Source organism: Pelophylax lessonae, assembly GCF_965119305.1.
Source record: "Pelophylax lessonae genome assembly, chromosome: 12".
Classification (NCBI taxonomy): domain Eukaryota; kingdom Metazoa; phylum Chordata; class Amphibia; order Anura; family Ranidae; genus Pelophylax; species Pelophylax lessonae.
Window position 1 is genome coordinate 102,834,652 of NC_138779.1, and position 144,179 is coordinate 102,978,830.

General features: G+C 45.5%; 2 protein-coding genes across 3 annotated transcripts; one reads left to right on the forward strand and one right to left on the reverse strand.

The window, feature by feature from the left end:
- The first annotated feature begins 29,793 nt into the window (after positions 1-29,793).
- Positions 29,794-60,526, forward strand: TSEN34 (tRNA splicing endonuclease subunit 34). Of its 2 annotated transcripts, none has more exons than XM_082274590.1 (5): positions 29,794-29,848; positions 36,397-36,662; positions 38,331-38,535; positions 41,067-41,348; positions 60,101-60,526. In XM_082274590.1, the coding sequence occupies exons 1-5, from the start codon at positions 29,797-29,799 to the stop codon at positions 60,286-60,288; spliced, it is 993 nt and encodes a 330-aa protein (XP_082130716.1). In that variant the 5' UTR covers positions 29,794-29,796; the 3' UTR covers positions 60,289-60,526. The 2 variants fall into 2 exon arrangements, with proteins under 2 accessions (XP_082130716.1, XP_082130717.1); XM_082274591.1 differs by having other exon boundaries at positions 38,334-38,535.
- Positions 60,527-72,112: 11,586 nt separating this feature from the next.
- Positions 72,113-114,627, reverse strand: GRWD1 (glutamate rich WD repeat containing 1). The gene is made up of 7 exons (XM_082273075.1): positions 114,386-114,627; positions 109,696-109,813; positions 104,241-104,409; positions 99,293-99,506; positions 96,697-96,839; positions 81,069-81,266; positions 72,113-72,573 (listed from the first exon to the last, which is right to left on the reverse strand). Exons 1-7 carry the CDS (start codon positions 114,615-114,617, stop codon positions 72,256-72,258), a joined length of 1,392 nt encoding a protein of 463 aa, XP_082129201.1. The 5' UTR covers positions 114,618-114,627; the 3' UTR covers positions 72,113-72,255.
- Between the last annotated feature and the right edge of the window lie 29,552 nt (positions 114,628-144,179).

Genomic DNA, 144,179 nt, shown 5'->3' on the forward strand with positions numbered 1-144,179 from the left:
TTGAGACCCCGAAAGTCTATGCAAGGCCTAAGGGTGCTGTCCTTCTTAGCAACAAAGAAGAACCCTGCTCCGGCAGGAGAAGAGGATTTCCTGATAAACCCTCTCTTGAGGTTCTCCTGGATATACTCTGACATGGCTAGAGTCTCTGGAGGGGAGAGAGGATAGATTCTTCCCCTAGGCAGCATAGTGCCAGGTTGCAAGTCAATGGGGCAGTCATATGGCCTATGTGGAGGCAACACCTCCGCTTGTTTTCTGCAAAAAAACTATGAAAAATCTGCATATGGTTCAGGCAGACCGGGAGTAGGAGAAATAACAAAAGAGGCAATATTGTTGCAGGACACAAATACACTTGGAAAAGTATACTCAGATAACACCCCACTTCAATATGTGGTATTGGGGGGGCCATTGGTCTATCACACCAGTTATAAAACATTATAAGTGCTTTTGTCACTGTGTGTAGTATTGCTGCAGCAACGCTCAGTCACCACACCTGTCACAATGCTGCACAGTGCACAATAATACTACTAATCCACTATAATATGCTTTCTACAAGGTATATTATACTGTGGATTACCCCCCAACCCCCCCCCCCCTTTTTAGTGCACTGCACAGCAATACCAAAAAATTTGCAGCCCTTTAAATGACTTTTGTGGACATTAACAGAGCGATTTGTGTGACTGCAGCCGATCTCTAACTGCCCCTAAAGCACAGACTGGATACCTGACCCTAACCTGAAAAGAGACTGGACCTATACCAAAAATTGCAGCCCTTTAAATGACTTTTGTGGACATTAACAGAGCGATTTGTGTGACTGCAGCTGATCTCTCTAACTGCCCCTAAAGCACAGACTGGATACCTGACCCTATACTGAAGAGACTGTAATAGACCTATACCGAAATTACAGCCCTTTAAATGACTTTTGTGGACATTAACAGAGTGATTTGTGTCACTGCAGATGCCGATTCCTAACTGCCCCTAAAGCACAGACTGGATACCTGTCCCTATACTGAAAAGAGACTGGAACTATACCGAAATACCAGCCCTGAAAAGGACTTTTGTGGACATTAACAGAGCGATTTGTGTCACTGCTGCAGATCTCTAACTGCCCCTAAAGCACCGACTGGATACCTGCCCCTAACCTGAAAAGATACTAGTAGACCTATACCAAAATACCAGCCCTGAAAAGGACTTTTGTGGCTCTTCACAGAGCTGTTTGTGTCTGGCAATCTCTCCCTCATGAGCACAGGCAACCTCTCCCTACACTGGCAAAAAGAGGAATGTGAAATGGCCGACAGCTCAGGTCTATTTATAGGGTAGGGGGCATGTCCATTTGCTGAAATGTTTTAATTGGCTGTCCCATTCCACCTGACGGCTGTGTCATGGGTCAAAGTTCTCCCCAATGTAAACTAATATGGCCACCGCGAACAACGCCATGTGTTCGCAAATTTGGCGGGTAGCGAACAAGCAAAATTTGCTGCGAACCGACCACCGGGCGAACCGCAAGGCCACCCCTAATGCCGACTGCAGGAATGTCCACCAGAGCTGTTGCCACTTGAATTGAATGGTAATTTCTCTACCATAAGCCGTCTCCAAAGGCGTTTCAAAGAATTTGGCAGTACATCCAACCGGCCTTACAAACGCAGACCACGTGTAACCACACCAGCCCAGGACCTCAACATCCAGCATCTTCACCTCCACGATCGTCTGGGACCAGCCACCTGAGCAGCTGCAGCAACAGTCGGTTTGTATAACCAAAGAATTTCTGTACAAACTGTCAGAAACCGTCTCAGGGAAGCTTATCTGCATGCTCGTCGTCCTCATCGGGGTCTCGACCTGACTACAGTTCATCATCGTAATCGACTTGAATGGGCAAATGCTCACATTTGATGGTGTCTGGCACTTTGGAGAGGTGTTACCTTCATGGATGAAACCCAGTTTTCTTAGATTTTTGAGTTCAGCTCATGAAAAATGGGGGAAAAAACTGAATTTTTGTAAAATCTTACCGTAAAATTCCTTTCTCTGAGTCCTCCGACAGTCGCCGCCACTTCATAATCTTCACTAATGGGGGTATTGGCCTTTGCTCCGTAGGAGTAGCTAGGCAACAAGATTTGTTAATATAAAAGCTTTTAGCATATCACACCCCTAGGGGGCGGTCCCCTCAGTCAATACCTCCCTGCTTCCTGCATTCTCAACTCAGTTTCCGTAGCATAGCAGTAAAGTACATAAACAAACCCCAAAAGAGGGGCGGGGGCGGCGACTGTCGGAGGACTCAGAGAAAGGAATTTTACGGTAAGATTTTACAAAAATTCAGTTTTCTCTCACGTCCTCCGACAGTCGCCGCCACTTCATAATCTTCACTAATGGGGACGTCCCAGAGCAGTGTAGACATGAGGGGTGGGAAAAACGTAGCCGCGCCTAAAGCAACCACCAGAGGGCGTAATAAATGGCAAAGTGTGACAATAAATATGCTTGTGTATATGCCAAAATAAAATAAACAATGTGAATATATGACAATGCTAAATAAATAAATAAAATTTATACAAGGTGTATATACCTTTGGAATATTTTTATATATTTAAATTTATTTTTAGAATAAGTTATATCCCTTATAACACTATACGTTTGATCCTTTTACTTGGTTTTTAACTTCCGCATCTTTTATCTATTAACTTATTCCTCAATCATATTTATACTTTAGCATCTCATATTTATTTGCACTTTATTAAATAAGCAGCGCCATCACCTTCCATTTTATTTATCTCTTTATAGCCTTTGGCTATAGTTTAAGGGAGGCTGCAGCTTATTTGTGCATATATTGTTACAATCCCTTGATATCCTTAGCGCGGATTTATTTATCCACATGCGCCTAAAGCAACGCAGTACCCACAGCAGAGAAAGGAACCTTACCAAAGTAAGAGGACCAACTGGGCAACAGGAAAAACGTGCTCAACAGGAGCAACAGCCCAGGAAAGAACAAGTAACCTAGGGGTAAAAATACCCCAACAGCCAAGGACCCAAACAAGGGACCCTAAGGCACTGCCGCACTAAGAACTTTACGGCCAAAGGAAGCATCTGCCGATGCTTGAACATCCACCTTGTAAAATTTGGAGAAGGTGTGAACGGACGACCAAGTTGCCGCCTTACACACCTGGGCCACAGAAGCCTGATGACGATAGGCCCAAGACGTACCCAGAGACCTGGTAGAGTGCGCCTTCACAGGGAAGGGAGGAACCTTCCCCTTCAAAGCATAGGCTTGCACAATGCTCTGTCTGATCCATTTGGCGATGGTCGCAGCCGACGCTGCCATGCCCTTCCGAGGACCCTCTGGAAGGACAAATAAAGAATCCGACTTGCGAAAGGATTTTGTCGATGACAGGTAAACCCTGATCGCCCGAACAACATCCAAGGAATGCAAAGCCACCTCCTTTGGATGCTTAGGCTTCGCGCAAAGCGAAGGCAAGACAATGTCCTTATTGAGGTGAAATTCCGAGATCCTCTTCGGAAGAAAAGAAGGGTTAGGTCGTAAGACCACCTTTTCCAAGTGAATCACCAAGTAGGGAGAGCTGCAGGACAAGGCCGCCAGCTCCGACACCCTGCGAGTCGAAGTGATCGCTACTAAAAAGGCAACCTTCTTGGACAACAGAGACAACGAGATGTCCCTGATCTTCTCAAAGGGAGCATGCTGTAAAGAATTAGACGCCACGGGGCGTTGAAAGAGAACGGCCAGCGCAGAAATCTGACCCTTAATCGTGGCCAACGCCAAACGCTGGTCCACGCCCGTTTGAAGGAAGGTCAACACTCTCGATAGCCTTGATCAAAGTGGGAATGACCTCAGGGGAGAGACCCCTATCCTTCAGGACCTGGCCTTCAACAGCCAGGCCGTTAAAGCCAGCGACTGTAAAGCAGGATGGAATATCGGTCCTTGAGACAGGAGATCTTCTCGAAGAGGCAGACGCCACGGAGCGTTGACCGCCAGATTCACGAGGTCTGCGTACCAAGACCGGCGAGGCCAGTCTGGCGCCACCAGAATCACCGTGTGCGGTTCCGAGGCCAACCTGCGAAGGAGCCTGGACAGCAGCTGAATCGGTGGAAAGGCATACATCAGACGATACTGATGCCAGGGTGCCACTAACGCGTCTGAGGTGTCTGCACGAGGATCGCGTGTCCTTTCCACCTTGTTGTTTAGACGAGATGCGAACAGGTCCACATCTGGGGAACCCCACTTCGCGCACAACATCTGAAAGACATCCGGGTGAAGGGACCATTCTCCCTGGTCCAGGGTCTGGCGACTTAGATAATCCGCCTGCCAGTTCTCCACTCCCGGAATGTGAACTGCAGATATCGCCGGGACGTGCGTCTCGGCCCAAGACAGAATGTCGGCTACTTCCCGAGCCGCTTGGGCACTCCTGGTGCCCCCTTGGTGGTTGATGTAGGCCACCGCTGTGGCATTGTCCGTCTGCACCCGAACCGGACGGCCATTCCAGAATTCATTGAATGTTGATCGGAAGGGAGGATTCCTCCCCCGACCAAGTTCCCTGGGCGGACAGAATGCCCAGAACACCACCCCAGCCCGACAGGCTGGCATCCATGGTGATCACCGTCCACGACAAAGGATGAAAGGACTTGCCCCCCGACACCGCCGGGGACTGGAGCCACCACAAAAGACCCCTTCGGGTGAGGCGGCTCAACGAAATCCGCAGATCCAGAGATTGCGGACGCCCGTCCCACTTGGCCAGGATCTCCGCCTGAAGATCCCGTGTGTGAAACTGGGCGAAGGGAATCGCCTCGAAAGCCGAGACCATCAATCCCAGACACCTCATACATGTCCGGATGGACGAGCACTGAGTGTCCCTGAGAGACCTGACTTCGTCCTGAGGAGTCCGGAGCTTGTCTTCCGGCAGGAAGACCTTCGCTTGAACAGAGTCCAGGATCATCCCCAGGTAGGGAAGACGAACCGACGAACACAGCGTCGACTTTGGAAAATTTATCGTCCAACCGAACTCCTGTAGAGTCTGCATCGTGACGGACAGGTCGTTCACCAGGCCCTGACTGGTCGCAGACCGAATCAAGATATCGTCTAGATACCCCAAGACAGAGATGCCCTGGGCTCTCAACAAAGCCAGGACCGGCGCAAGCACCTTGGTGAAAACCCGCGGAGCCGAAGCGAGACCGAAGGGTAACGCCACGAATTGGTAATGATCCTCCGCAATTGCGAATCAAAGGTACTGCTGGTGACCCTCGAAAATGGGGATGTGAAGGTACGCATCCTTCAAGTCGATGGAGGCCATGAATTTCCCCGGAACCAGGGCAGCCACCACCGAGCGCAGGGATTCCATGCGAAACTTGCGAACCCGCACAAAGCGGTTAAGAGCTTTCAAGTCCAGAATCGGACGTACCTTGCCCTCCTTTCTGGGCACAGTGAACAGATTGGAGTAAAACCCCCGAAATCTGTCCCGATGAGGCACCGGAACCACCACTCCCTGGGCCCGCAGGTCCCGCACCGCCAGGTGCAGATCCTGCAAACGCTCTGGAGACAGTTGAAGATTTGAGGGAAAAAATCTGCTCGCTGGCCGAGAGAGAAACTCGATCTTGTATCCAGATCGAACGATTTCCTGAACCCACCTGTCCCGAATGCGGGCAAGCCAGGGTTGAAGAAAACCGAGCAAACGTCCCCCCACCCCAGAGTCGGGTGAGGGCGCCCCTTCAGGCCGAATTGGCATGGGCAGCGGACCCGGACTGGCCGGACTTCTGCTTACCTGCCCACGGCTTCTTCTGGGAGCCTTGGCCCTTGAAGGGCTTGCCCTTGTATTGCGACCTAAAGGCACGAAAGGACCCCTGGGAGGGCCTAAACGAGGTATTCTTCTTACCGCGAACAAACTTATTCTTGTGAGATTGGGGTAAGAGAGTGCTCTTACCCCCGGAAATTCCCTTTATCAGAGTATCCAAAGACTCGCCAAAAAGGCGAGATCCCGCGTAGGGCAAATTAGCTAAAGTCTTGCGAGATGATTGGTCAACCGACCAACATTTCAGCCATATCAGGCGACGGTTCAATACCGCCACACTTGAGAGGCGTGCCGCCAAAGGGACTAAATCCAAGTCCGCATCACACAAATACATGACACCCTGATGAATTTGATCCACCATAGCCAATGTTGTCGGCGGAGCAGAGTCAGCCACCAGGGTGCGCCTGAGCACCTGCGTCCAATCCGCAAGAGCCTGGGCTGCCAAAATGGAAGCAAAAATAGGCTTCAGCATAGAACCGGCAACCGTATAAGCATGACGGGCAAGAGACTCCAATCTCCTGTCCGTAGGGTCCCGGAAAACCGGGGTATCTTCAGCAGGGATCGCAGTAGATTTATTCAACACCGCCACCGCGTGATCCACCTGAGGCGGCACACACCAACGCTCATCAGTGGTGGGTGTAACTGGATAACGCAGCCTGAACTTACTTGGCACAGTAAAAGGCTTCTTTAAATTGCGCCATTGCTCATCAACAGCGCGCTGAAATTCCGTAGGGCAGGGAAAAACCTGCGCGGTTTTGCGCTTCCTTTGCGTCCCATAAGAGGACATCAAAGCAGGAGGACATGGTTCATCCTGCAAATGCAGTGTTTCTTTGATAGAAGCAACCAACTCATCCATGAGTGCAAGCTCTTTAGGTGAGCCAGGGGGAGAATTATCAACCCCTTCCACCTCAGCCTCACCCTCAGACCCCCCAAGGTCCAGAGATGAACGAGACCCTGAGAAGGGCACTCCAGCCATAGCAGCCCCATCGCCCTCTGAATCAGAGGAAATAGACAATCTGGTCCGTTTTGCGGATCGATCAGCCATTAGCATCTGCACCTGAGAAGCCAAGTTCGCCACAATAGCAGCCAGATCAGCCCCCTCGGGGGATGCAGCAGCCCCTTGGCCCCCCACCAAGGTGGGAGGAAACTTGCAATCCTGAGAATCCATGCCCCAGCAATAATAGGAAAAAGGAGTACTGCCCCTTTAAGACCGCGGCGAGCGTAGCCCACCGCACACTACAGTATGTATCGACCCCCACAGGGATAAGAACACTGAGCAGGGAAATACAGGATAAGGAAAGGTAAAAACCTGGAGAGACCACACAGGCTGCTGCCACCGATCCCAGAGCAAAAGGAAGTGATGCAATGACTGACCGCCCTATAAAGCCTATGCAGGCTACACAAACATGGCCGCTCGGCTGAGGCATTTTTGGGCAATGAGAAAATGGCGCCGACATGTGGCTGTACGATCGATCGCCGCCAAAATGGCACCGTTTGGTGCCAAAACACCGCGCCCTACCACACAGGGCCGGACACCACAATTTTGCCGCAAAAAAATGGCGGACCGCAATAGCGGCCGCCGCACAGCATGTCTAAGCCCAGTCTGCCCACACAGTACACATAGCAGAGCGGGAGAGCCCCCCCCCCCCCCGCAGCCCACAGAAAGGCAGCTATTCCACACAGGAATCTGACAGGGAGCTCAGCACATATACAGAAATGCAGGGTCACACAGTCACAGACTGACACCCAAAACAGACAGGTCCCCACATAGAAATGCACTTACCAGTCCGGATGGCGTGGGGAGCCTTCTCCAGCGATCAAACCGCTGCACTGAGGACAGGGAGTGTCGCAGCCAGAACGCAGTGGAACTGCGGTGCGAAACCGCAAATGGCGTCCGGTGAGGTAGCCACCTCACAGGCAGCATCCCTGCAGCGAACAGGGATGGGTCGTTCAATATGCCAGGGAAACCTGACTGAACGCTCGATGGCAGGCTGGGGAACCCCTGGCCCTGAGCCCTGGGATCCAGGGCGGCCAGTCCGAGGCCCAGCTCCGCACGATCATCTTCATCCGAAGAAACTAAACTAATGCTGATAAAAAGAACAGCTAGTAAAAGAAAGAGAAAAATACTCAAAATAAAATCAAAAAGAGGATAGAAGGCTGAGACTGAGAGCCCCAGCACAGGATCAGCCAGCTACTCCTAAGCTAGGCATTAGAAACTGAGTTGAGAATGCAGGAAGCAGGGAGGTATTGACTGAGGGGACCGCCCCCTAGGGGTGTGATATGCTAAAAGCTTTTATATTAACAAATCTTGTTGCCTAGCTACTCCTACGGAGCAAAGGTCAATACCCCCATTAGTGAAGATTATGAAGTGGCGGCGACTGTCGGAGGACGTAAGAGAAACAAGTGTTGTGTTTATAATTTTGTTCAGTATACATATATCTCTAAACAAAAAATAATTTGTATATGTAAACCATTTCTACATATGGGATATTTCTAATCAGATTATTAGAGAGAAGAAAGGGGGGGGGGACGTCACTAAGTGCAGTATTATAAGGTATGCATTTATTGCAAAAGATTGAAAACACTTACAAACAGGTAATAAATGGTAGGCGTCTCTAGGATTGGAGGTCTGACTATCTATGAGAAGGAGCTGTTACCTCTGAGCTCGTAGCCTCACTTTCTAGCCTCCACGGACCCTGTGTCCAGGACTCCACGTCCCGTATCGGTGACATCACTTCTGCTTCCGCATTCCATGCTGGCCAAATTTGGAAGCACTACAGAGGAACAGCAGCACTTCAGCCCCAGTGACATTGGAGCGATCAAGTCCTCCAGGATGCAGAAGTAGGAGATAGACCTCCACTCCTAGAGATGCCTACCATTTCCTACCCGTTTGTAAGTGTTTTTAATCTTTTGCAATAAATGCATACCTTATAATACTGCACTTAGTGGCACCTCCCCCCTTTCTTCTCTCTTGTACATACATAGAGCATGTGCACACTCTGCGGATGGCAGCCTAATCACAGTGCAATCAACCACCTGCATGGACAGCAGACTCAATTTCCCAGCCCTTTCTTTAACAGTCCAGGTGACTCTAAAACATTGGAACCTTGGAGCACCAGACTCACAACAATATTGTGTCTCTCTCTAATCAGAATATTACCCACTACTAGATGGTTATTATGCCAGCAAACAATACAATCATGACTTCATCTATTTAATGGGATATAAAATATGAGGTATAATCTTATAATCATACACTTTTAGATATATGCAGATATAATGTGATTCTGAATAGAATATTATCCTAAACACATAAACATAAACATAAACTTCCATATTTCCCTTTTGGCATATTATGGACCATGGCAGTTGTACACCAATATTTCTGATAAGATTCCCAAATATTTTAAAATAATGTCTGATCTGTGTGAAATTGTTACAAGAGAAAAAAAAAACTTCTTTCTATTAGGGAGCTTTTGTGTTTATTATTCACAGAGTTGAGACAATGGCTTGATCATTGGAAAACTAATTTTGCTGTCTTTTCATCAAAGTCTATTAGGAGATGTCCTTCTAGGTAAACATTCCCCCAAGGTTTTCTCGTTGGACCTTGTTTGAAGGTGGTATTCTAACCTAGGAGAAGCAATTGAGTTTGCTGTGTTTCCAAAGTTTTATTACTAATTCAAGGCTCTTCAATTACATTTTACTTAGTGAGCATAGAATGTAGTTATCCTTGGCTTTTGTCCCCTATTCAGCAAACAGCCAGTTTACAAACCTTCAACAGGGTGATAAAAAACAGAGGATGTTCTGTTTGAAGACTTGTGTGAATGTCCTGAGTTTAATCTTTATTTTGAGGTCTTATTCAGTCTTAAGCCTTCATATGAAATTTATAAAAATATGTTTATTTCTTCATAAAAGTTCAGACAACATGCCATATCATTGCTCATCTGTGCCACATCAGTGATTATCCATGCCTTATCCATGCCACATCAGTGCTCATCTATGCCACATCAGTGCTCATCCGTGCCACATCAGTGATTATCCATGCCTTATCCATGCCACATCAGTGCTCATCCATGCCTCATCCGTGCCACATCAGTACTCATCCATACCACATCAGTGCTCATCCGTGCCTCATCAGTGCTCATTCGTGCCTCATCAGTGCTCATCTGTGCCTCATCCATGGAACATCAATGCTCATCTGTGCCACATCCATGCTCATCTGTGCTCATTCGTGCCACTTCAGTGCACATCAGTGCCACTACAGTGCCTCACTAAAGTGTAATAAGTAGTCAGGAAATTATATGTGTAATTTATGCCTCTAGAACACCAGACAGTGTTCTCTGCTTGTTGGGCCTTTGTATGCGGCCAGGCTGTGTAAGTCTCACACATGTGGTATCACCATAATCAGGAGGAGTAACAGAATTTATTTTGGGGTGTAATTTTTGCTATGTAGATGCTATGTGTTAGAAATATATTATAAACTGACAACTTTGTGTAAAATAAAATGTGTTTTCATTTACTTTCCACATTTTTCAAGAACTTGAGGAAAAAAATTATATGTTTAAAATACTCATTATGCTTCCTAAATTGTGTTGGGGTGTTTGCTTTCTAAAATGGGGTCATATCTTTGCTATTTTCTGGCCCTTGTCTCTGACTTAATCCCCTAAAAGTTTTCATTGCTTGATAAAAATTACCTTCTCTCTCTCCATACGTGGCCTAGCAAAAAGGCTTATGTAATGTGCAGTGTTTCTGTGCTATATTCTAGCTCTTGTCTCAGAGTCTCTCTCTTGTCTGAATGCAGACACTCCTGTCAGAGCAAATATAGGGTGAGTGAAGCTTCACCTTTATAAACATAGCTTCTTAAAGACACAGGTACACTTGATGAACAGGAAAACACTATAACATACACAGAGGCACAGGCTGATGCACTTTAAATAAGGTGCCTACTGCACCACTGATCAATTCTAAATCTGGGGGATGTGTGGCCAGTTGTTACCTTGCAGCTGACAGAGAAGCTTGGGAAAGTATAGAATGGCAGCCAGTAAATGCTGAGAGGAGCTGGGAGGTTGCCTAACAGAAGTGTGTTTGTAATCCTTTCTGGCTCTTGCCTCTAACATAATACACTGTAATGTTTATTTCACCTTTAAACCTACCTTGTCTTTGCTTCTTTTAATGCAACAGCCTGAAAAAATCTTACACTATGTGCAGCTTGCCTATGCTGTCATTCTGACTATTTTCCATGACATAATACACTGCAATATTTATGTCACAATTAAACCTTCCTTGTTTCTCCCTCTTAGATTGCTGCCCAATAAAGCTACTTAAATACTCTCTAGCCACAGTACTATACTATATATATCTGGCTTCTGTCTCTGAAATATGGCTCTATCATTTTTATTTCTTCTTAATAACTGCATCATCTCTGGATGTATGGGGTTGTGGTTTTGAATTGTTCTTGTTTGCTCTGGGTTGACACTTTATTAATCTTTGTATGGTATACAATGTGGTGCTGCACTAAAGGAACCTATGCTATGCTATGAAATATGTTTTGCCACTGTTTGAAATTTATTAAGAAGTTGCAGAATGCATATATCTTTTGATACCTTTTAGATCTGTTCTGCTTACTTCTTCAAATACTCCATTTACCTATTACAACTGGATTAAAAAATATGTGTTACTATTTACCGAATAGATTTGCCTCCATTTGACTATAATGAGGTTTCGATTATAAAATGAGTTTGATGAATGACCCTCAAATCAAACCCGGACTACTTCATTCCTCCCTATTCCCTAATGTTTATATAGTTTTAATAAAATTGCTCCAGGGCTGCCATCTTGATCTTGCTAGTTAAACTGATCTTCTGCTAGTTAATGCTTCAGCAACCTTGAACAAGCATACAGCTAGTGAAAGACAGAATCTGAACATCTATTTTGCATGCCTATTACAGGTTAGTGACTTAAACAGGATCAAGATAACAGACCTTGAGCATGTGATTTAAAAAAAAACAAGTTAATATCGGCTCTGCTTTTTTTCTTCAAAGATTTCTTTCAACATTGCATATATTCCGGAGTGACTGACACCTATTGTTTAAAACAGCATAGTTTAATTTGAAATGTAATTTTACTCTGTAGATCAGGGAAGAACATTTTCATAGATATATATGTAGGAGGCTTTCATTCCAGAAACTCCTGTCAACTGAGCTCATTAGCATATTGAGGGGGTGGGAAGGGGGAACTTTTGGCATGGCTGATCCTACTCAACATGGAGGTAGACGGATTGAGTTGTTGACACGGCAGATCCTACGCAACAGGAAGAGGGCGGAGCTATCAGAGCTGCTAATCCTACCCAGGAACTTGCAGGGAGTGGAGCTACCAACGTGGCTGATCCTACTCAGTATAGAGGCACAGGTATGGTGCGAACAGCACACATGATCCTACCCAACACATGGGCCAAGGCAGAGTTATCATCATGGATTATCCTACTCAACATAGAGGCAGAAGGGCAGAGTTATCACCACAGTAGATCCTACCCAAGACTTTTTATGGGGGCAGAGTTATGGGCATGACTGACCCTGCTCAGCATAGGGGCAGAGGTGCAGTGCTTATTGCATGGCTGATGCTACCCAACATGTTGAGGTGGGGGTGGAGATATGGCAAAAATTATCATACAACACAAGGAGTAAAATTATTGGCACAGCAGATCCTACCCAAGATAGAGTCAGAGGGGCAAAGTTATCGGCAGGGCCATTCCTATCCTACCCGACACTTGGAGGCATTGGTTTAGGAAGCAGACAACAAGCTCTGCGTCACCAAGCTTGATAAAGCTTGGACAGGCAATGTTCCATACTCCTTTACTGACAGGAGTGCCCAGTACTGAGAATGTTGGGTGATGGGGGCAATTTGCTTGTATAAGCTAAACATGAAATCATAGTGTTACATGGATAAGACAATACTACAGCATGTAGGGATGTGCTGCCCACTAGTTAGGATAGCAGTTCTAGGAGAAATGTGTGGGCTGACATCTCTACACTTTTTCTAAAGACACTGGTTCCCTTCTTATCATGCTAATCATGTAACTTAAAGGTGAACCTTTATTTAAAAGTGAAAATTCCGCTCATCCTTCTCATCCCTCCTCCTCTACCATTAATGATTTTTTTTCTTTTTCTGGGAGTGGGTATCTTTTTCTGACAAGTCCCACCCGCACTTCTGAATTTCTTGCCAAGGCGAGAATTGTTGAAGTTGAGCCCTGCTACCTTTTTTATTTTTTAAATAACTGTATTTGCTGTTTAAAGGCCATTTCTAACCAGACTTGTTGTGGTGCATTGGTTGGAGCTGCCCATCGCAACCACAAGGGAATGCTGAATATAACCCAGGTCTCCCTTGCTAGTACAGAGGCTGTTTGCCACAGAATTAAGTACGGAAAAACTTGAAACAGGAAAAGGGCTCAGGGGTCCTATCAAAGGAGAGAGACAGATATAGAGACAGAGAGAGAAAGAGAGAGAGAGATACAGTGAGAGCAGGAGATACAGAGAGAGAGAGAGAGAGAGAGAGATACAACAAGAGATACAGAGAGAGAGAGAGAGAGAGATAGAAACAGATACACAGAGAGAAAGAGAGAGAGAGAGAGAGAGAGAGAGAGAGATACAATGAGAAGTACAAATAGATACAAGGAGAGAGAAATAGAGATACAGAGAGAGATACAGTGAGAGTGAGAGATACAAATAGAGAAAAAGAGAGAGCGAGAAAGAGAGATAGAGAGGGAGACATACAATGAGAGTGGGAGGTACAAAAAGAGATACAACCAGAGATACAGAGAGAGAGAGAGGGAGAGAGAGAGAGAGACAGACAGAGAGAGAGAGAGAGAGAGGCAAAGAGAGAGACAGATAGAGAGACAGAGAGAGGGAGAGGTGCTAGTCACTCCCATCCAAAAAAGAAGGCCCCACTAGACCCCACCAATCTTAACAACCTAAGACCCATTTCCTTACTCCCGTTTGCCTCCAAACTCCATGAACATCTAGTCAACATCTGATTTAGCGATCACCTCATTGAGAATAACCTTCTTGATCCTTTCCAATCTGGATTTCCACCTACAGCACTCCACAGAAACTGCTCTCCTAAAACTCACAAACGACTAACTAACAGCTAAACCCAACAGTCACTATTCCGTACTCTTACTATTGGACCTCTCTGCTGCCTTTGATAAAGTTGACCACCCCCTCCTCGTCAAAAAATTAATTTGCTTGGTCTCCGTGGCTGTGATCCCTGTTGGTTTAAATCTTACCTATCTCACTGCACCTTCAGTGTCACTTACAACTCTATTTGCACCTCTCCAACTCCTATTACCGTTAGGGTCCCCCAAGGTTCTGTCCTTGGACCTCTACTATTTTCAATCTACATCTCCTCCCTGGGTCAGCTGATAACCTCCCATGGCTTCCATTACCATTTCTATGCTGATGACACTCAAATCTATCTCTCTACCACTCAGATCACCCCATCAGTCTCCACACGCATTACTAATTTACTAACAGACATATCAGCCTGAATGTCACACCACTTCCTCAAACTGAATCTAAAATTGAGCTTGTAGTATTTCCTCCACCACTTGTCCCTTCCCCTGACTTCTCTGTCAAGATCAATGGCACAACTATCAGTCCTTCCACACATGCCAGTGTTCTAGTGGTAACCCTGGACTCTGAACTGTCCTCTCAGGCCCACATTCATCCCCTGTCCAATTCATGCCACCTTAACCTCTGCAACATCTCTAGAATACGCCCCTTTTTACCCATGACACCACCAAGCTTCTAATTCACTCCCTGGTTATCTCTCGCCTTGACTGCTGCAACTCCCTCCTAATTGGATTACCTTTACATAGACTTTCCCACCTCCAGTCCATAATGAATGCTGCTTCATGACTCATCCACCTTACCAACCGTTCGGTGTCCTCCACCCCTCTCTGCATATCCCTCCACTGGCTTCCACTCACCCAACAAATAAAATTCAAAAGTAGTAACAATAGTTTAGGAAGCCATCCACAACTCTGCCCCCAGCTACATCACTAACCTGATCTCAACATATCAACCAAGCCCTCTCTTCCGTCCATGCTCGTGGCCAGGATTTCGCCAGAGCTTTTCCCCCATCCTATGGAACTCCTTACCTCAATCTGTCTGACTGTCTCCTAATCTATCCATTTTAAGACTATCCCTGAAAACCCTTCTCTTCAAAGAAGCCTATCCGGCTTCTAACTAATACACCATTTCACTTGCTCCATCAGCTCATCCCCCACAGCTAATAACTTTTGTGTCAATCGACCTTACCTCTTAGATTGTAAACTCTAACGAGCAGGGCCCTCTGAGTCCTCTTGTACCAAGTGCATTGTAACTTTAATGTCTGCCTTCATTTTGTTAAGCACTGCGTAAACCTTTGGCGCTATATAAATCCTATATAGTAATAATATTATTATAGTAAGAGCGGGAAATATAGAGAGAGAGAGAGATACAGATACAGAGAGAGATACAGATACAGAGAGAGAGAGAGAGAGAGATATACAGAGAGATCGAGAGATATAAAGAGAGAGAGAGAGAGAGAGATACAGTGGGAGTGAGAGATACAAAGAGAGATACAGAGAGAGAGAGAAAATGAGATAGAGATACAGAGAGAAATATAGAGATAGAAATACAGTAATAATCCGGTTTGTCACAGGAAATTTGCCCATAACAAGGTATACAGCGACACAAACAAAAATGACATCATTAGTAATCAGTAGCTGGAACATTCAGGGTCTGAACACCCTCCGCCTTTGGATCCAAAGTAAGTGATCCAGATTTTAAGCAAAGACTACGTGAAACAGACATACAAATCCTCCTGGAAACATGGACCCGGGCACAGGATGAACCATTAGTACCTATTGGCTATAGGGAATTCTCTGTCCCCGCATAGAAGGATAAAAACATCAAACAGGGTCGGTGCTCAGGGGGAATATTTGTCTGGTATAAGGAGGAGCTACATGACAACATCAATGCAATCAAAAAAGGAGAGAGCCACATCTGGATTAGAATAAGTAGCTCAATCCTTGCCTCTCAGTCTAATATCTACCTGTGTGCAGCATACATTGCCCCACCATAGTCCCCATATTTCAGACAGGACATCTATGAGGTCCTACAAAGCGAGATAATCCACTTCCAATCCCTGGGACATGTGCTCATCTTTGGAGACCTCAACGCTAGGACAGGAAAGGACTACATAAGTTCTGATGGCAACATGTACATACTGGGCCCCGCAAATTACGGTCACGAGTTGATACAGATACAAAGAAACAGCTATGACAGTACAATCAACAAAAATGGAAGAAAATTGCTAAATCTGTGTTGCAGTCTGGGGCTCTACATCCTCAATGGCCATACCAAGGGAGACTCTCTGGGAAGGTACACAAATAAACTCCCACGTAGGCAGCAGTGTGGTAGACTATGCTATCACAGATATGAACCCCACACTCATCAATGGCTTTACAGTCACCCCACAAACACACCTGTCAGACCACAACCAACTACTGCTCTATATTAAATCTTCTAACAAACCATCACCAAAATGCCACCAGGCTTCTCTCTGCAACCTGCCACCATCATTTAAATGGTCCAAACAGTCTACCACAAAATACAGAGAGGTAACTGACAGACCCGACACTAAAAAACAGCTTGAAAACTTCCAAAACAACAACAATGAGGAAAGCCCACAAGGTGTGAACCAGGCAGCAAAGGACTTCCATAATATACTACACACCATTGCAGAAACAGCCCAACTGAGAAAAGTCAACTACAAGAAAACACCCACCAAACAATCCAATAAATGGTTTGACAAAGAATGTAAAGAATTAAGGAACACCCTACAGACAGCCTCCAATAACAAACAAGAGACCCCGACAACACTGAACTAAGGATAGCCCATAGCATCTTACAGAAAAAATACAAACATACCCTTAAAAAGAAAAGGCAAAAGGTAATCTCTAACAACCTGCAACAGTTAGAAGAGGCACTTCAGGAAAACTCTTTCTGGGAAATATGGAAGAATATTGGCTCAGCACCCAGGAAAAACAACCTCCACATCCAAAATGGTGACATCTGGTTTAACTACTTTAAGAACCTCTACAAAGATATTCCAGAAGAGAAGTTAACTGTAGAACAAAAAGACATCATCAAAAGACTAAAAGATATGGAGGAAAAAAATCAAGGACTTCCAGAACCCCCTGGATGTACCAATTACTCTACAATAAATTAGGGAGAAAATCCAACACCTGCAAACTAAAAAAGCCAGAGGGATGGATGGAATCCTGCCTGAAATGATTAAACATGGCTCCTTCAGATGTACATGCTGCAATATGTAAAGTGTTCAATCTGGTGCTGGTCACTACCCTAAAATATGGAACCAAGGCCTCATAACACTCACCCATAAGAGTGGAGACCAGTATGATCCAGCCAACTACAGAGGGATATGTGTCAGAAGCACATTAGGGAAACTATTCAACAGTATTCTCAACAAACGGATCCTAAACTTCCTAACACAACACAACGTCCTCAGCAGAAGTCAGGCAGGATTCATGCCAAACCATCGCACTACAGACCACATCTACACCCTGCACAGTCTGATCAAGAACCATGTCCACAATACAAGACATGGGAAGATATTCGCCTGTTTTGTGGACTTTAAGAAGGCCTTTGATTCAGTGTGGTACCCAGGCTTATTCCTCAAACTATTGGAGTGTGGAATAGGAGGGAAAACATATGATGTCATCAAGGGTTCATATACCGAGAACAGCTGCAGCGTAAAGGTGAATGGAAAAAGAACAGAGCACTTCCGGCAGGCCAGAGGAGTCAGACAGGGCTGCAGTCTAAGTCCAACCCTCTTCAACATCTACATCAATGAACTGGCTGCAGCTCTAGAATCCTCTCCAGCACCTGGACTGACTCTGCATGACACCGAGGTGAAGTTCCTGCTGTATGCAGATGACCTCCTACTTCTGTCACCAACAGAGAAAGGCCTACAAGACAGCCTGGAAATGCTAGAGTAATACAGTGCCACATGGGCACTACCCATCAACCCAAAGAAAACAAAAATCATGGTCTTCCAAAAAAAGAACACAAAGAGCCCTCATTTACACTAAACAGCCGCACTCTTGAGGAAACTAACAGCTACACTTACCTCGGCCTAGAAGTCAACCAATCAGGAAGTTTCAAGCCAGCCATAGAGGCACTTAAAAACAAGGCACGCAGAGCCTTCTATGCCATCAGGAGACAGCTGTATCACCTAAAACCACCGGTGCGAGTCTGGCTTAGAATCTTTGATAGCGTCATCACCCCAATCCTTCTTTACGGCAGTGAGATTTGGGGTCCTGTCACCTACCCAGACCAATCCAAATGGGACTAAAGCCCAACAGAAATATTCCATCTGGAATTCTGCAATCACCTCCTCCAAGTCCACCGGAGCACCTCTAACAGTGCCTGCCGGTGTGAGCTGGGCAGATTTCCCTTACTTCTTGCAATACAGAAGAGGGCGCTATCATTCTGGGATCATCTACAAAAAAGCAGTCCTGACTCGTACCATCATAAGGCCCTACTGACCAATAAGAACCAGCCCAAGCCTGGCGGTCTGCAACAACTCATCAGCGCCTTGTCTATCCGAACCTCCCAACAGTCTGGCCTGACAAAATCACAAATAAAAAACATAACAAATTATTCAGAAGAAAAATATGTTGAAGAATGGAGAAATGAAATAACAAACTCGAAGAAACTAACGGTTTACCAGTCACTGCAGAGAGACCACAAACTGGCCCCATACCTGAAGGTGCTACAAGAGCCCAAAGACAGACAGACTCTGAGCCTGTACAGACTGAGCGTCCACAGCATGGAAATGGAATTAGGACGGCACAGACAAACCTACAAGCCCAGGGAGAGAAGATTGTGCCAGCAGTGTGACCAGGGGGTCCTGGAGGACGAGGACCACTTCCTGCTAGAGTGCCCTAAGTACTCATCAGTGAGGGACACTCACTTCCAGAGACTCTCCGCTTTCATCCCGGACTCCAATTCTATAGAAGAGAAGAGGAAACTCCAAATCCTACTGGGAGAAGAGGAGCCAATGGTAAAAATAGCTGCACAATATGTGACAGCGTGTCACAGACTGAGAGGGACATGAAAAACTGAGGACTTAAAAATCCTTTACATGGACCCACCCCCAATCCCCCTTTATATTACCCATTACCCCCCCCCCCCCCAAACTCAACTGCTTTGGCAATGCTACAATGTATTTGGTCCTGCCAATAAAGCTTATTTGAATTGAATTGATACAGTGAGAGCGAGAGATACAGAGAGAGAGAGAGAGAGAGAGATACAGTGAGAGCGATATATATATATATATATATATATATATATATATATATATATATATAGTGCATTGCGAAAGTATTCGGCCCCCTTGAACTTTTCAACCTTTTGCCACATTTCAGGCTTCAAACAAAAAGATATAAAACTGTAATTTTTTGTGAAGAATCAACAACAAGTGGGACACAATTATGAAGTGGAACGAAATTTATTGGATATTTCAAACTTTGTTAACAAATAAAAAATTGAAAAATTGGGCGTGCAAAATTATTCAGCCCCTTTACTTTCAGTGCAGCAAACTCTCTCCAGAAGTTCAGTGAGGATCTCTGAATGATCCAATGTTGACCTAAATGACTAATGATGATAAATAGAATCCACCTGTGTGTAATCAAGTCTCCGTATTAATGCACCTGCACTGTGATAGTCTCAGAGGTCCGTTTAAAGCGCAGAGAGCATCATGAAGAACAAGGAACACACCAGGCAGGTCCGAGATACTGTTTTGGAGAAGCTTAAAGCCGGATTTGGATACAAAAAGATTTCCCAAGCTTTAATCATCCCAAGGAGCACTGTGCAAGCGATAATATTTAAATGGAAGGAGTATCAGACCACTGCAAATCTACGAAGACCTGCCGGTCCCTCTAAACTTTCAGCTCATACAAGGAGAAGACTGATCAGAGATGCAGCCAAGAGGCCCATGATCACTCTGGATGAACTGCAGAGATCTACAGCTGAGGTGGGAGACTCTGTCCATAGGACAACAATCAGTCGTATACTTCACAAATCTGGCCTTTATGGAAGAGTGGCAAGAAGAAAGCCATTTCTTAAAGATATCCATAAAAAGTGTTGTTTAAAGTTTGCCACAAGCCACCTGGGAGACACACCAAACATGTGGAAGAAGGTGCTCTGGTCAGATGAAACCAAAATCGAACTTTTTGGCAACAATGCAAAACGTTATGTTTGGTGTAAAAGCAACACAGCTCATCACCCTGAACACACCATCCCCACTGTCAAACATGGTGGTGGCAGCATCATGGTTTGGGCCTGATTTTCTTCAGCAGGGACAAGGAAGATGGTTAAAATTGATGGGAAGATGGATGGAGCCAAATACAGGACCATTCTGGAGGAAAACCTCATGGAGTCTGCAAAAGACCTGAGACTGGGACGGAGATTTGTCTTCCAACAAGACAATGATCCAAAACATAAAGCAAAATCTACAATGGAATGGTTCACAAATAAACATATCCAGGTGTTAGAACGGCCAAGTCAAAGTCCAGACCTGAATCCAATCGAGACTCTGTGGAAAGAACTGAAAACTGCTGTTCACAAACGCTCTCCATCCAACCTCACTGAGCTTGAGCTGTTTTGCAAGGAGGAATGGGCAAAAATTTCAGTCTCTCGATGTGCAAAACTGATAGAGACATACCCCAAGCGACTTACAGCTGTAATCGCAGCAAAAGGTGGCCCACAAAGTATTAACTTAAGGGGGCTGAATAATTTTGCACGCCCAATATTTCAGTTTTTTATTTGTTAAATAAGTTTGAAATATCCAATAAATTTTGTTCCACTTCATGATTGTGTCCCACTTGTTGTTGATTTTTCACAAAAAAATTACAGTTTTATATCTTTATGTTTAAAGACTGAAATGTGGCAAAAGGTCGCAAAGTTCAAGGGGGGCGAATACTTTCGCAAGGCACTGTATATATAGAGAGAGAGAAAGAGAGATACAGAGAGAGAGAGAGAGAGAGAGAGAGATACAGTGAGAGCGAGAAATACAAAGAGAGATACAGAGAGAGAGAGAAAGAAATACAGAGAGAGATACAGAGAGTGAGAGATACAAAGAGATACAGAGAGAGACAAAGAGAGATACAGAGAGAGAGAGAGAGAGAGAGAGAGAAAAATACAGAGAGAGATACAGGGAGTGAGAGATACAAAGAGAGATACAGAGAGAGACAAAGAGAGATACAGAAAGAGATAGAGAAACACATACAGAGAGTAGAGACATAGTAGAGTACATTGAGAGCGAGAGATACAGAGAGAGAGAGAGAGAGAGAGAGAGATACAGTGAGAGCGAGAGAGATACATTGAGAGCGAGAGATACAGTGAGAGCGAGAGATACAGAGAGAGAGAGAGAGATACAGTGAGAGCGAGAGATACAGAGAGCGAGAGAGATACAGAGAGATACAGAGAGCGAGAGATACAGAGAGAGAGAGAGATACAGAGAGAGAGAGATACAGAGAGAGAGAGAGAGAGATACAGAGAGAGAGAGAGATACAGTGAGAGCGAGAGAGATACATTGAGAGCGAGAGATACAGTGAGAGAGAGAGAGATACAGTAAGAGCGAGAGAGAGAGAGATACATTGAGAGCGAGAGAGAGATACAATTAGAGTGAGAGATACAGAAAGAGATAGAGAAACAGATACAGAGAGAGACAGATACAGAGAGAGACAGACAGAGAGATACAGAGACAGACAGAGAGAGACAGATACAGAGAGAGACAGACAGAGAGAGACAGAGACAGACAGAGAGAGATACAGAGACAGACAGAGAGATACAGAGACAGACAGAGAGAAATATAGACAAATACAATGAGAGAGATAGAGAAGAAATTGTTTTGTGCTTAGGCAAAATAGGTAAAAATTGCTAAATAAATTGTTAAATAAATTGTTAATAATATGTAAAAGTATTAGTTTAGTTTCCTACATTTTAGAATGGGGTGGCTGAGGATTGTGCAGAATTATACCTCAGCTGAACAAAGGATGAGAACACTGATAGACATATGAATATTCTGGGACTTTGCAGTGTTTTTATCTCTTGCATCTCCCTATTCTCTTTCTTTTTATTAGATTGTATTCTCTAATGAGCAGGGCCCTCTGATTCCTCCTGTGTTGCCAACCGTCCGTATATTTACAGACAGCCCGTAAAATCAGGGCACTTTAAGGCTGCCCGTAAATGCCCGTAGGAGCCAGTAAGTGCCAGTAAAAATGGCTGCCTCGGGCTCAGGTGAGAACTGCGCATGCGCAGATCCGGAAATCATAGAGTCAATCCAATCTTGAGTCTGCGCCACCCACTGGTGATGTCATGCCGCACGGGAGCCGTCATAAAAATTTAAAATGCCAGGCAAGCGGGAGGAGGAGGGAGAGTCCTTTCATACCGGTCCACCGCCACCGGGTCCATGCATCGTTTCGGAGGGGGGTAGACAGAGGGGCAAAGCTGTTGTAATTAGCCCTCCTAATGAGGCGAGCACACACATACGGCAAGAGGGAGGATGCAGCTTTTACATCTCTACAAGCCAGGTCAGGATCACCCATTGCTAGATAGCAGCTTCCTTCCACGGTGCTGACACAGTCACAGACACAGACCTTTCCTTTGTCACCACAGCCCGGCCCCGGACAACCTTCTACTGCTTTCGGTGAGAGAAGCATTTCAATGGCTTTACTGGGCACTGCACTGGCGCTGTGGCTAGAGAAGAAGAGGACAGGAGGACACTCATGTGAGAAGGGGGCAGAGAAGGACAGTGCCTGTGGGGACCAGAGATGTATAGTAACGAAGTAGAACTACTTAAGTACTGTACTTAAGTACCGAAATGCGGTATCTGTACTTTCCTAGAGTAGAATTTTTTTCTCCTACTTCTACTTTTACTTCACTACATTTTTTCGATGATTTCGATACTTCTACTCAAGTATTTTTTTTTTGTGCTGCATAGTTACTCGTTACTTTTAAAAAAATTACCACTGCCAGAACAGTAGATGGCAGGTTGCATAAAGCTCAAAAAAATGTGTATAATGTCATTTGTAAATCGGCGCATACGGAAATAAAGGCTGTGTATAATAAAAGCTGCTATACCAAATCTTTCCAATAAAAAGAAAATATGAAACAAACAAATAAATGATGCTACAGCGCTTAAAGTGCATCAAGAAACTACTAACAAACACAGGTTAATCATTTGAAATAATAAAAAACAATATGATGTTCAAACGTTTGACTTCTTTCTTTAATAACTACATAACACAGTACTTGTACTTCTACTTTCAGTACTTGAGTAGAATTTTTTTTTTCAAAACTACTGGTACTTTTTACTTTTAGTACTTAAGTAGCAATTTTTTTTAAAAAACTACTTGCAATACTTAAGTAAAAAAAATGTTGAATACTTTAGTACTTCTACTTAAGTAACTTTTTCTGCGAGCACTTCCACTTCTACTCAAGTCACTTTTTGATCGAGCACTTGTACTTTTACTCAAGTAGAAATTTCAAGTACTTTATACAAGTCTGGTGGGGACTAAAGGGGACAGGGAATGACAGTGCCTGTGGGGGCTGAAGGGGACAGGGAATGACAGTGCTGTGGGGGCTGAAGGGGACACAGAAGGACAGTACTATGGGGGCTGAAGGGGACACAGAAGGACAGTACTATGGGGGCTGAAGGGGACACAGAAGGACAGTACTATGGGGGCTGAAGGGGACACAGAAGGACAGTACTATGGGGTCTGAAGGGGACACAGAAGGACAGTACTATGGGGGCTGAAGGGGACACAGAAGGACAGTACTATGGGGTCTGAAGGGGACACAGAAGGACAGTACTAAGGGGGCTGAAGGAGGCACAGAAGGACAGTACTATGGGGGCTGAAGGGGGCACAGAAGGACAGTACTATGGGGGCTGAAGGGGGCACAGAAGGACAGTGCTGTAGAGGGTATATGAAGGTGGGCAGAGGAGGACTCTGCTGTGGGAGGGTGGTGTAAAAGGTGGCAGAGGTGGACACTGATGGTGAGGGTGAAGGGGGGCAGATTAGGATACTACTGTTGGGGGGGGAATGGGGGGTGTCTGCAGCCTTTCAATACCTCCTGTACCATGTCCGCGCAGCCTCTGACCATCTCCTGTAGAACGTCCGCAGTCTCTGACCTCCTCCGGTATCATGTTCGCAGCTTCTAACCACCTCCTGTATGATGTCCACAGCATCTGACCACCTCCCGTATCATTTCCGCAGCCTCTGATCACCCTCAGGTAAGTGACAGCGCTGCCAGGCCAGTCTAAGGGGGGGTCACTGATGTAAGGGCTGGGTGAATACAATAATGTAAGGGGGAACGGATATAAAGGTTTCCCCCTTATAGCAGGGATTTCCCCCCTTACCTTAGTGTAATTAATCTGTGGAAGGTGGTCTCTGGTCACCAGAGTCCCCCCCCCCCCCATCAGAGTTCCTAATATTCCTCTCTACATCAGAGTCTGCAGGATTCTCCCATTACTGTGTGAAGGGGGAACTCTGCGGACCCTGATGTAAAAGGGAACTCTGATTTAAAGGGGAATGCAGTGGACTCTGATATAAGGCGGTTTCTGGTGACCAGAGCACCCACTTAAATCAGAGTTCCCCCTTAAATCAAGATCTGCAGCATTCCTCTTTATTTTTCTGGATCGATTGTCCAGCTTTGTAACATCAATCGCTGTATGACCATTGTGAGAGCGGTGGTCATATTCATCTGGTAAGAGGCCAATCGGCTACTCTGTGTGTGGTGGAGGTCTTCACTGTCCTTATCACTGAATAGAAGGATTGCCACATATTAAGGGTGTTGTTGGTGGATTATACAACCCTATATGCCATCTTGGAGTGGACTTATACATATATACATTTTTATAGCATATGCAATTCTTTAAAGCGGAGTTCCGGGCACAGAAGTCATTTTTCACTGAACATACCCCCGGGACAGTCAGGGCTAGTACATTCCACAATGGCTAGCCTCTGATCTGTCCCGGTTCGCACTTACCTTTTAGAAGAAATACTTACTTATAAAATTTCTTCCACAGCGTTTCCATCTCTCTTGTGGGCAGCTGAAGCCGGCGCGGTCCTCTTCTGTGTCTTCTTCCGCGTCTTCTTGTCCCAGAATGCACCCGCACCGGCCCCTCTCGTCACTTCCGGTGCGGCGCCGCATTCCTCCACAGCTTCTGGGCATGCCCAGAAGCTGTTTAGCAGGGGAATGCAGCATCGCCCGGAAGCGACGAGCGGGGCCGGTGCCGTCGCATTGATTCCTGGGAGCTATGACGTTCAGCTCCCAGGAATCATCGCCAGACAGGAAGTGACAGCGGAGCCGCGGCGCTGAGGGAGGAAGTACTCTGAGGTGAGTATTTACGATCTTCATTTACAAGGTGAGTAAACAAAAAAAAAAAAAACCTAACTATCCAATTCCTTTTCAGGTGATGTATAACTAGCGGAGGGGCACAAAAAAAAAATATTGATTTTGTGCCCGGAACTCCGCTTTAATTTATAAGCGCTGCATTTTGTCATTTATTTTTATAGCATTCCTCTTTATGTCAGAGTTACACTGTTAGGGAAATCCTGCACAATCTGATATATGGGGGAACGCTGTGCTGGCTGGGTTATATTAATCTGATCTTCATGTAAATGGAGAAATATGGTTTTTGACTTTTGTTTAACCTAAACACATTGCTAATAGAACTATCTACATGTTTATAGTTTAAGTATTGACATTTGCACGGTTTAGCACTAAGGCTACATTCACACCTGAGCGTAGCGTTTTTCGCGCGTTTTTTACCGCGATTCTACCGCGATTTTTGCGGCGTTTTTTACCGCGATTTTACCGCGATTTTTGTGCAGGCGTTTTTAGATTGAATAGAGATCAATGGAAAACGCCTGTAATCTGCCCAAAAAGAAGCTCATGTACTTTTTTGAGCGTTGGGCGTTTTGTATACAGCTTCAAAACGCTCAGATGTGAACAGGGGCCATTGAAATGAATAGGATTTGTCTTGTTGGGCGTTTTGAGAGCTGATCCTAGAGCAGAAAAACGCCCCAAAACGCCTACATGTGAACGGAGCCTAAAAACAGCCTGTTTGTGTACATTTTTGCAATGCCAGTAAAAAATTTGTGCCGTCCGTAAATTTTGGACGTTCTGCCAGTAAATTTCCCTCCGGGGGGTTGGCAACACTGCTCCTGTATTGAATTGTATTGAAACTGTACTGTCTGCCCTCATATTGTAAGGCTCGGCACAGACTGTTGGCTATATAAATTCTGTATAATAATTAATATGTGAAAACTGTGAGACACCTGGCTGGGGTGACCCTGCCTTGAGAACACGTGTGTCTCCTCACACTCTCCCTCCCCAGTCACAGCTATGTGGAGATAACAGTGGGGGGGAAAGCTGAGCGGAGACCAGTGAGAAGCTCGATCATGTGCCTGGCCAGACACACAGAGGACGCAATGATTCATGGGATTTGTAGTTTCCTGTTAGCTCAGTGAACTACACTCCCAGATGACATTGCAGGCAGGAAACAGGAAGTAGGAAGAGAAGCTTTGAATGCATGTTTTAAAAAGCTCCAGCATACAGGGGTAAGCAAACTTTACAGAAAATGATTCCACATATTAAAGTAGAATTACATGCAAAACTTTGTTTTTGTTTAGTTTAGGATATGGTGGAGAGGAATTGAAATACCTGTCAGTTTTTATTTCTATCTGTGTCCCTGTAAGAGAGATTCATCCTCTTTATTTGTCATGTCTTCTGTTATCATCAAAAGTGAACATGAAAGAAAAAGAAAAGAAAGAGGCTCCATTCACATTTGGCGTTTTGGGATCTCGAGCAGAATCGCTGCTATTCTGCCCACAATCTCAAATCGCACTGCAATCACAAAATGCATGTTGGGGTACCATTCATTTTCAATGGCACCTAAAACGTGGTGATGTTTTGCCACAATAAATAATGGCAGATTGCAACACACTAAGCTTGTCGCTCAAAATGGAGCAGGAGCTTCTTTTTGGGTGCCAACCTTCACGTGCTACAGTTTGCTGCACGATTTATCGTGTGATAATCGTAGTAAAACCCCACTGCGTTTAGGTGCCATTGAAAATTAATGGCACCCAAATACGCGTTTTGGGATTGCAGTGTGATTTGAGATCTCGGGCAGAATCGCAGTAATTCCCAAACCATCAAACGTGAATGGAGCCTAAATTTTGGGTTGACACCAGAACAGGAAGAGAGGGGAAATCTTCCAGTAATGACACCCTGCAATTCCCTCACTTTGGGAATTCCCTATCATTTCCTGTTTGGGCTATTGGAGAGGAAGGAAAGGGAAATCTACCCAAGGGCAAAAAAACAAAACAAAAACCTGACAGGGGCTCTAATCCTCCCTAACTCTCCAAACTGTCTGTCCAAACTAAAAAAAAAAAAAAAAAAAAAAAAGTTTGCCTTTAGTTTTACTTTAGGATTGTCATCTGTTTTAGGCATGATATCTAAAGGAGTTTGATTGTTAGTGCTAAGGGTGAACTTACACTTAAAGAGGAAGTAAACCCTCCTCTGCAACTTTTACCTATAGGTAAGCCTATGATAAGGCTTACCTATAGGTACTGTAAATATCTCCTAAACATGCACCGTTTAGGAGATATTTACCTTACATGCAGCTAGTGACATCACTGGCGCATGCGCTCTGAAGGAACGGCCGCTGGTGCCGTTCCTTCAGAGCCCCGTGCCGTGACCGTCGGCTCCCGCACGCGGGAGTGACGTCACCGCGGCTCCGGCCAATCAGATGGCCGGATGCCGCGATCCCGGAAGACGGGCGACTGAACATGTCGCCCGTCATAGAGGTAAGCGGGCGGCACGGCGGGGGCTCGTTTTAAGGTAAGTATTTCATAATGAGCTAGTATGCGATGCATACTAGCTCATTATGCGTTTCTCTCAGGTTAAAAAAAAAATGTTTGGGTTTACAACCTCTTTAAAGCGATTAAACCTTTTTTTTTTTTTTTTTTAAACTAAAATAAACATATCATACTTACCTGCTCTGTGCAATTGTTTTGCACAGAGCAGCCCCTACCCTGCTTTACTAGGGTCCCCCACTGGTGCTCTAAGCTTTTCATCTTCGGCAAGTGCCCCCAGGGAAAGCCACCGTCCATGGGGGCACCCGTGCGTTCCAAGTCGTCCAGTCTGCGTCTGTTGACACAGATTGGGCGACTCGGCCCTGCCCCCTCTCTCTTGTGACAGCATTTGATTTACAGCAGCCGGAGCCAATGGCTGCCACTGCTTTTAAATTTGCCCAATTTGGAGAGAGACAGTGGCGAGAGCCACTGCTGTCGTGCACATCGCTGGATCGGCTCAGATAAGAAGAAGGGGGGCCTGGGAGCTTCTGCAGCACTAAAGGTTTTTTGTTAGCTTTTTAATGCATAAAGTACATTAAGGAAAAAAAAGTGAGGCTTTAGAAACTTTAAGGCTACGTTCACATGTCTGCGTAGCGATAGCGGGCAGAATCACCGCGATTCTGCCCGCGATCCGGAAATCATTGCAAATCGCAGGACGCCTGTGCGTTGCCCGTGATTTGCAATAGCACCCCAAACGCTGTTCGATGTTGGCGCGATTTCCGCCTGCCGAATTGCGGTAATATCGCGCAAAAAAAATTGCGGGACGCATGACGCCCCAAAGAAACTCTTGTACCTTTTTTGGGTGTCATGCGTCCTGCGATTTCTTTTGCGCGATGTTACCGCGATTTGGCAGGCGGAAATCGCGCCAACATCGCACAGCGTTTGGGGTGCTATTACAAATCACGGGCAACGCACAGGCCTTCCCGCCATTTGCAATAATTTCCGGATCGCAGGCAGAATCGCAGTGATTCTGCCCGCGATCGCTACGCCAATATGTGAACGTAGCCTTAGCCTGGGTTCACACATGTCTGGTGCGAATTGTATGTCTGTTTTCACTGCTGATAATAATTAAAAAAAAAAGAAGAAAACAATTGTTTAGCGGTTTAGGTGTGTTTTTGATGCGGTTCTAAATTCTAATTTTGCAAGGCTCAGGACTAGATTTTTGTCACAGCTGCATTTCCAGTGCTGTTCAATACATAGTAGAAGGAGAGCAATCCGTGCTGAAATCTGAACTGAACACGCGATTCAGAAGCGTTCTCATAGAACTTAAAAACCTGGAATTATCACCTGAAAACGCACAGGACTAAATTCGCTCTGCGGATGCACTGCATATATGTGAACAGCTTCAATGAAAATCAATGTTATTTCACATGTCATGCAAATCAGATGCTGTTCAAAACGCATCCAGTTTGCATATATGTGAATCGAGCCTTTACTGAGAAGACAAAATCAAGATGCCAGCCATTGAGCACGTGCTGTAAAAAACAAGTTCATGTCAGCTCTGCTTTTTTCTTTCGTAGATTTATTTCAACATTACATGTATTCCAGAGTTGTTTGATACAGCATAGTTTTATTTGAAATGTCATTTTAGTCCAGGTTCAAATCTGTGCGGCTCACATTTTATTAGAATGGGTTGCTGTACATTCGTCTCCCTTAGGGGAAAAGTCCCTGACCCTTTTTTTAAGAACGCGGCTGCATTTTGGGTGCGTGAACGCACGTGATTTACATGGATTCCCACACATTGCAATAGTGTGAACTGAGCTTTACTTTATAGACCAGGGAAGAATATTTTCAGGTGATATATCTGTATATATGTTCCTTTCCAGAGATATCTGTCAACTGACCCATCGGTGGGATAGAGAGCAGATCCTAACCAACACATTGAGGGGACGGAGCTATCAGCACAGCTGAGACTACCCAGCACCTTGAAGAGGGGTGGAGGTATTGACACGACTGATCTTACTTAACATAGAGTCAGAGGAGCGGAGTTATCGGGAGGGCTGATCCTACCCTACCCAACACATGGAGGCATGCGATCAGGAAGCAGACAGTAAGCTCTGTGAAAACAAGCCAGGTAAAGCATGGGCAGCCGTTATTCTATATGCCATTACTGACAGGGGTGCTCAGTGTGTTGAGGGTTCAGAGCATTGTCATTGTATCAGGTAAAGGGAAACTCCACATTCGCGGGTAAAAACAATATAGCGTATAAAATTGCGACACAAATCATACTGTACTTGAATGTTATTAAACATGACCTTTCCTATTCAATCTACAGCTGTTGTAATTTTCTGAAATTGCAATGCAATATGGCTACCTGGAGTTGTTCTGTACACAGAATATGTACTTACCACACCCTAGAAACATCATTTTCTGCTTGTGTGATTGACTCACCAATTTTCCCAGAAGTCTGCCTAAGATACAAGACAGATTTCTGGCATCCCCTGCAACAAAAATTTCATTTTTGGTGAGATACTCCCATTAGGAAAGTGTCTCAAGGGGTGCAGGCCCAGTAGCTTTCCTCATTAGAGCCCTGCAGCTGCCACAGCTGACAGACCATTATGAAACCACTCCCATTAGACTCACTCAGCACAGAGGAACAAACAATAATTTCTTCAGAATAACAAAAGGTAGGAATCTGCAACAGAGTTTGTTGCTGCAATGTACAGAGATCATCCAGAGGGGAGTTTTTGTGTTTTTTTTCAACAAAAGTGAAGTTACGCTTTAAACTTGAAATCCGAATGTTACTTGGATAGGACAATACTACAACTTATAGGGATGTGCTACCCACTAGTTAGGAAAGCAGCTCTAACAGAAATGTGTGGGCTGAAATCTCTGCACACTTTCTGAAGACATGTAACTCTAGGAGCCATTTCACACCAGACCCATTGTGGTTAGTTGAGCAGGTTTCCCCATCACAACCACAATTCAATATCAAGGGAAATAACTTGGAAGCAATTTGTGTTGTCCACACCTATGCCCTGCCTTGCACTAAAATGATGGATCATTTTTGTGCAGCACATTGTTGTAGCAATACTATACATTGCATTCTAATGCAACACGTCTGCATGTGATTGCATAGTACAAATACATTTTAACAAAACAAAAAGAGTTTTTGCTCTTCCTGCTGCCGCCTGGCACCTTCTTGTCTTTCTAAACTACACTCATCCAGCATCTATGAGGGAAGTAATGTCCCATAACGTTATTATTGGAAATAAGCACACAATATAACATTATTATTGGAAAAAAGCAGACTCTGCCTCAATCCCTTACAATAACACACTTTTATGCATCTAACATGCTTTATTCTTCCACTGTGGTGTGAATGGGCTCTAAAGGCTCGTACACAACAGATTCATTAGCACTATGCTGGCAGTCATTTTCTGAGCAGCTCCGACTCATAGAAGTGGTTTTCTAGGCAGTCACTTTACACCACAGTGTTGAAGTGGTGTGCACCAAAAAAAAAAAGCGTGCTGTATGCAGTATTTTTCAGTGCAGTGAGTTGTTGCAATGCAAACTACTTCATTGGAACACCTCTGCGGTAACTAGTAGAACCGGATTGAAATGTCATCTATGACAATTTAGTAAAGTTCCTTAAAAAGAAAGTAAACGCTGGGATCAGTACTTTGTCTCCCATCATACACCAGCATCCATGCTTTTAGTACAGCTCGCTGTTGTGACGAGGCCTTAAAAGAACATGTCACCAACTTAAATGTGGTGGCTGCATATGTTTTCTTTTTTAGGGTCCTTTCACAGAGGTGTGCCTCACTTTCCGTTAAGGCTGAGTTCACATAGATGCAGGTGCAGTTCCTTGCATGCATCCCTGTTATCCGGTTCAGGTGAAAATCAGATCTGAATTTTTGCCTGAATCTGCACGTGAACCGGACCCAAAGACGCACAGGACCCTTTTGGAATGCAGAATGTGGACCGTGGACCTAAACCCGCCCCTGACGTGTGACCGGGCAAAACTCGATCCAATGTGAACCCAGCCTGAATGGAGGATAAGTGAACAGAGCTCCTGCTGAATTGGAGCAGATTGGGATAGATGTCACTTTTGTGACATCTGCGTGTGTCCGTTCAGTTTTTTTGTCCACATTTTGACAGAAGACTGTGGCGGACCCATGTTGGATCTATGGGCTTCCTCCAAACCATCTTGTTTAGTTCCGGAAAAATTGAGCACTTTAACCTTTTTTTTTTTTTTCTGGACCTGGATGGAGAAAAGTCTGTCTACAGTACATCTGCCTGCCCATATACCTGCATGGAGCTCCTGGAAAAACTGACAAGTGGGCCTTATCCGAAAGCCTGTGTGAAGCGGGCCTGCAGAGGCAGCTGGACAAGAGGTATACACAGCAGAAATTACCTTACCTGTCACATTTCGTGGGCAGTACCACTGCCAAACACAACACATTCAAGTGAATGGGGCTGCACAGTGGTTGTGGAGCAGTAATTCCATTCAAGCAGCCAAATTAGCTGTAAAAAGCAGACCACTCAGTCTTTTTTCTGCCATCACTTTTCTATGAATAAAAGCTGCTCATTGTAAGCATACCTGTCAGTGTTAAATAGTTTGTCTCAACCCTCTAACTGCCACTTTTGTCGGACAGCTTGGTCTGCTAAAGGTAGATGAAAAAGAACAGACCGACCAAGTAAAAATGAAAGAAAAAAGCATAAAGTTATTGTATACCCTTATTTATTAAAAAAAATAAATAAATAAACATGTTCTACTCTGTGCAATGGTTTTGTACAGACCAGTCTAAATCCTCCTCTTCTCGTGTCCCTCGCTGCCGCTCCTGGCTCCTTCCCAGCACCCAGTGCTCGCCACAGCAAGCCAATTGCTATGGGGGCACTTGTGCGGGCTCACTCCATCCCCCACTCCCCCCCCACTCTCTTTTTACTGGCTGTGATTGACAGCAGTGGGAGCCAATGGCTGTCTCCGAGCCTATGAGGAGGGAGTGAGACGCTGCTCTTGGGCACAGTGCTGAATCGAGATCAGGCTCAGGCAGGTATAAGGCGGGGGGCTGTGTTTACTTTTTTTACCTTAATGCAGAGAATGCGATAACCTTCAGCCTTTAGAATCACTTTAAAAAGAGAAAAAATCAGCCATCGCATCTAAGATATTGTAAGAGGCAAGCAATATAATTCCAACTTTTGGTTTAAGTTTTTTAACATTGCTTTAACTGCTAAATTCCACAAGCTGACACTTCAGAATTCTGATTTTGGTCATACATGTTATAAACCGGCTCTTCTAAATGCACAACTTTCTGTAGGGAACTAAAGGAATGATTTACAATATATCAGTGCACCCAGTATGCTACAATAAGCAATAAAACATTTGTTTTTGAATTACTGTATATGTGGAGTGGAGGTTGGTTTACAATCAGTACTGTATTTCGTAGTCTTTTTGAAGGTAGGGTGAGCTTTTGGTTTTCCTGACAATTATTGCTTTGGGAGGTAGAATTATGTGGGTGCTTTTAACTGTGAATCTACTGGTGGTTTACACACATACTGTTTTTGCCAATGGTAACTTCAGTTTCAATATTATTTTTTGATTTGGGCTTAGTTTGAATAGTCTATGCTTGTGACAGGTTTACTTTAGGTTGTCAAACCCTCAGTTTTTAAAGAGGAAGTAAACCCTCCCCTGTAACTTTTCCCTATAGGTAAGCCTATATTAAGGCTTACCTATAGGTACTGTAAATATCTCCTAAACATGTACCGTTTAGGAGATATTAACTTACATGCAGCCCGTGACGTCACTGGCGCATGCACTCTGAAGGAAGGGCCGCTAGTGTCGTTCCTTCAGAGTCCCGTGCCGTGACCGTCGGCTCCCGAGCGCGTGCGCGGGAGTGACGTCACCGCGGCTCCGGCCAATCAGATGGCCGGATGCCGCGATCCCGGAAGACGGGTGACTGAACATGTCGCCCGTCATACAGGTGAGTGAGCGGCACGGCGGGGGCTCGTTGTAAGGTAAGTATTAGCGATGCATACTAGCTCATTATGTGTTTGTCTTTCAGGTTGTAAAAAAAAAAAAGTTAAATGAGTTTACAACCTCTTTAAGCCCCTTTAGCAGCTGATTTAATCACTTAATAAAGTGCTGTCCAAACTGTTTGCATACTCAATTATTATACAGGATTTATATAGTGCCGTTTCTTTCTTTAAATCCTTGCCTATGTTGCAGCTTAAGCTGGTACCATGACTGCTGTTTCAAGGTGGCTCCTTTCTTTTGCAGCATCCTATGGCATCTATCTTGCATGCAGGGACTAAGTGATGTCTCCCTACACTGTGTGCATCACTAGAAACACACAGCCCTCTAACCTAGGATGGTAAGGCACTTCCCTGCTAACCCCCATTCTCCAAGCTAACAGACTGGCATGAGACTACACTGTCCAATGTTAAAGGAGTTGTAAAGTCAGAAGGTTTTTAATCTAAATGCATTCTATGCATTAAGATAAAAAGCCTTCTGTGTGCAGCAGCCTCCCCAGCACCCTCTAATAATTGAGCCCCATCTCTATCCAGCGATGTCCACGAGTCCCTCGGCCATCTGGGACTCTCCCTCCTGATTTGCTGAAACACAGCAGCGGCGCTATTGGCTCCCCCAATCAATCAAATTGAGTTAGCCAATCAGGAGAGAGAGGAGGTGAATGGACACATGGGGCTGCAGCTTGGGTCGGGTGCCCCCAAAGAAAGCTGCTTGCTGTGGGGGCACTCGTCAGGAGGGGCTAGGAGCAGAGAAGAGGGATTTAAGAAGAGGAGGATCCAGACTGCTCTGTGCAAAACCAACTGTACAGAGGAGGTAAGTATAATGTGTTTATTAAAAAAAAAAAGACTTTACAATCACTTTTCAATGAAGATCAGACGTTCAGGGAAGCAGTGCTAAAACAGCAGGAGCCAGCAACATTGGAATTTCTAAACTGCAAGTGCTAGGTTAGGAATATTGACAAATAGTTCACTGGGGGATCTTTATTTTATTGGGCTCAATGTGTCAAGCTTAAAAACATTGAGGATTTATTAGTACTTTAAATCTCAACTATGGGCAAGCAGCTAAATATACATTTTAAATGCATATATGTGAGTGTGTCTTGCCTACCAAAAGATTTGCAACTTTATTTAGCCAACAATGTGACGGTATTGGATTTCCCTTGTGGTCAAGTAGTGCAGTAAGTTCTAGGACATCTCCTCCTCACTATCTTGGACAAATAAGGAGTAGCGCTATGCAGAGAAGTTAACTTTCTCTAAAGCTGGCCATAGGCAGAGCAATTTTCTTTGATTGAAAAACAGGTTGAAGGAAAGAAAATCGCTCGATTCCCCCATCAACACAGTCAGTGTTGATGAGGGAATCCTTCCTGGGGAGCCATTGGGGTTGATTTACTAAAGGCAAATAGACTGTGCACTTTGCAAGAGCAGATGCTCCAGAGCTTAGTAAATGAGCAGAAGGTCTACTGACTTCCATTATCCAATCGTGCAAACAAAACAAAATGCTGTTTTTTTTATTTTCCTTGCATGTGATTGGGTATTCTTTGCAAAGTGAAGCATTACCTCGTTTACTAAGCTCTGGAGTGATTGCACTTGCAGAGTGTAACTGCACATTGCAAATTGCACAGTCTAGTTGTCTTTAGTAAGTCAACCCCATTGTGTTCTCCTGATGGAGGGGGGGAAGCTGTCCTTGCCAGGAAAACATAGTGATTACTGCTAGCGGCTATTACTAATACGAATAGCCGCTGGCAATAATTACATGTAAAATCCGACAGGGTGGTTGTACCCAGGTCGATCAGCCTGCCCATACATGGTTCGAATCTCACCGGTCCCTGCTGAACCGGCCATGATTTGAACAGTCTATGGCTGACTTAAGTTCTCTTCTCTCAGCAAGCTCTCAGTGTTAAGACTAAAGCTGGGTATACATGTTCAGTTTTTATTTTTATTCAACCAGTGTGATGCATGGATCTCTACCATTGAGCTTTTATATTCTGCCAGGGGGATCTCCTGCTGAACCGGCCGACTTTCAGGTATGTGTGTACCAGGCTTAACAGAACTGTAAATTGCAGTTTGTGATTGGCTACTAGCTGTTCTGTTGTACAGGGGATCACATAAAGCTGATATAAAGGCCGTTCGGTGTATTTGTACGAGTTGTCTTCAAAAACATGTTTTAAAGCGGTAGTAAAGTCATTTAAAAAAAAAAAAACAAGGCCCCCCCCCCCCCACAATCGAATGTCATAATGTGCTAGTATGCATTGCATACTAGCACATTATAAAAGACCTATCTGTAAAACGGATCCCTCCAGCGCTCCCGCTGTTTGGAATAGCAGAGTTCCCGCACAGGCACACAGGAGTTACAGCCGCAGCACAGCGCTCTGACTGGACGCCACATTTAAGAGTGTCGTCTATTCAAAGTGAAGTGCAAATGTGTCAGTGACATCACTGGCCGCTACAGATAGGCATATCTCCTAAACGGTGCATGTTTAGGATTACCTGTATGTACAACTGAAAAAGCGGACTTTATTAAATACAAACTCTGTTATTTGGTGAGTGCATTCAATAGTAACTTTTGGAAGTCAAGGAAAGAATGTAAATATATTTGTTTTTTACTATTATAGAATCATTATTCTACTAATGTCAATTTTTACTTCTTTTAAGAGAGCTCTAAGATTCTGATTCACCTTCTGGAAGGAAGTGCCTTTGTGTGGAATGTAGAAGATGCTCGAAAGATACGGGAGAAACATGGCCTAGTAGGGAAACTTGTAGGAGCTTTGGTGAGAAAACCTCAGCAGAATACACGTCTGGGCCTTCCAGTAGAGCTTCTACCTGAAGAGACCAGACTGCTGATAGAAATCGGGGCAGCAACGCTTGTACGCGGATGCTTCAAAGAAAAGGAACATGCAGAGCCCAGTGATTTATCTCTGGTTTGTATTGTAACATTATAAGACCTATGTTCACCTTCAAAAAAAACAAAATAAGCACAAAGAATACCTTCAGTGTGATGTGTCCCTAGTGCTTCTGTCTTCTAATTCATTAGTAATCCTCCTTTTGCAATGCAAAGTGTATATCGTGTGTAATGGTTAAAACTAGGGATGCACTAATACTGGTATCGGTGTCGATCCTGAGTATTCTCACGAATACTTGTGAAAATGTTCCCCATACCGAAACCGATACTTTGCAGTGCGTTTTGCGTCAATGCAAATTAATGATCTCAATCACACTGCAAAGTGCATGCAATTTAAACAGGAATGTGGTGCGATTCCTGCTCAAAACACATGCCGTTTCCTGCACCGCTCCTGTATGAATCCAGGCTTGTCATACGCACAAGAACGGTGTGGGAAACCTCCCTGCATGACCGGCTCTGGCTCCCATCCGACTGTAGACATCTGCGGCTCCTGCCTCTCCCATGGCTATGTCCCCCCTAGTCTCCAGCAATTTGAGGCATCTCCTTCTAGTGCTGAAAGTAGGGACTACAGTGATTCTAATTGGTCAGCACCATCACATGGATGGCACTGACTAATCAGAAGCTGTCTAGCCCATACTGTCAGGAGAGAAAGCTGAGGGGATTTTAAATCCCCAGAACGGTGAAGCTGCATTTCTGACAGCAGGGGATCGGCAATCTGGTACAGCGGGATCAGGGAGGGCATGGGAAGAGGGCCCAGTGGATGTCTCGAACCGCTGGGGGTAAAGGGCCCCTGGAGGCTGGCGGTAACAAAGCCATGGGAGAAGCAGGAGGAGCCGGAGCCACAGATGTCCACAGTCGGATGGGCGCCTAAGCCGGTGGAATCCATTACCTAGGGAGGTTTCCCTACTCCTGTGTGAACTCAAGCCAGGGTTCACACAGTAGCAGTGGGGAAACCACATGCGATTCAGACAAGAATCGCACTGCATTCCTGTTCAAATCGCATGCAATTCTTTGTAGTGTGATTTGCGCACATTCATTTTGTATGGATGCAAATTGCACCTCAAAGTATCATTTCTCGTACATGCTGATAAAAAAAAAAGGGTATCGGTGCATCCCTAGTTAAAACCCTGTTGGGTTTCATGTCTACTGGTGTCCCATTGAGGAGAATTACCTTCACTCCCTGTACACTGTCATAGACACAACAGCAAGTGGGAGGAAGTCCCATCTTAAGACAGTTGTCACTGGAACAGCTGTCCCCATTGGAAGATTTTCTGTCTTATTATTTATTGTGTTAACAACTTAAAATTTTGAATTGCTTTCTGACCTTGTGTCACAGGTCCTCAGGAGCAGTTGAGAGTGTGATTCTCCCTAGCAGGGACACAGACAGAAATAATAACCTGGCAGGGGTTCTAATCCTTGACCGTCTCATCGCAAACTAACAAAAAAACTGTGGCTTTAGATATTTTTTAATTCCGCTGTAGGGTTAATTAATTCCACCATCCTGTGTGGAAAAATTGAAATGTATTCATCTTGTTCTGGTTTTGTTCTATGTATTTTGTAGATTTTTTAATTTTTTGCTATTTTAATGTTTATTTTTATGAAACAAGAAAGATACAGTGATCAATATTGATAACTATTTTCAATTTTTTTTTGTAATTAACCTCAAATAGCTTTGATTGTTTATCAGCAGGACAGCTCAAGTCTTTCCATTGCTTTACATGAGGAGGAGTCTTCAAAGACAGAGGCTGAGACTTTCCAGAACTTTCTTCAGAAAAGCTATGAAGAGCAGCGGCAACTGGCTTTAGAGGAGAAAAGGCGCACCCTGGAAAGCTTGTCAGAGAGTATTAGGAAAGGTAGAGGCAAGAGAAAGAGACGGCCTGGGGAACAAGAAGGTAAGTGCCTAAAAGGGCCACCCTATCAATGCTTATTAAATTGTATGTAATCCCAAAAAATAAACCTCTCCTCCTAGTCTTTTAAAGTTTGAACCACTTTTAAAGTGGTTGTAAAAGTTTTTTTTTTTTTTTTTTACCTTAATAAATTCTTTGCATTAAGTTAAAAAAGCTTTTTTAATGGTAGCAGTTCCCCCTAGCCCCCATAAATACCTACTTGAACCCATTCTGGATCTAGCACTGTCCTGAAGCTCCTCTCCCCTCTCTTATTGGCTTGGCTGAGAGAATTGGCTGCTGTTGCTGTCAGTCAAAACATGTGAGCAGGGGGCAGGGCCGAGCTTTTCTGTGTGTTTAAAGCGGTAGTATACTCATTTTCGGTACTTTGCACAATATAAATCCTATTTGTCCGTATGACATGACTAACCTTTTCTCCTGCCTTTCACTTTTGCCGTTCTCTTTCTATTTAGTTCGTTCGGGTCAATGACGTCACCCGCACATGCTCATTTTTCCCTGATTTTCCGGCAAGCTAATGATGCTGCCAGAATAATGCAGGGTCTATGCCGGGGCTGCGTCATTTCCTCTGCTGGACGCCATGCCCCGTGCTCACGCGAGACTCCGAGGGAGTTGAGCAATTGTGCAGAAGGGCGATAGTGGACAGCCTCCTATTGGCTGTCAAAATGGTTGTGACGAGACCAATCTCGCCCCATTGCATTGGAGGAGCCTGGTTGCCCGCCTGCTGCCTTTGGACTATGGACCAGGCTTTAAAAGACTTTGGCTCCATGGCGATTTGACTGTGTTTGTGGCATCTGAGCGCTGTTTGGATATGTTGAGCGCTCAGATCCAGGCTATCTGGGGATGGGTTGAATGTAGGGGTTCTGTTCAGTAGACTGGGAGTTATGCATTTTTTGTGTCCTTTTGTGTTTCTTTAAACATGTGGCTAATGGAGCCTTGCCTCTCCTGGAAGCTAAAACGTATTCCTGTAAACTGTAAGGAACAGGAAGCCAACTCCTAATATGGGCATTACAGGAAGTTCTGAGGAGACGGGCGGTCTATTGACACTCAGAGTAATGTGTATTGAGGGCTCGTTAGGGAACCATTGTTCTGTGTCTGACTGTTGTGTGCATTGATTGCCCCCTGGGGCTTCTGTCTCCTTGCATTGGTCAAAGCTATCTGACCAATCCCTGTTGACTCGTTTTCAAGCCCTCATCTGCATATACTGGAGAGGACCTTGGTGAGAACTGCAAGTGCTTTGCAATTGACCAATGGGAAGGCGGTTGTTGGGGGAGGGATGTTCCAATTTCTGTATAAAAGTGTGCTCTGTTCTTCCAATAAACGTTGTTGTTCCTGTTTTACCCTCATCTCGGAGCTTTGTCTCGTTATTGGGGGAATCTGCTGCAGGGATTGCTATGGTCTTCCATACTCCCTTGGAGAATCACTAAGCTCTTTTAAGAGCTTGTGTAAGAGCTTGTTCGTGCTGCACTCTCTGGGGAAAGAGAGCTTCACCCACAGGAACCTGGGGCCTTGTCGTTGGTCCAGGGTGGGTAGGAGATGCCAAGACCCTAACCAAGCTGCGGCGGTTCGTGGAGTCTGAAGTGCTTACGGTGTCTGGTGGAGTGCTTGGAGCCCTCGGGAAGCACTAGGAGCATCTGTCAACGGAGGTACCTGCTCAGGGGTGCCCTGTTCCGTAACAATGGTTATGAACCCAAAACGAGGCTTGGTTTCGGCGTCTACTGCGCATGCGCGGGATTTCCGAACACTAGACATAATGTGGGCGGAAATACCGCAATGCTCAGCAGACTGAAACCACAGCAAGGATGGAGGCGCACAACACGACAAAATACAGACTGGAACGGAAGAAATTAGATTTGTAAGGAAAACTTATAATAGATTGTTTTACATGATATTTGATTGCAAATTACATGTTTACTGGCTTTGATCGGATTTACAGAGATCGAAGTGCTGAGTATACTACCGCTTTAAATAGAGACAAACAGCCTGGATCGGGTGTGAGCCAGCACGAGATTACCCCCCTGTGGTTCTCACAGGTAATCGTTGGTAGGGTGCTTTTGCAAGTATGAATGCACCCTTAGATTGTAAGCCCCTTGAAGGTAGGGATTGATTTGAATGAATAGTATATAAAGCAATGTGTAAATTTTCAGCGCTATATAAATGGCTGTAATAAATAAAATACATTTCACATCACTTAATGGGGACACAACATTCCTGTCGGTATTACAAAATAAAATATTTAAATTAAATATAATACATTTGTGAAAACCAACAGCTGCTCTGAGTTCCATTGATAAATAACTACCCAGACAGAGATGACTTGGCCTTTGACAGCTGAGTAGTTTGCCATGATTAGGGACAACACAGAATTTATTGTCGTCAGTCATACAGAGTTTACCGGATTCATAAAAGTACAAGAAGCAAAGCCTGCTTATTGTATCAGCAAATATAGTTGCCTCATGCAGATGTACTACATTGATTTGTAGATGACTGCCATCGCTCTTTTTTTTCTTTGATTTGTACAGAAGAAACAATGGAAACCCCCTCCCTTGGACCTATTAAAGAGCTTGAGAACCTAGAAAAGACTTTCCTTTTCCCTGAGGAAGCCATGATGGTGCAGATTCCAACAGCTAGAACCAATGTGCGCTGTATAGAAAAGGTCGATGTGTGCAAAGCCTCACTAGACTGGCTGTACGCTGGGCAGACGAAGCATGAATTACGGTTCAAGGTTTTCAGGGACCTCTGGCAGAAGGGATACTACCTCACCAGTGGCAGCAAGTTTGGTGGAGACTTTCTTGTTTATCCAGGTATTGTATACACATAAGAAAACAAATTGGGTTGATTTTTAAGAAGTAGAGAATGTTCATTTAAAGTGAATTTTCACTTTGTAAAGTCACTTTTAACCACTTAAGCCCCAGACAGGGTTCGTACGGTCATTAAAAACCTGGAAAAGTTATGGAATTCTGAGATGACACTTTCCAGGCCTGGAAAGGTCATGGAAAAGTACGATTTTACAAATGTTTTGGAAAAGTCATGGAAATCTGGGGAGGAGCGGGGGGGGATCGGCGGGCAGCGGCGGGGGGAGCGGATGCTTAAAACTTTTTTATTGCAAATTAATGTATAATTATTTTATTTTATGCTTGTGCACATTTCCGGGTCCGCAGCAGCCGAGGAGTAGATCATACACCAAGCACCAATCGCTGGCAGCGGGGAGGGCCGGGCCGCGGTTTGCCTGTATGTGACTGGCCAGCAGCAGCAAACCAATCACAGGCGGCGGAAGCGTCACTGGAGGGCGGGCCGCATGAACGCGATGACGCGGAAGGGGGCGGTAACCGTTTCAGTTACCGCACCCCCGCGTCATCACGTTCATGCGGCCGGCCCGCTCTCCAGTGACGCTTCCGCTGCCTGTGATTGGTTTGCTGCTGCTGGCCAGTCACATACAGGCAAACCGCGGCCCGGCCCTCCCCGCTGCCTGTCATTGGTGCATGATCATTTCCTCGGCTGCTGCTGGCCAGTGACCGACCGTAGGGCAAACTGCGAGCACCTACTGTACCAGTCCTACGGGAATGTTAAAAATAAATGTAAATAAATAATTAAGCATCCAATCCTGAGTCGCCTTAGTTTCTGTGAGAACTCTTTTCTGCCTCATGGGACTGTTAGGTTCGGCCTAAGAATAGTAAGCGCCGCATTTTTTCCAGCTGCACCTTCATGACTCACTGCCACCTGAACAGCTTTATTTGGGCAAGCAGGAGCACCACTGTTCTTTCTCCCAAAAGTAAGTGCCGCATTTGTGCACCATCAGATCTGTGCCATCCATACCAGTCTGCCTGCACCTCATGACTGTCGCTTGGGCCTAAAAGATTGCTGTGCTGCATTTTGTGCATCTCACTGTCTGTGCCATCCATACCAGTCTGCCTGCACCTCATGACTGTCGCTTGGGCCTAAAAAGATTACTGTGCTGCATTTTGTGCATCTCACTGTCTGTGCCATCCATACCAGTCCGCCTGCACCTTATGACTGTTGCTTGGGCCAAAAAAGATTAAGTGCTGCATTTTGTGCCATCCATACCAGTCCGTTCACAGTTACAGCAATGCCAGGGAAATGCAGCTGTAAAAATGTATGGCTTCATGACGAAAAGTATGAGAGGTGGCTGGAGAAAGATCAGGACCCGGGACGCGCTAAATGTACAGTGTGTCGTAAAACATTTGACATTTCGAACATGGGAGAGGCAGCGCTGTCTAGCCACGCTAAAGGTGCAAAGCACCAGTCTGCAGCTGCGTGCTCGACAGCTTCCAATCCGATCGCTGGCTTTTTCACCCGTGCGCCTGAAGTGACACCGGCTCCCAGCTGCGGCAGCGGTGCTTCCACCTCATCCTCTGTAAAACAAGGGAACATTTTGAGTCACGCTGTATCCAGAAACGAAACTCTAACAGCAGAGGTACTGTGGGCTCTAAAGGTGGTTAATTCACACTATTCATACAAGTCTTGTGAAGACACAGGTCAGCTTTTCCAGACTATGTTCCCAGACAGTAAGATAGCGGCCAGCTTTGCATGCGGCGAACGTAAGTGCTCATATTTATGTTCAGAACAGTGTTGCTGGACACTTTTATTTTTTAGTTGCTTCCCCTTGATTTATGTTAGATCTCCTGTGGATTACGTTAATCCATTTCTAAGCGGTTCTCAGGGTTTATGTTATGAAACGTCGTTACTGTGCAAGCGTTATTTAAATAAATATTTCATATTCCACTGTACACTACAAAGCTGGTCATTTATATTAGTAAAAATATGCTGGGTGTGACATAGATTTTCTTCTTATTTAACACGTATACATAGACATTTCATGAAACATTAGGTCATGAATATTTACGTGAAGTCATGGAAAAGTCATGGAAAAGTCATGGAATTTCATTGGTGAAAATGTGTATGAACTCTGCCCGGAAGATTTTACCCCCTTCCTGACCAGGGCCTATTTTGCGATTCGGCACTGTGCGACTTTAACGGACAATTGCGTGGTCGTGCGACGCTGTACTTAAACAAATTTGACGTCTTTTTTTCCCCACAAACAGAGCTTTCTTTTGGTGGTATTTGATCACCTGTGTGATTTTTTTGATCATGCGCTATAAACAAAAAAAGAGCGTCAATTTTGCAAAAATAATATTTTTCACATTTTTTTTATATGAAATTCCCAAAAAAAAAAAAAGTAGAAATCAAAATGTTTTAACATTTTAGGCCAATTTGTTTTATGCTACATATATTTGGTAAAAAAAATCGCAAAAAGCGTATTTTGATTGGTTTGCGCAAAAGTTATTGCGTTTACTAACTAAAAGATTTTTGTCATTTTTGAAACAAATACAAGGAGGTTGTAACGGCACTACCTTTAAAGTCAATAAGTGCTATATGAGTGCCAACTTAAATAAAGTGCCAGTATATTAAAAAATATAAAAGTTGGGTCCAAAGTAAAGTGCACTAGTGACTTGTGGTGTGACAAGGATAACCAATTATTTATCCTGGACCCAAGAGGTGCAACCATATAAAGTGCTAATGCTGTGCTGTATATATACTAGATCAATGGAGAAACAGTGGATTCCAAAAAAGTGCAATTTATTGGTGATAAATGCTAATTAACTTCAGCAAATTATAATTAAATACATAAATAAACAAGTGAGTGAGAGGACTGGGAAACAAGGATTTCGGGCACAAATGTTTTTTTAAAAAAAAATTATTATTTTATTCAAAACATATTAAAAACCAAAGAAAAATACAGGCATATAATTGTGTGTTAAGGACCAAACCAGACCCATAGATGGTCTATACTGTGGTGTACCTTAATACGTACAGTTTAGAACAATGGTTTACATACATCTTAAAGTACAGAACAATTAGTAGTCATATCATTCTCGACATGTTTCGCTTTCTTAGGAGAAAAGCTTCATCTGGAGCATATCATTTCGTTTGTCTGTACAGTAATAGTCAGGCATAAATCTCAATTCCGTAGGGGAGTTTTTTAACGAAGAGGACTGTTGTGCGTTTGTGGAAAGCACCGTATTTTGGCACCTATATGAGCATGTAGTAGTGAGGGTAATCACTCCATATTTACTGGAGAGGACGGGAGCCTAATGCGTGTAGCGTGTCCCTTATGGTTGTCTAACCGTCCGTGCCGCGCTATTCCAAACTTGCACACAGTCCTCGCCGGATGGGGTAATGCATGTCATGGCGGCATTACCCCATCCGGCGAGGACTGTGTGCAAGTTTGGAATAGCGCGGCACGGACGGTTAGACAACCATAAGGGACACGCTACACGCATTAGGCTCCCGTCCTCTCCAGTAAATATGGAGTGATTACCCTCACTACTACATGCTCATATAGGTGCCAAAATACGGTGCTTTCCACAAACGCACAACAGTCCTCTTCGTTAAAAAACTCCCCTACGGAATTGAGATTTATGCCTGACTATTACTGTACAGACAAACGAAATGATATGCTCCAGATGAAGCTTTTCTCCTAAGAAAGCGAAACATGTCGAGAATGATATGACTACTAATTGTTCTGTACTTTAAGATGTATGTAAACCATTGTTCTAAACTGTATGTATTAAGGTACACCACAGTATAGACCATCTATGGGTCTGGTTTGGTCCTTAACACACAATTATATGCCTGTATTTTTCTTTGGTTTTTAATATGTTTTGAATAAAATAATTTTTTTTAAAAAAACATTTGTGCCCGAAATCCTTGTTTCCCAGTCCTCTCACTCAATTAGCAATTAAGGATAGGGACACACCCTAAATTTGATACTTCATGACCCAGATAGCTGCTGTCTGTGGATACATGGCCTAGAATAAAAATTCTAAATAAACAAGTGGTTGTAAATAATATCGGTGATGTGTGTGGTGTTTTTAAATTACCACTTAGTGAAAAGTGAACATTTAAAATAAAGAATGGGGTTGCAATTTCACATACGTCCACTAGATGTCACCCCTGATATACGACCTGTATTTACTGTAGGTGGTAGGTTATTCCAGGGGTTCTCCGGCGGAATGATCTTAGCTTCAAATCCCTCAAATAGAGAAAGAGGGCCCCATGATGTCGTATACAATCTGCAGTTTAGGACAAAGAAAGCAAAAGACTCACGCTTAGGCTGTCCAAGATCAGCGATAGCGGCCGGGAAGCTTCCGCGTTCCACGGCCCAGGCTCCGAAGCCGGAAGTGACGTAATGACGTTGCGACTCTGCCCTACGTGTTTGTCAGAGGACGTCTGCTGGAGCGGCGTGTCATTTTTGTTGTTTTTTTTTTTAACGAGTAATGGCGATCTGCGATTTTGCGGCGGACAGATCGGACCCCTGACTGAAATTTTTGACACTTTTGGGGTTACCAGTGACATTACTACAGTAATCAGTGCTATACATATGCACTGTTACTGTAAAAATGACACTGGCAGGGAAGGGGTTAACTTTTTTTTGAGAGGGAGGGGTTAAGTGTGTCCCTAGGGGCGTGTGATTGGTTGTGGCTTGAGGTGTAAGAACAGTGATCAACGGTCCTACATAGTAGAACCGTATGATCACTATTCTTACACAGGGAAGAATGACAGGCGGCTTTGTTTACACTAGCCGCCTGCCTTTCTCCCGCTGTAACAGACGATCGCGAGTTACCCGGCGGACATCGGGTCCGCTGGGCACACGCGCGGGGGGGTCCGTGACCGAGCGGGAGCGCGCCTCCGGCGGCGCTTGCTCCCCAGAGCCTCACAGGCTAGCGACGTAGCCCTACGTCGCTTTGCCTGTGAGGGGCTGACTGCCGCCGTAAATAGTCGTGCGGCGGTCGGCAAGTGGTTAAATTGGCGTAATGAGTGAGGTGAAGCGAAATGTACATAATTGGATAATCAAAGTCAAGTCAGATCATTTACTAATTTAAAGTCTGCCATAGATTGAGTGATTTTCTTTTCTGCAACCAGGGGTTGCATGAAAAAAAAAAATGCTTGATTCCCCATCAACACAGTCAGTGTTGATGGGGGAATTCCTCCTGCATAGCTATTGTGTTCTCCCAGCAAGGGGTGGGTCGCAGGCAGCCGTCCTGGCAGGGGGAACACACAAGGATTAATGCCAATAATCACATGAAAAATCTGACAGGCTGGTTGTACCCAAGCTTGATTTATCGATCAACTTGGGTACAATCAGCCTGCTCATACATGGTTCGAATCTTGTCCGGTCCTTGCTTAACCGGCTGAGATTTGAATCGTTTATGGCCGGCTTAAAGGAGAAGTACAGCCAAAGCTTTTTTGGCTGTACTTCTGTGTATCTCAGGAGTGCAGTTTGTTCTGCACTCCTGTGATCCGTTTTCAGCGGACTGCGGGCTGAAGCCCACTTTTGGCTAACGCCACGGAGCTAGTCCATGCTAGGGAAAGATCCCAACCATATGGTTGGGATCCTCCCAGATGCATGGACAGACAGCTGGCTCAACCTCTCAGTGAGCCAGCCCCTCCAAAGCCCAGCGCTCGCGCGTGCGTTCCACGGCTCCAGGGAGTGACGTCAGCTGGCTCTGCCGCACCGGAAATGCATCGACGCATTTCGCCCTTCCACTAGGGTGTTTTCAAAAACAGGGCCATTATAATAGAATTTTACCCTGGAGGAATCAGACTCCCTGTGAAGGAATTGTGGTCCCTGCAGACTCGAGCAACCAGGAACAAGTGGTTATAAGAGGATAGAGATACCCTGGAGGTGGTCCCTTGGCTTTGTTTCACTTTCAAGTTTTTTTGACCCCAGTGAGGGTCCATTAATTATGGTGAGTGCGGTTCTTGGAGGGGTTCTGAGACACCTTGCACTGGATTTTGGAGCACTTCAGCACCTTGTTGCATTATTACAAGCACCTTATCACTTATAATTGACTGTTTGCTTGCACATTAATTGGACTCTTTTTTTATACTTTTTGATTTCACATTGTATCAGCACTGGAGCACTTTCATACACTGATGAATTGTTTACTACATATTTAATGGTATTTATTAACACTGTGCACTTTATTTATGGTTTTATCATATATTATACATTTTTTTTATAGGAGGTATTAATATTTTTGCAAGCTCTGTTTTTCTTGATTATACCAACAGCACCCACAGCTGTACCCTCCAAACAACAGTACCCACCAAATAACAGTACCCACAGCAGTACCCACAGCAGTACTCACCAGCCAGCAGTACCTACTAGCCAACAGTACCCATACCCACCAGCCAGCAGTACCCAGGGGTAATCTATGACAGAGGAGTGGGGGGGGGGGGGGGAAGAGTAATCCTGGTCACAGCTTTATTTCAAATGGTAAATTAAAAAAAAAAAAAAAAATAATAATATATATATATATATATATATATATATATATATATATATATATATATATATATATATATATATATATATATATATATATATATATATATATCTTTCTCTAGATAGATCTAGATTAATTTATATATATATATATATATATATATATATATATATATATATATATAATATAAATCTTTAAAATAATCGTGATCTTGATTCTAAGCAAACAAATTGTGATTCTCATTTTTGCCAGAATCATGCAGCTCTAAGTGCTACATAAGGCATCTCCTGATCCCTACATAAGCTGTATTTTCCAGTGCCTGGGAATCCCAAATCTTGGACAGCGTTAATTTGTAAATTGAGTCTATCATTGAGAACCTGGCTCCTTTTCATGAATTTCCTTATTGGCCCATCATAATAGGTAGCCTCAATCTCCAGTAAGGAGGCTCAGAATGATTGCAACAAGGCTACCAGGATGAAATTGACATATTAGACCAACTCAGAGTTTTGGGCGTGGGGTGCTAAATTCTACAACTCAGCAGATGTGCAGACACCAGAAGCAAAAAGAAGCTTCCTTTTTCTGATGGTACTGCCACTTCATCAGTCTTGGGTGATGTCACGTTTGCTGTAAAGCCCCATTCTCGGCTAAAAATGACCGGATATACTAACTTAGGAACTCCATCCAGGTGTCCCTGTGCGCCACTCTTTAAAGGCATGGGGGGGGGGGAGGGGGGCGCGGGGATTAAGTGCAGCAACAGTGCCCTAAGACTGTTGTTCCCCTTAGCTGATGCCAGTAGTCTTCAGGATCCCAAGAGGAAAAAAAAAAAAAGAGAAAATTACTCCGGTGGTGAAAAAGTGCTGCATTTATACGCTTGTCTGAGAGTTCAGAAAAAACGGGGCGGAGACCTGAAATACACACTGCGGAGCTCAATGAGGAGGGCTCTGAGAGCTGATTGGAGGGAAGGGACACAGCTCACAGGAACAGAGCTGAGGCTGTCAATCAGCTGTTACCTTTTTTTTTTTTTGGTGTCAGGAAAACGTGTCCGAAGTTTTTCTCCTAATTGAGACAAGTACACACTATAGAGCACATGTGGCAAACACAAGGCCTATTGGCCGAATCTGGCCTCCCACCTCTTCTGGAGCTGTTGCACCCCCTTGTCTCTGTCCCTACCTTATCTTCCGCAGTCGGCAGCAGAAAGGAGAGCCCTCCATTGGTACTTCTACAGACCCTGCACTTTCTGCTTCCCAGTGTGCCAACTCCCCACCCTCCCCCCAGCTTCTTCCCTGCAGCAGCACATGGTAAGAATGGAGGAGGGCACTGTGATGTAAGAGAGCGGGGGGAGACCCTTGACATCTATTGTAATGGGGGGTGGGGGTGCAGTGCTATGGATAACTGGTGTAACAGATACAGCTGGCCCCTTTTGGGCAACCGTAATGCTGATGTGGCCTGCTATGAAATAATGGGTTTTTTGATTTACCGTTAAATCCATTTCTCTGATGTTCATTGACAGACACATCTTAACCATTGGGTTATACTGCCCCCTACAGGAGTAGGACACTAGGCAGAAAAAACTTCTGGGTAGTTCCAGGGGGTTTACTTCCTCTCTCTGCTATAGCCACTCAGTTTTGTTACAAGCAGTGTCAGGAGAATTATAACTCCACAGAGGGGTGGGTGCTTTGTCCACAATGAACATTAGAGAAATAGATTTTATGTTAAGTCAGCAGCTTCTGGTATTCTTAACCATTGGGATGTCCCAAAGCAGTGTTAAACATGAGGGGTGGAAAACAGCAAAAAATTCCCAAGGCTAAACATTAGCCAACCAGGCAACAGGGGCTCAACCAAACAACTGGAGCCCACCTGAAAAAAAACAATACACCCTCAAAGAGGATCAGGTCCTCTTAAACAGCAGCCTGCAAACCTTGCGGCCAAGGGAAGCATCCGCAGATGCCAACATATCCACTTTATAAAATTTTGTAAAAATGTGCACCGACGATCAGGTGTGGCTGTTTTGCTAACCTGCGTCACTGACGCCTGATGACAGAAGGCCCAGGAGGCACTAAGCGCCCTAGTAGAGTGTGTCATGACAGAGAAAGGAGGAAACTGACCCCTGATGGAGTAGGCCGAAACCACCGTCTCTCTGAGCTGTCTAAAAATGGTCACAGATCTATTCCCAGCCATTGATGGTGTTTGGTGACTTTCCAAATAAAGTCTGCATGAATCACAGGCCTGTCACTCTCTTTTTTTTTTTTTTTTTTTCTTGAGCAGAATGTATGCATTCCACAAGCATTGCTCAAGAAGATGGCTGAAGGTCTTCTTATAGTAGTTTTGCTGCTTCCTCATAGCTGGGTAGAATGGCATTGCTTGGTGGACTCTGTTGACACCTCCCATGCTGTTGTAGTCCTTCACTACTTGTGGCTTCATGACTTATTTCCCACCTTTCATGCATACCATAACAGTGGAGGTGTTGTGCACTGTACTCATTAGGCACACATCTTTCTTGTCCCTCCATCGCAGTGCCATCATTTTGCCTTTCTTCGAGGCAACCATTTCTCCTGTCTTGATCTTCTTTTTGCCATACATTGGCTGTGCAGTAGAACCTCATAAAATTCAGGAGATGTATAAAAGTTGTCCGTTGTTACACAATAGCCCTGATTTAGCAATGGCTCAATTAGTGAAAGAACAGAAGATGTTGCCATTCCATAATTACTGTATTTTTCATCAAATTGTGTTCCTTTTCCAGTGTATATCACTGAATTCCAAATGTAGCCAGTAGATTTGCACAGCATGTAGGATTTTCCGCCAAATCTTGCCCTCTTTGACGCAATGTATTGCACCCAGCTGAGCCTTCCCTTGTAGGCCATTAGACTTTTATCTATGCTGAGGTCTCTTTCTGGCACATAGCTCCATTGGAAACTCTGAAGAATAATTTGATATACTTCCCAAATTGTTTTTAGTTTTGGTGCAGGATGATTAGTTTCATCAAATTCTTCATTATTTTCAAAGTGCAGATATTTCATTATGAGGGAAAATCTGTATTCTGACATGACTGTGCCAAAGAATGGAGTGGCAAGTAATGTATTGGTTGTCCAATACCACTTCTGCAGGGGTGTCACCACTCCCTGAAGAATTATTAGGCCCAGAAATGTCCAAAAGTCATCTTTGGTCAGTAGTTCCCACTTTCTGCATCTTGCAAACCTCTGATGCGTAGCGCATTGTTGCTCTTTGTACCAGTTTGTCTCTGTAACAATTTTTTCAGAAGCTCATCGGTCAAAAATAATTGTAGGAGTGCCAAGGAGTTGTCATTGTCAAGGTTAACTTTCATACAAGGTGCTCCTGTAAATAAGAATCTTGGGGGCGCTGCCTGATCCGTACCGCAGTCAATAGAACACCAAGTCCGCACATCGCTGAGCACAGTTACAGAACAAAGAACTGGAAAAGCACAGGTAGGGCACTGGAAAAGCCTCCAGGTGAAATCCTGTGGTGAAATAACTTGATACAGTGTAATCTGTTAGGATCACAACTTTGTATCATGTCATTTGTTTTATTTACTAAATTGCCGCCGGTCCCACCCCCCTGCATCGCGGCGCTCGCAGGGAAGGGAACCGGAAGACAGGTTCCGGCATCGGGGTGAGGATGCCTAGTGGACAGGGATAGGACAGTGGGTGATCGCAGGGGAAGGTGAGTTTTATTGTGGAGTAATCCCGAGTGTTCCTCGGGGTTACCGCTTTTGGTACTCTATATTAACCCCGAGCCACACTTAGGAATACCGCTAGGGAGGTTAATGATTTCATCCAGGGTATATTTTTTTTTTTAGATGTCAGCATGGTAGGCCAAAACAGAGAGCTGAGCGACTATGGGAGCCACATCCAAAGATGCAGCACAGATAAACTGCAGCCCATGGACCAGCTGGTCTGCCAGCTCACTAAATGCAGGGAGGGAGCTGTTCTCCCTCCAGGTCACGCACAAAAGCTTAGCCCACTCAGTCAGAGTTTGCAGCACCAGGGCAATGGTGAACACTGGCCTCAATGCCGAGCCAGCCAGTGTGAACATATTGTGGGCCACAGCCTCTGCTTGTTTTGTCAGCCAGGTCCTTAAAGGTCAGAGACTCTTCAACCGGAATCATAGTTGCTTTGTTTAACCCGGAAACCAGAGGGTCCACCACAGGTAGAACAGACCACTTTTTGAAAAGGGACTCTTCATAGGGGTATTGCCTAGCAAACCGCTTAGGAACTCCAAGCAGACGCTTCGGTCGTCCTCACTCTTTTGCGACAATTCTGTCAAAATAGGCAGGGAAAGGGAAACACCTTTCGCTGCTTTGGGTGGTTTGAGTGCCAAGGGAACCTGCGCCCCTGTCGCAGTAGCAGCTTTATCCCCCATGTTTAAAGGCTCACGCACAAATACAATCGGTGCCTCCACCAGCGCCTTTTTGTGCGCAATTGCAAATGTGGAGGAATCATTCTCAGTATTCAGGGTGCGTGGTTGCAGACCCATCAGCATGACCCACATCCATGGCGCCGAATCAGATTCAGGATCAGATGAGACGGGAAGGCGGGGGGCACTTTTGCTTGTAGGTCTCCACAGACTTAATTAGCCACCAGGGGGACTCACAGAATAAGTGCAAAAACACTAAGGGACACCCCCACCGTGCTGGCAGCACCATCCAGTTGCCAGCTACAAGCACCAATTGACCCTCAACAGAGAGGGAGAGGACCCCACCAGACTCACCACCCACAGAACCAGGCACAGCTAGTCACCAGGAGAATCTGCACTGCACGCATTCGATCAGGAAGTGAAAAATATCCAGGAGTTACCACTAGAGGATGAGGAGGGGATCCCACTGCCGAAAACGCCGCCCTCAGGCTCCACTGTCATGGCTGCCACTGTTTTGAATGGCAAACCACCGCAAAATGGCCGCTGTGCATTGTAGCCTATGGGCTACAAGAAAATGGCATCACAAGGCTCTCTGGTTCCCAGGAGTTATACCTAGCCGCAGGACAGGGCACCCTGGCAGGAGCCCTCGCCAGGTACAGCCGATCATCTGGTTGCCGGCAGCGCACTGCCCCCATCACCAGGATAGCGCCCGGCCCTCACCCCAGGGGGTATCCAGACCATCCATACAGCCCCCGCAATAGTGTGGGGGGGGGGGGGGTGCCAAGAAAGAAGAGAACCCAGGGGGTCCGACCTGCTCATGGAGGGGCCCGCGTCCACCCCAAAACCCTCCAGGGCAAGAGGAGGGACAGCTACTTACCATACCAGGAACTAGGCAGGCACCGCTCCAAACAGATCCTCCTCTCCATCAAAATGGGGGGGGGGGGGTCGTCGGCCAGGAGGAAGGCTGTGACTCAGGCTGAGGCTTGGTCGTACACGATCTTGCGAGACATTTAACTCGCAGGTCCTGCCCCTGTTAAGTGGCCGACCTAGCACAGAGCTGAGGCCTATGCGCGCTGGCTGGCCAGACTGGGGTGACCACTGGATCTAGATTATCTAGCCCGCCGCCCAGTCTGGCAGTTGTCGATCTCACAGGAAAAATCCAGAAGGAAAAAATTTTCCATCTAAAAAAAATTTTTGCCCAGACCAAAGATCCCAGCAAGGAACTAGGTTCTTACTCCTGACTAGGCAGAAAAACTGAGTGGCTATAGCAGAGAGTATACCCCCTGGGACTGCCCATGGGTGTAGCCAGAATTTGTTCTGCCTAGTGTCCTACTCCTGTAGGGGGCAGTATAACCCAATGGTTAAGAATATCAGAAGCTGTGTCCGTCAATGAACAAAAGAGAAAAGAGTTTGACACCCCTGCTATAAAGGGAACAGCTTTGCTCCTATTTCATATCTGAAGTTTACAAACACTTTAATGTAAACCTGTACTGAAATAAAAGTACTGTATGTTTCTCTATATACATTTCCTTTCAAATCTCGTGGCCTTTAGCTTGTGGCTTGTAACCTTTTATCAAAAAATTACATGACTATTAAATGACTTTCAGCTGGTGCCTGTATTACCTGCTTTATCCTTTTCTGTCCTTAAAGGGAATGTTTAGTGTGTTTTTCAATAAATATTTTTATATTAGCCACACTTTTACATGCTTATACTTGCATATTTTATTATTGTGCTCAATATAGAGATTTGTAGACCAACCGATATAGGGAGCTTTGTATTTGTGAACAGTAGGGAGGATGAATGATGCTGAAGCCAGTAAGTCACACAGCGAATGTATTATTTGAGGTTAGCTGGCTGACTCATAGACGTGCATTGTGCGATAGAGACGAAACAAAGGCATTCCCATGCAGGAATTGGAGCCTACGTAGGTAATGAGCACATACAGTATATCTGCCTCCATTTACATACTTTATATAGAAACAACACTTCAATACATTTTTAAAGAATGCATTTGCACTTTGATGACTATTTTTATTTAAGCTAATTCTTTCAAACAATTTATATCTAAAAATAAAATTTAAAACCGCTGTGTATTCCCTTAATAAAGCTGAGCTCTGCGCACACAGCTATATGTGCAGTAGAAATACGTACGTGAACTTATTTGTTTAACTTACCAAATGGTTTGGAATTTAGTAAAGCCAGTTTTGTGATCAAGGCATTCCTGCCGACAGAACAACCAGGTCCACAACCTTTACTATGGTAGCAGTACAGCATAGCTAAGAACACGCACCCCTGCCTGCTTATTGGCCAGTGAAGGAACAACAGGATACTGATAAAGTCATCCCTTTGCTTCAGTCTTGCAGTCAGATTTCCTATTTGCATATGTACATTCAAACGACTGATGAGCTCCTAGTGCTACCCCTGCCCCTAATAAAACTGTATTAGTGTCTTGCATGGTCTGTCTGAACCTGAAAGGTAAATGTACCACTAATCCACCTTTCCTCCTCTAAAATATGTTTTTTTTTGGGGGCGGGGTGGGGGGAGTGGATACCGTTTTTTCAAAAGTTTCATAAATTTGTCCTGAGCCCCGCCTACCTAAAACATCCTGGGACATGTCACATTATTTAGGAAAGTGCAAGGCCAATCTGACAGACCTACATGGTCATGCCCAGTGGGGCGCAGCAGGAAATTACAGTCGGCTCCTATAGCCAAGTGTGCAGCACCAGGGATCTGAAGACTGGCAAAGAACCAGGCCCTATGAAGACAGCGTTGGATCCCTGGGCTGGTGAGTATCTGTTTTGTTTCTTAAAAGTCAGCAGCTACAGTATTTTTTATTTTTTTAATAAAACAACTGGAGTTCCTCTTTAAGTTATCATTCTCTGGTAGTATGAATCCTAATTTCATCTACATTATCTGCCATTAACTTGGCTTTGTCATAGACTTGATGGTTTCAACAGGGAACATTGGTGCAGATATCTCTATATACCTTGTGGGCCACCTACGGCAGATTTATTGCAGCATAGTGGCCCCGCTACAACGGATCACATACATGTACGTGATCCAGAATTTCCTGGTAGGTGTTGTGCTGTCATTCACTACAGTACAAGCTGATCAGCAGGTCCTGGCCAATGATTTATGGCCAAGACCTGCTGATTGGCTTAGCAGATGACAGTTTAGAGCACTGTGTTTACTAACACAGGGCTCTGAATAGAGAACAGTGATGTGATTGTTTTTTTTTTTTTTTTCCTGCAAAGCAGGGAGAAAAAACAGACACATCGCTTAATAAAAGCAGCACATATCACACACGTTAGATATTGCAAGGCACACAGTTAACCCTTTGATTGACCCTAGATGTTAACCGCTTCCCAGCCAGAGTCATTAGTACATTGATATTGTATTGTCAGTGTCAGATAGCCCGCCGCACTATCACGGTCCCACTTTATGTCGCTGATCGCCGCTATTACTAGTATTAATAATAAATGAATAAAAATTCCTGTATATTTATATATAATAATTTGGTTTGTGTGAAAGGTATAGTGTCTACAATCTATATACTGTACACTTATTGGGATTTTGTTTTTTTACCAAAGACGTGTAACAAAATGCACATTGGCCTGTATTTATTAATACATTTAATTTTGTTTTTGTTTTTTTTATTAGCTATGTTTTATAGCAGAAAGTAAAAAGGGTTTTTTTTGGTCTTTTATTTGTTTATATAATAAAAACCCCAGTGGTGATCAGATACCATCAAACAGAAAACTCTATTTGTGTGCAAAAAATGATATATATTTTATTTGCATACAGACAATCCCCGAGTTACAAACGGAGGGAGACAACAGGAAGTGAGAGGAAATCTAGCTCTAGGAAAGGAAATTCACTCCCGGAAGAGTTATCATGGGAAAAAGGTGTTTTCACTGAAGCTTTATCACCAAACCTTGTTTCTACAACCCAAAATTTTCAAAATCCAATTGTCATAAGGACAGAAAGTGAGATGAAATCTGATGAACAGGGGCACAGACAGAAAAGCAACGTTACAGGGGTGTTAACCCTTTCCTATGCTATGTAAAAAACGAATATTTTTTTGGCTGGTGTTCCACTTAAAAAATGTGCCTGTTCCAACTTACATACAAATTCAACTTAAGGTGTTACTAAACCCACAACCGTAAAATCAGGCTGTATAGGCAGTAAAGCATGCTTGTTATGCTCATTATGGAATCTAAGGGGTTAATCCTTTGCATTGTATATAAAGGCTGTTAGATCCTGTCTCTCTGATCCTCCTCTTCACTCACGGTGTTCAAAAAAACCCTGATAATTTACAGAGCCAGGGGACGGGCTGCACATGCTTAGTTTGGTGTGTATTGAGAGTTTTTTTTTTCTTGGGAGGGTGCATGTGATCAGCACAGAGCCAATAAGCACCGTCCAGACAGAGAATCAGGGGAGAATGAAAACTCCTCCTACAAGCTTTACTGGGAACTTATACAAGTTTGCTATATACTGCTGATTGAAAAAAATGGATTTTTGGAAAATCTTACTGTAAAATCCTTTTCTCTGTCGCTCATTGACAGACGCAGTCCTCTTGATTAATATCAACTTGGGACGTCCCAAAGCAGTGCCACAAATGAGGGGTGGGATAACAGAAATCACAAACCAATCTAGAAGGCCCAACTGGTGCCGACTAGAAGTCTTAAAGGCTCATCAGTCAAAAGGATGAGACTCCCAACAGGGAAACCCTCGAGGTAGACCAACGGTCTCCTCAAATTGCGGCCTGCAGAACCTTGCGGCCAAAAGAGGCATCCGCCGATGCCATCACATCAACTTTATAAAATTTTGTAAAGGTCTGAACCGACGACCAGGTAGCCGCCTTGCAAACCTGGACCACTGACGCATGATGGCGGAAGGCCCAGGAAGCACTAAGCGCCCGAGTGAAGTGCGCCTTAACAGGGAACAGAGGATTCCGACCCTTAATAGAATAAGCCTGTACCACCGTCTGTCTGATCCATTTGGAGATGGTCGCGGCAGATGCAGGCAACCCCTTTTTGGGGCCATCCGTGATCACAAAAAGTGAATCCGTTTTACGAAACGAGTCCGTAGTCTTCAGGTATACCCTGATTGCCCGAACCACATCCAAGGAATGTAACGCAAACTCCCGAGGATGACTGGGCTTAGGACACAGGGAAGGTAATACAATATCCTCATTCAGATGAAACTCTGAAACCACTTTAGGAAGGAAGGATAGATTCGGACGAAGAACCACCTTATCCCTATGAACCACCAGATATGGGGAACGACAAGATAATGCGGCCAGTTCTGACACCCTGCGTGCAGAAGTGATAGCCACCAAGAAGGCCATCTTCTGGGATAACGTAAGCAAGGGAATCTCCCTAATATCTTCAAAGGGAGGTTTCTGAAGAACCGACAACACTAAATTAAGATCCCAGGGCGGTATGGGTGCGCGCACTGGCGGAGCCAGGTGTCGCACCCCCTGGATGAAATTCCGCACCAAGGAATTAGCAATCTTCTTTCAGAAACCTTTGGCTACTAACGCTGAAACCTGACCCTTGATAGTGCTCAAGGATAGTTTCTGCTCAACCCCCTGTTGCAGAAAGGCCAAGATTCGGGTCACCGAATAGGTACGTGGAGGAAATCTAAGAGATTCACACCACACAATATAAGCCTTCCATGTGCGATAATAGACTTTAATTATAGCAAGGAAAGCGACTTCCAGCAGAGTAGGAATAACTGAAGTTGACAATCCCTTGTCCTTCAGCACCTGGGTCTCAATGGCCAGGCCGTTAAAGCCAGCGATTGTAAAGCAAGATGGAAGATCGTTCCCTGAGACAACAGATCCTCCCTGAGATGAAGTCTCCAAGGAGCGTCCGTGACCAGCCTCACCAAGTCGGCATACCAGGCTCGACGAGGTCCGTCCGGAGTTACCAGGATAACTGGAATTCCCTCCACCTCTATCCTGCGAAGAAGTTTCGGCAGTAACTTGGGAGGATGGAAGGCATACAGTAGCTGATACTGCCCCCACGGGGCGATCAGCGCGTCTGCTGCGTCCGCTAGAGGATCGCGGGAGCGAGCTACAAACCTCCGCACCTTCCTGTTGAGCCGAGATGCCAACAGATCCACATCCGGGGTGCCCCAATGGAGGCACAGCTGGTGAAATACCTCTGGATGAAGAGACTATTCCTCTTGATCCAGAACCTGACAGCTGAGATAATCTGCTGCCAATTTTCCACCCCCGGAGCGAATATCGCGGAGGGAGTCGGAAAAAAACCTTCCGCCCAATGAAGAATGCTGGCCACTTCTATGGCCGCCAGGGCACTCTTGGTGCCCCCTCGGTGATTGACATAAGCCACAGCCGTGGCATTGTCCGACTGGATCCAAACCGCGCTGCCTAAAAAAAGTTTTTCTAAAAAATCTTGCCAGGACCAAAGATCCCAGCAAGGAACTTAGGTCCTTACTCCTAACTAGACAGAAAGAAACTGACTTCCTGTAGCAGAGAGAGAGAGAGAGGATATACCCTCTGGGACTGCCCCGAAGGTGTGGCCAGAACGTTTTCCTTCTGCCTAGTGTCCTACTCCTGTAGAGGGCAGTATAACCCAAGTTGATATTAATCAAGAGGACTGCGACTTCAACTGACAATTGCGCGGTCGTGCGACGCCATACCCAAACAAAATTTACGTCCTTTTTTTCCCACAAACAGAGCTTTCTTTTGGTGCTATTTGATCACCTGTGCGATTTTTACTTTTTGCGCTATAAACAAAAAAAAGAGCGTTTATTTTGAAAAAATAACAATATTTTTAACATTTTTTTTATATGAAATTCCCCCCCAAAAAGATGTAAAAACCAAATTTTTTTAAAATTTTTGGCCAATTTGTTTTCTGCTACCTATGTTTGGTAAAAAAAATCGCAATAAGCGTATTTTGATTGGTTTGCGCAAAAGTTATTGCGTTTACTAACAAAGGGAAAGATTTCTGTCATTTTTGGTGTTTTTTTTTTTTTTTTAACGCGTAATGGCGGCGATCTGCAATTTTTTTTGCGGGACTGCGACATTGCGGCGGACAGATCGGACCCTTGACTGACATTTTTGACACTTTTGGGGGTACCAGTGACATTACTACAGTAATCAGTGCTATATATATGCACTGTTACTGTAAAAATGACACTGGCAGGGAAGGGGTTAATGTATGCCTGGTGCTTACTGACGTGTAGGGGGGGAGGTGACTGAGTGAGTCATGGACAGATCGGATGTCCAGCTATGCTGAACAGTCCGATCTGTCACTCCCTGTCACTATGGAGATCCGCCCGCTGTGTTTACACACAGCGGGCGGATCTCCAGATTCGATCCCCGACGATCGGGTAAGAGCAGTGGCTATCGCCGCTGCTTCTCCCCTGGCCCGACTCCCGCTGTGAATGAAAACAGCGGGAGCGAGCCTCCGGCGGCGCGCAAGCGCCGCCCAGAAGGGGGAGTGTCTGACGACGTAGTACTACGTCGTCAGACGATAACGAGCCACTCTGCCGCAGTAATATTACTGTGAGCAGTCGTAAAGTGGTTAAAAAAGAATTTGATTACCTCTGCAAATAACAAAACTAGAATATCACTTTTGGATTAGTGTCCTCTTCTATGCCTAGAGCAGTTCACTGACACCTGGCTATTGTAAGCATTAGGGGCAACTCTAACCTATGCTCATGGCTGTTCTGCCACTTTAGATTGCATTTGATGCACAGTAAGTGAAGATGAATAGGAGATGTCCCATTGATTGTTACTACACTTCATCTTTCTTCTCTCTAGTTTCAGCCCCATTCACCCTTTTACAAATGTTATTACGTGTTAAGTTCCAGAATTGAAAATGTATTTGTTTTTATGCAGGAGACCCGATGCGCTTCCATGCACATTATATCGCCATCTGCTTTCCACAAGATGAAGAAATCCCACTAAGTGACATTATCACTGCAGGAAGGTTGGGAACAAATGTCAAGAAGACTGTACTGCTGTGTTCCTCTAATGAAGAGGGACTAGTGACTTACACTTCTTTACAATGGTCAGGATTGCAGTAAAATATTTCAGCACACAAGTCTCTTGTTTGTTCTGCTTTGTGGCACTGTTCCCCACAGTGATGGTACCAAATGTCATGGAGAATATGAGAAACATCTAGAACTGAAATGAAAGTTTAGTCACGGAGATAGCAGTAAGTAATGAGCGCTTAGTACACCTCTCTGTGCAACTCAAATTGAGCTTATAAAGGAAAATGTATCGGCAGATTTACTTTGAGTGAGGATGGCATGGCATCAATAGATATACTGTGCGTATATACACTGATCAGCCAAAACATTATGATCACTGTCCGGTAAAGTAAATAACACTTATGTTACAATGACATCTGAATGTGGACATGTTGTCGTCCCTGAAATTGATGTGTTGAAAGCAGTAAAAATGCAAGCGTAAGAATATGCACGACTAATTAGATGATTGGGTCACAGCCTCTCCAAAACTGCAGCTCTTGTGGAATGTTCCCGAGGTGCAACGGTAAGGACTAGGGATAGAACGATACCGATATTTTGGTCACAACATATCGGTATCGGCCGATATGTTGTACATTTACAGTTTTGAAAAATAAAGACAATTTTGACACAAATCTGGTACTGAGCATGTTAATTTTTGTTTAATGCCTAATGGCTGGCTGGCACCCTGTGGTAGGTGGCTGGCTCGCTGGTACAGGGCCTGTGGCTGTGGGTGGCTGGCTTCAGGCTGCTGTGGGTGGGTGTATATACTCCCGTGAGACTAGTGACTAGTCTCGACTCCAGATGAGGCTGTCCAAGGCAAGGGAGGCGGCCTAAGAAGGCAGAATGACGTCACAAAAATATCAGCCAGTTCTGGGGCCGATACCGATATATCGGGGAAAGTGCATATTGGTCTTGCCGATATACGGTCTATCCCTAGTAAAGATCAACCATTTGGGTATAAAAAAAAATAGCAAATAAACCATATAGTGTACACACTTGTGACACAAATCATATTGTAATTAAATTTTATTAAAAATTACCTTTCCTTTTCAATCTGCAGCTGTTATTTTCTGAAAATGCAATGCAATATGGCTACCTGGATGTGTTCTGTACACAGAATGTGTACTGACCACACCCCAGAAACATAATTTCCTGCTTGTATGATTGGCTCACCAATTTTACCAGAAGTCTGCCTAAAATACAAGTCAGATTTCTGGCATCCCCTGCAACAAAAATGTCATTTTTTGGTGAGATACTCCCAATAGGAACACATCTAAAGGGATGCATTCCCAGCAGCTTTCCTCAGAGCCCTGCAGCTGCCACAGCTGATAGATAATTATGAAACCACTCCCAGTTGACCCACTCAGCCCAGGGAAACAAACAATGATTTCTTCAGAATAACAAAAAGGTAGGAATCTGCAACAAAGTTTGGTAAAAATCCTTGTAATGTACAGAGATCACCCAGAGGGGAATGATTTTTTTCCTCAACAAAAAATGGATTTTTGTAAAATCTTACCGTAAAATCCTTTTCTCTTAAGCTCATTGACAGACGTAGTCCTCCTTGATTAATATCAACTCGGGTTATACTGCCCTCTACAGGAGTAGGACTAGACAGGAAAGAAAACGTTCTGGCCACACCCTAGGGGCAGTCCCAGAGGGTATATCCTCTCACTTCCTGCTACAGCAAATCAGTTATGTCACAAAGCAGTGTTTAGAGAATTTAACCCAACCCAACTCAAAAACAGAGGGGCGGGTACTACGTCTGTCAATGAGCTTAAGAGAAGGGGATTTTACGGTAAGATTTTACAAAAATCCATTTTTCTCTGTCGCTCATTGACAGACGTAGTCCTCCTTGATTAATATTAACTCGGGACGACGTCCCAAAGCAGTGCCACAAATGAGGGGTGGGAAAATGGAATCAAAAACCAATCTAGAAGGCCCAACCGGTGCCAACTGGAAGTTTTAAAGGCTCATCAATCACACGATGAGACTCAACTGAAATTCCAACGGAAAAAAACCCTCGAGGTAGACCACCGGTCTCCTCAAATTGCGGCCTGCAAAACCTTGCGGCCAAACGAGGCATCTGACGATGCCATCACATCAACTTTATAAAATTTTGTAAAGGTATGAACCGACGACCAGGTAGCTGCCTTGCACACCTGGACCACTGACGCCTGATGGCGGTAGGCCCAGGAAGTACTGAGCGCTCGAGTGGAGTGCGCCTTAACAGGGAACGGAGGATTCCGACCCTTAATAGACTAAGCCTGTACCACCGTCTGTCTAATCCATTTGGAGATTGTCGCGGCAGATGCAGGCAACCCCTTTCTGGGGCCATCCGTGATCACAAAAAGTGAATCCGTCTTACGGAACGATTCCGTAGTCTTCAGGTATACCCTGATTGCCCGAACTACATCCAAGGAATGTAACGCTTATTCCTGAGGATGATTGGGCTTAGGACACAAGGAAGGTAGCACAATATCTTCATTCAGATGAAAATCTGAAACCACCTTAGGAAGAAAGGATGGCTTCGGATGAAGAACTACCTTATCCCTATGAACCACTAGATATGGGGAATGGCATGATAATGCAGCCAGTTCTGACACCCTGCGTGCAGAAGTGATAGCCACCAAGAAGACCACCTTCTGGGATAATGTAAGCAAGGAAATCTCCCTGATATTTTCAAAGGGAGGTTTCTGAAGAACCGACAAACACCAAATTAAGATCCCAGGGCGGTAAGGGCGCGCGCACTGGCCGAGCCAAGTGCCGCTCCCCCTGGACACCAAGGAATGAGTAGCCCAAGGCTTCTGAAAGAAGATTGCTAATGCTGAAACCTGACCCTTGATAGTGCTCAAGGATAGTTTCTGCTCAACCCCCTTTTGCAGAAAAGCCAAGATTCGGGTCACCGAATAGGTACGTGGGGGAAATTCCAAAGATTCACACCACGCGATATAAGTCTTCCATGTGCGATAATAGACTTTGCTGGAAGTCGCTTTCCTTGCTTAATTAGAGTAGGAATAACTGAAGCTGACAACCCTCTGTCCTTCAGTACCTGGGTCTCAATAGCCAGGCCATTAAAACCAGCGACTGTAAAGCACGATGGAAGATCGGTCCTTGAGACCGCAGATACTCCCTGAGAGGAAGTCTCCAAGGAGCGTCCGCGACTAGCCTGTCCAAGTCGGCGTACCCGCTTGACGAGGCCAGCTCGGAATTTCCAGGATAACTGGAGTTCCCTCCACCTCTATCCTGCGGAGAAATCTCAGCAGCAATTTGAGAGGCTGTGTCCGCTAGAGGATCGCGGGTGCGAGCCCTGTTGAGCCAACCTACCAACAGATCCATATCCGGGGTGCCCCAATGAAGGGACAGCTGGTGAAATACCTCTGGATGAAGAGACTATTCCTCTTGATCCAGAATCTGACGGCTGAAATAATCTGCCTGTCCACCCCCGTGATAAATATCGTGTAGAGAACTGGAACAACTGTTCCCCCCAATAAGAATGTTGGCCACTTCTATGGCCGCCAGGGCACTCTTGGTGCCCCTTGGTGATCGACTTAAGTCATGACCGTGGCATAGTCCGATTGGATCCGAACCGGGCTGCCCTGGAGCTGCTCGGTCCAGTAAATCAGACAAAGTCTGATCGCTCTCAGTTCCAACCCATTTATCGGTAACCTGGAATTTATCAGAAGAAATGACTTCCCCTGGCTGAGCATCGGAGACCGAAGCCACCAGACCAGAGCCTCCCTGGTCCGCTCACTCAATCGGATCCGATTGTCCAGGGAATCGGGATTCCGATTCCATATGAGAAGAATCTCCTCTTTGGAGAATTCGGGTATGAGACTGGGCAAACGGTACTGCCTCTAAGGAGGCGACCATCAATCCCCGCCAGTTGACGGACAGCAACATCCGAATCATTGACTGAATCTTCTGGAGTTTCTCCGCATGGAGAAACACTCTTGCCAAGGATGTATCCAAAATTAGGCCCAGATAGTTCAGTCTCCTGGTGGGAACCAGGGATGATCTTTGGGAAAAGCAACGAAAACGCTGATGTCCTGCGAAGATGGGGATATGAAGATAGGCATCCTAAATGTCTATGGACGCCAGGAAATCCCCCTGATGCAGGGAGGCCACCACTGTATGGATGGACTCCATCTCTTCCAAGACCAGAATTGGACGCACCTAGCCCTTTTTCCTGGGCATTGTGAACAAGTTCGACTAGAACTCCTCCAAGGAATGGGAACTACCACTGCTTGTTGTATCAAGCTGTCCCCCGCAAAGCTTTTTAAGCGACCGGGGATGTCGAATATTGGAAGGGAAGAATCGCACCGGTGGAAGTGATCGAAACTCGATCTTGTATCCCGACCATATGACCTTGCGAACCCCTTTATCCGGGATTCTGGAAAGCCCTGGATCCGGAAACCGGTGAAGACGTCCCCCCTCCTTAGAGATGGGTGGGGCCCATTCTGTCAATCCAACGGGATAACAGTGGCTTTATTTAGTCTGGAAATCAGTGAGTCCACTATTGGTGGTACCGTCCATCTTTGAAATGAGGGATTCCTCAAAATAATAGCGCCTAGCAATGCGTTTGGAAATAGCAGGGCTCATATACGGACGACCCTATTTGGGCAAGGGAAACCCTTCACCATTTTGGTAGGCTTGCTAGTACCAAAAAAGGAATATGAGTCTCAGCTACCTCTGCCGGTGTAACCACAAGATTTAAGGTTTCCCGGACAGACACAACTAGTGCTTCCACCAACGCTTCTTGTGCTATGGCGGAGGCATAAGCGTCCTCCTTACTGTATGAGGAGACCGTACCTGAGACAACAACCCCAGAAAAGGGACTGTAATGACCAGCTCAGAATCCGTATCTGAGGTATCAGATGACATAGGGGTAGGCGGGGGTCGCTCTTCTTGACCCCCATCCCTGACAGGCTACCTCCACCCGGGATACCAAAGACTCCAAAACTGCTGATAATGCATCATCACAAGTGGGGTACTGGAGGGTCCTGCGGCCACCCTGAGGGGATAAGGTGGGGATACATGTGTGTCAGGGTTCATGTAACAAGACACTTGCCAGCAAACACAAAAAAATTAATTGCAAGAAAAAAACATTTTTTTTTTTTAACTTAGTCCCCCAGCGCAGTAGCGCCCCTCAGTCTACCTGCTTGGACCCCTCAGAAAGAGAGAGAGACCCCAAGGCTCACCTGATGCACAGAAGTTTATCAAACTGCTTCCAGCACTGTCTGTTACAGACAGGAAGTCTTTGGCTTGCTTTCCCTGGGCCTAGGAGGCGGCTCCACCCCTTTACACGCCTTCTGGCGCCTCCCAATTACTCCACGAGGTGTTTGGTCACCTCAAACATGGCCGCCCCCATGCTGGAGACACGAGGCTACGCCAATATGGCGGCCTCGTGCGATCTGCAGGAAAATGGCGGCGGCCTGTGTAGGATAGCGGCGGCTTGCCAGCTAGCAGCGGCCTGCGGGATGAGTGCATTCAGCCTGCGGAGGTGTCCTCGCTTTCTGGAGGGATGGCGATCTGTGGCAGCAGTAACTCGACCCTTACAGTCATATAGTGACTTTAGATAGTCAGCTCCCAAACCAAGCCTCCTGGTTTCTATTCACAAAAACCACACTCAAATTGGGGGATCTGTGACCTGTTATAGGATAGAGGGGAGACCCAGAAACTGAGTGTCCGACCATCCCAGAGAGGGGCCCGCGTCCCCAACAAACCCGACAGGGGGAACATTCTACTCACCATACCGGAACCAGGCGGTTGCCAACTCCTGACAGAACCCCTCTCCACCGGGGTGGGGGGGCTGTCGACCAATACGGACGCCGTGACTCTGTTGGTCATTGGCGTCCAGGCGAGACGTTTAACTCGCAGGGTCAGTCCCCGTCCAGTGGGACTATGTCGCGGCCGACCCAGCGCGGAGCTATGGCCTGCACGAGCTCGTAGGCTGAACTGGGGTGACCACTGGATCTCAACATCCAGCCCGTCGCCCAGTTTCAGCGTACTTGCTTGAAGATCTCACAGGAACACTGGAGAAAAAAAGCTGTCTAAAAAGTATTTCTAAAAAAATCTTGCCGGGACCGAAGATCCTAGCAAGGAATCTAGGTCCTTACTCCTAACTAGACAGAAAAAAACTGATTTGCTGTAGCAGGAAGTGAGAGGATATACCCTCTGGGACTGCCCCTAGGGTGTGGCCAGAACGTTTTCTTTCCTGTCTAGTCCTACTCCTGTAGAGGGCAGTATAACCCGAGTTGATATTAATCAAGGAGGACTACGTCTGTCAATGAGCGACAGAGAAAGTGGAGTTACGCTTTAACAGGGTTCGTACGGCCATGAAATTCCTGGAAAAGTCATGGGAATTTAACATGACACTTTCCAGGCCTGGGAAAGTTAGTGGGGTTTAGTCATTTTCCATAAGTTTTGGAAAAGTCATGGAATATTGAGAGCTCACCACTGTGGAGCAGATGCTGAATGATTTTATTGACACATATTTTACATTGGTGTAAGCGTCTATAGGACTGGTAGGCATCCTTCCAGGTCCGCAGTTTGCCCTGAGACTGGCCAGCAGCAGCAGCCGAGAGTTGACAACCAATCAGACAGCGGAAGCACATAGTCACTGGAAGGAGGCCCAGCCGCATGAACGTGATGACGGGGGGGGGGGGGGGGGCGGTAACCGGTCCAGTTACCGCACCATCATGTTCATGTGGCCGGCCCTCCCTCCAGTGACTATGTGCTTCCGCTGTCTGATTGGTTATCATCTCTTGGCTGTGGCAGCAGTGCTTCCATCTCATCCACTGTAAAGCAAGGGACCATTTTGAGTCACGCTGTATCCAGAAACAAAACCCTAACTGCAGAGGTACTGTACACTACAAAGCTTGTCATTTATTTTAGTAAAAATATGCTGGGTGTGACATGGATTTTCTTCTTATTTAACATGAATACATAGACATTTCATGAAACATTAGGTCATGAATATTTACATGAAGTCATGGAATTTTATTGGTAAAAATGTGTATGAACCCTGTTTAAGTTGCTGAAAAAGTTAATGCTGGTTCCAACAGTAAGGTGTCGGAACACACAGTGCATTGCAGTTTGTTTCATATGGGGCTGTGTCCATCATGCTGGCCCATGTCCACAGGCAAAAGCACATATAATGGGCACGAGAGCATCAGAACTGGTGCAGTGGAACAAGGTGAAGGTGACCTGGTCTGAGGAATTCAAGATTTGTTTGAGGAACACGACAAGGTGTTGTCTTGGCCTCCAAATTTCAATCCAAACAAGCATCTGTGGGATGTGCTGGAAAAACAAGTCCAATTTATAGAGGCCCCAACTCACAACTTACCTGACTTGATCTGCTACTGATGGCTCGGTGCCAGATAACTATAGTATACCTTCAGAGGTCTAGTGGAGTCTATACCTTGACGGGTCACGGTGGTGGACAAAGTTATGGGTTAGCAGTGGGTTTCACTCCCTGTCACTTTTCCTTGGTTTCTACATCCGACCTTCCTGTGTCATTACACCAACGAGCAAATCTCCATCTGTGGGCATTGCCAGATTGTCAGGATCTTCTGTCCCAAAGACCAATTTGTCATCCTGCTTCTCAGGTTGCTGGCTTCATTTCTGCTTAAAGCAGAAACTTTACCCATACCAACTTGATAAAAAAAATAATGTTCTTTAGCAAGGAACATACATTCTACATGAATAATTATGCTACCAAAATTATTGTGTGCTGGAAATTGTTCCCGTATGGTCTTGCCAGAGGCTGCCATTTTGCCAAGCAGCAGTAAATCATGAAGCGGAACTAAACCCATCATTTAATGGTTTTAAAAAAAAAAACAGGCTATTTTCCTGGAATGTTGGTATTGCAAACTGTCACATTTACTGTATTTTCTGGCGTATAAGACTACTTTTGAACCTCAAAAAAAATCGCCCAAAAATGGGGGATCGTCTTATACGCCGAGTATAATATCTCCAAGGTAACCTAAGTATAAGTATTACCGGTAGATGAAAATTAGGGGGGTCGTCTTATACGCCCAGTCGTCTTATACGCCGGAAAATACGGTACTTGTGTCCTTAACTAAACTATCAAACGACTGGTGTCACGATCACATGTGCAGCACCATGGCAGTTGCAGATCAAACAGAAGCAGCTTCCTTGGCTATAAAGGGTAGGAGGGTTTAATTTTGCTTTAAGCCTGTCAGCAGCTGAGCATGTGCAGAGCAGGGTGAACAAGTTTATTACTAGATTTAAAACCATATAGACCAGGAGTCTTCAAACTATGGCTCTCCAGTTGTTCAGGAACTACAATTCCCATCATGCCTAGTCATGTCTGTGAATTTCAGAGTTTTACAATTCTTCATGGGACATGTAGTTTCGAAACAGCTGGAGGGCCGTATTTTGAAGACCCCTGATATAGACACTTGTTTTTAATGTTTTACATAGCTACAAAAAGGGGCCAGCCTGAAGTGATCTAGCAGGACGTACTTTTCGGACTAAAGTTCCAGGATGGACACTGAAAGGGTGCCTTGGATTCTCATTCAACCATCTCTAAGTTGCTCAGACAGATCGTCATTTAAGATTACTGTTTTGTGGTTTGAAATTCTCAGAGATGGGGCAAGCACTAAAGGTAATGCCAGCAGCTTTTACCTGAACTGAATCCTGGAAAGTGCCCCACGTGGAAACCGGCATCTAAAAGGTCACTTCCGGATGCAATACTTCAAAAGTCAGGCTGAGAACAGCCACACAAGATAGCGGCAACAGGAAGTAAAACTCTGAAAAGGGTATTTTTGAAGAAAAGAAAAAAGTACTAGCAAAAGTCATGCTGGTAGTAGGAGGGGTTATTTAGGCTGGCCAATTCACGGTTTACCCTTCCTGTAGGTGGCAGAATAACGCAAAGGTTAAAGACTTCTGTCTCTCAATTAGCTAGAAGGAAAATCTGTCAGAAGTTTTAAACCTTACATTCTGTTAACATATATGTTTGTTTTTGTCCTTGTCCTCATTGGAAAGATATGCCATCACTTCGCACAGTGGAGACTAAGATGGCAATAAAAAACCTGACAGCAGCCGGTTTCCCTCTTTTGTTCTATCTAAAACTAATCAATTTTTAAAAGGTACTTCCAACCAAATTAAATGGTATTTGCCTGGGGTTTAGTTTTAACCTTTTTGCTGTCAGAGCCATTTTTTTCCATTTTGCATGCACAAATACACAAAAAATGTACTTAAACTCAAAACATGATTTATTTTTTGAAAGCAAAGACCCTGAAAAAAAAGATGGTGGCAGTTGCAAGTTTTAGGTCACAGATATGTGCTATTGTTTAACAAATCTATATTTTCAGCAAAAATGCACACAATTTAACACCCACAATTTTGGTAAAACATAAACGATGAGGCTGCATCAGGAGTAGGTCCACCCACCTGAGGAAGGGCATAAAAGCGGTTACCCCAAATTGTCCCTACCAATTCTCTACAAGCCTTTTTACAGCTCATCACTTTATATTTACTGTGAATAATGGCCCTAGAATTACTGCTCTCTTTCTGGTGTGCACAGCAATGCCTAGTGTGTGTGTGGTACAATAGTTTTTGTATGCCTGAGCACCCATGCATGATTGCATTTTTTTTTTTTCGTGCATTTGTGGGGAGTCTTTGGACATTTTTTGGGATATATTTTAACTTTTTTAAACTTCACTTTTAAACACTTTTTTCCTAACGTGATATTAAAGGCTTTTTTTTTTTTTATACAAACAACATGTTATACTTACCTGTTCTGTGCAGTGGCTTTGCACAGAGCAGCCCACCCTCCTCTTCCCAGGTCCCCCGCCTGCTAAGTGCCCCCACAGCAAGCAGCTTGTTGTGGGGCCACCCAAGCCCCTGCTTTGCATGTCCATAGCCAATGTCTCCCGCTGCTGCCTCAGCCAATGAGTGAGAGTCCCTGGAGACCCGAGGCTCGTGCACATTGCTGGATCACGACAGGGCTGCTGCACAGAAAAGGTTTTCTTTTAATCTTCATGCATTAGGGTAAAAACCCTTGAGCCTTTAGAACCACTTTAATTTTGCTACCACAAAGGGGCTGACAAAGCTCCAAGTGTGATAGCACAGAGCAGCCGCGAACTTCAAGTGCTCAGAGTTGAGCACTTCTCCGTTCATACTATGGAGAGATCAACAACATACACTATATTACCAAAAGTATTGGGACACCTGCCTTTACATTCACATGAACCTTAAAGACCACAACATACAGGGGTATACAATGTACTAACACACACATCATAGGTTGGACTGATGTCTTTTTTCAACCTCACAAACTATGTAACTATGAACTTTAATGGCATCTCAGTCTAAAGGGCCATACACACTATAAGATTTTCTGAAGACTTTTTCCTTCAGATTTACCTTTTCTATGTAGTGCAAGGGCCTGCCAGATTGCATACAAATTGAAAGTGTTTAGGTTTGACCTCATATTATATGGTTTTGGTAAATTTAAAGGAAAATCTTATAGTGTGTATGACCCATTAGTCCGTAGGGTTCAATATTGAGTTGGCCCACCCTTTGCAGCTTAAACTCTTGTGCGATTGCTTTCCACAAGGTTTAGGAATGTGTCTATGTGAAAGTTTGACCTCTCTTCGAGAAGCAAATTTTAAGATTAGGCACTGATGGTGGAGAGAAGGTCTGGCTCGCAGTCTGTGCCCTTCTAATTCATTCCAAAGGTGTTCTATGGGGTTGAGGTCAGGACTTGGTGGAGGCCAGTCAAGTTCCTCCATTCCAAACTTGTTCATCTATGTCTTTATGGACCTTGCTTTGTGCATTGGTCTAAATAATTTATTTGAGAGAGGATAATGGTGTGGGGTTGTTTTTCATGGGTTGGGCTTGGCCCCTTAGTTCTAGTGAAGGGAACTTTTAATTAACTTGGTCAGCATACCAAGACATCTTGGACAAGTTCATGCTTCCAACTTTCTAGGAACAGTTTGGGGTTAGCCCCTTCCTGTTCCAACATGACTGTGCACCAGCGCACAAAACAAGGCCCATAAAGAAATGGATGGGTGAGTTTGGGGTGGAGGAACTTGACTGCCCTGCATCTGACCTGAAACCCGATAGAACACCTTTGGGATGAATTAGACTGCGAGCCAGGCCTTCTTGTCCACATCGTCTAACCTCTCAAATGCACTTCTGGAAGAATGTTCAAATGCTCCCATAGACACACTGCTAAACCTTGTGGACAGGCTTCCCAGAAGAGTTGAAGCTGTTATAGCTTCAAAGGTTGGGCCAACCCTATGGACCAAGACTGGGATGCCATTAAAAGTCCATGTGCGTCTAAAGGCAGGCGTCCCAATACTTTCAGTAATATAGTGTATGTTTACCGATCTCCCACCTGACACCCATTATGGAGGTTCTGGGCATCCAGAAGGAAAAGGTGAGCCTAGTATGCATGGAAATCAATATAGAACTGTTCAGGCCATTTTTTTGGGTACCGTCAATACTATAGACCCTGTACTACATACTTGCACACTCCACCTAGACATGTACAAGCCACTGGCAGTGGTAACTGGAAATCATTTTTGAGGACAGGCAAGTTTACCAAGTACTTAGGATATCAGTACACTTATTGCAGGCCTGGATTACATTTTTTTATGGCACACACGATTAAAAGAAATGCATAGCACACTGGTCAAATTGAAACTTTCATTAGCAAAAGTGAAAATATATTGAAAATGATAACCCTTCAATAAAAATGTTTCAGCCCTGTCACTAAGTGAGCAGAGAGCCTGCAGTACCACTACCCATGCTCCCTAATCTTTTCAAGGTTAGGTGGGTCTCGTGCAACTGGGATGTTTTCCTGCATGGCCTAAAGAAAGCACCTCTCCTTAAAAATGAGGAGTCGTTTTAGTAATCGCCAATACATAAAATACAGCAGTCCTGTAATATTCCATAGAAAAACAACAAGATGAGCCAATTTTCTGATTTAAAATGGTGGGAAAACGTCCATGGCATAGTATGTCCATACATCTAGAATGAGCAATGTCCTCACACACTGATCGTGCGAAATACATTGAAACCAGACAGAGCTGTGCTGATGACTAGGCCTGGGCACTGCGGGTGCCAGTGTAACTCTTTAATGTCTTTTTCTCCCTGGTGAACAAATAACAGTTGTGGTGGAATAGAGGCCAAAGTAGGATCATCACTTTCTCCTTCCTGATCCTGATCTCGTTCCACCGCAAGATCCCACTGTGTGATCTGGTCGTCAGCGCCAGCCGCGGCAAATATACTACCATCTGTAGGGTGCCACTCCACTGATGTGATAGGCGCTGTGTGTTGTTTAAACTTTGCCACACTTACTCCTTTCTGGAAAAAAAAAATGTAAAAATGAAAATTCACGTCATAACATCAAAATATTAATGAGAACGTTTTCACACATTATAAACTAAAACTACACTTAAACCAGATAAGACAAGCTCTAATACTATTTTCAATAAACTTCCAGCAGAGATATAGGTACACACACACGCGTATGTATACATGAAGGGGTTGTTATTCAATTTCAGCTGCTTTGGTGTTAATGAAATTAACATGTGCACTAGATGGGCAACAATGAGACGACTTCCAAAACAGGAATGGTTTGATAGGTAGAGGCCACTGACATTTTTTCAGTACTCATCTTTTCAAACTGTTTTTCACTAGCTTTGCATTTGGCTAGGGCCAGTGTCACTACCTGGACCCTATAGAGGTTGCACAGGCAGTCCAACTCCTCCAGATTTTTTAGCGCACCAGACCACCTTATTTTCAATGTGTCCGCTGACACCCGCCTGCTATCGGATCCGACAAGATCCACTGAAAACAGATGGGTGGGGATACGTTCACCATTCATCCAGCGGGTTGTATCAGATGAAAACAGACAGGCTGTGGCCTGTTTTGGCATATAGAATCATTAAAATTAAAAGGTATTCATTTGATAGTTTTATGCCTGGTGGGGTACATTGGATTATTTGGAATTCATTTTTCCATCTGTATATTGGGACTATAGGCCCATTAGGGGAAGAAATCAATCCATTCAAACTGGGCACCTATGATTATTCTTATGTACCTGATATATGATCCAGTTTATCTTATCTTTATCATTCTTCATCAGGATCCAACATTATGGCTGCACTGTAAGTATTGTGGCACACGTCATACTCAATCTACCTATATAACCATTAGTCTACACCGATAGGATGGTATCCCTTACAAAAACAAAGATGTTGCAACAGATCTTATCATATACAAGGGCTATTTTCGGGAACCTATACCCCATGTCTGCCCATAAGACCTGTTTTGCATGTTGACATGCTGCAATTTTATATGTGTGCCATATACAATTATCCAATATTTTTAGTATATTATGTATTATTTGCATACAACTAGTCCAGACCCAGATGTGGTGTTTTGAGGACTAGAATCAAAATATCTGTACACGCATTTTTTTTTTTTTTTACTATAAAAATTGTAAAATCGGAATTTTGTAAGATCTTACCGTAAAATCCTTTTCTCTTAGCTCATTGACAGACGTAGTCTTCTTGATTCACAAGAACTGGGTTATGTTGTCTCCGCAGGAGTAGGACTAGGCAGAAAGAAAAAACGTTCTGGCTCCACCCTAGGGGCAGTCCCAGAGGGTATATCCTCTTCCTGTCTGCTACAGAGAATCAGTTCTGTCACAAAGCAGCAACAGAGAATTTAACCCAACCCAACTCAATGATAGAGGGGCGGGTACTACGTCTGTCAATGAGCTAAGAGAAAAGGATTTTACGGTAAGATCTTACAAAAATCCGATTTTCTCTGTCGCTCATTGACAGACGTAGTCTTCTTGATTCACAAGAACTGGGACATCCAGAAGCAGTGCCACAAATGAGGGGTGGGATTGACAGAAATCAAAATCCAATCTAGAAGGCCCAACCGGAGCCAACCAGAAGTATCAAAGGACTCATCGAGTAAACAGATGAGACCTACCCCACAAATCCTCGAGGTAGACCAACAGTCTCCTCAAACAGTGGCCTGCAGGAACCTTGCGGCCAGAAGAGGCATCTGACGATGCCATCACATAAACCTTATACAATATTGTAAAGGTATGAACCGACGACTAAACAGTCGCCTTGAAAACCTGAACCACTGACGCCTGATGGCGGAAGGTCCAGGAAACTCTAAGCGCCCGAGTAGAATGCGCCTTAACAGGGAACGGGGGATCCCGACCCTTAGATAAAATAAGCCTATACCACCGTCTGTCTGATCCATCTAAAGATGGTCGCAGCAGAACAGGCAACCCCTTCTTAGGGCCATCCGTGATCACAAACAGTGAATCCGTCTTACAAATTGAATCCGTAGTATTCAAATATATCCTGATCGCCCGAACTACATCCAAGGAATGCCATGCAAATTCTCGAGGATGATTGGGCTAAGGACATAGGAAGGACAATACACTGTCCTCATTCAATGAAACTTGGAAACCACCTTAGGAAGGAAGGATGGATTCGGATGAAGAACAACCTTATCCCTATGAACCACCAGATCTGGGGAACAACAGGATAATGCAGCCAGTTATGACACCCTGCGTGCAGAAGTGATAGCCACCAAGAAGGCCACCTTCTGGGATAAAGTAAGCAAGGGAATCTCCCTGATATTTCTGATATGATCTTTCTGGAAGTCGCTTTCCTTGTTTTAACTAGAGTAGGAATAACTGAAGCTGACAATCCCTTGTCCTTCAGCACCTGGGTCTCAATAACCAGGCCGTTTAAAACCAGCGATCGTAAAGCAGGATGGAAGATCGGTCCCTGAGACAGTAGATCCTCCCTGAGAGGAAGTCTCCACGGGACGTCCGCCACCAGTCTGACCAAGTCGGCGTATCAAGCTCGACGAGGCCAGTCCGGAGCTACCAGGATTACTGGAATGCCTTCCTCCTCTATCCTGCGAAGAAGTCTTGGCAGTAACCCAAGAGGAGGGAAGGCATACATTAGCTGGTATTGCCCCCACGGGGTGACCAGTGCGTCTGCGGTCTCTGCTAGAGGATCGCGGGAACGAGCCACGAATCTCTGTACTTTTCTGTTGAATCGTGATGCCAACAGATCCACATCCGGGGTGCCCCAACGTAGGCACAACTGGTGGAAAACTTCTGGATGGAGGGACCATTCCCCCTGATCCGGAGTCTGACAGAGATAATCTGCCTGCCAATTTTCCACCCCCGGAATGAACACCGCAGAGATAGCTGGAACAAATCGTTCCGCCCAGCGAAGAATGCAAGCCACTTCTTTGGCCGCTCGGACACTCTTGGTGCCCCCCTGGTGATTGACATAAGCCACGGCCGTGGCGTTGTCCAACTGGATCCGAACCGGGCTGCCCTGGAGCTGCTCGGTCCAGTGAATCAGACAAAGTCTGATCCGCTCTCAATTCCAACACATTTATCGGTAACCTGGATTCTTCCGGGGACCAAAGTCCCTGAACGGATAACAGACCGAGAATTCCTCCCCATCCGGATAGGCTGGCATCCGTGGTCACTATCGTCCAATATATTGACAGAAATGACTTTCCCTGGCTGAGTATCGGAGACTGAAGCCACCAGACTAGAGACTCTCGGATCCGATAGTCCAGAGATTCCGGATTCCGATTCCATCTGAGAAGAATCTCTTGCTGAAGAATTCGGGTATGGGACTGGGCAAATGGGACTGCTTCGAAGGAAGCCACCGTCAACCCCAGAACCCTCATGCAAGTCCGAAGGGAAGACCAGCTGTTGGATAGTAACAACTGGACTGCTGATTGAATCTTCCGGAGTTTCCCTACCGGAAGGAAAACTCTTGTCTAGAATTAGACCCAGATAGTCGAGCCTCTGGGTGGGAACCAGAAATGACTTTTGCTGGTTCACCAGCCACCCAAATTCCTGTAAAGAAATTATAGTAATTTCTAGGTTTTGTAGCAGGGTCTGAGGAGACTCTGCATGAAGCAGGAGATCGTCTAGGTAACCTAGAATCGATATGCCTCTTTGGCGCAGTAGTGCCAACATTGGGGCCAACACTTTAGTGAAGACCCGAGGAGCCGTGGCGAGACCGAAAGGTAACGCCACAAACTGATAGTGGTTCTCTTCTACGGAAAAACGTAGAAAATCGCTGATGTCCTGCGAAAATGGGAATGTGCAGATAGGCGTCCTTGATGTCTATGGACGCTAGGACATCCCCTGAATGCAGGAAGGCTGCTACTGTGCGAATGGATTCCATCTTGAATTTTCTTATGTTGAGAAAAGGAATGGAGTGCCCTTAAGTCCAGAATTGGACGCACTTTGCCCTCTTTCCTGGGTATTGTAAATAGGTTTGAATAAAACCCCTGAAAACGTTCTGTCCAAGGAACGTGGACTACCACTCCTTGTTGTAGTAAATCCGTGCTCTCTGCAGATCTTCTAAACGATCCGGGGGATAGTCGGATATTAGAAGGGAAGAATCGCGCCGGTGGGAGAGATCGAAACTCGATCTTGTACCCTGACCTTATGACTTTGCAAACCCACTTGTCCGGGATTCTGGAAAGCCATGGATCCGGGAGCCGGCGAAGACGTCCCCCCACCCCAATTATGGGTGGGGGCGCACCTTCAGGCTTTGGACGACTTATCTTCAGGTCTGGAGGGGGCGGGCTTTTGCTTGCCCGACCAACGTCCCCTGAAGCCTCCTGAAGGAGCTTTGGAGGACTTAATTTTTTCACCCGCGGGACGAAAAAACTTTTTGTGAGCAGAGAAAGAAGGCCCTCGTCTTTGACGAGTTCCTTTACCCTTAGCATTTTGCGGTAAAAAGGTGCTCTTTCCACCCGTGAGATCCTTAATGATCTCATCTAAGTTGGCTCCAAATAAACGCTCTCCTAAAAAGGGGATATTAGCCAATGCTTTTTTGGAACCTTGGTCGGCTAACCAACCCTTTAGCCACAGTGTACGCCTGAGAACCACTGCTGAAACTGATGCTCGCGCCAATAATGGAGTGGCGTCTAACGCTGCATCACACACAAACTGTAACCCCTGTATCATCTGTTCCAACAAATCCGATACCGCCTGGGGGACCTCTTCTAAGTCCCGGCGTAACCATTTGGTCCATTCGGTTACAGTCTGCGAAACCAGCCCAATAGCAATTATTGGTCTGAAAGCTGATCCAATCAAGGAAAACATGGTGCGAGACATAGCTTCTATCTTGCGATCCACCGGATCTTTAAAAGACGGAGCGTCTTCTAATGGAATAACCGTGGCTTTATTCAATCTAGCAATTGGTGAATCCGCCGCAGGTGGTTCTGTCCATTTCTTAATGAGGGTTTCCTCAAACGGATAACGCCTGTTAATGCGTTTAGAAATAGCAGAAGTGCGTTTTGGCAGACTCCATTCTTCTTTGATTGGATTGCCAAAACATTTGGGCAATGGAAAAACCTTCGCCACTTTGATGCGTTTTTTAGTCCCAAAAGGAATTTCAGTTTCAGCTATTTCCGATGGAGTACCCTGTAATCTTAAGGTTTCTTGAACAGATACAATGAGTGCGTTTACCAACGCTTCCTCTCGGGCTATGGCTGATGCCGAAACATCCTCCTCACTGTCTGAAGAGACAGTACCCGAGACACCAATCCCAGATGAGGTACCTGCAACTGCAGAAACAGGCTCAGATTCTGAATCCGAAGTTTCAGATTTTAATATGGGGTTAGGCGGGGGCTTGCGCCCTGTCCCTGACAAGCCACTTCCACCCGGGACACAAAAGTTTCCATAATAGCGGACAATGATTCAATTGTCAGTGGGGTGCTGGAGGATCCTGCAGACTCCTCGAAGGGATCTGGTGGAGATACATGAGTGGCAGGGTCCATGTTAATCCAACCAACTGCAGTCAGCGTTTGTCTTTACAGACTGGAAAGAGCTGTGTTCGTTTTCCCGGGTAGAAAGTGGCTCCGCCCCCTGTGTACGCCTTCCGGCGTTCCCAGCTCTCCACGAGGTTAGCTGGGCTATTCAAACATGGCCGCCCCCATACAGGAGACAATAGACTCCAAAAACATGGCGGCCGGCGTGACCTGAGGACATTCATGCACCTGGTCTACAGCAAAATGGCGGCGGATTGCCGAAATATCGTTTTTCCCAGCACATCCACCTGCATATCTGCTAAATGGCGGTTTATCGATCTGCAGGTGGTCCACTACAATTAAGGTAGGATTATACCTCCTATGTCTGCTGCAATACTGCAGTCTGCTGGGTAGAGTGTTAGCTCTCAAACCAAGTCCACTTCCCACCAAACACATGCTGTATTTACAAGGGGGGACTTTTAGTGTCAGACAGATACTGACCATGTATGGAGGGGCCCATTTCCAAAACTGCCTCATAACGAGGGAAAAAAGGAAACATTTACTCACCATACCGAACTGACAGGCACCCTCTCTTCACAATACCCTCTCCACCGGGGTGGGGGGTTGTGGACCACTCCGGACGCCTCGACTCTCTGGTTCCTGGCGTCCAAGCGAGACTTTTAACTCGCAAGGTCAGTCCCTCCAATGGGACTCCGTCGCGGCCGACCCAGCGCGGAGCTCTGGTCTGCACGCGCTCGTAGGCAGAAAACGGGGTGACCACTGGATCTCAACATCCAGCCCGTCGCCCGGCCCCGCATACTTACTTGAATGTGTCGCGGCCGACCAAGCGCGATGCAATGGTCTGCGCGCGCTCGTAGGCCGGCTGGGGTGACCGCTAGTGTCGCCCAGTCCAGCATATTTGCTTGAAGATCTCACAGGAAAAAACACTGGAGAAAACTACCTAAAAAAAATATTTTTTCTAAAAAAAATCTTGCCAGGACCAGAGATCCCAGCAAGGAACTTAGGTCCTTACTCCTGACTAGACAGAAAAAAACTGATTCTCTGTAGCAGACAGGAAGAGGATATACCCTCTGGGACTGCCCCTAGGGTGGGGCCAGAACGTTTTTTCTTTCTGCCTAGTCCTACTCCTGCGGAAACATAACCCAGTTCTTGTGAATCAAGAAGACTACGTCTGTCAATGAGCGACAGAGAAATAAAGATTTATCTTTTTTTATATAAAAGCGTTTGTCTCCTGTGTATGCCGATAAAGTCCAACATTATGGTTGGATATATTTCTGCAACCCTTTTGTTCAACATGGTCAGCCTGGCTTCTGAGACTATACGTGGCTGTATTAACACAATTATGCAAGGAGGTACACTTTAAAGCCAAACTCCAAATAGGGACAAAAGGCACATGCAGGGAAAAAAAAAAATATGAATGAAAATTCAAACTTTTCCCTTTTTTTTACTGAAAAAAATAAAAGTGTTTCAGTCTGACATAAAATGCAAAAAGAAACTGAAAGGAATGCTAGATCTTCACACGTATCCAAAAATCCTTTAAAAATGTGGTTGAAGTTGGGTTTTAACTACCTCAATACTGGGCACTTAAACCCCCTTCCTTCCCAGACCAATTTTCAGCTTTTAGCGCTGTTGCATTTTGAATGACAATTGCGCGGTCATGCAACACTGTACCTAAACCAAATTTGTGTCATTTTTTTCCCCACAAATAGAGCTTTCTTTTGGTGGTATTTGATCACCGCCAGGTTTTTTCTTTTTTGGTGCACAAATAAAAAAAGACCGAAAAGTTTGAAAAAAAAAAAAAAAAGTTTTTTTGTTTAGGTTATAAAATTTTGTAAATAGATAATTTTTTTCCTGCACTGATGAGCACTGATGACGCCGCACTGACAGGCACTGATGAGGAGACACTGATGGGGTGGCACTGATGAGGAGACACTGATGGGGTGGCACTGATATGCAGCACTGATGGGCACTGATAGGTAGCACTGATATGCAGCACTGATGGGCACTGATATGTGGCACTGAGAGATAGCACTGATATGCAGCATTGGTGGGCACTGATAGGCAGCGCTGATGGGCACTGATGGGCACTGATAGGCAGCACTGATGGGCACTAATGGGTGGCACTGATGGGCAGCACTGATCGGCACTGATAGGCAGCACTGGTGGGCAATAATGGGCACTGGTAGGCGGCACTGATAGATGGCAATAACGGGCACTGGTGGGCAGCACTGATAGATGGCATTGGTGGGCAGCACTGATAGGGGGGGCACCACTGGCAGGCTCTCTGAGCCCTGTTTGCCATCCCTGGTGGCCATGGTGGGCATCCCTGGTGGCTCTAGTGGCATCCCCTCCCCCCAGGGCTGCACTGGTAATCAATCATCTGATTACCAGCACAGACCCCCCCTGTGATCAGTGAGTAATTAGAAATACTCACTGATCACCCAGCTGCAGAATCGATCCTCTGATCTTCTCCTCACTGACAGGATCTGTCAGGAGGAGAAGAGATCGAAGCCGTTACAACGGCTGTATTGACATTACATGACGGCTGTGATTGGTCACAGCCGTCATGTGATCAGGAGGGCCAATCACAGGGCCCTCCTGCCGAGGCTTGTTGCTCTGTGTCCTAGGGACACAGGCACATCGAGATTGCGCCGCTGCGCGTGCCCGCGGCGGCGCGATCTCTCTCCTTCTGAAGGACGTTCCGGAATGTCCATTCAGAAGGACGAGACTCCCACCCGGCCGTATATGTGCTATGGCCCGGGTGGGAGGTGGTTAACAATAGCTCTGCCATTCCCCTCTCCAGGACTCAGGTCCTTGTAAAAGCTACACGTGGAAAAGGGAAGATTATCTCATCTGGATTTGAATCTAAGAACCATAATAACGTAGCCCACACCAAAGAGCATGAGGAAGATATTTCCAAAATCAAACTGCAAATACAAAATCCTTGCTTCATTTATTATTAAACGGGGAATGATGACATTATTTAAAACAGCAATACTACCCACCTGAAACTGTCGCAAGTCCCAGATTTTCAGGACACCATCATCTCCTCCACTGAGAATAAAAGGCTCATTGTTGCTCCAGCTGATGACATTCACATCACTATCATGAGCCTGGTTAGCTGTCAGCATACATGCCTTATTGGGAGCTGCTCGAGTGTCCCAAATACGAATTGATGCGTCAACTGAGCAGGAAGCAAACACCTGGCAAAAGAAACCACAAGAGACGGTTGTCAGACCCTTACTTTCACCAAAACCTTCCCATAAGATTATATATGCATTTCGGGTATTTAGGCATGTCATATACCTGCAAAAGCCTTCCTTGTGTGGACATCCAAATGCCCTGAGATTTATACTGGGTGCCACCCTCTTGGATGAGATACCAACAGCCCCAGCAGACTCACGGCTATTATTCAACCCACACTGCCAATTTCCTTTTGCTCCTACCTCAACAGCTAGAAAGTTTTTGTATAGGGAGGTGAGGAGAGGGGCAGAGGAGCTGGGCCAGCACAGAGAATAATTATACACTCCCAGAAGAGAAGAGGGCTATGACATGCAAGGAGTTAGATGTGCTAAAAGAGTTAACGGTTTCTGGAGTAGTCATATTCTAGCACAACCTTTTTCAACCAGGGTGCCCAGAGGTTTCTTCAGGGGTGCCTTGGCAAAATGGCTAAAAATTGCCCCACAAGTGTATGCAAGCTGGTGGTTGGATGAAACCTGCCTTTTAGTTACACAAAGCCACAGGTTTTCATTGTACACCATTACATCCTTCTAACGACCGATGACATCATCAGTTGATAAGGAGGATGTCAGTTGCCTACATATCATCCTTGTTTGACCCTCCCTTACCTCTCTCTGTCAGCTTTGGGGTCTCATTAGCTAAGTGAGGGGAAAAAAAGAAACATTGGAATACTAGTCAGTACGAGTTTGCAAAAGTGTATTTGCTTTGGAAGAATAAATCCCCTCTAATGCTGGGTGTCCTACATGTATTGATGTTGCTGCATTATGTAAAACTAGAAGATTCGGTTAATAGATTTTAGAATGGGGAGCCTCAAGACTGTCCATAATTTTGGAGGGTGCCTCAAGATTGTCCATAAAAGGGCGCCTTGACTGAAAAAAGATTGAGAAACACTGTTCTAGCATGTTCAAAGGCACATTGCAACTAAATTAATAATCATACAGCAACTAAGCATATATAATGCTTGATTTTTCTATGCTTTTACATGTAATTTTTTAAACTGGCGATTGGGTCGCTTTAAAAAAATCAAATAAGGAAGTTTTAGAAAGAGGGCTGGGCTAAGCTCAACATTTACAGGATCCACGAAAAAACATCAAATCCCAATTGCTCCCCGAAGCTTCTAAAGCAGGGGTCCTCAAACTATGGCCCTCCAGCTGTTGCGGAACTACACATCCCATGAGGACTCTGACATTCACAAACATGGCTAGGCATAATGAGAACTGTAGTTCCTGAACAACTGGAGGGCCATAGTTTGAAGACCTCTGTTCTAAAGTATCTTTAACACTAAACTCTTAAACACTTATTCCTCCTCATTTTTTTTTTTTTTTTTTTCCAAAAAATTTTTTTTATTATTGAAAAAAAAAACAAACAATCATAGAAATGTAAGGAATACATACAGTCTCTCAAGAAACAACGTATAAACAGTACGTTCAATTTACAGCAACATAGCGTATTTGAGAAACATTACAGAAAAGAACTATGCATAAACAAATGTGTATGCGAAACACGCAGCGAAAAGTTCGACCTTTTTAACAGACGAGAGACTCAACAGGAGTGGCCTTCAAAACTGAGTCAATAATGAGATTCAAAACAAATGACAACTTGAGGCATCTTTGTAACAAAGTTAGAAGTATTATTCAAATCATATTACGATACAATATGGAATTGTAGTAGCCTCTCGGCGTATGAGACTTTAAAGTAAGGCACAGGGAGTATGTTGCATGTTAACAACTATAGTGTTATAAAAAGGTTGATATGAAAATAAGTAAGGGACAGTGCGAATATGTAAGACTATATGTATGAGTGAGACGGTCTGGTAAGAGGTGTCCAATGTGGGGAAGAGAGGTCACCTACTTAACAAATTCGTGAGAAAAAAAAAAAAGAAAAAAGGAAAAGAAAAAGGAAAGATCAGGGGGTGAGGGGTATGAAGGGGGGAAGGAGGAAGGGAAGGGAAGAGGGTAGAGAAGGGTGAGGGGTCATCGGCCTCCGCCTCGCAAGTCTGGGGGGTTAGGAACGCTGTGGAGACCGGTAATAAATGATGGTAATATGAGGGAGTAGCGTTTTAGGCTTATCGCATTGTGTTCTGTAAACCCCTCTCACTCACAGCCCTTGTTTAGGGATGAGAGGAGCTCGCCGATATGCTAACAATCTTGGTATGTGCGCGAGAAGCCAAAGATTCACATGATGTGTGGGGCAAAGTATTTGAGAGAGAGACAATTATGGGGTAGAGACTTAGGGTTCTCGAAATAATTTCCAAGGGGCCCAGGTGTGAGCATAGGAGATAGTCCTATCTCGAGCGATCGCCACTAGTTCTTCTAATCTCGAAATTTTGTCCATTTTGTTAAGCCATTCCCGTTTATGTGGAATTACGTCCGATTTCCAATGGATTGGTATGCATGCTTTGGCTGCATTGAGTAGGTGTGGGGTGAGAGATTTGCAGTACCGGTGTGGTGGGATACAAGTGTAGTTTAGTAGATATTGGGCAGGAGAAAAAGGGATGTCAATATTTAGGTCCTTCGTGATAATGTCATGAATAGATAACCAGAACGGTTGTATTTTTGGGCAGGACCAATAGACATGGATGAGAGTTCCTATATCAGATTGACATCTCCAGCAAATATCAGTGATGTCTGAATTATATTTGTGTAGGAGAGCAGGGGTTCTGTACCATCTAGTCAGCAGCTTGTAGCAATTTTCTTGTGTGGATACATTGAGGGAACTCTTATGGGCAATATGGCAAAGATTTTGCCATTCTTTTTCAGAAAAGGAGAGGTCGAGATCTGATTCCCATCTGGGCTTAGCTTTGTTGGTGTGTTCTCGGGTCTCAGAAGCTAGAAGATTGTATGTTACCGAAATAAGGTGGCGTTGTGATGTATCGCATAAACAAAGTTTCTCGAATGGGGTAAGGTCTCTTGATAGGGCGCCGTTAGGATTTAGAGATTTAAGAAAGTGTCTAATTTGGAAGTAAGTCCAATTGGGTATTAGGGAGGACGTGGTTGGTGATTTAATCTGGGGACGTTCTAAGAGGGAACCTTTGTCAAAGAAGCGGAAAGCTCCGATGGAGTCATCGTTCCAGAATTCTCGTAGGAAGGAAGGGGACATGCCCGGAGGAAAATCTGGGTTGTATTTAATTGGGGTCAGGGGGCCTGGGTTTGAAGAGATAGATGTTTGTTTGCAGGCATCCCTAAAGGAGGCTAGGGTGGTATTCAAGAGGGGATGATTCTTTACGGATAGAGGTGTATACTCAGTATTAAGCCATAGTAAGGTCTTGAGGGGAATATTGCAGAAGGCTTTTTCAAGTGACACCCAATCCTTATTAGGTTCGTGGAGGAACCAATCTAAAGTTCTAGTTAGGTGGCAAGCCCAGTAATATTTTTGTAAATCTGGTAGACCAATACCTCCATCTAATTTGGGTTTGGAAAGTAATGCAAAAGAAAGCCTGGGTTTCTTTTGACACCAAAGAAATTTGGAACACAGAGATTTAAACGAGTTAAAGAAGGATTTTGGGATTTTAATGGGGATAGCTTGCAGGAGGAATAACAAACGTGGTAAGACATTCATTTTAAGGATGGCAGCTCGCCCAAACCAAGAAAAATGTGGTCTGGACCATTTCTTGATGTCATCTTTGATTGTTTGTAGCACTGGAAGAAAGTTGGTGGAGAACAGTTCGTTTAGATTGTTCGTGAGGTGAATGCCTAGGTACTTGATGGAGGATTGGGCCCATTGGAATGGAAAGTTAGACTTACACTGGTCTACTATTCTTTTGGGTAAGGTAATGTTGAGGGCGTTTGACTTTGAGAAATTTATTTTAAAATTAGACAATTTCTGGAAAAGTTTGAATTCCTGCAAAAGTGACGGGATGGAGAGGAGAGGGTCACTGAGAAACAGTAATATGTCGTCGGCAAATGCCGCTATCTTATAAGTACGATGGGAGATGGTTATCCCAGAAATGTTTGGATTTAGGTCAAGTGTACGCAAAAAAGGTTCTAAGGTAAGAACAAAAAGAATTGGGGATAGGGGGCATCCCTGCCTGGTCCCGTTTCCTATGGTGAAGGCGTCCGATAGGCTCCCATTGACTCTGACACATGCCGTAGGCGTGGAATATAGAGACAAAATTAGAGTGAGTAGTCGATCCGGTATACCAATATGTTGCAGGACCCTTCTCATGTAATTCCAGTCGAGCCTATCAAACGCCTTTTCGGCGTCGAGGGAAAGCATAAAGCCCTTCATTTTGTGAGAGGTCATCCAGTGATGGATATTGATAGCTTTTACCGTGTTGTCACGAGCTTCGCGGCCGGGGACGAATCCCACCTGGTCTTTGTTTATTAATATCGGGACTAGGGGCAGTAATCTATTTGCAATGATTTTGGCAAAAAGTTTGATGTCTACATTGAGTAGAGAGATGGGTCTATAATTAATTACTGAGGTTGAATCTTTATTCTCCTTCGGTATTACTGATATATGGGCGTCGAGCAGTCTGTGATGTGGATAAGGAGGAGAGGCCAGCGAGTTAAAGGCTTCTAGTAACGGAGAGGCTAGAAGGTCTGAGAAGGTTTTGTAATATGGGGCTGTGAGACCATCTGGGCCTGGGCTTTTGCCTGGTTTTAGTTGAGAAATGGCTAATTTGAGCTCTTCTCCCGACAGGGGCTGTTCCAAGTTCTGGGATTGGGAGTTATTAAGGGTTTTGGTACAGGATTTCTGTAGGAAGTCTTGAATGAGAGAGTTCTGGGTTTGAATCGGGAGTGAGTGATCTAGATTGTAGAGTTGGGAGTAGTACTTCTCAAATTGGGTTGCGATGTCTGGGGTTTTGACAAAGATGTTTCCTAGGGTATCTTTGATCGAATGTATGGAGGACTTCGCTCTTTTTTCTTGGAGGGCTTTAGCAAGAAATTTACTAGATTTGTTACCGAACTCATAGAACAATTTTTGTTGGAGTATAAATTTACGTTTAATCTTGATGTGAAGCTCGTCTAGCAAGAGTTGTCTGTTATGTGTAAGTTCAAGGTAAGTGAGATGTGCTCTGGTGCTTTTGTGAGTTTTTTCTAGATTTTGGATTTTGTTAATTATTGCTTGAGTACGTGCTTGGTGTTCTTTCTTCTTTGAGGATTTGAGGGAAATAAGGACTCCTCTCAGTGCGCATTTATGTGCTTCCCATATCGTGATGGGAGAGACATCACTAGTGGTATTTTCAGAAAAATATTCCGTAATCTTTTTCCGTAAATATTGGATGTCGGGTTCGTGGGTGAGAAGGGATGAGTCTAGTCTCCAGAACTTATTATACGAGAATTCTCCGGGGATTGAAATTGTCAGGGAGACTGGGTGGTGATCGGAGAGTAGCATTGATTCAATTGTGGCCTTCTTGATCAGGGGTAAGTCTTTTTGTGATAGGAAGATGTAGTCTAGCCTGGAATATCTTTGGTGGGGAGGGGAGAAAAATGTGAAGTCTTTTGTGGAGGGGTTTAACGTACGCCATGTGTCGTGTAGGAGTAGGTCTTGGAGGGATTGACGAATTTGTTTCAGGGCTCTGTACGGGAGGGATGAAGTGCCTGAGGAGGAGTCTAGGATAGGGTATAGAGCTACATTGAAGTCACCTCCCAGGATTGTAATGCCCTGTTGGTGTTCAGCGAGTATGGAAGAAATTTTTCTAAAAAACGGTACCTGTGCAGTGTTCGGGGAATATATGTTAGCTAGAGTGACGGGTCTCTGAGCTAAGAATCCTTTCAGAATAACGTATCGTCCGTCAGGGTCAATAAGGGAGTCAGTGCATTTCCAATCAAGGTTTTGAGATATGAGGATTGCTACTCCCTTTGTTTTCCCTAAAGGATTGGTGGCTAAGTAACCTGTTGGGTATCGGAAATTGCTAAGTTTCGGGGTGTTTTGTGAATGAAAGTGAGTCTCTTGAAGGTATATAATATCCGCCTTAGCTTTGTGCATAATTTCGAGAACTTGGCTGCGTTTTTCGGGAATATTTAAACCTTTTACATTTAGTGATACAACCTTAACTTGGAAGGAGCTGGGGGGAGTTTGGGGATAAGTCATCATGAAGTTGGATTAGGTAGCTACTACTTAGGAGATTTGTGGGAGAGGTCTATTATAGAAGGCTTAGTGTGACTAGGCGGCAGAGACCGATGGGGGCAGGGGGCGGGGGGAGAGAGATGAGGGCGGGAAGGGAGGTCAGAGGGGAAGGGGGAGAGGGGAGTAGTTAGGTGGAGGGGGAAAACCGAGATATAGAGTGTGAAGAACAGTCACACCTATCCGTATATACAGATATCGGAAGTGGTGACAGGTGAGACGATCGGGTCGACTCTGTCTGTCTTTTGGGGTAGGTGGTTGGCAAATGGTCGAGGTAAACTAAAAACGAAGGAGTCATGAGCCGGCCGGCCCGAGAGAAAAGGGAGAAGGAAAAATTAAAGATCTTTTGTGATATCAGGAGTAGAGGGGTTGGAAAAGAGAATGGGGTTAGCCATGGGGCCATCCCTGTTTAAACAATCCCATAGGGTGAGGGTAAGGAAAGGTGTAGGAGTCATATGGGTAGGAGGTAACATTGTACGTTTAAAATGGGACTTGAGAGTGAGGTATCGATAAGAGGTAGAGGTAGGGTGGCAACAACCTTTTAATATTAAAAAATTGAATACACATTGATGCCCTGAAATATATATTTATCTTCCCTCTTTCTTTTTCTTGTCCCATTGAAATATAATGAGATAATCTGTATCGAGAGTACTAAGAGGAGGCATTGTGGGAATATCCCCAAATTCGTGGGTTGGGCGAGTGAGAGAGAGAGAGAGGGGAATGGTGTGGCCCGGTCCTTGCTGCTTAGGAGAAAATATAGATGGGCTTTTGGGATTAAAACCATGAGTGTTATGTGTAAGGGGCATAATAACCCAAGAGAATTTGTATAAGGACACCAATCTAACATAGGTTGGGGCAATTTGAAAGGTGTATGTGTAGTTTGTTCATGATGTCCGTTCCCTCATCATTTTGAGGGTCTCCTCTTTTGTTTGTTGGGGTTTTTTTTTTTTTTTTTTTTTTTTTTTTTAACCTTCCCCTCTCTCTCCCACGGAACACACTCTGAAAATAGGATCTAATAGCAGGGTATACATCTACCAGGGTATAGTACGAGTGTATCGAGTAAGAAAATAAATTGATCCTCCAAGACTTAATACATAGATCCCTAACACTATAGGGAAAAAAAAAAGGGGACTAGAAAATTATTCTAAAATAGGGTGGATGGAGGCGTGGCAGTCTCTGTTGTGTGGATTACAGAGTAGGATGATGGATAAGTCCATTTGCTGAGTTTGATCGTGTGGTGCAAAGTACATTACCCATCCTTGGTTACGGTCATGAGATGTAAGCGTCTGGAAGTTGTAGGTCCAGGTGGTTCCACTGGTGTAGATCTAGACCTCCGTTCCTGTGTTAAGCAAAATCTGTTGGGAAGAGCAAACGGGGGGGGTATAGGGAAAGTGCACATGGATAGTTGGAGAAAGCGGAAAAGTAAGAGAAAAGTTAAGGTGGGGCGAGGAAAGGTACTGGAGGGCCCATCAAATCAGGTAGCGGTGCTTTACTCTTGTCTTGGTCGACGATGCACTGGGGAAGCCGTGGGGCTCAGGAAAACTTGGCTCCTTTGGCGGTTGGAAGATTCGCTGCCCGGTGATGAAGCTCTGGTACGTCTAATGAGGAAGTCATCCCTCTCAGGAACTGCATCCATTGAGGTCGCTCTTCGTAGCCTTTGAGTGCTGAGAGGTCTGTACCAATCGGGCAGATCAATGAACGGTATGTTCAGCGTACTACAAAAATTTGCAAGTTCCTCCGGAACCCTGAGGTTGGCTGTACGTCCGTTTGCCGAAGCGGACAGGCAGAACGGGAATTTCCAACGGTACTGGATATTTCTAGATCTGAGAGAGTCCAGTAAAGGCCGTAGGTCTCTTCTGCATTGCAGGGTTATCGGAGAAAGATCCTGGAAAATCTTTATTTCCGTGCCGTGGTACAGGAGAGAGCGTCTATCTCTTGTCCTCCTAAGGACGTCTTCCTTTAGTTTGAAATTGATCACGCAGCAGATGATGTCTCTTGGGGGGTCAGCGTCCCTTGGTTTGGGTCTTAGGGCTCTGTGAAGACGCTCGAATTCAATAGGGGTTTCAGGAGGTCTTCCCAGGACATCATTAAAGATGGCGGCGGTGGCTCTCGTGATTTGGGTTTGATCTACCGACTCGGGGAGGCCTCTTACCCTTAAGTTATGGCGCCGCCCTCTGTTGTCGAGGTCCTCCAGTTGTCTCTGCATGTCTCTGAATTGTGCATCATGGGAATGCATCGTGTCGGTCAGGGTTTGAATGGATCCTTCTTGCACTGAGACTTTTTCTTCAACCTCTGTCACTCTTAGATTGATAGAGGATATTTCACCTTTTAATTCAATCACTGCCATGGCTAGGGAGGCCTTCAGCTCGTCTGCGATGGCGCGGAGATCCGGGAGGGTGACATAAGGTGGCGGAGGAGGGGGGGTATTAGTCGGTGCCTGGGTGTCCATGGCTGAGGGTGCAGGTGATGCTTGCTCTCTTGTATTGGGGGGAGAGGGGGTTCCTCGGGTCACATCCGCGTAGGCCCGATCTGGAGCCGGGGCCTCGCGTAGTGTCTGCGGCTGGCGGAACAGGTCCGGTATGCTGCGGGTGCGTCCGGGCGTCAAATCTCTCGGCGAGCGGGATCGGGAGGGGGAGGAATGGGTGCTGGATCTACTCATCCTTCCAGGGTGTATGACAGGGGAAAGATCGCTCTTCTTGAGGCTAATTTCTCTCGAGCCGGCCGGGAGCTAGGAGATTAGGCGGCCATCCACGATCAGCGCCAAGCCACGCCCCCCCTCCTCATTTTGAACTCTTAACCAAACCCATAAAATGAGTTAATACCTCTTAACCTCCTTTCAGCAATTAATCCTCACCTTATCACTTAACCTAATTCGATTAATATGCATTAATACTTAACTCAAAATGAGACCCCCAAACTAACAATAAAGCACCTAAAAAAAAAAAACTGCAACACCTAGCTATCCAAACAGTAAACTAACCCCAAAGGCTACACCAAAGGCTCACAGTTCTGCAGTAAAAAGGTAATCAGGCAAGAATTCTGCTGTGAAGAATTTATCATTGGAGTAATCTTTGCTGGGTCTAAGCAGTTGGGAAATGTGCGATTTGCCTCTGCTGTTGGTTTTGGTTTTGAAGGAACAAGCTCCTATGCTTTAGTACTCATCTTTCTTGCACTACTTGGTAAACTGCTGACCAGAAACAAATATGGACATTTCAGGCATTCCTATACTTTGGTGAATACCCATTTGTTCTAGATCAGTGACTAGTAGAAAAACAAAGATACTAGCTCTGCCTTGGAGCCTGCATCCTCAAACTTAGGCTCCTTTCACACACTATGTCCGTCAAACGGACTCTGCTTTTCTCAGCGGCTGATCGAGCCGCCGATCCCCCGCTGAGCAGGAGAATGACAGCTGTTCTCCGTGCTGTGTGCGGAGACACAGCTGTCACAGCCCCATAGATCTCTATGGGGGAATCAATTGGGAACGGACCGTCGGTCATCCCCAGGTAGGAAGAAGAACCAACGGCACAGCGTCGATTTTGGAAAGTTTATCGTCCAACCAAACTCCTGCAGAGTCTGCATCGTGACGAACAGGTCTGACACCAGACCCTGGTTGGTTGCAGACCGAACCAGAATGTCGTCCAGATACCCCAGGACAGAGATGCCCTGGGCTCTCAACAAAGCCAGAACCGGTGCAAGCAACTTAGTGAACACCCGTGGAGCCGAAGCGAGCCCAAAAGGCAGCGCCACGAATTGGTAATGATCCTCCGCAATGGCGAATCGAAGGTACCTCTGGTGACCCTCGAAAATGGGGATGTGAAGATACGCATCCTTCAAGTCGATGGAGGCCATGAATTCCCCCGGAACCAGGGCAGCCACCACCGACCGCAGGGATTCCATGCGGAACTTGCGAACCCGCACAAAGCGGTTCAGAGCCTTCAAGTCCAGAATCGGACACACCTTGCCCTCCTTCCTGGGCATGGCGGACAGATTGGAATAGAACCCCCGAAATCTGTCCCGATGAGGTACCGGAACCACTACTCCCTGAGCCCGCAGGTCCCGCACCGCCAGGTGCAGATCCCGCAAACGCTCCGGAGACAGTTGAAGATGTGAGGAAAAAAATCTGCTCTCCGGCCGAGAGAGAAACTCGATCTTGTAGCCAGATCGAACGATTTCCTGAACCCACCTGTCCCGAACACGGGCCAGCCAGGGTTGAAGAAAACCGAGCAAGCGTCCCCCCACCCCAGAACCGGGTGAGGGCGCCCCTTCAGGCCGCATTGTTATGGGCAGCGGATCCGGACTGGCCGGACTTCTGCTTACCTGTCCACGGCTTCTTCTGGGAGCCTTGGCCTTTGAACGGCTTACCCTTATAGTGCGACCGAAAGGCACAAAAGGAACCCTGAGAGGCGCAGCCCACCGCACTCACACACCAGCACAAGCCGACCCCCACAGGGAAAAGCACAAACTCAGGCAAGGATTCAGGACAGAGAGGATAAAACCTGCAGAGACCACCGCTGCTGCTGCTGACTCGATCAGTGCGCCCAGGAGAAGAGGAAGTGATGCAATACAGGGCGCTCTATTAAAGCCTATGGAGGGCTACAAGAAAATGGCCGCCTGCAGTGCCAGCATGAGGCCGGAGCGATCGCCGCCAAAATGGCGGCACTTGGCGCCGAAAACGCCGCTCCCGCCCACAGTGAAACACCAGTACACATGCAGTACAGTAAAAACAATGGCGGACCGCAGCAGCGGTCGCCGCAAGTATGCACAACATGATCCACATCTTCCCCCGCAGCACACAGCCTGTCACACAGTAAAAGACAGCACACATTCTGACACAGAGACAGTGCAGTATAGCCCCCCTCCTTGCATTCCACAGAGTGCAGCTAAGACAGATAGGGAGTGCAACAGTGTGAACAGGGGCAGGGTTACAGTCCCAGACTGACACCCCCCAAACAGACAGGTCCCCACACAGATACACTTACCTCCTAAATGGCGTGGGGAACCCGCACAAGCAATCAAGCCACTGCACATGGGACAGGGAGAGTCGCAGCCAGGACGCAGGAGGACTGCGGAGCGATACCGCAAGGCGTCCAGTGAGGTAGCCACCTCACCTAGCATCCCGGGAGCAAACAGTCGTTCATTGTGCCAGGAAAAATACCTGACTGAACGCTCGATGGCAGGCTGGGAAGCCACTGACCCACAACCTGCGACCAGGGGGGTCAGCCTGAGACCCAGCCCGCATGATCCTCTTCATCAGAAGAACTAATGCTGACAAAAGTAACAGCTAAGTAAAGAGAGAGAAAAAAACTCAAATAAAATCAAAAAAAAGAGAAAAGGCCGAGACAAAATGCCCCAGCATTGAGACATCCAGCTACTCCTGACAAGCTAGACATTGAAACTGAGGTATGGATACAGGAAGTAGGAGGGTATTGACTGAGGGGACCACCCCCTGGGGGTGGGATATGTTGAAAGCCTTAATATTGACATATTCTGTTGCCTAGCTACTCCTACGGAGCAAAGGTCATAACCCCATTGTGACGAATATGAAGAGGCGGCGACTGTCGGAGGACGTAAAAGAAATAGGGTTTCCATCCGTCCAGATTTGACAGATCGAATCAGGTGTCAGCGGACATGTCTCCGCTGACATCCGATGCCCCATCAGATCCGCCAAAAAAACGAACAGGCGGATCTGAACGGTCCGCCTGTGTCAAAGGGGCCTTATACTTCCTATCAAGTTCCTGACTAAGCTTTTGGTGCCACCAGATAAAGCGTTTTCAATATACAATCACCAGCAACTTTATTAGGTACACCTTGCTAGTACTGGGTTGGATCCCTTTTGCCTTGAGAATTGCCTTAATTCGTCATGGTATAGATTCAACAAGGTGTTGGAAACATTCCTCAGAGATTTTGGTCCATATTGACATAATAGCATCACGCAGTTGCTGCAAATTTGTCGGCTGCACATCCATGATGTGAATCCCGTTCCACCACATCCCAAAGGTGCTCTATTGCAGCGTCCTCAACTCCAGTCCTCAGGGCCCACTAACAGGCCAGATTTTAAGTATTACCTTGGGGTGTATTACCTTGGATGCAGACTAGAGTACTGCAATCACTGAGCAGCAAATTATATCACCTGTGATTTCAGTTATCTTGCAAACCTGGCTTGTTAGTGGGCCCTGAGGACCAGGGTTGAGGACCACTGCTCTATTGGATTGAGATCTGGTTACTGTGGAGGCCATTGGAGTACAGTGATCTCATAGTCATGTTCAAGAAACCAGTGGTGAGATGGTTTGAGCTTTGTGACATGGTGTATTATCCTGCTGGAAGGAGCCATCAGAAGATAGGTACACTGTAGTCATAAAGGGATGGGCATGGTCAGCAACAATACTCAGGTAGGCCGTGACATTTAAACAATGTTCAATTGGTACTAAGGGGCCCAAAGTGTGTCAAGAAAATATTCCCCACACCATTACCTGAACCACCGATACAAGACAGGATGGATCCATGCTTTCATGTTATTTACGCCAAATTCTGACTGTACCATCTGAATGTCGCAGCTGAAATCAAGACTTATCAGACCAGGCAACGTTTTTCTAGTTTTCTCTTGTCCAATTTTGGTGAGCCTGTGCGAATTGTAGCCTCAGTTTCCTATTCTTAGCTGACAGGGGTGGCACCCGGTGTGGTCTCTGCTTCAAGGTTCAATGTGCTGTGCGTTTAAAGATGGTATTCTGCATACCTTGCTTATAATGAGTGGCTATTTGAGTTACTGTTTCCTTTCTATCATCTCGAACCAGTCTGCCCATTCTCCTCTGACATCAACAAAGCATTTTCGTCCACACAACTGCCGCTCACTGGATATTTTCTCTTTTTCGGACCATTCTCTGTAAACCCTAGAGATGGTTGAGCGTGAAAATGCCAGTAGATCAGCAGTTTTTGAAATACTCAGACCCGCCCGTCTGGCACCAACTACCATACCCATGTTCACTTAAATCCCCTTTCTTCCCCATTCTGATACTCGAGTTATACATCAGCAATTTCGTCTTCACCATTTCTAGATGCCTAAATGCATAGAGTTTCTACCATGTGATTGGCTGATTGGCAATTTCTCTTAACAAGCAATTGAACAGGTGTACCTGATAAAGTGGCCAGTGAGTGTATTTTTATGGATAACCAAACTAAAAGACCAAAAAAAAAAAAAAAAAACCCACTACTGGCCTTGCTCAATACTTTTGCTGTCAACATCAGATTCCTGCACTGGTAGTTCACAGGGTCCCAGCACTAAGAACAAATTAAAAATCTGCCACTTACATTTAAATACTATATGCCCTGCACTGAAGTGCTTTTCTAAGGCCCCTTTCACACGGACGTTCTGTATGTCCGTAAATCACCCCATCTGTTTGCGGGTGATATACGGACATAATGCATGTCAATGGGATTGCAGATTTAGCATTTTCCAGTTTTAGTAAATCAGCCCCACAGTGGCAAAACTTAAATAAAACTTAAGTAAAGCTTAAATTGCAACAGTTGTGTTTAGGATGAGGTTAGATTTCCCCATCATGATCCTGAGAGTGATAACAACCCAAGTAAAGGGGTCCCAGGGACTAGCTACAGGAGGCAGTCCCATTGAAAGCAGGTTCCCGCAGGTAATTGAAGCAACTCGCATGTTATAGCTATATGGTGATTACCTGTGAGTGATCAGCTCTGGGTGCCTTAACCACTTTACCACTAGAGCATTTTGCTGTCTTACGTCTGGGCCACTTTTTGCGATTCGGCGCTGTGCAAATTTAACTGACAATTGCGCGGTCGTGCGACGCCGTACCCAAACGAAATTTACGTCCTTTTTTTCCCACAAACAGAGCTTTCTTTTGGTGGTATTTGATCACCTATGCGATTTTTACTTTTTGCGCTATAAACAAAAAAATGAGCGTTTATTTTGAAAAAATAACAATATTTTTAACATTTTTTTTATATGAAATTCCCCCCCCAAAAAAAATGTAAAAATCAAATTTTTTTAAAATTAGTGGCCAATTTGTTTTCTGCTACATATGTTTGGTAAAAAAAAAAATCACAATAAGCGTATTTTGATTGGTTTGCGCAAAAGTTATTGCGTTTACTAACAAAGGGAAAGATTTTTGGTGTTTTTTTTTTTTTTAACGCGTAATGGCAGCGATCTGCGATTTTTTTTACGGGACTGCGACATTGCGGCGGACAGATCGGACCCTTGACTGACATTTTTGACACTTTTGGGGGTACCAGTGACATTACTGCAGTAATCAGTGCTATATATTATGCACTGTTACTGTAAAAATGACACTGGCAGGGAAGGGGTTAATTTTATTGGAGAGGGAGGGGTTAATGTATGCCTGGTGCTTACTGACGTGTGGGGGGGGGGGGGGAGGTGACTGTGTGACACAAGGACAGATCCAGGGTTCAGCTATGCTGAACCCTGCAATCTGACCCTGCCTGTCACTTGGGAGATCCGCCCGCTTGTGTTTACACAGGCGGGCGGATCTCCACACTAGATCCCTGACGATCGGGGAAGAGCAGAGGCGATCGCCGCTGCTCCTCCCCTGGCCCGACTACCGCTGTGACTGAAAACAGCGGGAGCGAGCCTCCGGCGGCGCGCGCGCCACCCACAAGGGGAGTGTCTGACGACGTAGTACTACGTCGTCAGACGATAACGAGCCACTTTGCCGCAGTAGTACTATGGTACTCAGCGGTAAAGTGGTTGTAAGTCCTCACATATACCCGAAGGAAGCGAATAGCCTCAGATGATACACAAAGATAAAATATATAATAAATAGGAATAGGGCATTACAGGTCCTCTTTATGGAGAGATATGGGGTCGATAAGACCCCACATCTCTCCTCCAAGCTGGAAAGCCTAAGATAAAAAAAAAAAAAAAAAAACACAACAACACACACAACGATCTCGGGCTTTCCAGCTGAACACATGGCAGTGTTTACAACTGCTGGGGCCGGACGTGACGTCATAACGTTGCACCCGACCTCCGAGGAGTCATAGAGATGGTCAGCTCTATAGTAGACTTCCTTCTTCGGCTCGCCAAATGCAGGGGCGAGCTGGTAGAAGCAATGGGCCGCCGTCTGTGCAGAAAATAGCCGGCAAAAAAAAAAAAAAAAAGATATCTGAACATTGCCTGTAGCTGCAGGCATCATTTAGATATCTCCACTGCAAGCCTAGGACGTTCTTTGCCGTTCAGCAGTATGGAAGTGGTTAAATTCCATGACTGAGGTTTACAATCACTTTAAGCGATTTACAAGTTGTGCAAAACCTGAAACCTGAATGAGTACAGAGTTTTTCATTTACCGTGGCTTCAGTAGGAGACCACTGAAGATCTTCCACCGATTTAGTATGGCCAGTGAATGGTCGTTGGTCAACATGCCAAGTTCCTCCTTCTTTAGGGTTCCATAAATGGATGTTTTTGTTACAATCGCCAGTAATCAACCTCCCTGAAGAAAGAAAAATACATTTACCAAAAGGAAAGATAGATGGTAACCATACTGAGATTTGCTGAGCATTTAGGAAATCAAAGAAGCTAAATTGTACATTTGAAGGAATATACAGTAGCCTCCTAAAAGCATACAGAAACCAATGAATGTAGCCAATATATATACCCGTAATGCTCTCATACCTGGTTAATAGGCTCTGATTAGAACTAGAAGACACTTCCAGATGCCAAGTCAGCTTTCTGTCATGGTGGGCTCTGGAGGCCACTGAGACAAAGCTGACCCAGCCTGCTACTTGGAGGTATACAGGTGCGCCTCATAAAATTAGAATATCATCAAAATGCTAATTTATTTCAGTAATTAAATTCGAAAAGTAACGCTCATCTATTTTATATAGATGTGTTACACACAGATATGATATATTTCAAGCATTTCTTTCTTTTAAGTTTCATGATCATGGCTTACAGCAGTGGTTCTCAACCTTCCTAATGCCATGACCCTTTAATACCAGTTCCTCATGTTGTGGTGACCCCAATTATACAATTATTTTTGGTGCTACTTCATAACTGTAATTCTGCTACTGTTATGAATCGTAATGTAAATATCTGATCTGCAGGATGTATTTTTATTGTTACAAATTGAGGCAGGGGATGCGGGCATGGTGCAGGAACTGCAGGGGCCACGGGCATGGTGCAGGAACTTCAGGGCTGTGGGCATGGTACAGGAGAGGCAGGGCTGCGGGCATAGTACAGGAGAGGCAGTGCTACGGGAGAATGCCCGCAGCACTGCATCTCCTGAGGAGATGCAGGGGCTGTGGAGGGGTCTCACTTACCGTTTGGTGAGGCGCCTTGCATTTAAAAATGGCGACGCCCGGCGCCAACACGTCACTGCGCATGCGCCGACTGCCTGGGAATAGCCAAGCATGTACGGGCTTTCCCGAGTGACAGCAGCGCATGCGCAGTGTACCTGTTGGACCAGCTGCAGCCACTTTTTTTTTCAGGTGACGCGGTGCGTTCCCTGCCTAAGACCATTGGAAATATGTGTTTTCCAATGGTCTTAGGCAACCCCTGTGAAAGGGTCGTTCGACCCACAGGTTGAGAACCGCTGGCTTACAGCTAGTGAAAGCCCAAAACTCAGTATCTCAGAAAATTTGAAGACTACATGAGACCAAGGAAAAAAAAAAAAAAAAAAAGACTTAATACAGAAATATTCAGTGTAATTACTGAAAAGTATGTTCCTGTACAGTATAGTATGCATTAAATAATTGGTGGGGCTCATTTTGCATGAATTACTGCAACAATGCAGCGTGGCATGGAAGCGATCAGCCTGAGCCCAGGTTGCTTTGATAGCGCCCTTCAGCTTGGTGGGTCTGGTGTCTCTGATCTTCCTCTTGACAATACCCCACAGATTATCTATGGGGTTTAGGTCAGGTGAGTTTGCTAGCCAACAAAGAACAGCGATACCATGATAATTAAACCAGGCATTGGTACTTTTGGCAGTGTGGGCAGGTGCCAAGTTCTGCTGGAAAATGAAATCAGCATCTCCATAAAGCTGGTCATCAGAGGGAAGCATGAAGAGCTCTAGAATTTCCTGGTAGAGGGCTGCGCTGACTTTGGATTTGATAAAACACAATGGACCAACACCAGCAGATGACATGGTTCCCCAATTCATCACGGACTGTGGAAAATGTTTCATTTTATTTGGAAATCAAGGTCCCAGAGTCTGGAGGAAGAGTGGAGAGGCACAAAATCCAAGTTCCATGAAGTCCAGTGTGAAGTTTCCACAGTCAGTGATGATTTGGGGAGCCATGTCATCTGCTGGTGTTGGTCCACTGTGTCAGAGAGGCGGGCTGATGAGGTCACAACTTCTGCCAATATTATACAGGAAGTCTCGGCTTAAACTCAGAACACAGTGCGGTATGCTGTATGTATGCTACATGCAGTTTATACTGCACATCCAGTGGCCTCACATATTAGGGAGAGACATAGTTTGGGCCAAGCTGGCCAAAATGAACTAACTATGCAAAGTGTATCAAACGTCGGAGTTCAGCTTTAACTGTCAAAATGGCTTAGGATGACAAGGTGGGAGGTTGCTACAGGTACGTGATGGTACCCCTAAGTGCTTTCACTTCATACTGGCAGCAATTTGCTGCCCTTCACCCATGGTGACACGGTCTTCAAATTATTATTTGTGAATGAGCAAACATATTCACGTGTGAACACACTTTTCTAGTTATGGTTGCATTTAAAAAGTAACATGTTACTATTCCGTTTGTTGACAATTCCCTTCAAGGTCTTCCTATACACTGCTCTAAGATAAATGCAGTTCCGACCAATAACAATGGGCACTATGTAACGGGCTTAATGGTTAAAAAAAAAAAAGAGGTCACGTTAAAACAGCAAACTGTCTTGTATATGTTTGAGTTGGATGCAAAGCACTTTTCCTGTTGTCCCTACCTGCTGTCTTTAGAGACCAATCCATGGCAAAGCCTTCAGTCATGTGACCAGAGAACGAGAAGACTGGTTTAATCTTGGCTTGTTCTTCTTTCAGAAATGTAGCCAAGGTCTGGGGGTCCGATACGGCTGCCAACTGCTTCTGCAGATCATAGATTTCCACCTGACCCTTCTCTGACCAAACAGCAGCTACAGGGGTGTCCAGCAGCGTAGTGACCTGTGAAAGAAGCACATTGTCCAGTTACTTAATCAAGTATGGCAAAAAGCAACATTAGTAGCTAGATTACTAGATTTGTAAGATATTCAAGCACTTTTTTCCTCAGAGGTGGAGCTCAGTGTTGTTGCTACAGAGAAAGCACAACTTCACATGTGCAGTCTTTGAATAGGAACAGGGCTTACTCCTGTGCCAACAGCTGTAGCATCCTGTAACCAGGACAGGATGGGCTTCAGGGAGGACCAATATGGCCTATAGGTATGCAACAGTGCATTTGCATCTACTGGGGACCCTTACCTAAATGGGCTGTTTAATGCAAAAAGTTCAATATTTATAAGTTTAGCTTTGTTTTAGCTCTTTCCTGGACAAAATGAGCATTACATTCTTCATCAGCTGTGTGAGGGGGCACAACGATTATTGCCTGGAATTAAACATTTAACCACTTCCCGCCCGCCCTATTACAAAATGACGGCGGGAATGTGGTTGTGTTATCCTGACCGGACGTCATATGACGGCGGCAGGATAACACAGCTCTGGGCGCCCCCTGCATCTCCGATCTCGGTAAAGAGCCTCTGACGGAGGCTCTTTACCATGTGATCAGCAGTGTCCAATCACGGCTGGTCACATAGTAAATAGGAACAGCCGTTGAGCAAAGGAGCGCCGATCGGCGGCTCCCCTGACGGGGGGGGGGGGGGGGTCGGCACTGGTAATCAGATCATTGATTACCAGTGCAGACCCTCGGGGGGGGGGGGGATGCCACTGGATCCACCAGGGATGCCCACTATGACCCCAGGGATGCCCACTATGACCCCAGGGATGCCCACTATGGCCACCAGGGATGGAAATCAGGGCTCAGGGAGCCCTCCATTGCCCTCCCCATCAGTGATGCCCACCAGTGTCCTCCCTATCAGTGCTGCCCACAAGTGCCCATCATTGCCATCCTTTAGTGTCGCCCACCAGTGCCCATTATTGCCCACCAGTGCCGCCTATCAGTGCCCATTAGTGCCATCCATCAGTGCCACCTATCAGTGTCCATCAGTGCCGCCTATCAGTGTCCATCAGTGCCGCCTATCAGTGCCCAGCAGTGCCGCCTATCAGTGCCCAGCAGTGCCGCCTATCAGTGCCCAGCAGTGCCGCCTATCAGTGCCCAGCAGTGCCGCCTATCAGTGCCCAGCAGTGCCGCCTATCAGTGCCCAGCAGTGCCGCCTATCAGTGCCGCCCCATCAGTGCCGCCCCATCAGTGCCGCCCCATCAGTGCCGCCCCATCAGTGCCGCCCCATCAGTGCCACCCCATCAGTGCCACCCCATCAGTGCCACCCCATCAGTGCCACCCCATCAGTGCCACCCCATCAGTGCCTGTCAGTGCAGGAAAAAACGTATTTATTTACAAAATTGTATAACAAACAAAAAAACTTTTTTTTTTTTTTCAAACTTTTCGGTCTTTTTTTTATTCGTTTAGCAAAAAGTAAAAATCGCACAGGTGATCAAATACCACCAAAAGAAAGCTCTATTTGTGGGGGGAAAATGACATAAATTTGGTGTAGGTACAGTGTTGCATGACCGCGCAATTGTCATTCAAATTGCAACAGCGCTAAAAGGGGAAGATTGGCCTGGGCAGGAAGGGAGGGAAGTGCCCAGTATTAAAGTGGTTAAAGTGTTATTAAACCCGCAACTGTAAAATCAGTCTGTATAAAACGGAGTAAAGCATGTTTGTCATACTCACTGTGGAACCTAAGGGGTTAATCCTCAGCATTGTGTATAAAAAAAAAAAAAGCTGTTTGATCCTGTATGCACAGATCCTCCTCTTCTTGCATTGTCCCCATAACATGTCCGGATAAGACAGTTACTGGAGTCAGGCTGCACATGCTCACTTTGGCGTGTCTGTTTTTTTTTTCAGCGAGAGTGTTCGTGATCAGCACCGGGCCAATCAGCACTGTCCAGACAGAGGGTCAGGGGTCATGCATACTGATAGAACAGCCAGTGCAGTATGAAAATTCCTCCTATAAGCTTTAACCAGGCACTGATAGAAGTCACAAGTATACGGCTGATAATAAAAGGTGTTTAGCAGTTTAGATTTACTAAAATAATTGCATTTCCATGTACTGTGGGAGACCAGATATAGTGAATGCAGGGTCCTGGGTTTAGTAACACTTTAAGGCAAACCAGTCAATTGGGCTTGTTTTTCTCTTAACAAAAAGACAAACTTGAGTATCAGGTTTTTCTGTTATTTATGTGAAAGAATGTTTATCCTCAAATTATTCCTTTAGGTGCCTTTCACACGAACGATCCGATCAGATCCACCTGTCAGTTTTTCAGGCAGACCTGATTGGATGCTCCATGCATCCCTATGGGGCAGCGGATGTCTCCGCGTACACTTACTGCTATCCGATCCAATCCTGTCCGTCAAATCCAGACAGATGGAAACCCTATTTTCCATCCGTCTGGCAGATCGGAACGTCCGTTCTCATCAGATTCCCCCATAGAGGACAGCAGGGATCTGACAGCTCCGTCTCCACACACAGAGCGGAGATGGAGCCGTCATCCACCTGCTAAGCGGGAATCGGCGGATCGATCCCCCGCTGAGCAGAACAGAGTCCGTCAACGGAACGGACAGGTGTTAAAGGAGCCTTAATCACATTCATTGCATACACGTGCAACCAAATTTCCTGAGCGGTCTGTGACCTGAACAGAAAGTAGAGGTGAAGATTCCGGAATGAGGTCAAAGACATCAATAAAAAAAGTGACAGAGGTTCTATCCCTTACCCATTATACCAGAAAATGCTTTGGTGTGTTCTGGAGTCCCATTGAAAATAAATGGCAGCAGCCCCAAATCACAAGCACGTTGCGGTTGTTCAAAACCACGCTGAACTTGGTTGAATAATGCATTGACGACTTAAGCCAGCCATAGACGGTTCAAATCTCGGCAGGTTCAACATGGACCAGCTGAGATTAGATCCATGTAGGGGCAGGCTGACTGATCGATCAACTTGGGTACAACTAGCATGTTGAATTTTTCATGTGATTATTGCCATCAGCTATAGTCACTAGCAATAATCACTGTGTGTTCTCCAGGCAGGGATGGCTCCCTGCTCCACCACCGCTGGGAGAACACAATAGCTCTGCACTGTCTGTGTTGATAAGGAAAACACCCATTTTTCTTTACTGCATACGGTGGTTGTAGAAAAGAAAATCGTACCATCTATGGCAGGCTTAAGAGTCAAAGAAGAAAACTGGACAGATGCAACTTTCACATCACCCAATTTACCGACCTTGTATATATATTAGAGGAAACGACAGGAGTCTGTGCTGCCCAATGCAATCAATTCATTTCCATCATTTTCAAGGACAACCTGAAGTTAAAGCGGTAAACCTCATCATAAAAAAAAAAAATTGTGCCCCAGACCGTTTAACTCATAATGTGCTAGAATGCATCACATACTAGCACATTATAACACTCAATGGTAACAGGCGCTTAAGTCACATATTAGACCAGAGTCCATGGGAGTACAAAAGTCATTAATGGCATAGGGGAAGAGAAAGTCCACCATATAGGGCAGCCATCCAGAAACCAAAAGCCAGGGGTTCCACAGGGCTAAAAACAAAGACAGACAGAGGCGCCTCTAAGTGTAGACTTTTTTATAACAAGTTTAATGAATAAAATTATACACTCACATTTGTAAGCATATATTCATGCCCATAAACAAGGTTCCAGCATGGGGAGGTGAACATCATCCGGTCCTAGACATCCATCCTAGCTGGAGCCGAGATCTCCGCGCCGTGGCCGGCTTGTATGGCAGGATGAAAACCGGGAAGTAGGCTCAATTTATTAGCTGACAGCGAGGCTTGGTAGCTAGTCCAACGAAGATGACGTCATCTGCATGCGACGCGTTTCCGAGCGTGCGTGGTTTGCCGTGAAGGAGCACGTCTGCCCCTCCCCCAGGCAGCACGCACGCTCGGAAACGCGTTGCATGCAGATGACGTCATCTTCGTTGGACTAGCTACCAAGCCTCGCTGTCAGCTAATACATCGAGCCTACTTCCTGGTTTTCATCCCACCGTACAAGCCGGCCACGGCGAGGAGATCTCGGCTCCAGCTAGGATGGATGTCTAGGACCGGATGATGTTCACCTCCCCATGCTGGAACCTTGTTTATGGGCATGAATATATGCTTACAAATGTGAGTGTATAATTTTATTCATTAAACTTGTTATAAAAAAAGTCTACACTTAGAGGCACCTAGCACATTATAACAGACTGACCTGCCTGAAACTAAGCCCTCCAATGGCACGCTGTCACCCACTGAAGCGCTTTATCTTCCCCCGGTCTTCTTTCCGTGTTTGTGAGTTTTGGCGATATGAATGTCTGAGCCAGCGATGACATCAATCCTGTGGACGCAAACGGGAGTCGCTGTTTACGGCGCAGCCCTGGAGGTCGGCATAGGTATGCTGTTCCTTCAGAGCGCATGCGCTGGTGACGTCGCTGGCTTCATTTAAAGTAAATACCTTCTAAACAGTGCACGTTTAGGAGATATTTACTGAACCCATAGGTAAGTGTTATCAGCTTATCTATAGAATCATTCATGGGGGTTAACACCCAATTTAAAAATAAAAATCAAATTACTTGGTGCAAACCATTTGGAATAAGACAACTATTTTTTTCTATAGTTTTTACAATCAAGACTCCATTTTGGTCAACAAACCACCTTTAAAAACAGAATATAAAGAGACTTCATATTTACCCGAACACGGTTAATGCCTCCATAATGTGGGATCATAGCAAGCTCCAGTTGTGGCTTTTTCTCCTCCTCATCCTCATCGTCATCTTCGCTCTCACTGCTCTCAGAATCTGAGCCCTCTTTCTTCTCTTTGCTGGTTCGGTGCAGGTTGTGCATCTTCATTACCAACAACCTAAAATACACAATATTGTAAGCTCCAGGTGTAAAAACAGGCGTTTTATTCTGTGACAACTGGAAAATTTTGGTTTTCCCATCAAAATGTATCCTGGTAACATTGCTTGCCAAGACGAATCGAGAATGCAAATCTACCTAGTGACACAGACTGCTATAAAAACTTGACCGGACTCTCTAGCTAAAACAAAACCAAAAAGCTACATTTACACTTTCAAGCCAACATCATCCAAAATCCAGGTATGTCAAGGTTGGGCTAGGATCACTGGATTGAACAACCTGTCAGTTTCATATATTGATCAGAGACTATTGATCAAAGACTATCCAATAGAATGTGTGTCTGCCCCCATACCAGCACCATAACTATGGTGTCCTTAATCTGCTTCTACTATGCAATGAAGACCCCATTAGGGCATTGTGACACGATTTTCCTCATTGTGAAGCAACTACCGCAGAAGCTGGAATTCTGCTCAATTCTATCCCTTCAACAAGAAATCTGAGAACAGTTGACTGCAACGGAGCAGCAAAACACAAGTCATTTAACTTGCTATAATAATACGTCTAAACCTCCAACAAATCCGAAAGACAAGGGTATGCCCTGTTTTAGTTTAGTGGATGGAGAAAACAATTCTTTTTTGTCCCAGTGTGCATCCAGGCCCTTAGATTTACAGCATTGGTACAGCCCAAGATTACATAGGCATTCACCTTGTTTAGGTACTCTCCTGGCCTTGTTTTCCAAGCAAAGATTTAGAATCTTGGCTGATAAGCATTAAAGTGATATTAACCATCTCCTGTCCAGCCACTCTGTGTATGGCACTAGAGAGCATGCACCGGTGGCCAATGTGGGGGGGGGGGGGATGTACCAGTATGCCCATTCTCATCTACGCTGCTCCCATCCGGCTGTATATACACAGTGGCTGGACGGGCGCAGCGTTGATGAGGGTGGGCATACTGGTACATCCCCCCCCACATTGGTCACTGGTGCTCTAGATCAGTGGTCCTCAACCCTGCCCTACAGGGCCCACTAACAGGCCAGATTTGCAAGATAACTGAAATACATCCCAGGTGATATCATTTGCTGCTCAGCGATTGCAGTACTCTAGTCTGCATCTCCCCAAGGTAATACTTAAAAAATCTGGCCTGTTAGTGGGCCCTGAGGACCGGAGTTGAGGACCACTGCTCTAGATCATGCAGAAGCATGATCTGTGACGGCTTTGTCCCCTAGACACAGCACTGATCATTGTACTGGGCCGCTGTGAGTGGCCCGGGTACCATGTGATCGTGGTGACCAATTACAGAGATCACAGTTACAGTGATCGCTGATTACTACTGAAGCCTTGTTTACTACTGTAGGAGCTCTGTAATTGGTCACAGCAATCACATGGTACTAGGGTCGATCCCAGCAGCTCTGCATAATGTGATAGTTGTGACCAATCACAGTAGTAAACAAAGATTTCATGAATGAAGCCTTTGAACAGTTTTACAGATTGCTTATTGTAGTGATGATCACCTAAAAAGCAATCAGTATTAAAAAAAAAAAAAGTGCCCCTGATCTCTGACACGCCAGTCATATTGTCCCTAATCACCGACACGCCAGTCATATTGTCCCTAATCACCGACACGCCAGTCATATTGTCCCTAATCACCGACACGCCAGTCATATTGTCCCTAATCACCGACACGCTAGTCATATTGTCCCTAATCACCGACACGCCAGTCATATTGTCCCTAATCACCGACACGCCAGTCACATTGTCCCTAATCCCCGACACGCCAGTCACATTGTCCCTAATCACCGACACGCCAGTCACATTGTCCCTAATCACCGCCACGCCAGTCACATTGTCCCTAATCACCGCCACGCCAGTCACATTGTCCCTATTCACCGCCACGCCAGTAACATTGCCCCTAATCACCGCCACACAAGGCATATTATTCCTGATCACCGCCACACCAATCACATTGTCCCTGATCACCGCCAAACCGGTTACAGTGTCCCTGATCTCTGACACACCAGTCATATTGTCTGTAATCATTGCCACGCCAGTCATATTGTCCCAGATCACCGCCACACTAGTCCCAGGGTCCCTAATAAAAAAAAAATAAACAAAAGTTACAGTGTCCCCGATTTCTGACACACCAGTCATTATCTGTAATCATAGCCACACCGCTCATATTGTTCCTGATCAACTTTCAAATATAAATATACCATAGTTTGTGGACTTTATAACTTTCACACAGACTAAATAATATACACTGATTTTAGCCTAAATTAATGAAAAAAAAAAAAAAAAGATTTGCAACATTTTAACAAAAGAAAAGGTTTTTTTAAACCCATTGGTGATTAAATACAACCAAAATAAAGCTCTGCCTCCAAAAAAAAAAAATTAAGATAATTGAATTTGGGTACATTGTTGCATGCAGAAGTAATTATTTGGACTTGAAGTGGTTAAGCCATTATTTTTTATGCAGATAGCAGGGCTTACATGCTCTTGCTATTCTTTTTCAAATTTTCTCATTTGTGCTGACTCTTCTAACTGTGAGCAGGTCAGGCTGGATGGCTTCAGTTATGCCAGTGACCCCTGTGCCTTCCAGTACCTGTGGAGTTTCTTCAGAATCTCCCCTTCATGTGCACTCCTGTTTAGAACTACAATCTTTTGTGTAGCCAGTCCCAGTGCTGTACATAGCAAGTGCAAGAGACACAACCAAAGCCATGCCTCTCCCCCCCTACAGTGGCGAATGACAGCAGCTCCCAAGCTTTGGTTCGGTGTCTCTTCCTCTGCCTGTGTGTGCGGTGCTGGGACTGACTGTATGCAAGATATTAGTCCTAAACAGGAGCGCACACAATGTGGAAACTCATGTGAGATTTCACAGATCATGGCATGCCAGTCATATTGTCCCTAATCACCGCCACGCCAGTAATATCGTCCCTAATCACCGCCACGCCAGTCATATTGTCCCTAATCACCGCCACGCCAGTCATATCGTCCCTAATCACCGCCACGCCAGTAATATCGTCCCTAATCACCGCCACGCCAGTCATATCGTACCTAATCACCGCCACGCCAGTCATATCGTACCTAATCACCGCCACGCCAGTCATATTGTCCCTAATCACTGCCACGCCAGTCATATTGTCCCTAATCACCGCCACACCAGTCATATTGTCCCTAATCACCGCCACACCAGTCATATTGTCCCTAATCACCGCCACGCCAGTCATATTGTCCCTAATCACCGCCAGTCATATTGTCCCTAATCACCGCCACGCCAGTCATATTGTCCCTAATCACCACTACGCCAGTCATATTGTCCCTAATCACCACCACGCCAGTCATATTGTCCCTAATCACCACCACGCCAGTCATATTGTCCCTAAACCCCGCCACACCAGTCATATTATTCCTGATCACCGCCACACCAATCACATTGTCCCCGATCACCACCGTACCAGTCACATTGTCCCCGATCACCACCGTAACAGTCATATTATTCCTGTTCAAGCGTGGCTCGAACATGGTCAGAAAAGCAAACATGGAGGAGAAAAACTGAAAGAGATTAGTAAGAGCATGTAAATCCTGTCATAAAATAGAAGATGAAAAAGATGCGCTGGCCTATAATCAATCACAGCTGCTGCACCTGAAGCTCCCTGAACACCGGGAGAAAAATTATTCAAGTGTATAAATGAATTTGGTGCGCTGTCATGAAATAAAGTAAAATAAAGTGAATTCACACAGGAAAAATACATATGAATACGTATGAAGTGCACATCTATCAATGGCCAATATGTGACCATACATTTATATAATGCAAACGTTTTTGTGCATTTTCACTCTCTTGCACTATATAAATGTATGGTCACATATTGGCAATTGCTATAAAAATCCTGTAATAAGCAACAAAGAAAAAAAAAAAAAAAAAAACCTGGCTTGATTACCTCTTTGCCACTTCAATAACGGGCACTTTTATCCCCTTCCTGCCCAGGCCAATTTTCATTTTTTTAGCGCTGCCGCACTTTGAATGACAATTTCGTGGTCATGCAACACCATACCCAAATTACATGGTTATTTTGTTCACACAAATAGAGCTTTCTTTTGGTGGTATTTAATTACCACTGGGTTTTTTATTTTTTTGCGAAAAAAAAACGAGAAAAAAAAACGTGTTTTTTTCTTCATTTCTGTTAAAAGATTTTGCAAATAATTGTTCATAAATTTAGCCCAAAATGTATTCTGCCACATTTTTTTGGTGAAAATACCCCAAATCACCAGTGCAGTACAGCATCATCATACAACTGGTGTGGCCGTGATCAGGGACACTGACTGGTGACAGTGCAAAAAAAAAAAAAATTAAACAAATAAATGAATAAAATAGGAAATAGAAGTGGACATTTTTTTTTAAGTTTTTAATTATAATTTTTTTTTTTTTTTCCTTAAGAGCCCATTCACATTAGCGCGACTTGTCAGCCTGACAAGTCGTGCTCCCTCGCGATCCATTGACCGCTACAGGACCCGTTCTAATAGGAGCGACACAAGTCACTCCGACTTAGAAAAAGGGTCCTGTACTACTTCGGGGCGACCTCGGAGCGACTTGCATAGACTTCTATTATGTGAAGTCCCTGCAAGTCGCTCCGAAGTCGTGGTGCAATGTAATGCACAAGTCGCCCCCGAAGTAGTAAGGAGTCGTGTCGCGCTAATGTGAACCGGCTCTAACACACTGACCAGAGCAATAAAATGTTACCATAGTAACATTGTACACCTCTGGGGAGGTGATCAGGTCTTATTTTTTTGCACAATAGGTTTGCTTATAGCAGTGGATTACATTGTTATACACAATTTTACTGAATCAAACTGAATCATTCAGTCTGTTTTGTTGTAATTGCTGTGATTGGTCAAAGCTAATCACATGGTACAGATGGGGTGTGATTGGCCCTTTCTGTACCATGTGATAAAATTTACCAACCACAGCTAGCAACACAATTGTACACAAAAAGATGGCATGAAAGGAAGCCATCCATTGTGTACAACTGTCATGTGATCTGCTGCGATTGGTCACGGCGGTCACATGGCACTGGCAACTCCGGTACTCCGATTGGTCATTGGCCGTGTCCCGTAGACAAGACTGGTGACAAATTGGGCCGCTACGCATCCCCATCAGCGCTTCCTGACAGGACGTCATAGGATAGCAGATTGACGCCCGGTCGGGAACTGGTTAAACAGCGGCATGCACGTTGAAATAGATGGCTTTAAGTCTTAAACAAGGATCAGAAAGCAATAAATCACGGCATTACCTGTTGCTTTGAGCGGTGTCAGACTGAGTTCCAGCACAGAGAAATAGAGTCAGAGGGTAGTCTGAACGGCCGTCTCCTAAATTATCCAGAATGACATCAAAACTTAAACATGGTGCACCTGAAAACAAGAAGAATATATTAGAAGAGAAACATGAGAGGATCCTTGGACTTGTGTCTGTTTACACCCACCTACCTCCTATCTGATCTGGTCAGCTAAAAACAAACAGAAGGGGATCTGTTCTCCATGTAGGTGGACTGAATCAGGGACAGTCAGGTATAAAACGGAGAGTGGAGTCCATTTACACCCGGCTCACATAGAGCAGAGTGGGCTCTGTCCGTAAATCAAAGCAATAAACACATTCCAGGCGCTCCTGGGGTGCCTATAGGACGATGGAGGGCGAGGCTCCCCAGCGATTGTTTAGCCAACAAGCATAGGAAGATACAGATACGAGTACATGAGAATGGCAGAGCATAAACATAATGGGATGCAAAGGATTCAAAGGCCAGGTGGACATCCAGTAAAAAAGAAGGGTTAACAATTTATTGGTAAGGAAAGAAGTACATGAATTGCTTACAACACCCTGGACTGGACCACTGACACAGATGAGAGGTCAATCTCCAGGGACCGCCGATCGGTGTGTATGCAAAGCCATAAACCAGCCGGGCAGGGATGGAATTACTCCGCTGTAGTTCCGGTATGGTGACGTCAGCCAGACAGGCGCCGCATGCGGGGAAACAACCAGGAACCAGGGTGGAACGCAAACTATAGTGTTGCCATGACTACATGTTTCGCGCCATGCGCTTTATCAAGTCGTGTGAAGGAATAGAAACGGGAGGATTTTAATCTCCCTGGAGACTGACCTCTCATCATCAGTGTCGCTCGCTGTCGGTGCCCTTGTCTACTCCAGTCCAGGGTGTTGTAAGCAATTCACGTACTTCTTTCCTTACCAATAAATTGTTAACCCTTCTTTTTTACTGGATGTCCACCTGGCCTTTGAATCCTTTGCATCCCGTTATGTTTATGCACTGCCATTCTCATGGGCTCTGTCCGTGTCTGCTCTTCATGAGGGGACAGTGACCCGTCACCCGCCCATTCTGCTCTGATCAGCAGGGGATCTGTAAGCGGATCCCCTGCTGATCGGACTGGGAACCGCCCCATGAGAAAGGGGCCTTGAATTCCGTTTTTTTTTTTTTAAAGACACCCAGGTGATTTATGCAATAATGTGCTAGTATGCACCACATAGTAGCACATCATGGCATGCTTGCCTGTGAAACCAGCCCTCCAGCGCTGCACTGTCAGCACTCCAGCTGGTCCCAGGCCCTTTCATTCTTTCACCTGGGTTCCCTCTCTCCAGCCACTTGAATAGCATGGCCACTATTACATCACTCCTGTAGGTGCTGTAAGTGTGGTCCGAGCTGCACATGCGTGGCTCAGAATTAGTGACACATTAAAATTTTAGGCGGCCAAAATTATCGGCCGAAAATAGGGTTTTCAGCATTGACCTGAAAGAAAAAAAGTGCCAATAATGGCTGCCGAAAACACCCGCAATTTTACCCTGCTTATAATGTGTTTTTTATAAGTCATGCGACTCAAAAAATGCATCAAACGCAACACAGGTGTGTTTTTAATGCATTACTGTTGCATTTTCAATGCATTTCAAGGAGGAGGTGCGTTGCCAAATATGCAGCAAGCAGGATTTTTAACACCGCTTAAAAAAGGTGCAGATAATGGCTAACAAAGTCATATTTATTTAAATTCATGATATTATGTAAAAAGTCAAATACATTACAATTATAAAAAAATATATATATCTACTTTTTAAAAAACAGTCAGTTTTGGTTTCGACCACGTGCATTCTGAATTTTCGGTTTTGGTACTGAAACTTTAATTTCGGCGCACCACTACTGGTCAGGAGAGGCATTTTCGCCCAACATCCGATCGGCCGATTGTCGGCTTGTTAGTATGATGCTTCCGACAACCGACTGCGACTTTTCGGCCGAACAAAATCTGGTGTGCATGCTATAAAATTTTTGTTGGCCGTCAACAGAATGGCCGATTGTTCTTCAGTCAGTACAGATTTCGGCAGACAAAAATGTGATGAGCAAGACTGGGCATGCTCAGAGAAGAAAAAACACACGGAAAGTAGACCAGAACATGACATCACTTCTGAAGTTGGTTTTTGTTGGCCGATAAAATTCGTGTGCAGTCTAGAGCACATTTTAACCAACACAACAACACTGGACAAAAGACGGCCGATCGGTCGGCCAACAATCGTTGCGTGTGTACGAGGCATTAGTCCTGTAAAGCCCCGTACACACGTACCGATCGTCGTCATACAAACGTTCGTCTTTTCTCCCCGGGATGTCGATGTCTGTTGAAAAGTGCAAAGACAGCACAAGAATTTTGTCCGCCGACTTCAGCTGACTGCAGAAGTGATGTCATGTAATGGTTAACTTTCCCTGTGTTTTTTCTTTTCTGAGCATGCCCAGTCTTGCAAATCTGCGGTCTGTCGGCTGATTTCTGTACTGACTGGCGAACAATTGTCCGTTCTGGTGTCGGCATACAAAAATTTTTATGTTTGCAAGAAAGACTCTTGTCCGCGGATTGTGTGCAGACAGCTGTCGGAGGCACCATACTAACAAGCATACAATCGTCAGATCTTTCGTCCGCCGACGTTTGTATGACGACGATCGGTACGTGTGTACGGGCCTTAAATTCAGGAAACCTATTATAGCCCAAGCAGTGAGGTGTGCTAAAGCTAGCCACACACAGCTCCAATGTGAGCCAACTCCTGCTGCATGGGACAAAATCTGAGCAGATTGTGACCCTGATCGACAAACATTGATCAGGGTGACAAAAACATCAAGAAAGCTGGGTGGAAAACTGTCAGCTGAACAATAACAGTATCCTATCAGATGAAGTCACTGTTCAGGTTTTCAGACAGCCGCATGTGCAGGGTACCGGATTCTGACCTGGTAACAGCCTCTTGGTAGTCCCTGTGCAGCAGAGCAGCATATTTGTCGCCCCCACCATGCTTCCTGGGCCCAGAGCTGCCACCTGCAGCCTGGGACAGAGCCACCGCATCCCTTTAAAACCAAACACATATTAAATTATACAGGTTCTGTGTCTGATTAAGGTGGTAATTAGATTCAGTTAGTGAATTAGCTGCTTTAAATTAGCCTCAGAACCTGTGTAATTCACATGTGTTCACATGTGTTCAGGTTTAAAGGGATAAGGTGGCAACATAGAGGGGAGGAATACCAGTGAATGTTCGTTCGCTGATCTCCCTTATCTAGTATGTGCCTCGAAGCGATGCATTTTAAATCACTTCTGGCTTCAACTGTCACTTTCCTGCTGCGTCGATGAGGTAGAGATCATGATATCCCCGACCCACACCTCTAGTTCGTCAAATCAGAGAACACCCTGTATTCATTGAGAAAAATACAATGGGTTCTGGGAATGGTGCCTGTGCTGAGTGAACGATCCCCTGTGTTCACTGTGCAGCTGCTTGACACAGGACAGAGAATACAATGACAATCGCTGTAATAGCAATGACTACTACAGAGATTTCCAGGGGATAAGCTTCCAGCGGTGATCGAATTTCAGCTTCCAAAAGGGATCAGCTTCCAGAAGGGGGTCAGCTTCCAGCTTCCAGAAGGGGGTCAGCTTCCAGCTTCCAGAAGGGGGTCAGCTTCCAGAAGGGGGGGGTCAGCTTCCAGAAGGGGGGGGTCAGCTTCCAGAAGGGGGGGGTCAGCTTCCAGAAGGGGGGGGTCAGCTTCCAGAAGGGGGGGTCAGCTTCCAGAAGGGGGGGGTCAGCTTCCAGAAGGGGGGGGGTCAGCTTCCAGAAGGGGGGGGGTCAGCTTCCAGAAGGGGGGGGTCAGCTTCCAGAAGGGGGGGGGTCAGCTTCCAGAAGGGGGGGGTCAGCTTCCAGAAGAGATCAGCAGTGATCAGCTTCCAGAAGGGGGTCAGCTTCCAGAAGGGGGGGGTCAGCTTCCAGAAGGGGGGGGTCAGCTTCTAGAAGGGGGGGGTCAGCTTCCAGAAGGGGGGGGGTCAGCTTCCAGAAGAGATCAGCAGTGATCAGCTTCCAGAAGGGGGGGGGGGTCAGCTTCCAGAAGGGGGGGGGTCAGCTTCCAGAAGCGATCAGCTTCCAGAAGGGGGTCAGCTTCCAGAAGGGGGTCAGCTTCCAGAAGGGGGTCAGCTTCCAGAAGGGGGTCAGCTTCCAGAAGGGGGGGTCAGCTTCCAGAAGGGGGGGTCAGCTTCCAGAAGGGGGGGTCAGCTTCCAGAAGAGATCAGCTTGCAGAAGGGGGGGGGGGTCAGCTTCCAGAAGAGATCAGCAGTGCTCAGCTTCCAGAAGGGGGGTCAGCTTCCAGAAGAGATCAGCAGTGATCAGCTTCCAGAAGGGGGGTCAGCTTCCAGAAGAGATCAGCAGTGCTCAGCTTCTAGAAGGGGGGTCAGCTTCCAGAAGAGATCAGCTTCCAGAAGAGGGTCAGCTATGTATGGCATGTGTATATTTACATTGATCAGAGGTGCACCAATGTAACTGTACAACACAAACCATGCCTGGAGCTCAGCTGTAAAGATCTCCAGAAAAGTACACTGTCCCTGAATGTATGGGTCAGATGTCAGTGTTATGACAATAATCCAGGTAACCCCCGGTCACATTGTATGAACGGTGTGCTGTGCCCTTACCTGTCTGTGCCTGATGATAGAGAATGTAGGCATCATGGTCCATCACCAGCTCCTCTCCCTCCTGCAGGGGCTCCACCCCGGGTAAGTACACTCTCTCCGGACCCATGTCTTTCTCTTCCTCCTCATTCTCCTCCATGATCTCATCCTCCTCTTCCTCGCTCTCTGTCCCCTCCATGTCTTCATCTTCCCCCCGTGCGGGATCTCTCCATGTGGGTTCCCCTGTGTCCGCCATGATGGGAAAGGGAAAGGGAAAGCGTCACTTCCTACGGCTTCAACTAAGGGCAGCGTCCGCCGGAGTTTTTTTTTTTTTTCTTTGTTTTTTCTTTTTTTTTTTTGTCAATAATCTTTATCAACACGCAGTCATTGACTGTAAAGGCTGAGCTAAGCCGCAGCATTACACACAATAACATGATTGTGTAGTTTTCTCTGTTCTGTGGGTTGTTCTGGGTATGGGGGGAGATGTGAGTGAGGGGAGCAATCATGTCAGAGCCTGAGGAGAGGAGCAGGTACAATATGAAGAGCAATAAAGTACCAGAAATATTGGCCAGGGCTGTGTGTTGACAGGACTTATCAGGAAATAGGTATAAGCCCTTGTTCACATTGGAGCGATTTGTCATTCTAGCCTATTGCCGGTGTTCCGTGAGAATTACCTACCCTGTGAGAATTACCTACCCCTCGTCACTTCCGGCCAGAAGCATCTGAGCAGCGCAGCAGTGCGCATGCTCAGAGCGCCGGATACCTAATGGCAGAACAGAGGAGCTTACTAGTGCGCATGCGCACTAGTATAAAACGATCACGGTGTACCGTGAAAAAAACCTACCGACGCGGCGCTTATCTAAAACAGCTGTGCTGACATACGAGTCATCTCCGCTCCTGTCCTGGTCACTTCCCTGCTCTCGGCAAGTAAATATAAAAGTGGCTTTCGGCTCAGTGATTTATGTTTTCATACAGCCGCCGCCGCTTTTATATTTACTATCCGAGAGCAGGGAAGTGACCGGGACAGGAGCGGAGATCACTCCTATTTCAGCACAGCTGTTTTAATGTACCCGCTGCATTACATACAGTGCGGAGTACCGGAAGTGACGAGGGGTAGGTTTTTCTCACGGGTAGGTAATTCTCACGGAACACCGGTGTTCTATCAGAATAGCGCTACCTATCAGATTCTGCAACCAGAAGTGACGTTAACAAGAACAACTTACTGCACATGCTCCATGTCTTCCAACATGGCCGCTATGCGTTCCAATAGATTTCCTAATGTGACAGAACACGAAGCAGAGGCAGACATCTTCTTACACTTGTTTTATTTCAGCAGTAAACTCACCTTATATACTGAAATAGACTATTTCACAGCGTCTGAGTGAAATAGTCTATTTTACTATATAATCAGTTTGTCGCTGAGCAGTGCGGGGTGTACCAAGATGGCTGTCGCCACCTTCTACCTGCAGGTTTCTCGCTATATTTACTATGTTACAATCATAATAGAAATGTAATACTGTATATTGTAGATAGTCTATTTCAGTATATAAGGTGTGTTTACTGCTAAAATAAATGTAAAATAGAAGACTTGCGTGGGTTTAAAAAAGTGTCCACCTCTGCTTCATGTTCTGTCACATTAGGTAACCTATTGGAACGCATAGCGGCCATGTTGGAACGCATGGCGCATGCGCAGTAAGTTGGTGTTAAGGTGAGTTTACTGCTAAAGTAAACATAAAATTCAAGACTTGCGTGGGTGTAAGAAGATGTCCGCCTCTGCTTCGTGTTCTGTCAAATTAGGAAACCTATTGGAACGCATAGCGGCCATGTTGGAACGCATGGTGCATGCGCAGTAAGTTGTTCTGGTCCGAACATCACTTCCAGTTGCAGAACCTGATAGGTAGCAGTATTCTGATAGAACACCGGCAAAGGCACCGTGCCGACTTTGCAGTGCCGCACTGATTTGAAAAAGTAGTTCCTGCATTACTTTTGCCAATTTCAGGTGCAACTTCAATAGATATCTGTGCATGAAGCCACACACACGTCTTTCAAGTCGCACTGAAATGCAGCTTTAAAATCGTGCAATTTCAGGTGAAGTTGCAGAATTTCAAAACCTGGGTTCAATGTGAATGAGGGCACTGTTACTTCGGCCAGCAGAAGTGATCAGCAGCAAGTCTACTGCCTAGCTCTGAGGAAGGGGGTACGCCCCCGAAACGCATTAGCTTGACACCTCTACATAGTGTATCTGGAGTATGTAACATGCATGACATCTTGTGTTTCAGTTGCTACTTGGTGAGTATCCATTTGTAGCAGTTTATTATTTTGCTAATAAATGTTTTTGGTGCACCTTCTTGCCTGTTTGTTTTGTAGCACCGCTTTAAGGCTGGTTAAAGCTGAACTTCCAGTATGATCTGAACTGTATAGTTATCTCCGTCCAGCTTGGCAAAATGTAAATATGCATATCTCATACCTGAAGGACCGCTGTGGAAGTAGAGAATAACTGTGGTAGTCGGCATTGCTACAGTGGTCAACGTGATCTTCCAGGTTCTGTGCTGATCAAATTGGGTACAATCATCCTGCCCATACATAGCTCAAATCCCAGCCGGTCCCTGCTGAACAAGCCCAAATTGGAACTGTGTATGGCCGGCTTTAGTGAGAAGAAATACTGCATTGGTGGTGTCAGTGGGATAAATGACGGGAGGCTCTGGATGCGCTTTTGAGGGGAGAAAGGGACTCTGGGTCTGAGCTGCTCCCCTGCCCTCTACATTTACATTTTAGAAGATTTCTGAGTACCTGTGCCCACCTGGAAATACAGACAGATTCTCCTTTTTCCTGTATCTGGTTGTAGACATATCATACTGTATGTAGCACTCAGTGGCGGCTGGTGCTTAAAATTTTTTGGGGGGGGCGCAAACAGAAAAATGAGTGACCAGCGTGCCCCCAATCAATGCAGAGTGCCACAGCATGCCCCCATCAATGCAGAATGCCACAGCATTGCCCCCAACCATTGCAGAGTGCCACAACATGCCCCCCAATCAATGCAGAATGCCACAGCGTGCCCCCCAATCAATGCAGAGTGCCACAGCGTGCCCCCCAATCAATGCAGAGCGCCACAGCATTGTCCCCAATCATTGCAGAGCGCCACAGCATTGTCCCCAATCATTGCAGAGTGCCACAGCATTGTCCCCAATCATTGCAGAGCGCCACAGCATTGTCCCCAATCATTGCAGAGCGCCACAGCATTGTCCCCAATCAATGCAGAGCGCCACAGCATTGTCCCCCAATCATTGCAGAGCGCCACAGCGTGCCTCCCTCAATGCAGTGTGGGCTTCCCCCCCCCCGAGACCAATGCACTTACCTGGCGGCGGCTTCCTCTTCAGTCCCAGCGGTGGCTTTTCCTCACTCTGTCCCCCGGCACATCTCCACGAGTACTTTCGGTCCCGCCTCCTCCTCGGCCAATGGCAAGGGGTTTGTCTTGCGGCCAATCAGGAAGCGCGTATAGGACACGCTTCCTGATTGGCCAGGAGGAGGATCGGTGTGGCAATAGCGAATTTTCATTCGCTATTGTCACACAATGGGTGGAGTCGGGACGCACTGCTCTGCGCCCCGGCTCCACCCTTTGCATCGCCCTATTAGAGCCTCTGGCTCTAATCAGGTGATGTTAAAAAAAATCCCCATTAAGCTCCATGTGTCCGGTGCCCTGCATGCAGATTAGGGGGCATGGATGGGGGGGGGGGGGGCGGCGCCCCTGCGCCCCATATACACCGGCTGCCACTGGTAGCACTGTCCCCATAGGGCTTGCTGTGTGATGACTTGTTGGGTCTTCTCTGATTACCTGCAGACAGTCACTTAGGGACAGTTCATACATCCCTCCTTACTCCCAATGGCTCGTTACTCAATAAACAGTCCAGGGGTTTTGGTTTTTGGCATTTATTGTGGAACTTGGATGGGAGAAGGGAATACTCCAATTTGAACTATTTACAGATGATAAGGACAACTCTCACTTGGCCTCACCAGGATACTTGTGGAAGCAGTCACACTGCTTTAACCATACTACCAGGGGTATGGAAAGTGTTAAGTCTCCTTGCTCTCTCTCCAGCAACAGACTTGATGAACTACATTATCTTCAGGACACTCTCTAGCATCCCCTTTACTGACACGCGTCCACTGACTCTTCTAGCTGAAGGGATGGCCCCCCTCAGGACAGGCCCCTTGACACAGATCTGTACTCCCTGTATGCAGAATCAGATCCTTCCAGTGTCTCCCTTCCAGTCAGTTCTGCAGGACCTCCGGGTTTAGCTCCTCCACGACTCTTTCGGCACTCAGGTCGACTGCATGGCAACTTCTACAGAGGAGGAGGCAGCCATCCCCTCCCTCCAGGAATTCTCTCTCCAGCTGAAAGACCCCAAACACATGTTCTCTTGGCATTTATACAGTAACCCAGCATGTACCAAGGCACTTTCCTCTGTCATTCACCAGAGCTGTACTAAATGCCTGTGCACTCATTTGCCAGGTTTCCTCCCACTGTCTAATATGCCTCCCTATTGGACCAGTGTGAAACACTTCAGACAAACTGAGCTGCACCTGAGCACAATGAGCAGACCTCACTAGCAGATCCTGCTCTCTGGTAGGCAGAGAACACTATAGATTTACCTGGCAATCCATCTGATAAGCTGAAAAGATCCAAAACTCTACTCTCTCTAGCATCTACCTAGGAGGGTGCTACACATATGATAGAGGGAGATGGAAAGAAGGGCATTTCGCCTTCACTACCTGCGGCCACCAGTACCGAGAAGGAGGTCTTTACTTCTTGCTCTTCTCTAGCTACTATAGGAGGAAGGTGAGAGAAAAATCCCCTTCCAGTTATCTTAGTCCCTGCTCTGTCTGGAATGACACTGATGTTGTCCCTGAAAATTATGATGGTTCTGCAACACCCCATACAACTTTAGGGCACCCCCCATACCCAAGGATTTGTGTATTTTTCATGTTGTCCACAAAACCTTTAAAAATGATTCTCCCCCCTCACTGCACTATTTTATTCAAGCTCTCCTTTCCTTTTGGGTGACATTAGATTGTCAATCATTCGTCCACAAGGCCAAAAGTGACCATAAAAATGGTTCCCCGTTGACTTCAAAGTATAGAATTTTTTTAATTTGAAAAAGCAAACAAACAAAAAAAAAAAACAAGTTGAATCATATTTTGCAACTGTTCATCACTACTTGCAACCTTTTAACTACCAGTTACCAGGTTCCCCTTATTCCAGGCATCCAAAGAATGTGACACACTGGAAATTTTCTTGTGCTTTTGCCCAAGCATTTTACCTACGTTTCAGTCTACACAATCCTATGCCCTCTGTTCAAAACCGTCTTTTTTCCCTTTTAGATACTATACGGAGGTAGCCAAATGATCAGAGCTCTCTGATTCCATTCAAACAGAACCTGCAGTTATAAGCTATGCTGACTTTTCTTTGTGTTGTTTTCACACTCTTTTGCTGTGTTGCAATCACCTGCCTCTGCTAGGCTCATCCACTAGAATTTATTTTTGAGTCACTCTCAAAACAGCTTTCTGGTTTACAGATACCAGGGCCATACAATGTTGCTTAAGTTTAGACGCCAGGCATCCAACCAACACAGCCATCAGAATCCCAGAAACCAGAGAGGTCTGACTTCATGCCTCCATTGCCTGCAATGACTTGTCAAAATAGTTATTTGTTTTTTGCTTCAGTTCCACCGATCTTTCAATAGGAAGTGGCAAGACCATCTCAAGGATTGCGTTGTGGGCAACTTTAAAGATTGTTGATCCAGGGAAAATCCGATTGCCTTCTGGAGGATCAGAAATGTATTTATTTCTCCGTCACAGGAGCAAATTGGACCATGCTTCATAAGGGTTCTTTCCTTCCTCTGTGTATAAGACTGTATATATGAAGGTTTTCTATTTATTTATTTCCTCTATTGGTTGACTTTGTCCTGCATTTTTTTTAAATAGACTCCATACCAAAAGAAAGATGTTTTTAATAATATCTTAGAAAGACATTTTAGTTCTTGGATTTAGATACAGTATAAGAATACTTGTGTACAATACATTGTGAGATCCAAGTCAGATTTTGAACAATGCGCCTAAGATCTTTTCAAAACTTCCAAAAGCATCTGAAATGCAGATAACTGACCACTAGGACCTCCATCTGATTGGCTAACCCATGACACCAGCTTTATTTTTTCCAGCTCTGCACAAAGATGCGGCAAGAATATTCAACGTTCCATTTTTTAGTTATTCTGAGAGGTATCGAAAACTCCTATGGATTTACTGATTTATAAATAACGATGAAGCTCAGAGCCTATTAGAATTTATGAAACAATAATTAGGTATTTATTACATTTATCACAAGACTAGTAACAATAATTACAGTAACAAATGTCACCCTTGCCATAAATAACATGTCTATAAATATTCAGCTTTGTCCTTATCCCTACATGTCACCATCTATCATCCTGAATATTTCATAACCACTGGTAGTTAAAAATGTTAGCTTTTTTATATCTTTAATGACCTTGACAACTGTTAAATTCCTTTCAACTTTTAGTAAACAAGGTTTTGTTCCAACTATAGAACTTACCTACCACAGTAAATAAAATTTAACAGTGGAAGTCTATGAGACTGGAGTGGATTAGAGAAGGCATTGATGGGGAGGATGGCACATCTTCCAGCTATTGCTTTGCTCACTGAGAAGGGTAAGTTGTCTTCTGACAACGGTCATGGTCATTTTAGGTGAGTCAGCTAAATTTTTTATCACATAAACTTTCAGCACAAAAATCTGGCATAAAAGTACATTTTTTTGACCAACACATATCTGGCACTGGTACTTCTAAAACATGGGATACTTTAGCACACATTACAAAAAAAGTAAGGTGTCACAACTATAGGACAAAAGGATCACACCAAGAAGTGATGTAGTAGAGTTGTACATACATACATAGTTAAACTTATTGTCCACATAAAAATTCACCTTATTTGATAACATCAGTCCGCTGTGAGCTGATGTCACAGAGCCTGTCCAGGCTCTGTAAAGATCCAGATATGGTCAGGATGCACCCAGAACCCTGGTTCGGCACCTGGCTCAGCCTCTCATTAATCTCATCCAATGCTGCATCCACCTAGGTGAGTATGATTGTTTTTTTGTTTTGTTTTTTTAATCCCGAACTTCTCTTTTAGGCCCCTTTCACACAGGCAAACCATTCAGATCCGCCTGTCCATTTTTCAGGCGGATCTGAATGGATGCCCCAATGCATCTCTATGGGGCATCGGATGTCAGTGGAGCAATGTCCGCTGACATCCAATCCGATCCGTCAAATCTGGACGGATGGAAACTCTATTTTCCATCCGTCCAGCGGATGGGATCGGATGGGAGCAGATGAGAACGTACAGACAGTCCGTTCCCATCCGATTCCCCCATAGAAAACAGTGAGGACCTGACAGCTGTGTCTCCGCACACAGAGCGGAGACACAGCTGCCATCCGCCTGCTCAGTGGGGGATTGGCGGATCGATCCCCCGCTGAGAAAAACGGAGTCCGCCGACAGACTCCTATGTGTGAAAGGGGCCCTAGCGTCTTTTTTAAATAATAAAACAAATAATCAATTGGATATAAAAGGAATTCATGAAATTGTTTTCTTTGACAAATTTTTATCTAAACGTTTGCAGACATAACTGCCAAATGCACTCATAGCATTCTTTCTACAACAGAAATCAAATATTGTTCGAAAAAGTTCTTCCCAGCACTGTTGCAGATGTTCCCATAAATGTGGTGCACTTGTAGGTTGCTTTGCTTTCACCCTTCTATCTGGTTCATCCTAAACCAGCTCAAAGGGGTTTACGTTTGGAGACTGTGCTGACCATGATTTGTATCCTACTGACCTGTTTTGTTCTTCTAAGGTAATTCTGACTCAGTCTAGAGGTATGTTTTTAGGTCATTATCTTACTGTAGGATAAACACCTGACCAATTAGACATATTTCAGAGGTTTAGCATGGTGTTGAGGTAGTCGTTTTGGTTCATGGTGCTACTCTGGACCTCTGGATCCAGCAAAAGAGCTCCTGACCATCACACTTCTGCCTACGTGTACTAAGGTCCATTAGAACTTCTTTTAATCTTCAGTAGTCCACTGATGGTGCTTCATAGCCCAGGCAACCCTCTTTTTTATTTTTCCATCTTAGCAATGGCTTTCTTACATCCACTTGACCTGTCAAACCTGCAGCTCTAAGTCTTCTCTTCACAGTTGAAATTGAATCCTTCAATCAATGTTAAGCTGTACTTGAAGCTGTTGTCCTATGAGTTGTCTGTCACTCAAGCTGTTAACTAAGAAACTCGTCTTCTGATTCTGTTGTGGCTTTGGGTCTGCCAGACCCCCTTCTGTCAGATTTTCCTCCAGTTTCCAAGTGCCTTTTAATGGTGTAGGAAACAGTGTATAAATTTACATTAAGTGTTCAGTCGCATTCATAGTCCCACCCATTGGGGGTCCTTCCTTTTTTCCCTACTTACTGGGATGATGGCCACTGACACTTAGGTACTAGGTGATGGGGCAACATACATATCTATACATTTACATATATTGTATAAGTAGTAATGTGAAAAAGTCAGGACACGAATAAATGAAATATGCAATGGACTAGGTATAATAATTCTCATTATCTAAATTAACGAAAATGCAGATACGTCACATGTAAAAAGTGTGTGCATCCCTACATATATCATCTATGCAATTAGAATCAGGTGTTCCAGATTAGTTGCCAGTGATTAAAACCTCCTTAGAGAGCATGCAGGTGGAATCGTATTAAACCTTAATAAACCTTCCTATCCCTTTAAATAATTCTGAATGCCCAGGGGTGGGAAGGATAGGCGATCATGTGCCCACTGTCAAAGTGGTCACATCATTGGAGCTGTTCCTGACTTCTCATCCTTCGTTGAGACAGAGAGCTGTCTTTAACATCTTAGTCTTTGTGCTGGGGGCGTGCACATAAGTATCAGCCGTCCAACTACGCACATGTGCGGAATGTGGGTGATGAAAGCCCACCCTTTTGCCACTGCATATATGTGTTGGGCAGGCTTAAAGAGGTTGAACCTCAGATACAGTATCTAGGGTCTGGTGTTTTCTTTGCTATTGATGTGTATGGTGTCATCAGGCCAAGTTTAAAAGATGTATAGAAGTTTCTACAAAAGAAAGTTGTGGATGCCTATTAGTCTGGGTAGGAATTTTTAAAAATTGATTAACTATTTTAAATCCAACATTCCAGTGTAAGCAAAATAATGTACAAGTGACAAATATTTCAAATAACTGCTACTTTGTCCAGAACTGCACCGCCAAGAAGCTGACCTTTTAATGTTAAAACAACAAAGAATATTAGAGCTGGACTACAGTTTGCATTAAAAATATAGGCAAATGCTGAGCATGTGATGTGGACTGATAACATTTTAAATAGTAGTTTGACCATTGACAGTAGATGTGTTTGGCACAACTAGAAGACAGCATTTCAGGAGAAGAACCTCATACCGACTGTAAAGCACGTTGGTGCAGATGTTATGGTTTGTGTTTCCTTTGACCAGGATATGGTCAGCTTACAGTCAGCGAGTCAGCTATGAATCTTCATAGAAAAGTGTGTTTTATAAAAATCTTAGTCCATCTCTCTAATAACTAAATTTGAATCAAAAATGAATCTTTTAACACTGAAATGTGAAGCACACTATCAAATCTGCCCAGGAATGTCTATGACCTTTATTTTTAGGCACTATTTGAATAAAGATCTATGGCTTGCCAGTTAAAATATGGTGAAGAAAATCCAAAATTTCAATTTCACAGAAAAGGCATCTGCAGTGTGACTTGATCTTAATTTGAGCAATATTAGTAAAGACTGCCCCAGTCCTAGCTTCTCTGCTGGTTGCAGTCTGCGTAGAGCAATGCTGTTAACTGTATCTCTCCAACCACTGAGTTACAGTGAGAGCTCTCCATTTCTACTTGAGTCTTTAAGTTTATAACTTTTTATGTTTTTAATGTTAAGCATAGATTACTCACTGTTTCCTGAGGTCCTGTCATGGGGGTTCAAAGATCTTTGTAGACAATAGAGAGCCATAGGAATATAATAGGAATCTGTTTCTAAAGGAGGATTTTGAAAGTTAAGCAGACTGTTGATTTGACATAATGAGCTTCGGGGGTGACCCCGTATCTTTCCAGCAGCAGCTCCTTGACTCGCTTGTAGTCTTTTTTTGTCTTCCACAGCTATGTCTTCAAATGCATCCAGGGCTTGACCAGACAGCTTGCTAATGAGGATGGTGACCCAGATGGTGAAACCAGTCAATTTTTTCCACCTCATCCTGGAAGGGTCAGAACGCTGTGTAGGGAAGTTTCTTGCGGCTACCCCTGTCTGCAGCTGCAGTGCCCCCGATCTCCTTTTGGACCTTCAGAATTTTCTGGTGGGTCATGTCTGCAATTTTTAGGGTGATCACCGCTTAGAGGGGAGTGGTGCTGTAAAGTGCCAGACGGCACTGGATGTTTCTCTGGAGCTCGGACTTCCCGGACCCCTCCTTGGATGTTCCAGGCACAGGGAAGCATCTCACCACTACCAACCAAATGTGACAGACTCTGGACAACCAGACTGGTTATCTCTGCAAAGAACCTGCTTCCCAAGCTCTGGAACATGAGACCAGTGAATAAAGCTATAGATTCTCCCCAAGGCCTAGGCAACACCGGTTTTTGGAGCAAACCAGAAGTTCTTTATTGGAAAAACACACTGGATTTATACAGAAAACCATCAAATAAGAGCTACCCCCATTATTACAGACAATGGCCACCTCAGACAGTCTGGCTCCCCCATAGGAATACATTATTCATAGGAAGCAAAAAGCCAATTAGTGACCATCTCCTTCTGGATAACTGTACACATGTATGGCTGCATTCGCATCGCATAGACATCGCATGTGATGTGCAGAGCAAAGCAGTGTGAATCACATGCCGCACTAGTGTGAACTGAGCTTAAAACAGTTCTCCGGGCAATGATTCTCCTCCATCCCCAAGTACGTGACAATATGTAAATATATATATATGTAAATAGGAGTATTACTTCCAGTAAGGTGACGGATGGAATCTTTGGCATTAAAACTTTTTATACGTAGGTTTAATTTTAAGATGTTTCCATTTTATCTTTCACGTTAGCCTTTCCAACAGCAAGGAGATACCTTTATTCCTAATCAGCACTTACAGCTTCAGAAAACAGATGCTTTTATTTATTACATTTCTAAGTAATGTCTGTTTCTTTGTGCACATGAATATATTGGGCTTACTTCAATATGCTGCATTATTACCTTTCATTTTTATGCAGTGGAATAATGTTCATGATAATACTTGATGCGAGTAGTTTAAAGCTAATGAGCCATGCATAAAGTTGTGTTGCTTCACAGTGAACAATGGACTATCATTGGAGTGCCATTTGAATAGAACTAGTGGGCAACACATCTTTCCTACCTCTCATTCTTTTGTTAGCAGTCCTGCTTTGTAGGCGTCTGCTGCCAAGGCTCCTGAATGGATGAAGAGGGCATGGGAGAAACACAAAGCCTTAGCGCACTGACATTTTCTCACTCACTGATTATAATGAACTTGGCAAGCTGAAGTGGTTTAAAAGTGTGGTCACAGCTGGCAAAGCATAAGAATTCTGAAAATCATTAAAACCAGACTTCAGCAACTCATACACATCTTAATGTGAGCCGAGTGAAATTCTAAGCTTTCTTTATCCCATGCCACAACAACCATTTTTCACATATCCATATCAAAGGTCTTATTTACTTGGCACATACTGCTGGCCTATCATACAGAAGATACTAGAATAGAATCGCCACTGCTGCAGATTGAGCTTTGGTACCAAATTGGTACTACCATATGGATAACTGGAGTCTAAACTACTGAAATAAATGTTATTGGAAATCAAATATTTAAATTAATGTTGAGCTCAAAAATGGTATTTATTTTCTACACTATGAATAATCAAATGTATAGACCAGTCTTCATTTTTATTTCTGTTTTCATAATACCTTCTTTCTGAATGATATTAAAGGATAAGAAGGGGATATGAAAAAACCAAACCTTCATATAACACCATCCATACTGCAGCATCAGTGTCGAGATGCAGCTGTCCCATGCCAGCTGTGAAAAAGGTGGGGTGGATCCGACAATATTATCAGGATCCTTCCAGTGCCTGGCATGGCTCTGCACTATCATCTGATAGTGGGCAATAGTTGCTATCAGCTGGCTCTGGGTCAGAGGAGAACAAAAGTAAGTGTACTCCTGTGACCCACCAGAGACATATAGTCCAAAAAGCTAAGCTTTGGCCACGCTTCTCTTTTAAAGAAAGCATTTATAATCAGGAGGTGTAAGGTAAGGCAAGTACGAAACTTTTGTGAATGGTTATATATATATATATATATATATATATATATATATATATATACGTACAGATAAAAAATATTAAAAATGCACAAATAAATGAAAATTGTATCTTTTCAAATTGGTATGATACCTATGCAATATTTTGTATATCTTGAATAGCACCCACCCAATCAGTCCTGAGAAAGCAAGAAAATCATGCGAAACGTGTTGACTATCCAAGCATGAAGTATATGTGAATCTGACTCCCCATACCCATGTTGTTACTATACATGTATACCTTCTTTTAATGGTCTTCTGTACATTTCCACCAGCCTGAGTGACTGGATTTTCCTCCATGTTGTTGGTTTGGGTATTGCTTTGATCTACTGAATGTAGAGGATGCTACATTGTTTTAAAGTGGTGATCGAAAGTTTGGGCACCCCAGGTAAAAAATGGTATTAATGTGCATAAAGAAGCCAAGGAAAGATGGAAAAATCTCCAAAAGGCATCAAATTACAGATTAGACATTCTTATAATATATCAACAAAAGTTAGATTTTATTTCCATCACTGACACTTTCAGAATTACAGAAAACAAAAAAATGGCGTCTGCAAAAGTGGCACACGCAATACAATTCAGGGCCCAGACTGCCTCTAATTGTCTCTAGATTGTCCCTAATTAGGGTTTGTTCCCATGAGTGACACAAATAAATGCTTGCCAAGTGTTTTTAGTATATCTTAAGTGGTCCCCAACCACTGGTTCTAAAAGGGTTTGACTCAGTACACACTTCTGTGTTTGTCAGGCATCACTTTGCACTGTGCTGACCTGAATGTTGCATGCTCATTAACTTCAAATGAATCACCATGAGAACCTTATAAGCATGCCACAAACCGTGCCTGCAATACACAAGCCTCTGATACTCTTCTGCATCCGGTTCCTCACCTAATTTAGCCCAACCAAACGTCACTTATTCATCAGTTAGTTTTTATGTCTGACGTACAAAGCCTGTACTGAACGTAATGCAAAAGTGTACATAGCTTTTTGTATTAACTTACATAGGTTGTTCAAATTTCACATGTTGGTAGAATAACTTTTCCTCTATAGTAACTCTTCTTCTTTTTCTTTGCAGGTAAATAATGGATCCAAGCAGACACACAGTGCCGTCATTAGGTTTTTGATGAAGGAGGGTGCAGGCTGTCTGACATCCACAGAAGACTACAGAATGTTTACAGAGATGACACCATTGATAAGAGCAATGTCTTGTCTTTGGTGACTCTTTTTATTGGTGTTACCTCCATAAATACTCCGTAGCCTTCTGTGGACCTGCACCCTCCGCTAAAAAAATCAATGATGCGTGGTGCTTCAGCTTGGAATCCAATATTTACCTGCAATGAAAAAGAAAAAGAACAAGAAGAGTTACTAGAGGAAGAGTTACTCTACTAACATGTGAAATTTGAGTAGGTATGTAAGTTAAAGTGATACTAAAAACACACTGTTTAATTTACATGACTTTAGGCGCTAAGTTGAGGAGAAGGACCTCCAAGGTAGTATTTTCCGAAATACTACCTGTACCTCGAGCCACACCAGAGAGGCAGCGGGAGATTAGGGAAGTTAACGAGTGGCTGAGGAGCTGGTGTAGTAATGTAATTTTGGAGGGGATATTAAGGGACCATATACAAGGCTTTAGTAATGAAAACTGTACTATTAGTAGCAATCAGCATGGATTTATGAAAAATCGTTCTTGCCAAACCAATCTATTAACCTTCTACGATGAAGTGAGCTGCCACCTAGATAAAGGTAAGCCGGTGGATGTGGTGTATCTGGACTTTGCAAAGGCCTTTGACACAGTTCCCCACAAACGCTTACTGTACAAACTAAGGAAGGTAGGTATGGACCATAGGGTGAGTACCTGGATAGAGAACTGGCTCCTGGGGAGAGTCCAGAGGGTGATGATTAATGGGGAGTACTCGGATTGGGCGGGTGTGGAAAGTGGGGTCCCCCAGGGTTCGGTCCTGGGACCAATCCGGTTTAATTTATTCATAAATGATCTAGAAGAGGGGATATCTAGTACAATCTCGGTATTTGCAGATGATACTAAACTAGGCATACCAATATCTTCTATGCAGGATGTGGAAACCTTGCAAGTAGACCTGAACAAAATAACGGGGTGGGCAACTACATGGCAGATGAGATTTAATGTTGAAAAATGTACAGTAATGCACTTGGGGGCCAAAAACCAGAAAGCAAGCTACTCACTAGGGGGGGGGGGAACCTCTGGGTGAGTCTAAGATGGAAAAAGACTTGGGGGTACTGGTAGACAACAGGCTTGGAAGTGGCATGCAATGCCAAGCCGCTGCAAGTAAAGCCAACAGAATACTGGGATGTATAAAAAAGGGGATTCACTCCAGAAATAAAGAGATTATTCTTCCACTCTACAAGACTCTGGTCCGGCCACATCTGGAGTATGCTGTCCAGTTCTGGGCACCGATCCTCAGGAAGGATGTGCTGGAATTGGAAAGAGTCCAGAGAAGGGCAACAAAAATAATTAGGGGAATGGAGGACATCAGCTATGAGGAAAGGCTACAAGCACTGAACCTATTCTCTCTGGAGAAGAGAAGATTGAAGGGGGATATGATATCAATGTACAAATACTGTACTGGCGACCCTGGCATAAGGAACAAACTATTCAGAGTAAGGGAATACAATAAGACGCGTGGCCACTCACTAAAAACTAGAGGAAAGGCGGTTTAACCTTAAAATGCGTAAGGGGTTCTTCACTGTAAGAGCGGTAAGGATGTGGAATTCTCTTACACAAGCAGTCGTATCAGCAGGGAGCATTGATAGTTTCAAAAAACTGTTAGATGGTCACCTTAGAGACCACAACATACAGGGGTATACAATGTATGGTTAAAAGCAAACTGTCAAGGCTTACCTTTGTTGGGAGTCCTTCAGGCAGAGATTTATGCTCACCCTTGCAAACAAACACAGACCAGGGTGACCAGATAAGAAGCCACCTGGCCTGTGAGTTTGTGCACGGGGGCTGTTCAGGATAACCAGGTCCAAATACAGGCAAGGACAAGAGCAGGAGAACCGTCAGGTGAAGCCAGAGGTCAGATGCCGGAAACAAACAGGAATGCAGGAACTCAAACAACAGGAACCAAACCAGGAAACCAGAGTCAATGAACTGACACTGCCCTTAGGGAGGGGCAGTGTCTTATACCTTGTTAATTAGGTATCAAATACAGCTGGAGAGTTACTGACAGGTCTGAGCCTCTGGTGAAGTCCAGCCCCCTAGTGCTGCAGGCAATACAGGAATAAACAGGAGTTATCCAAAGTCCTGAAGTGGCTCAGAGGCTAGTTTGCAGACTGGAAGCCAGAAGGACACAGGTTCAATACCTCTGAAAGGCACCAGTGGGATGGCCACGCCTAGCCGTCTGGAGGGTACGACTAGAACCGTGACACAAACACACACACACACATCATAGGTTGAACTGGATGGACTGTTGTCTTTTTTCAACCTCACTAACTATGTAACTATGTAACTATGTAACATTATCCCCTCTCTTTGTATGTGGATGATGGCACTGTAATTATTTTATTATAAAAAAGTATCTTTTTTCCTAATTTATATACAGCTGTCACATGACCTAGGTCTTTCCCAACCTGTCTGCAGGAAAACAGTGGCAGGGGTAGTTTCTTGTCCTCTGCTGATGGTCACATGTTCAAATACACTGTTTTGATTTGTCATTGAAAAATACATATGAAATCAAATCTTTATTATTCTATCTATCTATCTATCTATCTATCTATCTATCTATCTATCTATCTATCTATCTATCTATCTATCTATCTATCTATCTATCTATCTATCTATCTATCTATCTATCTATCTATCTATCTATCTATCTTATCTATCTTATCTATCTTATCTATCTTATCTATCTTATCTATCTATCTATTCTATTCTATGTATCCATATATTATTATTATTAATATTATTATACAGGATTTATATAGCGCCGACAGTTTGCGCAGCACTTTACAATATGATATATTATCTAAATTATTATTATTTAGGCAATGTAATGGTGTGGGTAGATTTATGCCAGTCAAAGGCTGTGTCACGCCCCTCCAGCCTGTGTCTTAAAATAAAAGAGAGGTGAAGCCTCCATCAATCAAGTTGTAATATCCCACCCCATAGTGTTTAGCTGGTTAGTGGTCATGGAGGAGGAAGAGGAAGTAGGCTGTCATTTACCACAGTGTATACGCCCACATGTGTGACTCTATAGTCACATGAGCTGCTCAGATGTGTAAGGGAGGAAATGCTCAGGGTAGAAATACATTGAAAACTGAGCATGGGCACTAGCTGCCAACACTGCTTTACAAAATCCCCAACTGCAGTGGGGACATGGACAGGATGGGGAGACAGAGAACAGCAAGTTCAGACAGATTTTTGCAGAATACAGATAACAAACCTCAGTGACTGAGTATGAACAGCAGTAATACAGCATTTGTAGATAGTTTTTATTGATGTTGGTTTATGTTATGCCCACTTTGCATTACTTTTATTGCAATCTATGTACTGTATGTTGCTTCCAACAAGGCCTGGGTTTGTATTCCTACCACCTATAAGCACACAACTTTTGGTGCCCAGTTGAAAATACCTAGGATCCCCTCAACACAAAATATTTTCTTGTTTTCCTGTTTTGCTGGTTCTTACTCATTTCAATGTAGCACCCTCCTAGATAGGTGCTGGGAAGTGGGTGTGGTTTTGGTTCTGTCTGCCTATCAGGGGAGCAGCGGGTAGAGCCTATGTTGCACTCTGCTTGACAGAGAGCAGGATCTGTGAGTTAGGTCTGCTCAGTGTGCCCAGTGTGTGATGTATCTGGTCTGAGGGAGTGTCCCCACTGTGTCCAATGGGGAGGCACATTGGACAGTGGAGGAAACCTGGAAAATGACACACAGGCTTTTGATATAACCCCAGGGATTGGCACAGACTGTTTGTCTTGGTGCATTGTGGGGCAGGGTATAAGAATCTAGGGGCACATGAGGTAGAGGTCTTTGGCGGGAAGCAGAGTCCCAGAAGGAGGTGGCAGCTGCCTCCTCTTCTGCAGCAGTTGGTGATAGTCACAGGCAGTCGGCCTGGTGAACCTACAGTGTGGAGCTGAACCCAGAGGTCCAGGAGAACTGACTGAAGAGTTGGGGCACTGCGAGAATCTGGAAAGCAGTATTATGAGTACAGAGGATCTTGCCCAGGGGTCTGCCCAGGAAGGGGACCACTCCAGAGAGTGTAGTCAGTGGATGGGTGTCAGCTGGTATAGAGAAAGGGGGGTACTGGGGGAGTACCCAGAAGAGAAATACAAACAGGAACATTTAACACAGCTTCATTCAAGTGGCAGGATGAAGTAGCGGCCTGGACACATCCTCAAGTTAGAAGTCCTTAGAATTTGTGAATAGTTCAAGGTTGGAGTATTCCACTCATCTGTTCTCCCATCCCATTATAAAATGAAAAAATCAACAAAAACATCTACCCCCTAGACTGATCATTGACGGAGCCAAGTAAGTAAAGTGCTAAGAAGTCTTCATGCAGGTGCTACCGGTAACCCAGGAGAATCCAAAAGTGTCAATCACCAGCAGTCCTCTAGGGGACAGTGCTACATTTGAGGGCTCGTCCGGGATATCGCCCTGGGTTACCTGGAATGGTTGCTAACGGCAACGGCCGATACATTTTGCAAGAGAACGTCATCCTTTCTCAAGAAAGGTGCTGGATTGACAGGGAAGAGAATGAGGCCTGCTCTACAGGAGTTAGGGAGAGTGGGATGAAGAGTCAAGTTCACAGTGATGGTTGCCAACGTTAACGGATGGACTTTTGTTGGATCTATAATCTGTTCTCTCAAGAAATGTGCAGGAGAGTTGGAGGAGAAGAGATGCATCACGCTGTACAAAAGGACCGTGTCTGCTTTACAGTGACTGATGCAAGTGTGGACGGAGAAAATAACGAACCAGGGCACCTGGATCGATGTAAAGGGGGCCTTGTTTGTGCCAGTGCTATGAAGAAAAATGTTGACCGTGCAGTTAATGACAGCGGGACACTTTTCAAAGATAGTGGCAAGGAAGATATTGCCGGAGATGCTGTAAAGAAAATTGTTGACCGTGCAGTTAATGACAGCGGGACACTTTTCCAGAACAGTAGGGAGGGTGTTGTCTGTACAAGTGCTATGAAGAGGAATGTTGGCCGTGCAATGTCTGACAGCGGGGCAATTCTCCTAAATAGCAAAGGGGATTGGTTGGCCTGGAGAGATGGAGGAGCAACTGAGGCCCAAGTACAGACAAGGATGCTGGATGCGTGCGGCTTGAAGAGCAGAATCTTCTTTACAGTGACTTTCATGCTGACTGAGCTGAGTTGAAGCGGCAATGAAAAGGTTACTGTACCACGCGGGAAAGCGCGCGCTGAAGAGATCTGCCTAGCAGGAGGAGCCACCGCCAAAGAATCGGCTAATTTGGAGTTGTGGGCGGAGACATCGCCCACGAACAGCCAATCTGGAAAGAGGAAAAGAGCCTACAAATTACTTCCGCTTTCGTGTGAAGCTGAGAGGGAGACACGTGTGTGGAGGAGCAAGATGGCGAGTACTGGAGTGAACCGGAGCGCGGAGGCTATCCCGCCTGTTGGCGGAGATCCTGCGGAGTGAACCAGAATGACGATATCGACACTGTGGGACACTGGGGTGCGATTGGTGCCCGATGGAAGACTGGCGTTGTGTACCGGAGCAGGCGTGGAGCATTTGGGCCTGGTATGTGCGGAGAAGAGTGATGATCAACCCAGGAGACTGAATGTGATGAGGGAGACCGGAGTCACTCGTGCTCTGTCGGCTTCTGTAATCTCAGTGGGCAAAGGAGTGCTCAAGATGCTGATGGAACTGGGATCAGCAACATCTGCCAGTACTACAGTGTGCCAGGGGAGAGAGACCCGTACTTCCGAGGCTGTGTGCATGCAGGTAGTGAGGGCCGGGGAGCAGCCACCTGATGTACAAAAGACTGCAGTGGTGTCGATGGCCTGTGGCGGCTAAGACTGTGGGTGTGAGCAGTGATGAAGAGGCCGGGGGCCATTGATGAGGGGTCTCCTAGCTTCCAGCATCATTATGGATCCTTGAAGGAGGGGATTGATGTTTGGAGGTCAGAGGAAGAGACCTAGTGGGACTGGGGGTCGGATGAACGGAGCAGTTCGGACAGTCCAGGTTTTCCTGATGAGGAGACTAGGGATTCTGTGGTACGTGGTCAGTGTGCCAGGAATTTGGGGTTCTGTTAGGCCTACTCTACACGGGTCCCAGATTTATCCCCACCTCGAACCTATGCCCGGGCTCGGGAACAAAATGAGGCCTATGCGTCTCTCATCATCAGAGAGGAGGCCCTGTATTCCCCCCCTGGGAGAGGCAACAGACAAACCCTTCCCAGGTTCTCCAGACTATCCTTATGCTCCTAGGGAGATTATGTTGGCGAGGCCAGGAGAGAGGCTTGGTGTGATGAGGCTGTGTGTCACGGAACCATGAACCAGACGTACAACAACAGATAAGTGAAAATAAGAAGGCTTTATTGAAAATCAAGCTGTAAAGCAAAAGTCCAAACGGATGGCGAAACCGAGACAGAGTCCTTGCGAAGCCAGAGGTCAGGAACCAGGAGGGTAGTCAGACGAAGCCGGGATCAGGAACCAGCAGGGTAGTCAGACGAAGCCAGGATCAGGAACCAGCAAGGTAGTCAGACGAAGCCAGGATCAGGAACCAGCAGGGTAGTCAGACGAAGCCAGGATCAGGAACCAGCAGGGTAGTCAGACGAAGCCAGGATCAGGGACCAGAAGCAGCAGCAGTCTTAGAAGCATGTGAACACAGGAGGACCAAGCAAGGAACTGAAGCCACAGACCTCCTATATATATGAGCTAGGCATCCAGCTCCTCCCAGTGGGAAGGAGGAGCCGCAGGGTGGGAGGCTACAAGAAACCCAGAAACCAAGATGGCCGCCAGCACATGTCAAACGAAGGAGAACAGCAAGAAGGTAAGACCATGACAGTACCTCCCCCTCAAGGGCCCCTCCTCCGCGGAGTAAAGAACGGTTTCTGAGGAAAGCGTGCGTGGAAGGCTCGGAGCAAGGCAGGAGCATGGACATCTGCGGAGGGAACCCAGGAACGCTCCTCTGGACCATAACCACGCCAATGAACCAAAAACTGCACCCGACCGCGGACCAGGCGTGAGTCCAGGATATTGCTCACCTCATACTCCTCACGATTGCCCACTTGGACCGGACGAGGCCGAGGAACCGAGGAAGTGAAACGATTACACACCAGTGGCTTCAACAGGGAGACATGAAACACGTTGGAGATCCGCATGCCAGGAGGAAGCGCAAGGGCATAGGCTACCGGGTTTACCCTGCGAAGCACTCGGAAGGGACCAACAAAGCGAGGCGCCAGCTTGGGAGTGGGCACTCGAAGGTTGAGGTTGCGGGTGGACAACCATACACGGTCTCCGGCCTGGTAGGAAGGAGCAGGCACTCGTCTGCGATCAGCCTGGAGTCTCTGGCGCTGCGCAGAGACCTCAAGGGACTTCTGGATCTGTACCCAAGAAGCACGTAGGACGGAAAGGTGATCCTCCACAGCCGGAATATCCTGGGGAGAGAATACCTCCGGTAACACGGCAGGTTGGAACCCATAATTGGCCATGAAGGGAGATGTCCCAGAGGAAGAGTTCACCGCCGTGTTCCTGGCAAACTCAGCCCAAGGCAGGAGGTCAACCCAATTGTCTTGGTGATCGGAGACATAGCAACGAAGGAATTGCTCCAAGGCCTGATTGGATCGTTCTGCGGCCCCATTGAACTGAGGGTGATAGGCCGAGGAGAAGGAGAGATGAATCCCCAACTGCGAGCAAAAGGCGCGCCAGAACCTGGACACAAACTGACTCCCCCGATCCGACACAATGTCCTTGGGCAAACCGTGCAACCGGAAGACCTCCCTGGCAAAAATCGTGGCCAACTCCTGTGCTGAGGGTAACTTCTTGAGAGGAACACAGTGGCATATTTTGGAAAATCGATCCACAATCATGAGAATGACCGTATGGCCTCGGGATGCAGGGAGGTCCACAATGAAATCCATCCCCAGGTGTGACCATGGGCGCTCCCCGGTGGCTATGGGTTGCAGAAGGCCCAACGGAAGGTGCCGAGGGGACTTACTCTGGGCACAAACGGAGCATGCCGCTACATATGCGGCGATGTCGGAACGTAGGGAAGGCCACCAGAACAGACGTGAAACAGCCCAGGACAGCTGATTCTTTCCAGGATGCCCCGCGGTCTTGGAGTTATGGTAGGTTCGCAACAACCGAGTGCGCAACTCCTCAGGCACAAAACATCTGCCGTTGGGTCTCCCAGAGGGAGCACCAGATTGAGCCGCCAAAATCTGCTCACCCAGGGGAGAGGTCAGGCTGGTGCGAATGGCGGCCAGGATCTGATTCGGAGGTATGACCGAAGTCGGAATCGACTCCTCCCTGGACAGGTCGGAGTACTGCCGTGATAAGGCATCCGCCCTGATGTTCTTGGAACCGGGTAGGTAGGAGACCACGTAATTAAAACGTGACAAGAACAGAGCCCATCTGGCCTGACGTGGTGTCAATCTCTTGGCCTCAGAAAGGTAGGTCAGATTCTTGTGGTCCGTCAGGATGAGGACCGGAACCACCGAACCCTCGAGCAAGTGCCTCCATTCTTTAAGGGCCTGCACGATGGCCAATAACTCCCTGTCACCAATCTGATAGTTGCACTCCACGGAAGACAGTTTCCGGGAGTAAAACCCACAAGGAAGCAGAGGACCCTCTGGTGTTCTACGCTGAGACAGAAGGGCACCTACTCCCGTCTCAGACGCGTCCACCTCGAGGACAAAGGGCAACCCAGGGTTGGGATGCGACAGAAACGGAGCCGACACAAAGGCGGACTTTAGAGCCTCAAAAGCTCGGATGGCCTCGAGCGGCCAGACCTGGGAATTACTGCCCTTCCTGGTCAGATCCGTGAGAGGCTTGGCTAGCATGGAAAAGTCCCTGATGAACTTCCGATAATAATTGGCGAAGCCCAAAAAGCGCTGCAGGGAGCGAAGACCACTGGGCTGGGGCCACTGTAAGACAGCCGAAACCTTCTCAGGATCCATGGAGAACCCCTCAGCGGAAATGATGTAACCTAAGAAGGTTACCTGGGATCGGTGAAATTCGCATTTCTCAAGCTTACCGAACAGCTTGTTTTCTCGTAACCGTTGCAACACTCGTCTGACATCCAGAATGTGGGTCTCCATGGATTCAGAATATACCAAGATGTCATCCAAATAGACCACCACACACTGCTGCAACAGGTCACGGAAAACATCGTTAATGAATTCCTGAAAGACTGCGGGCGCATTGCACAACCCAAAGGGCATAACCAAGGATTCATAATGACCGGTCCTGGTGTTAAACGCGGTCTTCCACTCATCGCCCGCCTTGATCCTTACGAGGTTATATGCCGCCCTCAGGTCGAGTTTGGTAAAGACCGTGGCCCCTTTAAGGCGATCGAACAGCTCAGAAATCAAGGGTATCGGGTAAGCGTTCTTGATCGTGATGCGATTGAGACCCCTGTAATCGATGCAAGGCCTCAACTCACCGCCCTTCTTTTTCACAAAGAAAAATCCAGCCCCTGCCGGGGACGAGGATTTGCGAATGTGTCCGCGTGAAAGCGCCTCCTTCACGTACTCCTCCATGGCCTCATTCTCCGCTACCGACAGTGGATAGACCTTGCCACGAGGAGGAACGGCACCAGGTTGTAACTCGATGGCACAATCGTATGGGCGGTGCGGAGGTAGGGCAACCGCACGCACCTTATCGAATACATCCCGGTACTCCTCGTATTCAGGAGGCAACAGAGAGTCCGAGGAAGTACACAGCAACTTGACAGGCCCATGGATGCAACTAGCCCCACACTGCGGTGACCACGAGAGGATCTCGGCCGATCTCCAATCGAAAGTCGGATTATGCTTCTGGAGCCAGGGGTACCCCAAGACCACCGAGTAGTGTGGAGACGAAATAACCTGGAAGCAGACCGACTCTCTGTGAACGGCACCAATGGCTATCCCCACTGGAAGGGTCTCATGAGTCACGTGTGGCGGCAGAAGGAGTCTGCCGTCTATCGCCTCAAGAGCCAGTGGAGAACCTCGGGGCTGCAGAGGAATGGAATTGGTGGCAGCGAACACACTATCAATAAACAAACCACCAGCACCAGAGTCCACCAACGCCTGGGTCGTCACTGAGCCCCCGACCCAGGAGAGGACAACAGTGATCAGTGGTTTGTCAACACGGGAAACCGGGGACGAGGAGACTCCACCCAAGATCTGCCCCCGACAGGATCTCAGGTGCGAGCGTTTCCCGGACGGTTCGGACATGCCAACCGAAAATGCCCACCGAGACCACAGTACATGCATCGACCCTCGCGTCTTCGGAGTACCCTCTCCCCCTCGGACAGGCGAGCAAAGCCCAGCTGCATGGGTTCACCCCCAGCCAAGTCATCCCCAGGAGGCGTGGGAGGAGAGGGAGGCACGGGTGGGACAACAAAGGTAGGCGCCAATCTGTTAGGAGGCCTCCGCAGACTCTCCTTAAAGGAAGGTCTCTCCCTGAGTCTGGTGTCAATCAAAATCAAGAAAGAAATAAGAGACTCGAGCTCCACTGGTAGGTCCTTAGCTGCAACCTCATCCTTCAAGGCATCCGAGAGACCATGAGAGAAAGCAGCGACCAGAGCCTCATTATTCCAGCCCACCTCTGCTGCCAGGGTACGAAACTCAATGGCGTATTCAGCTACGGATCATGAACCCTGTCTGATGGACATAAGGAGCTTCGCAGCAGAGGCAGCACGAGCCGGCACATCGAATACCCTCCGAAGAGAAGCAACAAAACCGGAAAACTCGGCAACCACCGGATTGTTGTTCTCCCATAAAGGGCTGGCCCAGGCCAAGGCCTTGTCCGAGAGCAGCGAAATTAAGAAGCCCACCTTTGATCTCTCAGTAGGAAAGGCATGTGGCAGCAACTCGAAATAAATGCCCACCTGGTTAAGGAAACCTCGGCACTGAGTTGGCTCTCCCCCAAAGCGCTGTGGAAGGGGGGCAGAACTGGTCATACCCCGAAACACCGCAGGCGCAACAACAGGTGTCGGGGTAGACTCTGGCGCAACAACCGGAGCGGCAGTAGGAGCGGGCCCAGGAGCGACAACCGACCCATCGGCAACGGAAGCGAAATGAGCTGTGCGTTCAAGCAGGGTTTGCAACGCCACGGCGAACCGACCCAACAGGTGATCCTGCTGATCAAGTCTGGCAACCAGGGTGGGTAGCGAGGATGGCCCTGTACCGTCAGAATTCATGGCTTGGTCCTAATGTCACGGAACCATGAACCAGACGTACAACAACAGATAAGTGAAAATAAGAAGGCTTTATTGAAAATCAAGCTGTAAAGCAAAAGTCCAAACGGATGGCGAAACCGAGACAGAGTCCTTGCGAAGCCAGAGGTCAGGAACCAGGAGGGTAGTCAGACGAAGCCGGGATCAGGAACCAGCAGGGTAGTCAGACGAAGCCAGGATCAGGAACCAGCAGGGTAGTCAGACGAAGCCAGGATCAGGAACCAGCAGGGTAGTCAGACGAAGCCAGGATCAGGAACCAGCAGGGTAGTCAGACGAAGCCAGGATCAGGGACCAGAAGCAGCAGCAGTCTTAGAAGCATGTGAACACAGGAGGACCAAGCAAGGAACTGAAGCCACAGACCTCCTATATATATGAGCTAGGCATCCAGCTCCTCCCAGTGGGAAGGAGGAGCCGCAGGGTGGGAGGCTACAAGAAACCCAGAAACCAAGATGGCCGCCAGCACATGTCAAACGAAGGAGAACAGCAAGAAGGTAAGACCATGACACTGTGTAGGACTTTCTCTATATCCCAAAACCCCACCGCAACCAGTAAAATTCGGAGTTATGGAAAACCTTCCAATCTGTAAAGGCCAATTGGTATTTTGGGCGAGCCATCTATATTGACCGTGTGGAGGTCTGCCATCCAAACGGATCTGGCCAGGCTTGGTCTATCCAGGTAAAAGACTCAGAAGATACAGGATGCTGATCTGAGTAGTGAGGCTGGCTTTCCTGAGTCTGCTTAACAGAAAAAGAGAAAAGAAGAAGTCAATGGACCAAGCAATGGCTGAGGAGCCGTGAAAAATATTCTTCTTTTTTTATCAAGAAAAACTTTATTGAATATTCACATAGAAAACATAACAGTAACAGAGTCCAAGACCGATTCGCCCCCTCCTTGCTTACAAATATTACAAATATCAATTCCCTCCAACACCCAATCAACAATTATACTTAATTCCAATAATTGATACCTCCCCTTTTTCTTTTTTTTTTGCCACATCAAGTAACAACCCGCAATTTTGAGACCCACCAGTCCTCCTCCATCACACTGGTCATCAACATCCTCTTTCACTTAGGTTATCTCCTGCATTTGCTCACCACCCACCAGCAGCCTATCTAGTACCAGGTCTAAAGGTGCCAACCCCGACATATCTAACCAGGGAGCCCAAAGCTTATCAAATTTACCCAGATTTCCCCTATGTTGATGAATGTACTTCTCCAACCTTTTCATTTCCCCCACCTGAGTAATCCATTCCTTGGCTGTCCGGGGGTTTGAAGAGATCCAGTGTCTCAAGATCAGCTTCCGGACTTGAAACAGTGCCCGCAAAATGGCCTGTTTAGTAGTCTCAGGAGCCTGCACCTTCCCCAAAATACCCAACAAGCAGAGTTTAGGATCTTGTTGCAATGTAATTCCAAACACCCTTGACAATGTACCAAGCACCTCCCTCCAATATATATGAAGCTTCGGGCAGCTCCACAATAGATGTATCAGGTCCCCATGGTCCCTCAAACATCGAATACACAGGGCATTGTCACGTCTACCTATTTTATGCAATCGTGCAGGAGTATAGTGGGCTCTATGAAGTATATACAGCTGAGACAGCATTTGTGGCACATTCAAGGAACTCGCCTGTACCGCCTGCAAAGCTTACTCCCACTGCTCCTCCTCAAAAAGTCCAACATCCTGCTCCCAGGTGGCAATCATACGTAGAGGGTGTTGGTCTAAAAAGGAACCCAGTAACAATGAATACCAGTGTAATATAAACCCTTTAAGAGAGTCCACTTCTGACATAAAGTGAAAGACGGGGGTGGGGGACTGCACCCATATATCCACCCTCCCTGGGCTCTAACTGCATGTCTAAGCTGCAAATAATAAAATTTCATATACATTGGTAGGTGATATGATTCCCTCAGGTCATCAAAGGACCTGAGGGTACCATTGCAAATGCTTTGTTTCAGGAGGGTAACACCAAGCGACTGCTCCCTAGCCCCGTGGGGCACCTTGGCCAGTTCAGAATGCCTGGAATTGTTCCAAATTGGGCTAAAACCAGTAAACCCTACCACCTGCTGAAGCTGCCGAGCTTTGTTCCATATTTTCTGGATAAGAGCATACATGGGAAAGAATGTATTAGATTTGCTGTAAATTTGGGATTCCAGAAGAGCAGCCAATCCACCTGGGCCTACTGTATGGGTCATAAGTAGGGCAGCGGACTCTCCCCTCCCGCATCCCATAGACCTGGCTATATGCTGCAGCTGAGATGCCAAATAATAAAGCCATGGATTTGGGAGTGCCAGCCCCCCAAGATCTTTCGGTCGCTGGAGATACTCCAGCTTGATCCTAGGGTTCTTAGACAGCCATAAAAGGGACCTAAAATAGAATTGATAATATGAAATACTCTCAGAGGTATAACCACCGGGGAGTTATGAAGAACATATAACAACTGTGGCATAAGGATCGTTTTGATTAGGTTGGCCCGGCCTGCTAATGACATGCGAAGCCGGGCCCAAACCCTAACTTTTTCCCGAAATTTAACCAATAAGGGGGTCACATTTAGGCCTACAAAATCTAGCAATTTAGGAGTAATCTGTATACCCAAATATCGGAACTCCTCCGACACGGGAATACCCGTATCGGGTGAGGACCTGCCAACAGGCGACTCATCAATTTACATCAATGAGGACTTTGTCCAGTTAATCAAGAGGCCAGAGTAAGAGCCAAAGACCGTAATAACGGACATCGCCTCCGCCAAGGACTGGGACGTGTCTCCTAATAACAGCATAGTATCATCTGCATAAAGCAGGATCTTTTCCTCTACTATACCATATCTAAACCCCACTATCTTCTTGTTGTTTCTAATAATGGCGGCAAGAGGCTCTATGGCCACCGCAAATAATATCGGGGATAGAGGGCATCCCTGCCTAGAGCCCCTGTATAATGAAAATGGGGAGGACACACGCCCATTTTACCTAATGGCTGTCTCCGGTAAATAATACAAAAGTTGAACCCAGTAAATATATTCTTCCCCAAAACCAAACCTACTCATGGCAACACACAGGTAGTCCCACTCCAAGCTATCAAATGTTTTTTGTGTATCCAGAGACAGTAATGCATTGCAGGTTGCAGGTTCAAATAAAGTCTGCGAAGATTAATCAAAGTAGATTTCGGGGACATAAACCCAGCCTGATCTGGGTGGACAATGGAGGCAATCACCTTATTCAAACGTAGCGCCAGCACTTTCGCTAATATTTTAATGTCACTTTGAAGCAGTGATATAGGTCTATATGATCCCGGATCTAGCTTGTCCTTACCTGGTTTTAAAAGAAGGATAATATTAGCTTTACGCATTGAGGGAGGCAGTCGCATGGTCTGTTTCGCCTCCCGAAAGACCTCCAGGAGATGTGGTAAAGTCTCCTCTCCTATCCTATGTCTTATAAACTTTGATCAGGATTCCATCCTCACCCGGGGCCTTAGTGTTAGGAAATAAAGAAGTGGCATGTTGCCACTCCTCTAGAGCCAGGGGGCATCTAAAAGTTCCCTCTCCAAACCAGAGAGGGACACCAATGGAATAGCCTCCACATATTCCAGCAGGTCCATTTCCGAATAGGCCTGTCTTGACTAATACAATGCAGAGTAATATGATACTAGAACTTCCATAACAGCATCCAGGGTGACCACCCTCCCCCCACTCCCCCTTATGGCACCTATAGGGGGAGAGGACGGATTGGAGTGTGCAATTTTGGCTAAAAGGCGACCTGTACACTCCCCCTCCTCGTAAAACGCCTGTCGATTAAAAAATCGCTTACTTTCAGCCCCAGCAGTATTAATACGCAGGAGAGCCTCCTGCGCCGCTACACAGCTATCACAATTGATCTCCGAGGGGTCAGCTATAAACCAAGCATCCAGGTGACCAACTAATTGCTCGGCCTGAACTCCCTGCGCAGCTGTATTTGGTTTATTGGACTGAATCTCAGTTATAAATAGGCCCCTCATATACGCCTTGAAGGCCTCCCACCTAATACCCAAATCTCCCTCTCCTATATTCACTTGCCAATACTGCTGAAGCTTAGTTCTCACTTTATCATGGGACGGGAACAGATTTAGCCAAAGAGCATTCAACTTCCATGGGGCCCTCCGCAGAGTGGCACTAGGTCGCACCTCTAAGTACAGAATGAGTGGGGAGTGATCTGACACACTCCTCAATCCATATCTAATATTGGAGACATATCTGAGCGTGTCCGTGGAGCAGAGGCACAGGTCAATATGAGAGAGCGACATATGAGTTTTGGAAAAGCATGAAAATGCCTTTTCGGCCGGATATCAAAGTCGCCAAGGATCTACCCAACCCATCTCCTCAGCAATTTCAGCCAGGATCGTACGGTCCATGCCCCCGCCCCCCCCCGTCGCGACAGAGTGTCTGTCTAAATTGTTGTAGCAAACACAGTTAATGTCCACAACTATATACAACGGGACTTCAGGATCTTTCATCAAATATGCCACCAGTTCCCAAAGGATTTCACTATGAAAGGGTGGTGGCACATAGATGAAAGCCAAAATGCAATGATCAGTGTATAGTTTACAATACAAAAAAACATATCTCCCTTCCCCATCCACTTTAGAGTGGTGTTCGTGATAATCCAGAGATCTGTGGATCAACACACTTACTCCCCTAGAATAGGAGGTATGTGTAGAGTGATATTCCCACCCTACCCAAGCAAAAACTCTTACTCCAATATATTGCACATTACGGCGTTCTCTTGCGAGACGCTATACAGTCTCTTTATCATTGTAATTAAGGAGGCGTGCAAGCATAGTACGCGGGGGGCGGCCCGGTTGCAGGGGGCGAGAGGGGACCCTGTGGGCCCTCTCAACTGCATATAGAGGGGAAAAAACATTTTTGCCAAAGATGTCAGTCAACCAAAGTTCAATGAAACCCGTGGGGTCCCTGCCCTCCACCTTTTCCGGGAGACCCACCACCATCCTGACA

Coding starts and splice junctions, on each gene's coding strand:
- TSEN34 (XM_082274590.1), top strand. CDS start 29,797: ATGGAGGCATGCGATCAGGAAGCAGACAGTAAGCTCTGTGAAAACAAG. Junction 36,663..38,330: donor AGCCCAGTGATTTATCTCTG/GTTTGTATTGTA, acceptor ATTGTTTATCAG/CAGGACAGCTCAAGTCTTTC. Junction 41,349..60,100: donor AGACTTTCTTGTTTATCCAG/GTATTGTATACA, acceptor GTTTTTATGCAG/GAGACCCGATGCGCTTCCAT.
- GRWD1 (XM_082273075.1), bottom strand. CDS start 114,617: ATGGCGGACACAGGGGAACCCACATGGAGAGATCCCGCACGGGGGGAA. Junction 104,410..109,695: donor GACACCGCTCAAAGCAACAG/GTAATGCCGTGA, acceptor TGTGTATTTTAG/GTTGTTGGTAATGAAGATGC. Junction 99,507..104,240: donor GAGGCATTAACCGTGTTCGG/GTAAATATGAAG, acceptor CTTCTTTCACAG/GTCACTACGCTGCTGGACAC.